The sequence below is a fragment of the Natator depressus genome, chromosome 5 (assembly GCF_965152275.1).
Source record: "Natator depressus isolate rNatDep1 chromosome 5, rNatDep2.hap1, whole genome shotgun sequence".
NCBI classification, from domain to species: domain Eukaryota; kingdom Metazoa; phylum Chordata; order Testudines; family Cheloniidae; genus Natator; species Natator depressus.
Genome location: NC_134238.1, coordinates 5305395 through 5438788, shown reverse-complemented (window position 1 = coordinate 5438788; position 133394 = coordinate 5305395). Strand labels below are relative to the sequence as shown.

The window sequence follows — 133394 nt, the reverse complement described above, 5'->3', positions numbered from 1 at the left end:
GGGGGCAGGACTGCCGTGTGTACAGAACAGTGGACAGGAATCTGGGTTCTATTCCTGGCTCTGCCACTTGCCTGCTGGGTGACCTGGGGCAAGTCACTTCAGCTTTCTGTGCCTCCTTTTCCCCATCTGTAAAATAATGAGACTGACCTCCTTTGTAAAGTGCTTTGAGACCTACTGATGAAAAGCATTAGGAGAGAGCAAGGCATTATTATTACTAGGTGTTTGTACAATCCCTAACACAATGGGGCCTCAACCCAGGCTCTAGGCACTAATAGTAAATAATACCATAAGAACAGCCATATTGCGTCAGGCCAATGGTCTGTCTAGCCCTGTATCCTGACTTCTGACAGTGACTAGTGCCAGATGCTTCAGAGTCAAGGGAAATGAATAGAACAGGACAATTTCAAGGGATCCATCCCCTGTCATCCAGTCCCAGCTTCTGGCAGTTGGAGGTTTAGGGACACCTAGAGCATGGGGTTGCATCCCTGCCTATTGTGTCTAAGAGCCATTGATGAACCTATCCTCTGTGAATTCATCTAGTTCTTTTTTGAACCCAATTATACGTTGGGCCTTCACAACATCCCCTGGCAACTAATTCCACAGGTTGACTGTAGAATTAGGTTGTTAATAACATAAGCATTGGCCAGGTATTTTGAGGTGATAAAAATTCCATACAGGCTAATCAGATATGATTTTTTTCAGACGGCCTACTCTCTGTATAGTGAACCAAACCAGGTCCTTAGAACTAAACACCAGCCAAACTCCAGGGAGTTTATAATCCAGGTCTTCAAACCAGATCCAAATTTTGGAGTATGAGTCCTTCTATATTGCACTTACATTTTGCTAAAATCAAATTGTGGAAATATTAGAGGAAGTGTTTCCAATCAGAAAAATATTCAGGTCTGTTCACAACCTATGATAAGGCACCATGAGACAAGAACCTAGTTTCCCACATACAATATTATTATTTATTTGTATTACAGTAATACCTACAGGCCCCAAATGAGATTGTGCTAAGTCACGCCTGTCCAATGTATGGCCCACAGGCCAGACTTAGCCTGATTGATATATCTATGTGGCCTGCGTGACACATTCAGACTTTTTTTTAAAGTAAGTTTCTAGTTCTCATTCCTGCAGAGGGAACCTGCTAAATATTAAACGAGTACAAAATGAGTCTGCAGACACACTGAAACAGGTTTTCAGGGTGGATCTTGGGCCTACCCTGTTTATCATTTTTATCAATGACCTGGAAGAAAATATAAAATAGTCACCGAGAAAGTCTGAAGATGACACAAAAGTTGGGGGGGGGGGTAAACAATGAAGAGGCTAGGTCACAGATACAGAGCGATCTGGATCACTTGGTAAGCTGGGCACAAAGCAAACAGTGTGTGTTTTAATGCAGCTAAATGTAAATGTGTCCATTACAGGATGGGGGAACTCGCTCCTGGGAAGCAATGACTGCACAAGATGAAATTGTATTAGCAGAGCTATGTTAGAAAAATTACCAGGTCAGGGGTTTGGCTCATTGTCAGAATCAGAGCCAGCCTCCAGGCCTCATCGGTCCACAGTCCTTCTGAGGGATGTCACGGAGAATCTCAGTCTTTAGTCCTTGTCTTTGTAAAGAGCGTTGAAAATGCAAAGCAATGTAAACTGAGCACTAGAGTTGGAAGTTTATCACTGAGTTTCCCTAAAGATCCCTGTTCACTCGCATTCCCTACTGCAGCCACGTAGCGCTGCCTTTTAAGGATAGGGAAACCCCGGTCACAGAGCCTTCTGAGTTTTGGAGGGACATCAGCTCAGTGTATGGCAGTGGGAAGCTACTGACAACACCCTGGTCTACAATCTAGCTCAGCAGGGTCTTCAGGTCAATGGCAGGTCTGCAGTAATTCACAACTTAACACAGGGAAACATTCTTCAGTGACTGGGAAGAATGCCTCTGTTTGCTCCTTGCCAGTGTTTATACTCGGTAGGTGCACTGACGTTTACAAAGAAGCTAATATTACAGCTCTGACTCAGCATATTTTGACCTGCATTTTTTTTTACCACTCCTTGATGCTAGTCTCAGGTAAGTCAGTTTCCGACTCTATTTTCTCCAACCTTAAAAAGAGATCCTGGTCGTTTTAAATCTCATGCCAAGTGCTCATTGCTTCGTAGCCAGATCGTTTGTGTAGTATTGCTGTGCACTGTTTAAAAGCTGCTGTGTTTCACCCTATTCTAGCCTTGGGCAGTGTCACGGCTCTGTGCCTCAGTTTACCCATCTATAAAATGGAGATAATCATGCCTACCTCGCATGTGGTGCAAGCATTAATCATGACCACCTGACACAGTGCTGGATACCACATACCCCTGTCTATACTGATTGCAAAGTTGTGGTCAGCAGTGTGTTAGTTAACACAGCTCCTTAAGTCCATGTTCTAACTTGATGTAATGTTCTAGTGAGGACAAGGCCTTGGAGTTATCCTTGTTCTCCTCTTTCAACCTCGTCAAAGAGGCACTAGTGGAAAAGGAGGAGCTGGATTCAAAGAGCCAAGAGATATGCTGTGTCTATGCTGGCACTTTTGTCTCAAACTTTTGTCACTCGGGGGTGTGAAAAAACACACCATTGTAAGGTGCGTTGTGTAGACATAGCCTTAGATTCCCTGCTTCCAGGAGCAGAGGTAAAGGATTTGAAAGGCTGGAGTTTGCTCCTATATATCCTTTGTCTTTCACCGTTCTTTAGATGGCGCCATAGCACTGACTATATGGAATGTTTGGCAGGATGGCAGAAGTGGGCGATGAATGATCATATTCATGTATATTATAATAATACTTATTATTTATGTTTGCGATAGGGTGTGAACCCCACACAGAGGCAGATTATGGTTCTGTGGGGCCCCACCCCACCCCTGCAGCCCTTCCCCTCCCTGGCACTCCTGCTGGGGAAATGGGGTCAGGGCACAGGGGCTTGCCCTGCTCTACTCTGTGCTCCTGCTGGAGTGTGGGGTCAGGGAGTGCCAGGCAGAGCGGGGCAAGCCCCTGTGCCCTGACCTCACTCCCCAGCAGGAGTGCCAGGCGAGCGGGTCAGGGCGCAGGGGCGCCCCAATTGGCCAGGACCCCTGTGCATGGGCCCCATTGGCCTAGTGGCTAATCTGCCACTGACCCCACACAGGCCCTGAAGGTGTTCATGTGGGCCTAAGAGGCCAATTATGGTACCTGGCTGTACCTGGAGGGAGAGCCAGGTTTAACTAATCATGAAGCCCAGCAGGGTAGGAGTGGGCTGGTTAGTATAAAGCCAGGAAGCTGAGTGTAGAAGAGAACTTGAGGGGCTAGGCCTAGGGTGGCTGTGTAGGCTGAGAGCTGGGGCTTGGACTTGGAGCTCTGGGTTGGCTGAACAGAGCTGGAAATACAGAGTGAGAGGGAAAGGCTGGTAGTTGGAAAATTAAGCAGAAAAAGTAAGTGATGAGGAATGACTTCGAAGGAGGAAAATGGTGGCAGGGGAGAATAGAAAGCTCTGTACCTGAAGAAGAGGGAGCAGACCGATAGGGGTGGAAGAAAAATGACTAACATCTTATATTTATCTAATCATTAGCTGAAGATATGAGATGTGAATCCTGTGAAAACAGCAGAATAGATTAGGTGAAGTATCAGCTCTATTAAGAGCTCAAAGAATGCAGGGTGGAGATTTATGAGTAGAATGTGCACATAAGGGACAGGCTGAGAAACTTTGTAAACCTACAATTTTAGGGAAAATAAAAGTAATTTGCCAGCTACCTAAATTTATGATTGAAGCCAGAGGGATAAGGTATGGGGTTCCCCAGACTGCGGATGAAATGAAAAGTGGTATAGTGAGGACCAAGTGCTATTTGAGTGGTTAATGAGCAGGAGCTGGGAAGAATACAAAAACCATCCATAGCCACCTCAGTAACATTTAAAGGTGCAATGCTACCTGATAGGGCTAATAGAGATCAACTCCTCTAGGTTAAACTATATATCCTGGCCCCTGTGCAATGTTATAAAGGTCACAGGCTTAGGCAGGTGGTGGCTGTCTATAAGGGGAAAATGAGATGTGGTAAATGTGGAGGGGAATGCTTGTTTGAGCCCTCTGTGAAAGGAACAAAACTAAAATGCAGCCATCGTGGAGATAAGGCACAGTGCAGCATATCAACTGTGTGTGACAGCGGAATGAGCTAGAGAGAGAAAATTAAAACTACCCACAAAATATCCTATGCAGAAGCTACCAAAAGATATTCACAGCAGAATGGGGAGATGGGGGAGCATACCAGTGAGGGAAAAGAGCTATGGGTACAATGATATGCAGATCAACAGTCCCCGAGTGAGGTGTCAATAGAGGAGGTTTTAGAACAAAGTGATAAATTAAACAGCAGTAAGTCACCAGGACCAGATGGGATTCACCCAGGAGTTCTGAAGGAACTCAAATATGAAATTGCAGAACTACTAACTGTGGTATGTAACCTACCATTTAAATTGGACTTTGTACAACATGACTGGAGGACAGCTAATGTGACACCAATTTTAAAAATAGGCTCCAGAGGTGATCCTGGCAATTACAGGCCAGCAAGCCTGACTTCAGTACCCGGCAAATTGGTTGAAACTATAGTAAAGAACAGAATTATCAGACACAAAAATGAACACGATTTATTAGGCAAGCATCAACATGGCTTTTGTAAAGGGAAATCATGCCTCACCAATCTATTAGAATGCTTTGAGGGGGTTAACAAGCATGTGGATAAGGGTGATCCGGTGGATATAGTGCACTTGGACTTTCAGATACCATTTGACAAGGTCCCTCTTAAACAAAGTAAGCAGCAATGGAATAAGAGGAAAGGTCCTTTCATGGATCAGTAACTGATTAAAAGATAGGAAACAAGGGGTTGGAATAAATGGTCAGTTTTCACAGTGGCGAGAGATAAATAGTTGGGCCCCCCAGGGGTCTGTACTGGGACCAGTGTGGTTCAACATATTCATAAATGATGTGGGAAAAGGGGTAAGTAGTGAGGTAGCAAAGCTTGCAGATGATACAAAACTACTCAAGATAGTTAACTCCAAAGCTAACTGCAAAGAATTTCAAAGGGATCTGACAAGGCTGGGGGACGAAATGGCAGATGAAATACAATGTTAATAAATGCAAAGTAATGCACATTGGAAAACATAATCCCAACAATACATACAAAATGATGGGGTCTAACTTTGGTGTTACCATTCAGGAAATAGATCTTGGAGCCATTGTGGATAATTCTCAGAAAACATCCACTCAATGTGCAGCAGCAGTCCAAAAAGATAACATTAGGAACTGTGAGGAAAGGGATAGATAATAAGACAGAAAATATCATAAGCCCAGTCAGTATATAAATCCATGGTACCATAAACCCACACCGTGACTACTGTGTGCAGTTTGGGTCACCCCATCTCAAAAAAGATCTATATTAGAATTGGAAAAGATCAAGAGAAGGGCAACATAAATGACGAAGGGTATGGGACAGCCTTCATATGAGGACAAATTAAAAAGACAGGGACTTTTCAGCTTGGAAAAAAGACGACTAAGGAGGGATATGATAGAGGTCTATAAAATCATGACTCGTGTAGAGAAAGTCACTAAGGAAGTGTTATTTGCTCCTTCTCATAACACAAGAACCAGGGGTCACCCAATAAAATTAATAGGCAGCAGGTTTAAAACAAACATAAGGAAGTACTTCTTCACACAACACACAGCCAACGTGGACCTTGTTGCCCTGGGATGATGTGAAGGCCAAAAGTATAACTAGGTCAAAAAAGAAAGAGATAAGTTCATCGAGGATAGGTCCATCGATGGCTATTGGCCAAGATGGGCAGCCATGCAAAACCATGCTCTGAAGTGTCTCTGGCCTCTGTTTGCCAGAAGCTGGGAGTGCATGACAGGGGATGGATCACCTGATGAGTGCTGTTCTGTTCATTCCCTCTGAAGCACCTGGCACTGGCCACTGTCGGAAGACAAAATACTAGCTAGATGGATCATTGGTCTGACCCAGTATAACTGTTCTTATGGGTGAAAAGCAAGGTCTGAAAAAAATTTAAAATCTTTAGTCATGGGAAATCAAACTAAGAGTCTAGCTGGACAGTTGTCTCTCCAGTTGTGGATTTGGAATTATACAATAAAACAAAGAGCAAGACCATCAAATATGAAAACCAAGATTTATGAGTTTATACATGGCAAATGGACTCAGCATTGCCAAATCTATACTGACAACTCTAGAGATGACATCACAGGCAGAGTGGGAAGGGAACAGCCCTTTGTATCCCTGAATCTGGAATTAAGAGATCTATTAGACTATCCAATGTTGTGGTCATTGTGATGGCCAAACTGATGGGCCTACTGTTGGCACTGACCTGGATAAGGGATGTGTGACCAACCGTGACTGGTATCCTGACTCTTTATCAATTAGAAAGCATTCAAAGAGAGCATTCAAAAAGCAGGAATGACTTCATCAATGAAATATTGTTCTCAGCTATGAAGCTTATACAATTAGATATACACATAGTAATAGTGTGGATGCTGACAAGCCAGGATACTGGGCACTGAAATGGCAGATAAAGCAGTGAAAAATGTGTTAAAAAATGAGGACGTTGATATAAAGATCACTCTGAGTAAAGAGGACTTCAAAAGTTTGGTTAAGAGAGAACTTAAGAAGGAATGACAAAAACTGTGGACCAAAGAGAAAAAAGGATGAAGGTTGTATGAAATATGTCCTAAACTTGAGGGTAATGGCACACTTAATAGCTATGATAGAAGTGAAGTAACTGTATTTAGAGTGCTAACAGGTCACTCTGACCTGAATGGGAATTTATATTTACTAAACAAGTACAAAGACAGGTTGTGTGACACATCTGAAGGCCATGAAAGAGTTGAGCATCTGCTGTGGCAATGCAGGGAGAGTTACACAGAAAGACTCTTTATGAAGTCCTGAGATGCCTCAAGGTGAAAGCATATAGTCTGAAGGACTGGTGAGAGAGTACCAGGAAAGTGAGGTAGCATAAAAAAAAACATTGCTTTGGTTTTGTAAGGCTACAGGACTGGGTGAGAGGATGTAGATTTTTTGCTCATGCGAAAACTGCGGTAAGTGAGGGTCAGAACCTCACATGCTGAGGCTGCTGCACCACAAAATGACAAGAAAACATAAGAGCGGCCACACTGGATCAGACCAAAGGTCCATCTAGCCCAGTATCTTGTCTTCCTGCCAAGGCCAGGTGCCCCAGAGGAAATGAACAGAACAGGTAAACATCAACTGATCCATCCCGTTGCCCATTCCCAGCTTCTGGCAAACAGAGGGCAGGGACACTTCAGAGCATGGCATTGAATCCCTGTCCATCCTGGCTAATAGCCATTGATAGACCTCTCCTCCATAAATTTTATCTAGTTCTTTTTTGAACGCTGTTATAGTCTTGGCCTTCACAACATCCTCTGGCAATGAGTTCCATGGGTTGACTGTGTGTTGTGTGAAAAAATACTTCCTTTTGTTTGTTTTAAACCTGCTGCCTGTTAATTTCATTTGGTGATCCCTAGTTCTTGTGTTGTGAGAAGCAGTAAATAACACTTCCTTATTTACTGTCTCCACACCAGTCATGATTTGATAGGCCTCTATCATATCCCCCTTAGTCGTCTCATTTTCAAGCTGAATAGTCCCAGTCTTATTAATCTCTCCTCATGACTAGTAGAGATTGCTGAAAAACTACCTCTGATTTGTGGGTATACTCAACTAGGGCCTGATCCTGCAACCTTTACACATGCAAGTAATCCTTACTCACCCAGATAACCCCATTGAGTCCTCCAGGTCTACTGCTGTGAGTACAGGTTGCAGGATCATCACATGATTCTAAAGGAACGTATCCCCTATCCCCTCAGTAGAAACAGTTGCTAGGGTGGAGGGATACTACACACTGTACAGTTGTTGTTCTTCTTCTTCTTCTTCTTGGCTTTGTATCCCTTTCTCTGGGTGCTACACTGAACCTAACTAAGGTTCTCCATCTCCTCTCCATCAGGCACTGTCTTCCCTGGGAAGATAGCCAGGTTTAAACATGGTTCCAAATTGCACCCCCCGAATTTCCGGTGGAGTTTTGTCTCACCTCTGCTATGCCAGGGACTTTGGTTGATCTGGTTGTGATGCTGGCAGACAGGTGCCGGCTCATGCCAAGGCCCTTAGGCCCCAACTGAATACTGATGACTGCATAGCTGAAACCAGTCCGGCTCACCTGTGTGTTAGTATTATTAAAAGAGGTATTAGATTTATAAAAATGTGTTTTGTGTTTAGACTCTCTGAAATGCTTGCAAGGTGCTGCATGGAGTAACCTCACTTAGAATATCTGTATCTCACATTATAAGGGAGGATTTAAGTGTTTGTTCTGTGATTGTACAAGTGTGTTTTCTGAAATTGGAAACCCCTCTCCCCAGTCAGGAGAGAAGCATTACCAAGTTTCCCATGCTAGTTTACCACAGAAGGCGTTAAGTCCTGCCCACAAGGTGGCTCATTGAAACCAAACGAGCCATTGTGGAACATCGGAGGACAAAAGACATTGCTGATGGCTCCTCCCACAAACACAAAGAGGAGACGTGCATGGAGACTTGCCCATCAGTTTGAACTCTGGGGGAAGGGAATAAAAATCCCTGACAGGAATGATCTGCATCTTTATGCCATTTGGACTCTGAGGGGCAAGGATTATTAAGCAAAAGCTCCCCAGGGTTGGCCTGGGTTAGCCCTAAAGGACACACAGCTTGCATATTACAGAAGCTTCTATTGCCTTTTATAATCTAAGACTAACTCATTTGTGTGTATGTTTACCTGCTTTAACCTTGTAAATAACTCTCTCATTTCTTTTTTAGTCAATAAATCTTTAGTTAATTTATTATAGGATTGGCTACAAGAGTTGTCTTCTGTGTAGGATCTAAAGTGCAATTGACCTGGGGTAAGTACTGCTCCTTTTGGGACTGGGAGTATCCTGAATATTGTTGTGATTTTTGGTGTCGGGGACCATCTATCAAAGGCAAGTTTGCCTGGGTGGCAGGATAGATCGGAGAGCCCAAGGGGACAGTCGGTGACTCCATGGTAAGGCTGTTGTATTGCCTGAGGAGTTCACACTTGATACTTGGGTGGTGAAATCTAAGTTCAGAACTCACAACTAGTTTGGGGGGGGGTGCATTGCGCTTCTTGGCAGCTCTGCCCTGATGTTGGTACTCACATTCCTGAGCCCCTCCAGACAGCTTGAAACTGGTCACGTAAAACAAGATTCATTGGACAACATTTTCCTACACCATAGACACAGGTATAAAGATGTAATGGGCCAAGTCTCTTCTCATTGACAAGGGGTTAAACAGAGCTGTCCTAACCCTTTCAGAAGGGTCTGTGAAAACCGGTTGTTGCGGCTCCCCTCTCCTAATGTAACCAAGTCCTGCCCACCACTACCACATGGCTACGCACAGTAGTTTTAAGGAGGGTTAACAAGGCAATTTCTTCGCAGTCACACACCTTGCATGCAGGGCCAGATTCTGACACCCTGATTCTCACTAAGTAGCAGTGAGACTTTAATGGGACAATTTGTTGAGTAAAGCCCTACCCAGCGTGAGTACGGGTATCCAAACCTGACCGACAGTTGATGCATTTGCTGTTCAAAGTGGGAGAATTCTGAGTCTCCCCCAGCCTCAGGCTGCAACTGCCTGCTCCTTTCAGCCCTAGTGCTTGGTTCACCCTAATCCACATGGTCAGGGCTAGCTTTTCAAGGTAGAATGAGATTGTGCACCCTGTCTCCAGGAGGCGCTGCACACCTAGTTGCAGACCAGGGGGCAGGAGAAGCCACCTTTGCCCCCTTGGCAGTCTGGACTGGTTAGAGGACCAAAATGGCTCCCGATGTAATTTGGACTGCTCTAGGTTATGACTGGCCCGCCTATGGGCCAGTCTGCAACCTGGAGCTGCCTGGATAGAACTGGTATAATGTGCTTAGCCAGATGGCCTTCCAAAGGGTTAAGAAATCAGGGGCATAAAAGTAAAGGCAACGTAACGAAAAGGATGAGCTTGCTGCAATCTGCCAAGTGAAAAGGAGTGCCAATGCCCGCCTAGCACATTTGATTGCTCACAGATTACATGCTGCCCTGCATTAATAAATTATTTGTATTAATAATAATAATTAATAATAATAATCCAAGTCAGGGGTAGGCAACCTTTGGCACACGGGCCAAAGGCGGCAAGCGAGCTGATTTTCAGGGGCACTCGCGCTGCCCGGGTCCTGGCCACCGGTCCGGGGGGCTCTGCATTTTAATTTCATTTTACATGAAGCTTCTTAAACATTTTAAAACCCTTATTTACTTTACATACAACAATAGTTTAGTTATATATCATAGACTTATAGAAAGAGACCTTCTAAACATTTTAAAATGTATGACTGGCACACGAAACCTTAAATTAGAGTGAATAAATGAAGACTCGGCACACCACTTCTGAAAGGCTGCCGACCCCTGATCCCAGTTCTTTTATAGCGCTCTTCGTCAGCGGATCTCAAAGCACTTTACAAAGGAGGTCGGTGCCATTATCTCCATTTTAGTGTAGCATTTACAGACCTCAACCCAGATTAGGGTTTTATTGCACGAGGCCCTGTGTAAATGTAGAGTGAGAGACAGCCTCTGCCCCACAGAGCTTAAAGTCCAACATGACAGTGGAAACAGAGATGGGAAGTGATCCACCCAAGGACTCACTGCAGGTCAGTGGCACTCCAGATCTCCTGAGTCGGAGGCCATGATGCCTCTTTGCAGCTCTGCTGTGCCTTGCAGTTGAGATCTAATAGCAATTTACAACTTATTTAACTGACTTCACAAATCTCCTTCATGAGTCAGTATCCCCACTTCATAGGTGGGGAAACTGAGGCACAGAGAGGCGAAGAGTCTAGCCCCAAAGTCAGTGGCAGAGCCAGGCGTCCTGACTCCCATTTTCATTCTAACCACTAACCCCCACCCCCTCCAATATGTCTCATTTTTCCTGAAGTTTGATTTTCTTCTATCCTTTGCTCACTCGTTTGTGCTGTTTTTAAAAGCATCCCTTATTTCATCACCCGTTTAAATGCTGCCAAGCGCGGACAAGATTTTGTTCTATTTCTCTTGACTAAGGAATTGGGAGGTTTGATGAAGGGAAGGAGACTTTTTGGCAGCCTCTAGCTGGATTTTCCCCCCTTTGATCTTTTTTGCTTTCTTTCAGTTTCTCACTTGGTTGGCTGATGCTGTTTGACTAGGAATTCCCGCTGTCACCATGCTGCACCATGGCCATTTTTCCCCTTTCATTCAGGTTCTCAGCCACGCAGCATGCTGGGATCTGTAGCCTCCTATTAAAGAGGTCTGCAAAGGGGAAGAGAAGAGGTTTGTCTCTCCCCCTTCCCCCCCAATATTTTATGAGTATGATGTAGAAAAAAGGCCTAGCAGTTATTTGTGTGACTTTTACAGGTGGACAAGCCCCCTTCTTTTCCCTTGGCAGATCACCTCTAACTGGGAGAGTGGCTGCTGCTCCATTTAATGGAAATTAGGGGCAGCTCTTGGACTTTTGGCAAATTGTCCATAAGCCCCTGGCTCTGTTGGGTGACATTAGGAATTCACCTGCTCTGCTCTCTGCAGTGGTGAGGACCTGGTTCCCAACCAGCAGATATACAAACCAGGTAAATAAAGGTGAAGTAAATCAAATAGGATGTGATTCCCTATATCGCCTTTCATATCCAGACCAGATACTAGCAGGGGGGTAAGTTCAGAGTAATGGGGAAAAATCCTCAGGCTTCAGTGGAGTTACTCCAGATTTCCACCAATGTAACTGAGATCAGAATCTGGCCCCAGGCATCCCAAAGCCCTTTACAAACAAGGAGTTAGATAGCAGCAGTGCAGCAAATGAAGCCAGCATTTGGTAATCTCTTGCCTGCAGCCTTGGACCTGTGAACCTGTTTTGTTCAGAAGGGGGATGTCAGCCAGAGCACCAATGATTTCAGCAGAAAACACCAGAGCCACTTTTCAAGGGGGAATGGTGAACTCAGTGACATCTTGTCTTTTCTGTAGTTTTGGCTCACTGTGAGCTTTATAAAAACCTTTGCATACCCCAGCTTTTCCTCTTCTGCACTTAAAAGCTGTGGTTATAATTCTCACCCTGTACTTCCTATGCTGTGAAAGGCAGGATGGAGTAGCTGCTGGCATCCCAGCCATCAGCAGCTGCCAGTGTGGTCCATTAATACCACTCGCTCTTACGATTAAGACAGAAGAAGCCCAAGATGGAAACGGCTGCTCTGTTGCCCCAGACAGTACGTCAGCATCAACCGTCACAAGCAAAGCACCATCCCCTCTTGCCAAGTTCCACGTGTGAAAATGCACACATGCTTGCACACAGCCCTTGTGCCCACCCGTGTCAGTTTCACTTTCTGTGCTTGGATTGCAAACACTGGTCATGGAAATATTTCTGTTGCTCATGGATGGTGAGAGGTGTGTTGCCTTATGCCATCCTTTTAAAACAATCAGACTCCACAGGTTGGCTACATACTACGGTCCCATGGCATGAAGATGCCAACACCTTCCCCCTTCCAATTTCGGGGCCAAAATCAAGCATCATCCATTGATTACAAAAAGGGATTCCTTCAATACATGCATAGCCAGTCCAGGGAGCAGGTTAAGGCACAGGCACATGATGCTAGCACTGCAACCCCAAAGTCATGCTCTTATTGATCACTGCCCTATTTCCACCCGGTATGTGCAACAATAGGAACTTCCTCTCCGTCAAACCGGACCCGACATCACAACCTATGGCATGCAGGACCGGGAATAGAAGGCACGAAAGGCAAGTGCCAAGACCTGGCAACCCATGTGGAAACATGAGTAAGGTGCTAATATTACTCCTCCATTTGGGATGAGACATAAAACCAAGGTCCTGACCACTCATGGGCATTAAGGGCCCATGGCACTTTTCCCAACAGGTGTCCTGGCCAAATTCTAACTCGGGTACTTGCATTCTGCCTAACTAATTCCTCCCTGCAGTTTCAGTAGGCTAAGGCATGGTTTCTCACTTCCTGTCCTAAACTGGCATGTAGCGTTGCTGTTGGTCCCAGCCCAGAAGATGCATTTCAGCTCTGGAATAAACCATTCCTCTAAGGTTTGTAAAGTGCTTTAGGATTCTTCAGGCTGGTAGTTTTTTGTCTGGGAATGATTAATAATCGCCTTGTACAGGTATAGAGTGCTATACACCTGGGCAACAGGATTATTAATAATTCCCAGACACAAAACTCTTAAAGTGGAGAGTATTTAGCAGTATTTTAAGGGTAAGAAGACATTACGAGAATGCTGTAATTATTCCCCCCAAACGTAAGTCCAAATGTGTTACATTATGTAAATGCACAACTGAGGCACCCAGACAACTATAACTCTGCCTTATAGTGACACCACGGAGGGGAAAAATATGTAAAAAACTAATTTTTAAAAATCCGTTCCAGCTAATCTGTCACCAGAAACACTTAAGTGCCTTCGGTTGCACATCAGCAAGGTACTTAAGTAATAGAGAGAGGACAGTGTAAACTGGGACTCAGGAGACCTGGGTTCAAACCCCTGCTCTGCCACAGACTTTTTGTGTGACCTTGGGCAAGTCATTTAGCCTCTCTGTGCCTCAGTTCCCCATCTGTACAATGGGGATAATAGTCCTGCCCTAACTCCCAGGGGTGTTGTGAGGACCAGCGTATTATCGATTGTGAGATACGAAGGAAATCGGGGCCTGATAAGTACCTGAGATAGACGGGAGTATTCCTACTGAAGTCAGTGCAACAACTCGTGTAAAGTTAAACATGAGCCCTCCTGAATCATTTGGCTGGAACGGATAACCTGGCCCATTGTGTCTTGCACGGGCACCGACTTTGTCATTTCCTGGGGGGTGCTCGACACACACTCTGGCCCAGACCCTGCCCCCACTCCACCGCTTCCCCTAAAGCCCCAACCCGCCCCTTCTCCCCTCTTCCTGCCTCCTCCTCCCTCTCCCCCACAGTGCCTCCTGCACACCGCTGAACAGCTGATCGCAGCAGGTGGGAGGCGCGCAGAGGAGCTGATCGGGGGGCCCACCGGCGGGCGGGAGGTGATGGGGGGGAGCTGATCGGGGGGGCCCACCGGTGGGCGGGAGGTGATGGGGGGGAGCTGATCGGGGGGGCCCACCGGCGGGCGGGAGGTGATGGGCGGGAGGAGCTGGTCAGCGGGCCCACTGGTGGGCGCTGAGCACCCACTCTTTTTTCCCCCATGGATGCTCCAGCCTCGGAGCACACATGGAGTCAGTGCCTATGGTGTCTTGTCTTCCCCCTCTTTCACACCAGCAAGCAATAGGAAGCATTTATCTTCTCTGTTGAACCACAGCAACGCTGGCTCACCAAATCTCACGCTCTTATCACAAATCTCACCATATTTCTTGTTTTCCTTAAAGCCCCACTTCCTGGAGTTAAGTGATTATGAAACTCTCTGCTTTTTTTTTTTTTATTTGAAGTAAGTTTCTAGCCCTCAGGGTTGCGGAGGAAAGCTTGAAAACATGACCCCGACAGCCTTAAAAATCTGAAGGCAAATACAGAGAATCCCCGAATCTATTGTTTTTTTTTAAAGTCTCATGAATTTTAAGCCAGGCCCATGATTTGTGGGGGATGGGGGTTGATGCAGGATTTTGAAGGCTTGGGGCCAGCAATCTTGAAAACTACATTCAGAGAACAATCTGACCTGAATTAAGTGGGGATAGGGGAGCTAACGGATGGCTCCGGGGAATTTTGCTAGCGAGGTTTTTCCTTTATTTTTTGGATTTGTTTACTTTGCGACAGGACTTTTCACCTTTTCTCCTGCATGGTCAGTTTGTTTTTCTTGGTGGTGGTGGCGGCGGTGGGGGGGAGGGGGCGGTCTCTTGTCTTACACACCAACAGGGAAGAGCAGAACATTTTTAAAAGATACCATAAAGCTGTCGAAAGCATGATCGGGGACTCTGAGGGAGGGATAGGACCTGAACCTACTTTTAACCCATTTCTTGAAAGTGTTTGGTTTCTAAGTGCATGGTAGCTTTAAAAGGAGCCTCTGATCTGTTTGGGTGAGGATTCCACGCAAATAAAACTCCACATTCTCTGCAGATCAGAATCTCATTCTGTTTCCCCCAAAAAGCGAGGCTTTTTATTGGTACGTGCCCCTCCTACAATTAGATTTTCTTGGAAAGAATCAAGAAAATGCAAATGCTGAGTTTATTTCTTCATGCATTAAATCAGCTGCTGCCAAATTGGCCAGCAGTCTGGGCACACTTGCTCTGTGACTCACTCCTTTCTCTTCAGGCAAAACCTGAACCGTATTTGCTTGCTACAGTGAAGGCCTTTATTGCTGGCTCTTTGCGGTCTGCTTTGCCACTGTTTGCTGAAACATAATGGAAACAGTAGAGAAACTGTGCTGTGTATGTTTGTTGTGCAACAAGCCATCCCGGCCCCAGTGCCTCCTTCTTCCAAATATTAACTGCGCTCTTGGCAGCGGTGAGGAAGAGGGAATCTTGACTTTCTGCCACCTGCAGCCTGAAAACCAACTCCAGCCGCACAAATGTGCTAGAATATTTACATCACTATAGAAACCTTACGCCCCTTTCATTCCCAAAGGATCCCAGAGCCCTTTGCTAAGGCTATAGGCAGCACCTCTGCAATGCAGCCACTTCTGGGGCGGGGGAGGAGGGTGGCAGCAAACAAGATATGAAAGTCAAGGGATGGAGGGAGAAATTTGGGCAAAAGCACTAAGGGTAACCCCCTGCTTCTACTAAAGGTGTAACGAGAGGATGATTGTAGCAAAGGGGCATGGCCCCCCCACTGAGACTGATTGGGGACAGGAGGAGTGGGAGGGGGAGGAAGCACCATCCACCCCTGATGGGCGGAGCCAGGCCAGCCACGCCCACCCCCTCAGAAGCAGAGAGGCAGGACCAGGGCCGGCTCTAGGTTTTTTGCCATGCCAAGCTCCAAAAGTGCAACTGCCCCAGAAAAAAAAAAAAAAAAAAGGGTGGCTGGAATGCCGCCCCTGGCACATCCCAAGCACGTGCTTCCTTTGCTGGTGCCTAGAGCCGGTCCTGGGCAGGACAGGAAGCTTAAAAGGCAGGCCCTGCAGCTTAGTTGGAGGGGAGTTGGTGAAGGAGACAGATGCGTCCTGCCCGCGGCTGAGCCCCACATCTGAGGTTGAGCCCTGCAGTGCCGAGGACCCAGGACTGCTGGGTTGGCCAACTGACAGGAGCATGGAGGAGCTACTGGGACTGCTGCTGGCCACATGCCCTGGGGAGACGGAAGACGCCCACAAGACAGAGGCACGCTGCAACAGGGTCGTAGGAAGTAACCCTTCAGACAATAGTCCAGTTGTGTGGCCAGAATACTGGTCAGCGTGTTTCAGTGCAATCCTTGCTGACCCAGTGGTGGAGCCCTCCGCCACTATCCGGGCACTGGGCTGGGACCTGGTGGAGAAGGGTGGGCCCAGGTCCCCCTATCCCCTGCAGCTGCCCCACCCCTGGGGTGGCAGCCTCCCCACATTAGGCCGAGAGACCTGCATTTGTCTGCTGTCTGCCTGGGCCAGGAGAAAACTGCCCATTGCTCTGCCCTGGGATCCCTAGACTGTTTGTTGCTATGCCCTGTCCTGAGGGTCTGAGCTCCTCAGACTGTTTGTTGCTCTGCCCTGCTCGAGGGCCAGAGCCTCATAAACTGCTTGTCGCTCTGCCATGCCCAGGGCAGTCAGAGCCCTGAAAGCACTAATTCCCCCGTAAGCCACACAGTAGCAAGGGGGCATGCCCCCCCACCACCAAAACTGATGGGGAGGGACAACCACGGACCCTTACAATGATAAATAATAATACAGTCATCTTATACTTAGCAGTTATAGCACTTCTCATTTTCCAAACGCATTGCAACCATCAGCAGTGAATCCTCACCAATCCCCTTTGAGGGAGGGGAGTGTTTTATTCCTGTTTTGCAGATGGGGAAACTGAGGCAGCGAGGATCAGTGCCTTACCCAAGGTCATGCAGGAAGGCAGAACGAGAGCTTGCATGAGGATGCATCTATCTTTTGCAGTATGGACGGTGTGCGCCCCTTTACATTCTTCCATGGATGAACAAACTCCCATCAGACCACTGACTGTGTTTTACTAAATCAAGGAGGGAAATGTTACCCTTATCCCAGCCATTGATTAGTTTATGCCCTCAATGAAGATTAATAAGCAGGCATCGAATCCTCCTTTTACCCCTACTTAGCCAGTTGCCTCAATATGCAGCAGAGAGTTCCACAGTTTATTATAATTCTCCCGGGTTTCTGTAACATCACGGAGGTGCATGGCACATTAAAGCAGTGGCTCTCAACCTGTCCAGACTACTGTACCCCTTTCAGGAGTCTGATTTGTCTTGTGCACCCCCAAGTTTCAGCTCACTTAAAAATTATTTGCTTACAAAATCAGACATAAAAATACAAACGTGGCACAGCACACTGTTACTGAAAAATTGCTGACTTTCTCATTTCTACTATATAATTATAAAATACATCAATTGGAATATAACCATTGTACTTACATTTCAGCATACAGCATACAGAGCAGTGTAAACAAGTCATTGTATGGGTCATGGTGTATGCACATCCCGTCCCCCGTTGGGGCAGGGCAGGGTGGTGATATCACTGCGGTTAATCCCCCTGGCGACCCTCGGGGTGACTGCAGAGTCACTATGGCAGCCCTCGGACACAGGGCAGCTCAGCCTAATGGCTAGAGTCAATATGGTGGCCCTCGGAGTATGGGTTTAACCCTTTCTTCTCCAGTGCAGGGTATACACACCCCGTCACAGTATGAAATTTTAATTTGCACAGACTTTGCTAGTGCTTTTTATGTAGCGGGAGTTGATATACCCCCGGAAGACCTCTGCGTACCCGAAGGCATATGCGTACCCCCGCTTGAGAACCACTGCATTAGAGAACAAATAGAGAGCCCTCCTGGCCAGAAGACCTTGCAATCTGAGTAAAGAGGACAACAGCAACAACAGAGGAAAGGGGACAGGGAGAGGGAGCATGAGCGACAGGACAATGTGAGGTCACTGGGGAAGCTAGTTCATGTCTCTTGATGGTTCATTTTGATTTAATTTTTGGAACAGCAGCTGTTTTTTGCAATACAGCTTCATGGTTGGCATTGTTCCCCGGGCTTCACAACAGCAGCCCTCAATCTTTGCCCTACGGCGACCACATCTTACAACAGAAAAAAGGTTTCGGACTTTCTAGCCAGAAAGAAAAGGAGAGTAATTGGGACCTTCTGGCATGGTCATGAGCCCCAGCTTGGGAACCCGGAGGAACACCAATGGGTCACGTTCATCCCTGGTATAGTTCCACTGAAGCCGATGGATTTTCATCAAGACTGGAATGGGCCCATTTGTTGAGACTAGCTCCCAGCCTTAGGAAGCTTATGCTGTAAATTGAATGGGTGCAATACACTGAAAGGGTGAGGGGCAAGGATTGGAAAAGACAGACTGGTGGCTGATTAGCAATGGAAGGTGACAGAAGATGGATTTAAAGAGCCCTGGAAGAGGGGGAGAAGGGTGTTTGATGCTCAGGGACAGGAAGACTGTTCCAAGGGGTTGGGGCAGCATTATAAAAGGGAAAGAATTGGAGGAGAAAATTGGAATATTAAGCAGAAAGGGGAATGAGCAGAGTGAAGGACTAGAGATAGGAGGGGACAAATTCTGCTCATTTATGCTGGTGTAAATCCACAGTGACTTCGCCAGTGGTATACACCAGCGTAATGAGGAGCCGAGATGCAGGCAGGGGTGGCGCTAGGAGTAGCCATGGTATAGCGGAGGACAGCCTGGGTGGGTGCAGTGTTTCCAATTGGGTTGCCATGCAAGGAGTCTGCCCTGGGCATGGAGCCTGGCGGAGGAAGGCACAGCACTTGACGAGTGATGTAAGAAGATAGTGTCAGGCTGAACTAACTCAGCCAGGGTCCTTGAGATAGGATACTTTAGGGTGAATAAGCCTAATGTGGAACCTTGATAAAGGAACAGCTGCTTGCTCTGGAGGGGAGAAGCCTTGTCTGAAGGCCACAAGATAAGGGACAAGCAGAGGCCGGAAGAAAACCACTTCAGAATCTCTCCTTGCTTTCTTGATCTGGAAAGCAGACAGACGATTCTTTGAGTGCAAATCAGACAGGCACCGAGCAGCTATGGCAGCACGTCCACTCCAGTGTCCTAGAGGGCAAGACAGGGCCTATTTCAGCCTTTCTGTCACTATGGAGATTTCCAGTGGGGTCAGTGCTGATGGTGGGTTTGGTGATGAAAGCACTGCATTGGTACCAACTGAGACGACCCAATTTCTGAACAGCCAGTGGCCAGTAGCAAGTTTTGATCAACTGGGCTGATTTCAAGACCACACCTAGGAGGTGAAAAATTCTACAATCCCGTTACCTTCCCTGCTCTAATAAGTAATAATGAGGCTGTGCTCTTGTTTAGCACTTTACATCTGTATATCACAAAGCACTTTACAGAGGAGACAAGTATCATAATCCCCCTTTTACAGGTGGGGAAAGTGAGGTGAAGCGACTCACCCAAGGCCAAACAGCAGGCCAGTGTCAGAGACTGTAATAAGAACCCAGCCCAAGTGTCCTGAGTCCAGGTAATATAGGATGCGCTCATTTCCTTCCCAGTAAGGTATGAGTTTGGATTAAACAGAAACATTTGCAATATGATGAACAGGAGCTAGGACACCGATTCCTGTTAATAAATGATCACTCCGAGGCTTCCCTGCTTTGCAGATCGTTTGGAAATACACCTCCCAGGGAGAGAATTTCCAGCATGGCCACCTGCTTATAAACATTGCAAATGTGTGGTCCTGGCAGTCTCAGATAAAAGACTATTCTAATGTGTTTATTATTTATTAATCATCAGAATAATAAGAGTAACAGCAGGGCATTTTCATAGCCCTCTTTCATCAGCCACTGGGGGGCGGCCCCCAGGTCCTGCGTGAATTTTAAAAAAGCAAACTAGATTTGAAAGGAAAAAGAATAGCCTCTGCTTGTCTTAATTTGAATGGAATTATGTTACGTACAAGGACAAACCAAAGTGCTGAGCAAATGTACCATAAACACCAGGGTCTTACCCATCGCCTCCAAGGAACCAGAACAGGAGAAAAAGTAGAAAGAGCGAGAGGAGAAAGTTTGTGGCTCCTTGCACCTCCTTTTAACACAAAGGGGAAGTATGATACTGACAAGGATAAACACCCAGGTGTGACAGCACATGGGTAGGGTGGGCAGAGAGAGTATAAAGAGGAGCAGTGGGATGAAGTTAAGCACCAACAACATAGGCTAAATATCAGGACAGGTTTCCTGTGGATGAGAGTGTGTTCCCGTCTCCCGAGGGAATTATTACAAGTCCCCACACTGAGCCATTCAAAACTGGCCTGGAGAGGGCTCTTGAGGGGACAATCCTGCATTGAGAAGAGCCTGGCATGGTACTAATCTTTCCCATCACTAATTTCTATCACTAATTACTGATAAGATAGTAAATAGCAGACCTGATGTAGCTCTGCTCTGCCACAGACTTCCTTTGGGACCTTGGGCAAGTCACTTAAACCCAGATCCTCAAAGGTATATTGAGGCACTTAGCTCCTATTGAAATCAACAGGAATTAGGCACCCGAATATGTCTGAGGATCTGGGCTCCAGCCTCTTTGTGCCAAAGTTCCCCATCTCTAACTCAGAGATGATAGCGCTTCCCTGCCTCACAGGGATTTTGTGAGGTGCTCAGAGATCTACTGCTGGAAAGCACTATCTAAAAACTAGCTATTCTTTCCCAAGCTGCTCAGACTGTATATGCTCTGTTGCTATGCGGAGGACTTGAGTTCCCAGGGCTCTCATTTTAGCATCTTTTACTAGAGTTGCACTCAGGATAAATTAAAAAAAAAATATTAAAAACAGATGCCAAGAGAGGATCCAGATGTATTTCAAGAGAAGCATTTGTAGAGTTTTTCATTCTTTGCAGCATTTTGAGGTCTGCTTGTCAGGACAAGTCCGTGGCCTCTTCTTTGTAAGGTATAAGAATTACCTTACCGGTCCATAGGTGTCTCAGTTACTGACGAGATCTTTCTGTTCCTGGGGTCAGTGCCTCTCCCACTCTGCACCCTTGCTCTTGGTGTGTTTTTCCATCCACAAAAAGAGCAAACGGATACTTTGTCAGAAAGACCTTTAATTCAGACTGAGAGCAAGAAAAACCAGAAGTATGGTCTCGGGCTGGGCCGGGGGTGGAGGGAGGGAGAAGTGAGCGTGTGTGTGACCAACTGTCCTTTCACAGTTTTCACTGGACCAGCCCCTGTAGACACTAAGGTGCAAGCAGGGAGCATGGTGCAGGGCTCTGTAATCTGTCACGAGGTAGGATGAGGATAGGCCATGAAGGGCGTTGAACGTGAAGAGAAGTAACTGAGTTTTGAAATAATAAAGAGGAAGCCAGCAGAAGGATAGATGTTGAAAGAATACTTGCCCTCTTGACACTGGATCCATCAAGCTTGTTCTCCTGTGGATGGGTGGGGCTTAGTGCTGAGCCTTCACTTTGGTTTCTTTCCTATGGATCTGCTCACATTTATTTTGGGAACTGCCATGTAAGGGCCAAATTCAACCCTGGTGCAAGTGGGCCCAACTCTATTGACTCAGTTTTGTCTAGGGTCCACCATGCTCCTACTTACAAATGAAAAGTGAATCAGTAAAATTTGGCTTGCGAATGATATTTCTGTCCTAATGGCTGGAGGGGAGCTCTTGCTATTTAGCTTTCAAAGCATTGCTAAAGATTTGAGCTTCTGGAATAGCTAACCAGATGCATTGGCAGGCAGCGGCTGGTCACACTGCCTCTGGAGGCTGGCCCACAGAGTAACAGCCACTGGGGATGGTTCTTCCGCTCAGGTGACAGAGGCAGTTGATGCCGAAATCAAAGGTCCTAGAGGCTCTGTCCACACTGATGACCATGGTATTGGTATATATGCAGCACATGGTTTCAAGGCATTGAGGCAACTCATTCAATGCATTCTACTTTGCTCCTTCTGCTCTCTTCTTTCTTTTTGCAAAAGGCTGCTGCTGGTTTTTTTTCCCTGTGAGGGAGATCAGTGGATGGTGGGAGAAACCGGGCCTTCCCTTTCCTCTGGGTTCCAATCCAGGGACCTAAGCAGCCAAGGCCTGGCTACACAGACCCATTGGTGCCTCCCTGGCCCCTTTCCTATTTTGCCTTCTGTTAGGCTTTTCCCACAGCCTCTTCCCCAGGCTGCCAGGGTATCAGCCCCTCTCTGCAAGCCTCTTCCCCGGGCTCAATGCAAAGGTTCTCAGCATTTCCTCTACCCCAGCTGGTTCTTCTGCCAGGGCATTTTCCTTACTCTTCAGGCAGGGCAGTCTCTGACCCAGCAGAAGTTCTCCTGCTCCCTGGAGGTCCCTTGGCAAGCACAGAGAACCCCGAGCAGACTCACTTCCTTCAGCTTCCCTTCCCCACAGCCTTGTATGCCCTGTTGCAGGCCCCTCTACCTGCAAGGAGCCTTGACACCTTGCACAGATGTAGCAGATTGGGGCTGACTGAGACCACAGATGCTCATTAACCAATTCTGGCCCAGTGTGGGATTGGCGCACCACATCACACCCCTCCTACCTCTCTTCCCCCATTGCCCTACACCTGTTGTCAAGCTACTTCCTGTCCCCAGAGAGAAAGAGGGGAGTGGGAGACTCTGTGATTGAGGATGGGATTCCAGAGACTTTCATTCTAGGTCACTGGTTTGAAGGCAAATCCAGTTACCAAAAGTTGTAACTATCCCATGGTCGCTCAGTGACCCATGAGAAATTAGTTTGGTGTGTCTCAGTCCTATTCCGGGGGGCCCGGGGCCCATAGTACCAAAACCACCATCAGAACTGAGCAAGTCCACAGTCTCAGCAGTGTTCCTGCTCAGAAACAATTCTATCCCACTTATACCTGCTTTGCAGATGCAGTGTCCATCATTTTTTAGCCAACACTGGGGATTGAAACAGGAACTTGTATAGATAATTGAGCTAAAGGCCAGATTTTTAAGGTTTTTTGATTCTTAACTCCCATTGATTTCAGTTGGAGTTAGGGGCCTAATTACCTTTGAAAATCTGACCCTAAATCCCTTAGCTGTCAGCTATAGCAGACATATTCTTCTGTGGGTCAGGCACTTGGGATATAACATGCACTAAACAGTGGGTTACACACACTTTTGGAAATGCAAGCCATTGTCTGAGGCTTTCAGGAGCGACATCAGGACATAAGCATCCCAGTTGCAGGGTACTGGGAATCACAGATAAAATAGCATTCTAATGTGTTTATTTATTAATCATCACGATAATATGAGTAAGAGCAGGGCATTTTCATAGCACTTTTTTGTCAGCCCCCGCGATGTACCTCATGAATTTTAAAAGAGAAAGCTACAGTTGAAAGGAAAGAAAATGTATAACATAATTCCATTCAAATTAAGAGAAGCAGGGAAAGGGAGAAATCAAAATAAGGCAGAAGAAATTAAAGCCATTTTTTAGTGTTCTTCTAGTTCTTCTGCTTTATCTACCAATTTCTCTCAAACTCACATACTCTGGGGTCCCATTTTGGCATCAATAGGTGCACGTGACATCCATTAACGTGAATAAGTGTTGTGTACTTGTCATAACAACACACGACTTTTGCATTTCTATAGCACCTCCTTGTGTCTGAGGAAGGCTGCAAAGCGCTTCACAAGGTGGTTTGGTATCATTAGCTTAGCTTCGTGAAAGAGGAAATTAAGGCCCAAAGATGAGTTGAGACTAGGACCCATGTCTCCTGAGTCTCAATCCCTTGTACTAACCACTAGACAAATCTGTCTCCCAAATGCAGTAACTCTCCTATTGATGACAAAATCTACAGTTATGGTGGAAGTCATCAGATGATGCTGTTAAACATCGTCTTAAAAGTTCTTTTTCTTAGCATGCGAGCAGTGTTCAATCTCTGAAGAAACGTTGATAGTTTTGTGAAAAGGGTTCTTCTGGGGAAGATGTTGAAAACTGCAAAAGAGTTTACTCTGTGCTTCAATCTCTCTAACTAGAGACAGTTCTTGGGGCAGAATTGTTCCCTTTGCACCAGGCTTGGGTATGTGGGCTGAGATTCCTGAAAGAAAGGTTTGTCTGTATGCTGTTTGTGACCACCTCTGCTCCAGGACTGGTGTATACAGTGTAAATAAAATAAGTTGCATTAATAAAACACCCAGACTCCATGTCACAGATTTCTCCTCCAGTAGGAAACCAACCTGCAAAGCCTCAAAACCTGCCAACATTTGCAGATGAGCAACAATTATCTCTGGACCAATCATCAATATGAGTCTCACACAGTTTCTCAGGGGCCTGTAGGAGGTTCTCATAGAATCTACAGAACTAAGCAGAGTTTCCTACCCTCTGACTGATCTCTTCAGTCACAAGAGTACTCTCTGTGCTGCCTGACATGGGTGAGGCACTTGGGAGGGATGAGGGGTGGGGAGTTGGGTTTGTAAAGTTTGAGCTAATGCAGCATAGTTACCAGGAGCCCAACCAAACATCCAAAAAAGCGAGAGAGGACATAGGGAGAGAGAGGAAACAGTGTCATTTAGAGTTTCAAGGAACAGGATGTTGACAACCCTACAAATATTTGAAGGGTATAAATATCTTGGCTCCTGGATCATTGGCCTGTGCCTGATGTTAACCCATAAAGCTGGCTACCCATGCCCTGGCCTTGCCGCCTGTACATAGTGACAGGTTCTTGGTCTGTTCATTTTAGATGAATTATTTATATACCCAGGATTCTTCTTTCCTGGTGGGATATTTTTCTCTTTCCATTCCTTAGTGTCTCTCCCATTTTGTGCGCTCTTGTTACACTTTCAATACACAAAAAGCAAACAAACTTTCAGTCAGAGCGACTCTTAAAGTCAGACTGAGAACAAGAAAGAATTAAAGTATGGTCTCCATGAGAGGGCACTCAGTGTTTGTGGTGGAGTGTGTGTGTCTCTTCTAACAAACTGCACAGGAACTGGACACAATATGGCTGTCAGTCTCTGCAGCACATAGAAGCCTCAGATATATAAAGGGGGGAAAGGGCATACATTTAATAGCTAAATGCTAGTGCTGGTTGGACTAAAAAAAAGTCCATAGAAAATGTTGACCAACATACATGCCTATATAAAGTTTTCATTAACAAATTCAAAAGAAAATTTTGACTTTTCAGTGAAAAATTGAAAACTACAAAATTTTCTGTTGAAAATAGAAAAATTCAATTTGAAAAATTTCATCACAGTACCTAATGGGAGTTGTAGTTTGGGTGCCTCATGTCCCCATTCTCTTCTATGGGCCAGGCTCCCCAGCTGGACTACATCTGCCATGATGCATCATGCTTTCCCTTCTTGCTGTGCCACCACAGTGCATCATGAGAGATGTAGTTTGGCTGGGGAACCCAGCCCACTAGGAGAATGGGGTCATCAGGCACTCAAACTACAGCACCCACGTGGCAGCCATTCAGAATTGAAACTTTTCAGTTTTTGGCCAAAACATTTTGGGGTATTTGGTTTCTTGAAGAAGAGTCTATATTTTCTGTGGAAAGTAGACACTTTTTGTGAAAGATCTTGTTGTGTCAAAACCCCAATTTTCTGTCTAAAAGCAGCTTTGATGGAAATTTTTTAGCCAGTCCTCTAAATATACCAGAGCTCTCTTCATATTCTGCCTCACACAAGTAACTCTGTTACTATATTCTAGAATGGCAGCAGGCACACTTAATTCATGAATAGCTGTGAACTCAGCTTTTCCATCATTCCCAGCAACAGGCTAGTTCAGTCAGCTTTTGTTTGAGGCTGGCTGCAATGAAAGGTGCTTTGATTATTGTGGCACTCTGTACCTCAAAGCAGCACTCATATTCACCCCGTCATATAATTATGATATATTTCATACAAAGCATGCCATGTAAGATATCATATGAAAAGTCATGACCTTCTGAAACCCATTGTTCTGTCAAAAAGAAAAGGAGTACTTGTGGCACCTTAGAGACTAACCAATTTATTTGAGCATAAGCTTTCGTGAGCTACAGCTCACTTCATCGGATGCTGTAGCTCACGAAAGCTCATGCTCAAATAAATTGGTTAGTCTCTAAGGTGCCACAAGTACTCCTTTTCTTTTTGCGAATACAGACTAACACGGCAGTTACTCTGAAACCTGTTCTGTCAAAGTATGTATACCATTTGTGTGTATGAAGTTATGAGGTTTTGCTGTATGGTTGTTACTGAACTGTGTCGTAAGTTTGAGAGTCTCCACTTCTAGTCCTCCAGTGACAACAAAGGAGGTGTCCCACTCCCAGGAGGGTGTTAAATGACCATTAATTAGCAGGGGAGTTGTAGTCAAGGGATTTACAATGCTGTAAGAGGGCTGGGCAAGCATCATGCAATGGGGTATTTCTTAACTCTGTGACTCAGCAAAGTCCACCAGGACATGTCTGGACTAGTGTGTTCCAGGAACCTGGACTGAGGACATAAAATAGGGGACAATGGCATCATGCTTTTGCCTTTCTCCTTCCCCACCTACGCTGGAAGCAACAAGAATGCTGGGAAGACAAAAGACTTGAACTGAGGAGACTGGTCGCCGGCTTAAAGTGGAAGCCTGTGTATTAGAACTGTAACCTATCTACAGCATCCAGTAGGGTGAGAAAACTGCTTCATCCAAATACTGCCTAGTCTAATAAGGTTCGGGATTTAGATTGCGTACTTACTTTTTATTTTTATTTTGGTAACTATCTCTGACCTTTTATGCCTACCACTTATAATCACTTAAAATCTATCTTTCTGAAGTTAATAAATCTGTTTGATATATTACCTAAAACAGTGTGTTTTGATTGAAGTGCTTGGGAAATCTCAGCTCAGGTTACAAAGGCTAGTGTGTGTCCTCACCACATCGAGGGAGGGGTGGACTGGGTACTGAACTTCCACTGTTCAGGCTTCTGACCAGGACAAGACCGTACAGTTCTGGGGTACAGGGCTAGGGGCTTGGGAGATTTGCTGGTGCCTTTCTCTGTGCAATTTGTGAGACACTCAGGGAGCGTTCATGCAATTTAGCTGGGTGTGGGGGTCTACAAGCTGTTTTACTGAGTGATGATAGTGCCTGGAGGGGTTTGCTGCTTGTCACTAGCAAAGCATTGTGAGAGACAGCCCAGGCTGGAGAGTTAAGGGGGCACAGGGTACACTAATTCGAGGTTGTACCCTGGGGATCCTGTCACAATTATTGCAGAGACAGGGACAGCTCAAGCCAGAAAGAACGAGTCTAGACTCTAGACAGTTCAGCTAAATATTTCCCCTAAGGCACAAGTGAAGAGATGAGGCTCTTTGATCTGTTTCCCAGCAATATGGGAAACAAAGCTAGAATAACAAGACAAAAGGTGCAGGTAATCAAAGCACAACATCAAGGGCGCAGGAGGCGGCATGGCCCTGTGGACTAGACCTTTGGGAATAACAGTTGCGAATGGAAATTAGGATCTGACCATTGGGAATGGCAGTTGGAAAAGGACAGCTAGACATGGGCAGCTGGAAATCACAGTGGAGAATAAACTGGACTGGGGCAGTTGGGAGCGACAGTTTAAATGGAGCAGTTCGACTTGGGTGGAATGAGAGCTGGGAATAATTGTTAACCGTGGGCAGCTGAGAATGGCAATTAGAATGGAGCAGTCATCATAGCATCTGTGACTGTTGCTCTTTCACTATGTCAGATGGGATCACTATAGACAGATGTGAAGCGCTCTCTCTTTCTTAGGGCCTGAGGGCCCTTTTTCTGCAGCACTTCGAGCCTTGGCCCTCAGATATTACAGTGATGAGGACAGCATAAAAATCTACATAGAGCCGAACAAACTGCAAGCCCAAGAAGCTGGGACTGCTTCAAAACCCAGTGCAGATCATACATGTTCTAGTACAATGTATTCCCAATCGATTTGGACACTGAGGGATTGAATATTATGTCCAGGACACCTGTGTACTATGTTGAGAGGCCAAGGATGTATTTGAAAAATAAAGAAGTAAGAATATGGAACTGAGCGCTAATTGGCAAAAATATCTATCACCACAATGCCCAGTCTAATCTCTGCAGAATTTACAGCGTCTGTCATAGGCGTTGCAGGGAGGCCACGCTGACAGCTTATGGGTAGGTGGGCGCTTGATGTCTGCCACTGGCTCTAAGGATGAAGAGTCTGAGAACTGGATTAAAGAAAGACTCTTACTACTGCAAACGCTTTCATGTCCATGGCAGAACAAACGCTTTGGAAGACAGTGACCCCAGATTTAATCCCATCAGAACTATGTTCAGTAATTAGGTGCATGTGCGAGTATATCAGGGACTTTAAATGATTCAGAAAATGTTGCACCTGAGGATGATTGCTCTCATCCATGTAAATAAGGAAGAACTCCACTGGAGTTGCACTGGTGTCAGAGAGAAAAGACTCAAGCCCGTTAACTTGTGACAAGGGGAGAGGCTTGTCTGTAAGTCTCTGAGTGGGAACTCAAGTTTTGTGGTGGCCTAGAGGAAGGCTGTGCAGGGAAGCCTGGGTGAAATGTAACAGACACGCCTCTGGCTTGTCCTCCTGCAGCTGCTCCTTTATCTCAACAGCAGAGAATTCATTCAAGGGCATGGGAGATTTGGATTCTAGCTCCAACTGCGATTTCCACCAGAGTTTGATCTCACTTATTCACAGTGCTAATACAATACCGGTATGGATCTCATCGGGATATAGGCCTCATGTTTAGGAGGTAACAATAATGGACCCAGGGCCAGCATTACAGGGTGGCAAGCAGGGCAATTCCCTGGGGCCACATGTCACAGGGGGCCCAGCAAAGTTGCTCAGGCTTCAGCTTCAGCCCCTAGTGGCAGGGCTTGGGCTTCCGCAGGGCCAGCGTTAGACTCACTGGGCCCAGGGCCAAAAGCCCAAGCCCAAGCCCTACCACCTGGGGCTGAAGCCGAAGCTCGAGCCCTGCCACCCAGGGCTGAATCCCTCAGGCTTCCACTTCAGCCCCGCGTGGCAGGGATCGGTCTTTGGCTTTCTGCCCGGGGCCCCAGTGAGTCTAACGCCATCCCTGAATGGACCTGTTTAGGCTTAAATGTTAGCTAGAATGACAACTTTTGGCTTTAACAGCTGATCCATGGAAGGCAAAATCAAACATGACAGCTCATTAATTGTTGAACAGGTGATCCCACACCATGTTGGAATTTTACTGGATTGTACAGGGGAACCCGAGTCTGATACTGACTCCCAAGGGATTCTGTGCGGTGCAAAGATGCTCTTATGTTTGCCAGTCACTATAGAAATGTTTGTGTTTCTCATGTTCTCTAGCTCAAAGGAACAACTGTAGTAGCCCACTACAAGCATGCGATCTTGGTTAGGCACCATTTTCTGTGGGTGAGATGGCAGCTTGTGGAGGATTCTGAGCGCGACATGTGATGCTGTCCCACAAATTGGACATTTTAGAACCTCAAAGCAGCCCCAAGTCGTCCCCCCCCCCCCCGCTTGGGGCTGGGCACCAATGTCAGCCCTGCAAAAAGAACCCTGAGTGCGGGCGGGGCTGAACGGGGCATGGGGTAGGAGGTGGGTGGATCAGTGGTGGAAGAAGGTGTGGCTGGAGTGATTCAGTTTCTACTGATTTCCCACTGCTGCACAAGCCTGGTAGGGAATTAGCCCCTGCAGCAGCAGATGACTAGGGAAAGCACAAACTGCCTGCTCTCAGTCTCTCCACCAGCATTAGTGGTGGTTCAGGGATGAACCTGGCCCCTCAGCCTTTCCTGCCTTCTTCTCTTCTGCCTACTACCACAGGGATTGAGGGACCCAAACCTTCACAGCCAAACCTCCACCCTGGGCCTCCATATTCCTGCCTGCCAGCTTTTCTGTGGGAATTCCACAGGCCTCTGTCCTTGGTCCTCTTCTCCCACTACATTTGTATCTCTGGGTCATCTCATCTGCAAACACAAATTCCACTACCTTCTCTATAATGATGATCCATCGGCTCCCCTGGCAGTCCTGGTGCCGGAGGAGCTGTCAGCTCCCCCTGCGGCCTCGGTGCCAGAAGAGTTGTCAGTTTCCCAGAGGGCCGAAGGAGCTCGTTCTCCCTTACAGGGCCCTGGGGCCAGAGGAGTTCTGTGGCCCCACTGATTATTGCGGGGGCGTGCCCCTGCTTGCCAGCCTTGTGCACATCCCTGGCTTTATCTAAATCTTTCCGATTCTTCCTGCATAACATCTCTAAGATACAGCATTTCTTATCCAGCCACACTGCTAAAAATCTCATACAAGCTCTCATTCTCTTGGGTCTTGATCACTGCAACATCCTTCTCCCTGGCCTTGACAAAGGCAGTCTAGCCTCCCTCACATCCATACAGAACACTGCTAAAAAGCTAATTTTTCTAGCTCATCGCTTGGACTCTCTCACTCCTCTTTGAATCCACCCACTGGCTCCCACTTCTCTATGCCATAAAACATCAACTGCTTGTCTTTACTTTCCAGGCCTTTCATGGACAATCCCCACCCGACCTATCAGCTCTCATTTGCTATCAAGCTGTCCATGCTCACCTCCGATCGGCCCGTGACACCAGCCTCCGTCACCAAGTTGTTACATTTTTAAACAAGCTTTGTGCTTTCTCTCTTGCTGCCTAGCATACGTGGGTGGTGCTCCTCATGAACATTCACAAAGCTACCAGCATCAAATCCCTTCTCAAAATGCTCCTTTGCTATGAGGCCTTCAAAAATCTTGACAAGAATTAGGCTGTTGGTGTGTTGCGACGACCACTGTCTGTCATGCTGATGGATATTTTCTCATTGTTTCTTTGTGCTCTCCCGTCTATTTGTACCCATCTGTTGTCTCTTGTTTTCTATTTAGATTGTCAGCTCCTTAAGGCCTGGATCCTGTTTTTATTTTGTCTGTACAGCACCTGCTACAATGTATCCTGGTCTATGATTAGGGCTCCTTGGCGCTATGGTAATACAAATCATAAATAAAAATAATAGTAAAATGTGGCCACTCTCTTCAGCCATCTCATCCATCCTCAGATGACTACTGAAGAGAATCTGGTCCTGAGTGCCAGATAAAGACTTGAGTCCACCTATAATCCAGGCTCCCCAAAGGACTACCCTTCCCCCGCCCCATCAATCCACACCCAGAAGCCATCCTCCCACTGTCCCTGGCTTCAGTGGGTCTCCCACCCCCACAAGGTAGGAACTCAGCGTCCCTCAAAAGGCAGTTTCACAATTCTCCCTCCCAACATGTGAATCGGTCTACTGCACAGGTGAGAGAGGGAACCATGCAATTTAGCTGAATCCAACCTCACCTTGTCCTCACTCTGATTGGCAAAGAAGGGTGTGATTGAGGGAGGGTGTGTCAGGAATTCAGTTGGCTCCAGATGTGGTCAGCCAGCAACCCAGTGAACCTGGCTGGACCCAATAAGCCCTCACTGAGTTCTTGTGCTCCCTGCCTGGACAGAAGAGCCAGCAGACCCTCATTTAAACTTTTTCAGCAATAACAGCACAGGGGCTGCTCAATGTATTCCAGCCTTGTGGTTGTGCTAGGGCTGCTTCCTGTACCTTGCTCCAACCTGTGTGTGTTCCTGCTCCAGCCCCAGTCTCTACCTTCCTCTGATCCCTCTGGGTCCTGACTCCTGGCTCTGTCCGCTGGCTTGTCTCCCAACCACGACTCCGGTTCTGCCTTCTGGCTCTGCTCCAACTACTAGGTCTGACTCCTGTTCCAACTAGAACGTCACCCTGCCTATGCCCCAGAGTGTGCCAGGGTGTAGAAGATATATTTATTAGTTACCCTAATCTCATGCAACCCTCATTCCCATAGGAAAGTAATCGGTGGTGGCAGGGATAAGAGGAGGGGAAAACAAAAATAGGGATGTAGGAATTGCCAGACTGTATCAGACCCATGGGCCTTCTCATGCTGTATTGTCTTCAACAGTAGCCAGTAGCAGCTGCTTCAGAGGAAGGTGCAAGAACCCTGTAGTAGGCAGTTGTGGGATAATCTACCCCACATGAAGGTCTCAGCCTAGTCCCTACTAGAGATGGTTTAAGACTTCAACCATGAGATTTCTTATCCATTTCAATACTTATTTAGCATTGACTGGATGTTCTTGTTACCTATCCAAAGGGCCAGTCTCTCTTTGAATCTTGCTAAATTCTTGAACGCAGCAACATCTTGTGACACTGAGCTTCACAGATCAGTTACATGCTGTGCGGAAAAAGGATTTCCTTTTATCACCTCGGAATCTGCCTCCTTTCACTGAATATCCCCTTGTTCTTTCTCTCTCTCACACATACCTATAGTATTTAACTCCTGCCCCATAGCCCTGCTACCACCCCTTTTACGTGGCCACACCATTAACCACAAAACCATTTCCTCTTTTTCCCTTCCCTCTTCTACCTCCATAGGTTTGTCCAAGGACCCAAGCCCCTGCTGCTGGGGGTGATGGAGCCAGTGCTTGTACGAGGCATTCACTCCAGAACAGTTCTGGATAGAACGGGCTGAACCAGGGCACTACTGTGGTCAAGCAGCAGCCATGGACCCAAGTCCACCATATACATGATATAGAAATATTAAATATCAGTTTCTGTTTTGAATAATGGCTCCTTTTGATTTTCTTGTATAATTCCCAGAAGATGTTAGGTCATTCAAAGGCCGCTATCTGGAAATATGCCCTTTGTTTGTTTGACAATGAACCTACCAATGCAATAGAATGGAATAAGTAAAGAGTTCCCAAACTTTTCTGTAATATGGACCACCTCTTAATGGCGACATTATCTTGAGGATGCCCCTCCCATATGTTGTCATATGGAGTAAGTCCCTTCCCTTTGATGAATATGTAACATACTTGTGGTAACTATAGCAATTGCATACATGGAAAAATGTAGTAAAGTATTTGTCTTTAGTATGACCAAGACAAATCTCAGACACACACTCTAGTTTTGGTCTTAATTTCTTCCCATAAGTTTTGTTGTATCTAGTCGGAACAAGGAGGAGAGGCAGATTTCTGTGGACCACTGGCATATGTTCTTCAGACCACTAGTCGCCTACGTGACCCAGTATTGCCAATCCTAAATGTAAACAAAAAAATCATGTATGGAGTGGTGTTGTAGCTATGTTGGTCCCAGGATATTAGAGACCAGGTGGGTGAGTTAATATCTTTTATTGGACCAACTTCTGTTGGTGAAAGCAACAAGCTTTCAAGCTACCCGAAGAAGAGCTCTGTGTAGCTTGAAAGCTTTGTCTCTCTCACCAACAGAAATAAGTCCAATAAAAAATATTACCTCACACACCTGGTCTCTCTGAAAAAAATCATGTCTCAATCCCCAAATACATAAAAATGATTTTTGGGGTTAGTTTTTGTTGCCTTCTGTTTGTTTTAGCTTTTAGGATGCAGTCAGGTCACATTTTCAAGCTTCCTCTGCAACCATGAAGGCTAAAACTTATTTTCTTTTTCAAATGAATGCTGAAATTCTCATGTATTGCCATGCCTCCTGGAGTTGGGGCTTTAAGAACATCAGTAATTACTGCAAGCCTCATGACAAAATCATGAGAGTTGGTAACATGGTGGATCACAGTTTGGGAACCTCTGCTAGGCAGACAGGAATTTCTGCCAATTATAGCCACCCCGTATACCTGCACCTGTGCACACTGCTAGCATTGACACGCAAAACGTTATTTGCATTCACGATCTTTACCCTGATGCCAAGCAGTGATTAAGTTTCATTGGTGCAAACAGCAGCTTTTCCTGCCCACTCTAGGGGTTGCGCTGATGCAGCTATACCGATGGCTGCGAGCGGGGACAACACTAGTAGGTCGCTGGATCAGTCAATGCCAGAGGTTTCCAAACTGTGGTCCACAGTGTTGCCCACTCTCTTAATGTTATCTCTGGCTTTGATCAAGACAATCCCCTAGGCAGGCAAGGCCATACAGCCTGGGCCAAACGTCCTTGAAGCTGCAGTCCGAGGTAGCTGTTACCTAGCAAGTGAGTTAGCGGGCTGCTAATGCAAGCCCCATAAAAAGAGGGAAACCACGTCCCTGGGGTGGGGAAATGATGGTGGCAGGGCAGGTGCCAGGCCCAAGCGATGCAAGCCAGGGTGGGAGGGAGCATCCCCATGCAAGCGGGGTGACTTAGGGGGCTGCCCCAGGAGGGCAGCCAGAAGGGGGACCCTCAGAGAGAGGGTGGGGTGGGGAGGGGTGTTCACTTCTGCCCCCCAGCAAATCACGAGGGCTCCAGCCAGGGGCGGCGGAGGGGCAAGCGCCTGGTTCTTTCAGAGGGGGCGGGGCAGCATGGGGGAGCTCGCCGGGGGACCCGCCGGTCAGCCGGGTGCGGGGGGCTGGGCCGAGAAGACCGGCGGGCGGGGCTTCGGCGGGCAGGGGGCGGGGCCCGGCGCGGAACGGCGCGCTGAGGTCAGCGGCGAGCGGCGCCGTCACAAAAGGAAGTGGCGGCCGCGGCGGCGGCGGCCGAAGGCGGGGGGGGGTCCGGAGCCGGGCGCGAGCCAGCGGGCGGGCAGCTGGGCCGGAGGCCCCGAGGCAGCGGAGCGGAGCCGAGCCGCCCCCGCAGCCCGAGGGCGCGGGCAGAGCGCGGCGCCCAGGCCCCAGCGGAGGGAGGCAGGCAGGCAGGCGCGGAGGGAGGCAGGCAGGCAGGCGGGCGGGCGGGGGCCCCGGGCCGGCGGGGGGCGCCCCGGGCCCGCTCGGCGCCGCGCCATGGCCCAGCAGCAGGTGAGCAGCTCGCAGAAGGCGCTGATGCTGGAGCTGAAGTCGCTGCAGGAGGAGCCGGTGGAGGGCTTCCGCATCACCCTGGTGGACGAGTCCGACCTCTACAACTGGGAGGTGGCGATCTTCGGGCCCCCCAACACCCTCTACGAGGGCGGCTACTTCAAGGTAGGCGGCCGGCGCGGGCTCAGCCCCCTCTGTGTGTGTGGGGGGGGTGGGGGAGAGTGCTGAGGTGGGGGCCCCCCCGCCTCTTGTGTGTGTGTGTGTGTGGGGGGGGAGAGTGCTGAGGTGGGGGCCCCCCCGCCTCTTGTGTGTGTGTGTGTGTGTGGGGGGGGGGAGTGCTGAGGTGGGGGCCCCCCCGCCTCTTGTGTGTGTGTGTGTGGGGGGGGGGAGAGTGCTGAGGTGGGGGCCCCCCCGCCTCTTGTGTGTGTGTGTGTGTGTGTGTGGGGGGAGAGGTGCTGAGGTGGGGGCCCCCCCGCCTCTTGTGTGTGTGTGTGTGGGGGGGGGGGAGAGTGCTGAGGTGGGGGCCCCCCCGCCTCTTTGTGTGTGTGTGGGGGGGGGGGGAGAGGAGTGCTGAGGTGGGGGCCCCCCCGCCTCTTTGTGTGTGTGTGTGGGGGGGGGGGAGAGGAGTGCTGAGGTGGGGGCCCCCCGCCGTGTGTGTGTGTGTGTGGGGGGGGGGGAGAGGAGTGCTGAGGTGGGGGCCCCCCCGCCTCTTGTGTGTGTGTGTGTGGGGGGGGAGAGGAGTGCTGAGGTGGGGGCCCCCCGCCGTGTGTGTGTGTGTGTGTGTGGGGGGGGGAGAGGAGTGCTGAGGTGGGGGCCCCCCCGCCTCTTGTGTGTGTGTGGGGGGGGGGGAGAGGAGTGCTGAGGTGGGGGCCCCCCGCCGTGTGTGTGTGTGTGTGTGGGGGGGGGGGGAGAGGAGTGCTGAGGTGGGGGCCCCCCCGCCTCTTGTGTGTGTGTGTGTGGGGGGGGGGGAGAGGAGTGCTGAGGTGGGGGCCCCCCCGCCTCGTGTGTGTGTGTGTGTGGGGGGGGGGGAGAGGAGTGCTGAGGTGGGGGCCCCCCCGCCTCTTGTGTGTGTGTGTGTGTGGGGGGGGAGAGTGCTGAGGTGGGGGCCCCCCCGCCTCTTGTGTGTGTGTGTGTGTGGGGGGGGGGGGAGTGCTGAGGTGGGGGCCCCCCCGCCTCTTGTGTGTGTGTGTGTGTGGGGGGGGGGGAGAGGAGTGCTGAGGTGGGGGCCCCCCGCCTCTTGTGTGTGTGTGTGTGGGGGGGGGAGAGGAGTGCTGAGGTGGGGGCCCCCCCGCCTCTTGTGTGTGTGTGTGTGGGGGGGGGGAGAGGAGTGCTGAGGTGAGGGCCCCCCGCCTCTTGTGTGTGTGTGTGGGGGGGGAGAGGAGTGCTGAGGTGGGGGCCCCCCCGCTTCTTGTGTGTGTGTGTGGGGGGGGGGAGAGGAGTGCTGAGGTGGGGGCCCCCCCGCCTCTTGTGTGTGTGTGTGTGTGGGGGGGGAGAGGAGTGCTGAGGTGGGGGCCCCCCGCCTCTTGTGTGTGTGTGTGTGTGTGTGGGGGGGGGGGGGAGAGGAGTGCTGAGGTGGGGGCCCCCCCGCCTCTTGTGTGTGTGTGTGTGTGGGGGGGGAGAGGAGTGCTGAGGTGGGGGGCCCCCCCGCCTCTTGTGTGTGTGTGTGTGTGTGGGGGGGGGGGAGAGTGCTGAGGTGGGGGCCCCCCCGCCTCTTGTGTGTGTGTGTGTGTGGGGGGGGGGAGTGCTGAGGTGGGGGCCCCCCCGCCTCTTGTGTGTGTGTGTGTGTGTGGGGGGGAGAGGAGTGCTGAGGTGGGGGCCCCCCGCCTCTTGTGTGTGTGTGTGGGGGGGGGGGAGAGGAGTGCTGAGGTGGGGGCCCCCCCGCCTCTTGTGTGTGTGTGTGTGTGTGGGGGGGAGAGGAGTGCTGAGGTGGGGGCCCCCCCGCCTCTTGTGTGTGTGTGTGGGGGGGGGGAGAGGAGTGCTGAGGTGGGGGCCCCCCCGCCTCTTGTGTGTGTGTGTGTGGGGGGGGGGGGAGGGGAGTGCTGAGGTGGGGGCCCCCCTGCCTCGTGTGTGTGTGGGGGGGAGGGGAGTGCTGAGGTGGGGGCCCCCCTGCCTCGTGTGTGTGTGGGGGGGAGGGGAGTGCTGAGGTGGGGGCCCCCCCGCCTCGTGTGTGTGTGTGGGGGGGGGAGGGGAGTGCTGAGGTGGGGGCCCCCCCGCCTCGTGTGTGTGTGTGGGGGGGGGAGGGGAGTGCTGAGGTGGGGGGCCCCCCGCCTCTTGTGTGTGTGTGGGGGGGGGGGGGAGGGGAGTGCTGAGGTGGGGGCCCCCCCGCCTCTTGTGTGTGTGTGTGGGGGGGGGGGAGGGGAGTGCTGAGGTGGGGGGCCCCCCCGCCTTGTGTGTGTGTGTGTGGGGGGGGAGTGCTGAGGTGGGGGGCCCCCCGCCTCGTGTGTGTGTGTGTGGGGGGGGGGAGGGGAGTGCTGAGGTGGGGGGGCCCCCGCCTCGTGTGTGTGTGTGTGTGGGGGGGGGGGAGGGGAGTGCTGAGGTGGGGGTCCCATGTACTCCCAAACTACTCTATTGGGGAAGTGCTGCTGCTTCAAGCATAATGGACCCCTAAACCCTTCTGGTACTTCAAGATAAGGGGACCCCACTTTCTCCAACCTCCTGTATGGGGGTGGGGTGGGGGAGGGGGACTTGCTTCAAGGTAAGGAATGCATGGTCCCTGATACTTGTGGGAAACCTAAGAGCTCTTGGAGTGGACCCCTCCTCCACCCTGTATAGGGGGCTGACACCACCCTCAGGATTCCCCATGCCCCTCTGAGAAGGCCCATCATCCCCTTGTATGGGTGGTCCTTCAAGGTAAGGTACGGGCTCAGATTTCTTGCCTCTCTGGGAAGGGAGTGGCGGGATAGCCTATACATGTATGGGTGGATTGCTTCAAGACAAGGGACCTGCTGCTGCCACCCTCTTGTATGTGGGGGATGTTCATCAAAATAAGGGCTCCCCCTACTCGCTCTCAGAATCAACTATTCCCTCCTTCTGTGCCCCCCAGTGTTCCAGAATGAAGTACTGTACTCCATCCCCTCCTAGCAGTTACCCCCCCACACCCTGCATGGGTGCTTAAAGATAGCAAAACCATTCTCTCCCATTAGACCCTTCCTCAACCTGTATGAGGGAAGCTACTTCAGGGTAAGGGGTCCTCAACCACTGGTTGCTTTTCAGCCTGTTTGAAAGAGTCCTCTTCAGGGTAGAGAACCTCCATCCCTGGGACCCCAGAACTCTGCATCTTAATTCAGGATAAGGGACCCCATCCTTGAGTCCCCATAACCTTTGTAATGGGAACACTTCTAGGGATCCCATGCCCTCTGCCTAAGGATAGCCTGTGGGGAGGCCCTTCCAATCCCTGGAAGGGATTCCCCTATATCTTTCAGCTTCCCTGTACTTATATATGGAGTCTACTTTAACTTGAAGAACCCACAGTGGTCTGTCATCTCCAACACTGGCAATGGTGGTTTAACATTCTGTATAAAAGGGGACTGTTTCAGTATGAGGGATCTGTTCTCTGGTTGGAATGGCCTCCGTTCTTTCTCCTGATGGTCCTGCTGCGAGGGTTCCTTCATCCCCTTTCCAAGTAATGTATCCATGTCAACACCATGTAGAAAGACAGCTACTTCATGATAAGGAACCCCTATGGCATTCTCCCATCCCTCCCCCCCACCCCCCACCTATCCCTGGGGCAACAACATGTATGAGTGTGACTGTTGCACAGTAATTGGCTGACCTTGATGTGCTCTTCCTCTCCCTCCCCCCCCACCCCAAAAAAAAACAAACCAAAAAAACTCTTAATGTCTTTCTACAGCACCCTTTGTCAGGATGGATACTGCATGCTAAAGGCTCTTCCTGCTGCCGGAATGCCTCGGGTCATCCAGTGTTTGATTTACCTGTTACCTCACAGTGCATCCCTCCTTCATCTCTCCCCAAACTTGGAAGAGGGGCTAAAAGGGCCATAAATCTGCTTCAGTGCAGAAAGCAGAGAAATGCTTTCAGTTCCCCTTCTGATCTTCCTGTCTTTCTAGAAAACTGCATAGCCATTATTTCTCCTCTTGTGACTAGAGTAAACAAGTCCTTTGACTTATGAGAAAGGAACTAAGGGGAGAGGGCTCCAAAATGTGGAGACATTGGGAATGTTAGAAGATAACTGCCCTGATGGAGGTATGGAGAAGTAGTTAATCTTCTACTTGTTACAAATAGCATCTTTGAGGGTTGGCTTCTGCAGATGGTACCCCGATGGACAAATGTGGCCTGTCAGAATTTTGCAGTGCCCAGTGGCCTCTGATATGGCATCACCTGCTGCAACTTATTCCCCTGGGATTTCCCCTTTCTAACAGTGACTCCAGTCAGCTCCATTTTATGCACACTATGCACATTTATGCACACTAGTCCTTTGACTCCTAGCAAGTTGAAGGAAAAACTTGAACATGTTTACATCAGGTTCTTTGCATCTTCACTTATTGCCTCTCTGGATCAGGGTGTAAATACTTTCTTTTGGGAAACCAAAATATTAACAGCCTGTAGCTTTTTGACTAAATTGTTTTAGTTTAGCCTTATTGTTTTGAAAGAAGAGAACACTTCGGCACAATCTTTCCTTTTGTAATGAGTATGGTTGACTTTGTCATGGCAGTGTGATGTTTGTATTTTTAGACTTACCTCCATTATTACTTAGGGAGCAGCCCCAGTTTTGGCCTATAACTGGGTCAGCTTTGCATCATATAAGGTGGGGTTAACCTTTCATACCTATACTTTGGAATTGGTGAGTAACCCTAATAAAACAGGGAGGGTGGGTCTCAAGTATTTTGTATGTGTTTAGTTACTTGCTGGGTCCTGCATTTGTCTTTGGGCTGTAAAATGCTTGAACAAGCTGGTAAAAGTGTTCTTCGGAAATGCACTTAAGTTTAGGTTTCAGCTAGGAGGCCGCAATTGATTTGTAGTAAAGTAAAGCAACGAATGATTATGGCTCTGATGCTCTTCCTCATGCTATACTGTACCTGCTGTAGCTTTTCTTTGGGAGAAATTTGTGACATACTTGGCACAATTGACCTATTATACAGGTCTGTGGTGCTATATTTTAAAAAAAAAAAATTATTTTACTTCTATATGTAGATTTATTCCACACTCATTACCATAGTATATGAGTGTTTTCCAGTAGTGCATAAAGTAACTTGACTAACATTTGTCATATGTGACTTGTTCTCTCTCCTTTTCTCCCTAGGGGAAGACTTGTATCTGCTGTGTAAATCTTTCTTGTTTTGTTAAGATTTTGTTTTGGTGCATTTCTTTTAAATACACACAGCTCTGTTTGAGAAGGCAGGTCAAAAGTGTACCTTGCACTTGGAGCAAAAGGTGGTGAGGTTTGTGATATACTTTGCTTCTTGCGAGAGTTCCCGAGAGAGCTTGACTGTCTCCTGCACAGGCTGACTTTAGCATTATGGTACGCAAATTCCATTGTACCTCAGGAATGGAGTTGCTGACTAAGGTCTTCATCCTGGAGCTTTGGTAATTGTTCAGATATGCTGGTGCCCAGGCCACTGAGTGTCTTGAAGATAAGGACTGGGGCCTTGAACTTAACTGTGTTCTATGGGATGCCAGCATAGAGAGAGGAATGGAGACTTGATATGCTCTTGTCAACCTGTGTTGCTGAGGAAACTAGGCACAGCATTCTGTAGTAGCAGGGTCTCTTGGCCAACTGGAGCTATTAAAAGTATTATTGATTGATGCTATGTGAAATCTTACTGTTGGCAAAGAATCTAGGAGCCGTCTAAACTACTGCTGGATTCACCAGGTGTGTGCGCATCTTTCAGCTATGGTTCAGTCTCCCTTGGCTCCACTACTTGGAGTGCTTTCCTCTGCCCACCAACATAATGTCCATCTTGTTCGGATTCAGCTTCAAATAGCTGTTCATTTACCAGCTTGTCCTGTCCAAGCATTGGGCATCTTGATGGGAGTGGTATGGTCAGACTGGTAAAGGATAGCTAGAATGGTCATCTACATATTGTTGACATGAGAGCATGTTGTCTTGTCGGTTCACCTGGTGGCTGCATATAGATTTTTAAATAAGACCAAAGAGATGATCCTTATGAGACCCCCACAAATGATGGCTCTAGTGGCAGAGATGCAGCTTACCACTACTCTTTTAGTGCTTCCCTCCAGGAAGGATTTAAACCATTTTAGAGCAAAGGATCTCTGTCACCTCTCCCAGGCAGTGCAGAAGTATCTTAATGTTAACAGTGTTGGCTGATGCAGAGGTCAGTAGGAGGAGAATAGATGTCTCCATCCACTGATAGCAAGAGATAATCTCACTGCCACAAAATCAGTTTCCATTCTGTACCCTGGCCTGAATCCAGATTGTGTTGATTGGAGGATGTTCACTTCAGTTAGATCAATTTGTATTAGGCCTTTGGCTAGAGTCTTGTTACACTAGGAAAGTTTTGGCTGGAATAGCTATACTTGTATAACTTACTGGCAAACCCTCCTAGTGTAGATGTAGCTTATACTGACACAAGTGCTGCTGGCAACATCTTGTATCCGTTCCAGAAGACATGTAAGCTATACCAGCAAAACACTTTTATCGCACTATAAGTGCATCTACACTGGGACTTATACTGGTATAGTTCTGCTTAGGGCCCTACCAGATTTGCTGTCCATTATGGTCAATTTCATGGCCATAGGATTTGAAAATTGGTAAATTTCATGTTTTCAGATGTTTAACTCTGAAATTTCTTGGTGTTGTAACCATGGGGGTCCTGACCCAAAAGGGGAGTGTGTGTGTGTGTGTGTGGGGGGTCGCAAACCTGTTCTGGGGGGCGGGGAGAGGGGTCATGGGATTGCCACACTCACTTCTGTGCTGCCTTCAGAGCTTCTTCCAGCCGCAGCAGATTCCTGGAGGTGGATATGAGCGCAGCTGTGCAGGAGATGGACAAATCCTGTCCCTCCCCTGCCTCACCAGAGCTATGCGCCCCCTTTGCTGGGGCACTCCTGGGGACATCAGATTTCACGAAGGGCTTATTTCACAGTCTGTGGTGTGTTTTTCATGGCCATGAAATTGGTAGGGCCCTAGTTAAGCTCGTATAAACTAAGTGTTGACCAGATATGGTGGTTCTAGCAACTTGTTCATGAATGGAAGTTTTTGATACTGGATAGTAGTTGCCTAGAGCAAATGTATCCAGGTGGATTTCTTCAGTGCTGGTTATACTGTTGTCTGTTGGAGGAAAGGATGATTCCTTCTGAACTACCTGCACAACACCTCATTCAGGGTTATAAGTGGCAGTGGTTGGTCTTCTCTCTTTCACAAGCTGAGAACGAACAGGTCTTGGGTTGAAATGCCTAAGGTATCCAGTAATTCTTGAATGAACGTACTGGACTCCAGGAATTCATGTGGGCTCTTAATTGGCTCCTATTTGGCTGGTACAGGGGGAGCAGACCCATGTTTGAGAAGCATTCCTGCAAGTGCATATTCTTTTCCACCAAGTAGGATACTAGTCCTTTACAGTGGTTGGTGCTATGTTCTGATGTGGCCTCTAAGGCACTCAGGATTGATGAAAGGGTTTGCCATCCTTGACAGCTCCTTAGGGTGGAATTTGGCAGTCTCATTGGAGGCTGATAGGAAGGTTCTCCTGCCCTGTAATATAGCCTCAGTATAAGCTTGGAGAAATTCTGTTTCAGTTTGTTTTCCACCATCAGTGCTTGAGTTTCTGACCTTCTCTTTATATTACAAGGTATCAAAAAACCAAGGAGATCTGTTGTGGGTGAAGAGGAGGAGTGGGGTGTGTGTGTGGGTGGGTATGGGTGATCAAGAGCAAGGTTCACCAGATTAACTCCTTGCCCTGTGGGTGGAGTGCTGTTGTCAATTAGCGTGCTTTGGAATCCAGTGCAGTTTGCCTTTTATCGAATCAGGGTCATGTTTCTCTGTTTCTGGGAGCTGGGAAAACTCTTGACAACTGCTTTAATGAGATGGAGTACTTGTGGCACCTTAGAGACTAACCAATTTATTTGAGCATAAGCTTTCGTGAGCTACAGCTCACTTCATCGGATGCATGCTGTGGAAAATACAGAAGATGTTCTTATACATACAAACCATGAAAAAACGGGTGTTTACCACTACAAAAGGTTTTCTCCCCCCCACCCTCCCCCCACTCTCCTGCTGGTAAATTTATTTGAGCATAAGCTGTTACCAGCAGGAGAGTGGGGTGGGGGGAGAGAGAACCTTGTGTAGTGGTAAACACCCATTTTCTCATGGTTTGTATAAGAACATCTTCTGTATTTTGCATGCATCCGATGAAGTGAGCTGTAGCTCACGAAAGCTTATGCTCAAATAAATTGGTTAGTCTCTAAGGTGCCACAAGTACTCTTTTTCTTTTTGCAAATACAGACTAACACGGCTGCTACTCTGAAACCTGTCTTTAATGAGATGGTCTGTCAAGAAGACAGTGGCTGGGTTGTGGTCATCTTGATATTGGCATCTAATCTGAAGATCTGGTCCAAGGTGTGAGTTGGACCGGAGAGAATCTGTGAGAGGCAAGTGCATAGATGGGATTTGGGGTTTTGAGAAGAGTATCAGACGCATGTCTCCCTTTAATCCTGTCCAAAACTGGGAACACAAGGTAATATAGGAAGCCTAAAAAGATGTGGGTGTAACTTGCTAAATTATATGAGCTTGGTTTTTGTGTTGAACAGTGTTTGTGTATAAAACAGGTTTGTGGGCTGTAGTTAAAACTGGGTCTATAAGTAAAGTCCCTGATGAGGGATGATTAACATGACTGCATTGAGGTAGGGCAAACCTGAAAAGGGGAATGTATATAATTCTTGGAATAAAAAATTTAGGAAGTTGATAATAAGATGCATCCAGAAGCAGAGTTGGATGAACCTTATTTCAGTCACACTAGTCAAAATTTGTAGTTAAGACTCCCAGGATGAGTTGCTTACGTAAAGGGTGAGACTTCCATCATGTTAATAGATACAGTGGGTAGCACAGGAGTTAAAGATGGTACATAGAAACTAATAGATTAATATATTTAATAGAAAAGCGAAATTTTAAATTTAAAGGGACACAGTTGATTTGAAAATCACACTTGTCTGCAAAGTTATATATTTGATATGATGTCCTAGATGTTTCTCCAGTCATTCAAGATGGGATGGTTTCTGCTTGGAGGAGCTCACCGTTTAAGGATAGGCATGTGGACAGAGGCTAAGGAAGGGAGCAGTAAATAGGGATGGTTCTTATACAAGTCAACTAGATTCTCTGTAGAAAGCATGACAAGTGGAAGTTTAAGGGGGGCTTAAACGTGTGCAGGGTAGTGGCCTTGTAGATGAGCTGAGAGGTCCTACCATGCATATGAGACATAAAGTTGTGAAGCTGACAGATGAGTGGTCAAAGACATGACTACAGAGTGGAGGGAGCAGGGTGATATGAAGCTTGACAAACGAAATGGGGCAGAATTACATAGAGCTCTGAATATTGGTGATAAGAGTTATTTGTAACAATTTAAGGTTAATACCTTTTTAGTTTTTTCTCTAATCCTTCACTTTGTTGTGGGTTTGTGTACTTGAAGTTGTGTTATGTACACAAATCATCACCCATCAATCTGCACTTCTACTATGATCAGTACTCTGCACAATAACTTTGTGTCCCTAGGTCCTACGTATACCTATCACAACATGTGGTATACCTCCTCCTGTGCAGCAAATGTCCCAACAACTACTATGTAGGTGAAATCAGACAATTGCTACACTGTGGAATGAACTTTCACAGAAAAATAGGACCAACACGCCCTATCGCCTATAATCAAACACTTTTGACAAATCAATCACTCCATATCTGGCCTTTTCAGTCTTTGTCCTCAAAGGAAACCTGCACAACACCTTCAAAATATGAGCCTGGAAACTCAAATTCATAACTCTGCTGGACACTAAAAACCATGGACTTAACAGAGATGCTGGTTTTATGGCTCATTACAACAATGTGTAATGTGTCCTGCTAACCCTATTTTGTCATAGAACTGCACAAGCATTAATTGCCCACTTCATTCATGGTCTACAACATAATTGAAGCCCTTATGCTTAACAATCTGTCCCTCCTTGTGTTTAGATAGGATGTTTTCTGGTTACGTTCTCAAGGCCTGAGGAAGAACTTTGTGAGGCTTGAAAGTCTGTCCAACTTCGGTTGGAGGAAAGGTGCAATAAGATACTGTCATCCACCTTGTTTCTCTCATATCTTGGGGCCAGCACAGCTGTAGCTCACGAAAGCTTATGCTCAAATAAATGTTAGTCTCTAAGGTGCCACAAGTACTCCTTTTCTTTTTGCAAATACAGACTAACATGGCTGCTGCTCTGAAACAACACTATGGTCATTCTTGCTTTCTCCTGTATAGTCAAATTGGTTTTTCCTCTTTGTGGGCCTTTGTTATAAGAGGAGAGAGATTATGGTTAAAATAGGGAAATATTGTAAAACCACAGTCTGGCTGGGGGATTGAGGGAGCAGGTTTAACACCTGGAACTGTTTTATATTTCTTCTAATAGATGCTGCCAACTTGCTCTCTAGTCCAACTTTCCTAACAACATTCCAGATTTCAGGATCTGTTTTCAAGTATTCCAGTGTCAATTGCTTTTAACCTTTTTATCTGGAGTTGACATGTCCCATTTAGTAGTACAAAAAGAGGTAGAACAAACATAACTAATTGCTTGTACACGGTCTCCTTCAAGTCCCCCAAATCTTCTAGTACATACTGTGTGGCTGTTTAAAGTGCCTGGGGATGTGTATTTAGAAAAATAGACAAACTCATGTTGAAAGACATTCAAGCAATGGTGACAGCTTCAAACGCTTGTTTTCCACTTCACTTGATGACTGAACTTCTTCCGGCAAGGAATTCAGTGTTCCTCTGTAACACTTAGAGAAAGCTAGTATCTGAACTTTCCTTTGTACTATCCTCTTATCAAACAGATATTGGGCACTAATGCATCTATCTACACTTCATTTTAAACCTCTTTTATACAAGCATATTATTCTCAAAGAAGCTGCCAGTCATTGATTCACTTCAGGATTTTGGCTTCCTAACATTAGATATAGCAGTTGGCTTCTTATATTCTGATCAGTTGCAGGCCTGGTGCATCCAGCTTGAGCCACTACCAGTTACCCTTACTGCTTATTCAGATTGAGGCCTCCCATTCACACTTTCTTTGACCGCTTACTGTATTTGTTTTCGGTCTCTCTTTATTTTGAACAGCTTGTGACCCCTGCTGCGGTTTTCTCCACCACTCCAGTAACGCCTCATGAATGAAATACTGCATCTAATATCCTGTATAATTTCTTGAGTTTTGAAGCTAGCTGACTTCTTGCTGTAAATTCACTGAAGTTTATGAATGGGTAGAATATTAAGGTAAAATGTTACACAGTGCTGTGGATGAATTGTGCTGTTCTTCATGCACAGTAGATAAGAGCCTTAAATTGTCCTCTACAAAGCTCCTCCCTCTAACCACACTTTGGTGTCTTGCAGTTTCAATTTTTGTTTCCTGCACAGATCATGTGATTCTCCTAGTATGCAATGAATTGAGAGAACAAAGGAATGTAAATATCGCACATTACTGAAAGGTTGGAATTGCCTGCTGATCATTAATGCTTTAAACTTAGTGGTGGTGCAGTGCGCTATAGCTGGAGTGAATAGTGAAAGGCTGTTTTTGTGTACAGGATTTTCTCAATTCTCTCTGTTCTAGCACTAGTGAAGCTTTACTGGTACTAGATACAGTTGGAATCTGAGAAAGTACTGCTTGATATGGTCCCAGAGTTAAGATAACCTGTACGTTGCTATTCTGTAGGGACTTCAGTTATGTCTCAAATTTTTCACCATTTGGGCTGAAACTTTTCAACTGTCTGCCTGAAAATAATTGTGGAAGTTAGCGCAATCTTTGCGTACAGACAGCAGTGGGAAGAATTGTGACCTCTCTTGAAAGTTCTAGCACTTCTAAACTTTAGCATGGGTGGCTAGTCATTTGACCAGGTATTCTTTTCTGGGGATTAGTAGAAATGTCTTGATTTGGCTGAGTTATCAAGATTCATGTGAAAATTTGTTGACTTTTAATAAAGATCTCCGCAAGTTGTAATGACACTTACATGTGTATATGGTTGCAAAATGAAGTACTTAAAGCTAGGAAATGCCAAAACTGTTCTATCCTCACCAACTAAACTGTGCCACTTATTGGTATACATTGATACTCTCTGATCATGTCATTAAAGCTATCCATAGTACCCTTTCTGTTCCTTATGTAGTTCCTGCACCCAAGAGTTTACAGTCTAAGGGTTTGTCTACACTGGCAAGTTTCTGTGCCACAAGTTACACCACTTTTATTAAAACACTGGAATTAAACTGTTGCATGTCCACACTGTGCTTCTTGTGACGCTGGAGCACATCCACATTAGCAGCTCTTGCAACCGCAAAGATAGCAGTGCATTGTGGTAGCTATCCCACTGTGCAACTGGCTGCAGGGTGATTTGGGAAGGGTTTGCAATGCTTCATGGGGCAGGCACAACATCATGTGATGAAGGTTTCCCAATCCCATTGGTCCATGGGCATCCTACTACGTTGCCAGCTGTTTTTTCAACTGAAGTGGGGTGGGATGGGAGGGGGAAGAAAAATGACAGGAAGAGAGTGTGTGTGTATGCGGGGGGGGGGAGAGGGAGAGACTGTGTTTTGGGGGACACTGTCAGTATGCTGTCTTGTAAGTTTAGACAGTGGCAGGAAACAACCAGTCCTGGGGGAGCGGGAAACCCTGACATCAGTCCCCACCTCCCTTCCTGGGCTCTCTGCACAGCTCTGTCTATCGCACAGGTTGCCTCTGTGTTCAACAGCACGAGCATTCCACATTAATGGTTTGCTTTGTGTCCTGGAGCAGGTCAGCACAGCTCACAACAGCTGTCAGAAATGGTGCTTTGAAAGGGGAGGTGCACATGTCGCCAGGGCCTCAGAGCTCAAATCAATGAGCAGAGCGGTCACTTGAGACATTATGGGACAGCTCTGGAGGCCAATTGCAGCACAGAAAACAATGAAAATTTTAAGTAAGCATGATAGACAGTAGTCTCAGCACACTAGCAGCAGTACTGAAGGAGGTATTGATCATGTATGTATAATATCAAATGATCATGTAACTAAAAACTATACATAGAAATGGGCAGTTAAGATTGTGTGGCATTTCCTGACTTTTGTGTGCTTCATTTTACAACCTTAACATACCAGCTAAATTAAGCAAAGTTAGAGGAATGTTCACTACATCTGTGTACACCAGTGGTTCTCAACCAGGGGTCTGGGACCCCCTATGGGGGGGCCACATGGAGGCTTCAGGGGGTCCGCCAAGTAGAGCCTGCGTTAGACTCGCTGGGGCCCAGTGCAGAAAGCCGAAGTCCCACTGCATGGTTCATAAATCCAGGGTTGACACTGAAGCTTGACCAATGCAGCTTTGCAGTGGCCCCAGGCAATTGCCCTGTTTGTTACCCCTAATGCTGGCCCTGGCTTTTATATGCAGAAAAACAGTTGTGGCAAACGTGGGCAGTGGAGTTTCTATAGCATGCTGAGGGGGCCTCAGAAAGAAAAGGTTGAGACCCTCTGGTGTAGACGGAGAGAATACTCCTTTTCGCCCTGTGCACTGAGTTGATAATAGTTATGTGGTGGTAGATTTCTGTAATCTCCATTTAAAAGACTAGCGATCAAGACTAGCCCCTAGCACTTTTTCTCAGTAACTTAATTTATGAGCAAAACACATCAATATACAAGACTACTACATCTTTCAAATCTATAGTATTGCCAAAAGTGAACTGCACACTTTTTTGAAGTCCCAAATACTCAAGGCTTTTTTTTAAAATGGCTATTGTTAAACATAATTGGTGCTATTGCTTAAGAGAACAGTTTGAGATCCTGAGAAATCTGACCTGAAAGCTTCCCCTTTTTTTTAAAGCCAGTGATTGACCTCACAAGTGCCACAAACAAAAAGAATGAAAATAGAGGATGTCTTAAATGGATTGACTCTTTTAACCTTTGTTTATGTTAGCTGCCATAAACAATGAGGAAGATAGCAGGCTGCAGCTCAGATTCCTCAGGGTCAGAGGTGGTAATATCAGACTGTCTAATGGAATGACAGTACTAACGATAGTTCAGTGTCTTTTAGAATCTTACCTGTGTTTTGGAACACAGCAAACAAGCAGTGCTTACTTATCAGTATTCACCTTAAACAATTAACCTTAATTTGCTGCTTTTTCTTTTTTAAATTTCCCCCTCAGGGACAAAATTAAGTCCATTATAGTGGATGCATGCTTCCAAGAGGCAAGTAAAATTTGTCCAAGTAAAGAGGGGTATCTGTGTTTAAGAGCTCATTAAAATTTAAATACAGGGGTTTCTACATGCCCTAGTCCCACCAAGGTCTTTGAAAAAAGCTGGGATTCCATAATATGAAACTATTTGCTAGATGGCATAAGAATACTGTACAAGATACACGTTTAGTGGGGCTATCCAGCTAACCATTCAGGCCATGACTGTACTGCCACTTTTGTCGGTGTAACTTGCATTGCTCAGGGGTGTGGGGGGAAAAAATTCACCCCTCTGAGCGACGTAAATTATACCAACAGAAGTGCCAGTGTGGACAGAACTATGTCAGCAGGAAAGCTGCTACCGCTGCTTGTGGAAGTGATTTTATTATGTTGATGGGAGAGCTCTTCCCCACTGTAAGCTCGCTAGTGTGGATGTCACCTTCGACTGAATGACCTGCTGTATTTCTGTGCAGGTGTAGGTTTGTCCCCTATTTGTAAACTTTCTGTTAATCTGATTTCTAAAAGTCTAAAGCAATGGGGGTTATTTCTTTGGGAGACTCTTCTACAGCCAAAGGCACATCACCATCTGCTCCTGCTTTCTTGCCCTGTCAACTTAAGACTTCAGTGCCCTGCCTGGTTTGAGCCAAACCCGTTAGCCTGCTGCAGAGGCAGAGCCAGACCCAGGTCTGAACCACATCCCCTAACAGCTGTAGGCTTAACTGAAAGCAGCTTACAGAAGTGTTCCTGTCTTTGTCACACAGATGCCCAACTCCCAATGGGTCCAAACCCTAAATAAATCCGTCTTACCCTGTATACAGCTTATACAGGGTAAACTCATAAATTGTTTGCCCTCTATAACACTGATAGAGATGCACAGCTGTTTCTTCCCCCCCCCAAGTATTAATACATACTCTGAGTTAATAAGTAAAAAGTGATTTTATTAAATACAGAAAGTAGGATTTAAGTGGTTCCAAGTAGTAACAGACAGAACAAAGTGAATTACCGAGCATAATAAAATAAAACACACAAGTCTAAGTCTAGTACAGTAATAAAAACTGAATACAGGTAAAATCTCACCCTTAGAGATGCTTCAATAAGTTTCTTTCACAGACCGGACACCTTTCTCGTCTGGGCACAATCCTTTCCCCTGGTACAGCCCTTGTTCCAGCTCAGGTGGTAGCTAGGGGATTTCTCATGATGGCTGCCTCACTTTGTTCTCTCCCACCCCCTTATATGGCTTTGGCACAAGGCAGGAATCTTTTGTCTCTCTAGGTGGTCTCCGTTCTCCCCCCCGCCCATGGAAAAGCACCAGGTTTAAGATAGATTCCAGTACCAGGTGACATGGTCACATGTCCTGTGGGACCCCAAGCTCTCATTCCTCTCAGTGTGACTCACAGGAAGACCTGCCTGCAAACAGAGCCATCCACAGTCAATTGTCCTGGTTGATGGGAGCCATCAAGATTCCGAACCACCATTAATGGCCCACACTTCACATAATTACAATAGGCCCTCAGTTATATTACATATTTCTAGTTTCAGATACAAGAGTGATACATTTATACAAATAGGATGACCACACTCAATAGATTTTAAGCTTAGTAATACCTTACAAGAGACCTTTTGCATGAAGCGTAGTTTAGTTACATTATAGTCACACTCCTCAGCATACTTCTGTAAAATCATATAAGTGCGTCACAATGGTCATATAGAAATATCTGAAATGTGATTCTTTTCTGTATTCCTGGGGCTCTTCTAAAGAGAGGTTATACCACTGTGACAATACTGATGCAGTTTCAGCGATACAACCCCTTTAGTGTAGACCGTTATATCTATATAAAGGTGCTTATTCCAGTATTCACCTTTCTTTGTGGGAATAAGTTATACTAGTATAAGGCACCTTACTGCAGCCATGCTAGAGGGGTTGTACTAGTATAATGATTTTAGTTTAAAAAACAAAACAAACCAGTACTCCTAACCAAAGCACTTCCACAAAACCTGTATAGCCTAGGGCTGAACTTCATACCATTGCTACTAGTTATATCACTGGCACCATACTAAATCGGTGTCTGTGTATGTAATGTCTTCTGCAATTTCCACAGTATGCATCCGATGAAGTGAGCTGTAGCTCACGAAAGCTCGTGCTCAAATAAATTGGTTAGTCTCTAAGGTGCCACAAGTCCTCCTTTTCTTTTTGCGAATACAGACTAACACGGCTGTTACTCTGAATACTAAATTTCTTTCCTTCCTTGGGGTTTATGCCCTTTCAATATTTGTATACTTGCCTTCACGCTCCCTTACTCACTTTTTAGCTACACATGTTTAGTTCTTTTAATCTGTCCTTGGAGTCTCTCCCACCAGCATGTTGACTGGCTTTTGGAGCTCTTTTCTGAATAACCTCCAATTTTCGTCTTTTGGTAGTGTGTTTGGTTCTGGTCACCTTATCGCCAATGCAGTCACGCAGTCCATTTGGTTCTGATGGAAAGAGTAGATCTACCTTTTTTTCTGCATGCTGATAACCTCACACCCTGTGCTGAGAAATGCTCTCTGGACAGATTTAAGATTGGCCAGCTGTTGGCAACAGTATGTTGTATCCAATAGATCTCCAAGGTGAACTGCAAAGCAAACATGAAAATGGAGTTAGGCCTCTGCTGAACATCCCCACTAGCTTGCGTGTAGGGAGCATTCAGAACACATTTCTGGGGTTAATTTAATTTTTATTTTTGCTTTGCAGTTACCTCTAAGATGGTCTACACTGGGAAATTACATTGGTATAGCTATGTCTCTTGTGTGAAAAATGAGAGATGTAGTCTAACATCTAGTGTAGTCTAACATCTAGTGTAGAAACTCTTGGGGAGGTAGATTACTTACACTGATGGGAGAAACCATTCTGTCAGTGTAGGTAGTGTACTCTACTGAAACATTACAGCAGTGTAGTTGCACTGCTGTAATGCTTTAAGTGTAGACTTACCCTCACTCTTGGGGTACAGCTACACTACCCGGTGGGTAGTGATCGATCTATCGGAGATCGATTTTATCACATCTAGTGTAGATGCGATAAATAGATCCCCGGTCGCTCTGCCATCGACTCTGGAACTCCACCACGGTGAGAGGCGGAAGCGGAGTTCATGGGGGAGCGGCGGCCATCGATCCTGCACCGCGAGGACGCGAAGTAAGTGATTCTAAGTCGATCTAAGATACGTCAACTTCAGCTACGCTATTCTGGTAGCTGAAGTTGCGTATCTTAGATCGATTCCCCCCCCCCCCCCCCCCAGTGTAGACCAGGCCTTGGTGTCAAGTGGTTTGATAAGTGTTCTGTGATACACCCAAATGCCTTTCAACTTTAGTATACAAATTCTAATGTTTTCTCTTGTATGGAAAGGCTAGTGAACATTCAAATTTTCTTGCATATGAAGACGTTAATTGTTGTGTGCTCAAACTGAGCTGAAAGCTTCATCTCAAATTGATCACTTAATTGTCTTCCACCAATTATAATGATTTTTAAGGTAGTTCTCCTCTAAAGCACACTTGTGGGTGCTGTAAAAATAATTCTCCTTCCATTTAAATTTCATTGACTTCTGACCAGCTACAAAGGTTATTACATATGGCCGTGACTGTAGCCAAAAAGGCTTGAGCGTTATGATTGCAGTAAACTGAATTTGGGTCTCTGATGTCAGCTTGTTCGGGCATGGATTATAGTTGGCAAACTTGCCTTCTTTCTTTATTGAGCAGTCTGCACTAAAGTAAGGGCTCCCAAAACTTTCCCTTTCATGCATTTTGAAGGACCAAATATGTGTAATGTCCCTCCTGTGTGTATTTAATGAATCCCAGGCCACTGGGCTGAATGTGGCAAAGCTTGAACATTGGAGGTGTAAAATGGGAAGAAATTATTTTGCAGAATGGCCTAAATTCTTGTGGCTATAAATCAAAACAGATGCCTACTGACGTGCAGGGCTATTATATCGGTATTGCATCAGTGCCTAGGAACCCCAGTTATTGTGTTAGGCACTGTATACACACCATCAAAAGATGAAGTATGTAATATACAAGTTACATAGTACAGTAATATAAACAAGTCACTCGCATTTAAAATAACAGAATAAATGGATAACGACTGTAATAAACCCTCCACTCCTGAAATCATCCTCTTGCTAAAAGACTGAGGGGTGGGAAGATGAGTGGTGTTACGTGCTTTGGAAGATTAGAATGCTTCTGGCAGACAAAAGGTGGGGAACAAGTTCCAAAACAGAATGCCCTGCCATCAGTAATCCCTAGTTTGTATTGTGGAAGTGCCAACTCAGCTGCCTCTGCTGATCTCAACAGTGGCAGTATTGCTGCAGGGAGGCAGGCAATTTCAATGGAAATGAAGATCCCGCAACTCAAAGGTTTATAGGTGAAATCTAATGTTCATCTCAAACTTTTGCATAGCCAATGCAGATCCCAGAGCACTGGTGTATGTCTACAATAGTCCTTGCACTGGTGACAGAAAAATGTGGGATACTATCAGAAATGTCAGTGTAGGCAAGGACCCTGAGCTGCCGTATTCTGCTCTAGTTTCCCTTTAAATTGTCTCTGCTAGCAGTCTAATCTTGAGCTCATAAAGTTGTGATTACTATGGCAAGTCCCCATTGAAGAGGTCTCCTCACTAGTGCGGATAAGGGAAGAAGGGAACAAGACTATTGCTCTTGGCCACAGCTATTATGTGGGCATCCAGGAGCAGCTCAAATTAACATGTCTAAGTTGAGCACCATTGTTCCAAATGGCAGTCACAATCCCTCAGTTAGAGGTACCCATACATCTTGACTACTTCCCCAGCCCAGTAACGCTGGTCTTACACAATTTGAATGTGACTGGTAATTTATGCTTTTAACATAAAGTGGAGGAGGGGGGCTCTGTTTCAAATCAAGCAAAAATTCTTCTATTTTAAGGGTAGTGATTAGTCTAAATGCTGCAGCTGTTACAATGTAAATACCATGGGGATTCTATGTTTACATAAATGTAACGAGGTCCCTGTATGTAGATGAGCACTTATAGTTCTAGTCTTCAAAATAACCCTTTCAGGGCAGGGTGCTGTATTTGCTCCCTTGCTCCTGCTCACATCCACTACAGAACAATAGTACATGTCCATCTGAAGCACACTGTGTACAATGAACAATTGCCTTTCATACACTACATTTCATTAGTCTAAAACTAACTTCCAAGGGACCACATTGGCTCATCAGAGGGGCAGAGAGCATGCGGGGACCTGCCGTTCAGTTTGGGAAAGGCTGTTAAAGTGCCACTTCACAAAATGATCACTCTATGTACCTCTCAGTCTTTAGAGAGAAAAAGAGGGTCAGGTAATCTCTTACTGGACCTGAAGAGCTCTGTGTGGCTTGAAAGCTTCTGTCTTACTGGGCCAGCTTCTGTTGGTGAAAGACATTGCCTCACCCACCTTGTTACTCAAGAGTAGCCATAGTTAATGTAGTGGATGGAATTTTATATGCCAGGAATAATAGGACAAAAATGAGCAAAGCAAAACTGAATATCAAAAACCATCCTACTGTTAATGTAATTTAACTGGAAGTGATCTCCTAAAGGAAGTTGTATGACACGTCTGTATCTACATTGCATAACATACTAGGAAAATGTACTGTATGTAATCTTGCTTTGATATGAAGAACTGCTTAGTCCTCTTCCAGGTCTAGTTCCTGTGTTTTATTTGTGTTGTGAAACCTTGATGTATCTTGATACTCCCAACCCTTGGATTTTTAGTCTATGTATAGGATTGTGGAACTCTGTCGAACTGGCAGACTAGTTCAAGGGGTAAGGGTAGCCCTGTAGCCGTGATTGTGTGGAAGATAGCAGAGATAGCTATTGGCTTGTAGAAACCTTGCTTTTTCAGTTCTTAATCAAAATGTTGTGTGGTATCCATTCAAATGCCTTACAGAAGTCTATATTACGCCCACGCTATTCCCTTTATCAGTCCAGATTTACCTTTATCAAAGCACCTGTAACCTCATTTTAAAAAAATCAAATTAGTTTGACAGATTTGTTTTCCATAAACCAGTGTTGATTGGCATTAATTCTACTACCCTCCTTTAATTCTTTATTAATAGTCCCATAGCAGCTGCTCCATTTTGTCCACAATTTGTCAGGCTGACAGACCAACACATGTCCTCTCCACACATTTACTTTAACACATGCTGCATGGTGAATTCTTATGAATCTCTGAACCTAAAAACCAATGTCTAGAAGCAGTTTGGTGGACTAAAGGATTTAAGGGAAACTCTAACCGCTTCATTCCAGCAGAAGGACACCATATGTATTTCAGAAGGTATCCGATGCTTTTATGTCAGACAATGCACAGGCAGTCCTGTTGTAACAGCAGGAAAGACAGTTTCTTCTAGTTTCTGTACTGCTGCGCTCCCTTAGATAACTTTTTAATATTACTGTGTCATACTTTTGTAGCCACTGTCCTGAATGGTGGTGGTCTCAGCTTGCTGTCAGACTGGATGAAAAGGACAACAAAATCCAGAATTCCTCTGTTATGCTCGTTTGCAGAGCGTGCACTATTTAGGATGGTCTGCAGTTACCACCTATGTAGCGTGAAAGGAAAACCAACACAATGCATTGTTTGGGATCTTTTGGTGGCTGCATAAGGTACTCATGTGAGAGACAGGTGGCTTGGGTCAAGGGCAGGGGGAAAATGCAGAAGCCACGAGTCCGTTGCCTTTGTTAAATATAATATAGGACACTACAGTGAACTTGTTATGAAACTAAATAGTCAATATAACAATAGGATGCAGTGTGGTATAGTGCAGGGGTTCTCAAACTTCATTACACTGCGATCCCCCTTCTGACAACAAATTACTACACAACCCCACAACGAATCCTGAGCCCACCCAAGCCCACCACCCTGGGTGGGAGGGCCAAAGCCTGAGCCCCACCATCCTGGGTGTGTGGGGGGTTCAGCCTGAGGCGGGGGCTTGTAGCCTTTCTTAATCAAAATGTTGTGTGGTATCAATGCCTTACAGAAGTCTATATTATACCAATGCTATTCCCTTTATCAGTCCAAATTTACCTTTATCAAAGCACCTGTAATCTCATTTAAAAAAAATTAAATGAGTTTGACGGATTTGTTTTCCATAAACCAGTGTTGATTGACATTAATTCTATTACCCTCCTTTAATTCTTTATTAATAGTCCCATAGCAGCTACTCCATTTTGTCCACAATTTGTCAGGCTGACAGACCAACAGTTACTTGAGTCATCCTGCTTGCCACTTTTAAATATTGGCACAACTTTTGCTTTCTTCTTGATTTCTGGAACTTCCTAATGTTGCAAGAGTTAGTGAAAATCAACACTAAGGGTCCAGAGAGTTCCTTGGCCAACTCTGTTAAAACTTAAATTCTTGTTATCCAGACCTGCTAAATTAAATATCTACCTTTAATAGTTACTGTTCCCATTCCAACAGCAACTCAGGAGGATGTTAAAGATTTATCATAATTGTGTGATATGACTATCTGGCTTTTTCCAAATATAAAACAAATATTTATTGAACACTTCTGTTTGTGCATTATTATTGACAATTCTACCATTTTCTTCTTGCACTGGAAATGGTAAAATTATTCCTAATATACTTAAACTCTTGTCCTTAACTCTGCTAGCAATGGGTTTCTCCTTGTGCTTTGGCTTACCTTATCAATTTTCTACAGTTCCTAGCTTCTGATTTGTATTCATAGAATCATAGAATATGAGGGTTGGAAGGGACCTCAGGAGGTCATCTAGTCCAACCCCCTGCTCAAAGCAGGACCAATCCCCAACTAAACCATCCCAGCCAGGGCTTTCTCAATTTTCTTCATTACTGTCAACTCCCATTTTCTTCCATTTGTTATATATTTTTAGGTGCCTTTACTTCTGCTCTAAGGCAGGTGTTTTTAACCTGTGTGGCCTTCTCTATAGATTGTAGGACTTTGGAGCATCTAGTAAAATGTTCTTAAACAATCCTCAGTTATCACTCACTTTCCATTCCAGTAGTAACTCAGAATGTCAAGAGTATGCCAAACCGATCAAAGAATTCTTGAACTGCCCTGTCTATTCTACCTTGTTTTCTCGGAAAGCCAATCCAATATATCATCCCTACAGGAAGACTTAGATTCTTCAAGCATCCTAAGCTATGCTTGTTTGTGTTCATTATAAGTGAAATCTTAAGCTGGTAAGGAGCCCCCCTACTCTGGGGATATTATGCAGTTCGGACATCTTGGGGAGAAAGGCATGAAGGTCATGTCCAGGTCTCTGAGCTTGGTAATTCTGATTTGGCCAGAATGACTTTCACTGGAGGCAAAACTCTCCCTTGTTGGCTGCCTCTGCAACAGGTGTTGCTGCATTTAGGCAGCAATTTTTGAGCATGTGCCAGAGGGCCCTGTGCTGGTTTTAGTGGAACTATATTTTCTAATTCCTTCCCCTTCTACACCTCCCTTTAAGGGTCAAGTGTCACAATTTTTTTTAGATATTGCAGGTAACTCTTGTGCTATAGCCATGCTGACTTTCCTTTTTCCCTGTGCTTTGAGGTCCAGTTCCCAGGAAGGCTTCTGGACGTAGAGAAACTGAGTGCCTATTGGAAGAAGAAAAGGAGTACTTGTGGCACCTTAGAGACTAACCAATTTATTTGAGCATAAGCTTTCGTGAGCCTCAGCTCACTTCATCGGATGCATAAAGTGGAAAATACAGTGAGGAGATTTATATACACACAGATCATGAAAAAATGTGTGTTTATCATACACATTGTAAGGAGAGTGATCACTTAAGATGAGCTATTACCAGCAGGAGAGTGGGGTGGGGGGAGAGAGAGAACCTTTTGAAGTGATAATCAAGGTGGGCCATTTCCAACACATTTCCAGGAGTTAACAAGAACATCTGAGGAACAGTGGGGGGGGGGGAATAAACAAGGGGAAATAGTTTTACTTTGTATAACGAATCAACCACTCCCAGTCTCTATTCAAGCCTAAGTTAATTGTATTCAATTTGCAAAGAAGAGTGCTATGTATGCGCTTGGCATATAGGGCTTGTGTGTCTTCTGAATGCGACTGCTACTTAAAGATTCTGTAATCACAAGGTCAGGTATATGCTTTTGCACAGTGTGGTTCTGTACAAACTGGTAAGTTAGAAATTGCTTGAACAGTATTGCTGGTTACAGTTTACTATTAGCAGAACTTGGTGAAGGCATGTTATGCTTTTTTGTGTAATTTCCCAGTCTATGCCATAACACTGAGTTTAAAACACTTGGACAGAAAACCAGTCTCTACATTTAGAGAGTGTTTTAAATAGAAAACTACAGCATAGATGACGTGCAGGTAATTCTTTTCCTGGTTGTAAGGTAGCTAGTATTTCCAAGTTTTAAACTCGTGAATTTAAATGGACACTGATTACCATATGTAGTAGCTTAATGCTTATTATTTTAGGCTGAAAAACGGCTGATTGCAACGGAGAATTTAAGAACTATTCTATCAAATTAAAATATTTTTTCCATTTTTTGCTTGTATTAATAGGTACAATGAAGGAACACGTGCTTGTTACTGTCTCTTTAATATAGAATGAAGCATCAAATGACAAGTTATCAAGGTTCACAGTACAAAATTGTTCGAGTTCCCTGATACAATGTTATAATTCTCTGTTCTAGACTCGGCTCCTTTATGCAGCCACACTTCCATATATAAGCAGCTGAATATATTTTCAAGATAAAAATATGTAGGTAACTATGTGAATATCGACCCATAGAACTCTGAGAGAACAAACATTTGTAAAAATGTGTGTGCATGGATGTTCACTTCTGAGTCGTCTTGGTCCTGCTGCATGTTCTGATGGATATTGAAAATCATTTTACATTTCTCTTGGTAACATTTTAAAAATTATTAAAGAAAACTTCCATGTCTTCTTCAGTGTTCACTACAGAAATGGTAGATTCATAAACCATGGTGTGGTGCTTGGATACCTCTTTGGATATGTTTACTCTGCACAGAAAGACCAACAGCTGGCCCAAGTCAGCTGACTCTGGCTTTGGGGCTATAAAATTGCAGTGTACACATTCAGGCTAGGCTGGAGCCTGGGCTCTGAGATCGTGCAAGTAGGGAGGGGTTCATTCCATCAGTGCACAGGGTGGACTGTACTCTGGGAATTAAGCAGAGTTGTGTAAGGAAGGAGTCCATCCTGTGCACTGAATGAGGCAGGAGTCTGGGGGACTTGGCTTGGGGGAGGAGTATGTGATCATGTAATTACAGTCTGTTAGAATGCATACGCACAATAGAACTGAATTATGGTGGACCAGGCATTGAGCATTTTTCAGCTTTTGAGTGCTTGACTTTACTACCTTAACACTCTTAATGTAGTTTAATTGCTGTAAATGCATACACCTTTTGTCCTCCATCATGCTGTAGATAGCAAAACAGTAACCAACTTTATCATGAATCCATAACTTGGTTCTAATCTTCTGCCTCTTTCCTTGTGGAGCGCTTAATTTATGTGCATTGGCAACAAAAACTTGACATCTGAATAAACGAAGTTTGAACTAATAGCTTGTCTTTTTGCCATAAGGATGTATTTGTAACTGCCAGCTGTGATATGTTTTTATAGACACCACTTCATGTTAAGCAACACCAAGTGTTAACTTCTTGGCAGAAGAAAATTACAGAAGGCTAGTCATAAACTTTCTGAATCTCTGATCTGCCAGTTACTGGTATCTGAACCTGTATTTGTACATAATCTTTGTACAAGAGAAATAGTGATGGATGAGTTGTGATGCTTCAGCTCTGTATTCAGATGGAAGCAGGGATTTTTTTCTAGTGCACTTTCAGCTGTGAAAGAGCATTCTGTGGAAATATGGCTGTGGGCAAAAGTAGGTGGTAGGTTAAAAATCTATTAGGAAAATAAAATCTCTGTTCCTAGTTCAATAAAATAGCTTTGTGTAAATGCTAACATCTATTTAAAAGCTGCCTCGTTACTTTATTAGTGTTAAGGATTTGTCTAAGGCATCTTCTGAATTCAACTTGTTCTTAATTTCCCACCAGCACTTCTATGGTGCAGCTCCATGGTTGGTAGCAATTTGAGCACTCTAGTTCATACAGAGTGCTGAAGACCTTTTTAACAATGTCATCTAGACCTGCTCAAAGCAGAACTAGATGACATGGTGGTTAAAATGTTGCTTGGTCTGCACTAGCAACATCAGCAAGTCTATGGGTAACAATTAATACTTGGCAAGAACTCAAAGCAGTACCGAAGCTTCCATTTAAAATAAAGGACTACAAAAGTAGTCCTTATTGCTGTGAAGATGATGCAGTGTTTTCTTCCAAAGTCTGTTTTTGTGGGAAGATGCATAGCAATACAAAACTTCTTTCATTCTGGCTAGGAAACTTATTCCTTAGGGTAGTATGTTTTGGATAAGCTTTCCTAACCCAGTTCTTGACATGTACTGTAACTTTCATCCATGGATCTCAAGGCATTCTTATTGAAATGGATTAAAAGGGCTAACGGTGTTAACATAACCCAATCTCTGTTTAATGTTAAACAGTGTTCAGCAAGGTCCGGCGATTGTTATACAGATACCTAAGCCTGGCACCATGGCACAAACACCATTAAAAAATCTTTTTAACCTTTTAACTAAAAATACAGAAAAGGAAAAGCAGTTAAAGCATTTGAAATATAAATTATGAAATACGGCTTTCATTTTAGCAACATCCCCTGCTGCCTTTCCCTTTAGCTGTAAACCATCTTGAGAAGGAAAAACTCTGACAGTCTCTTAGGTGTTACCAGAGAAGGTAAGTGTCACTCCAGAAGATGTTTGGGATTCATCAGGAACTGGTAGGGGTGACAATATCAGCAAGGTCCCTCTCTCTGGCCTGTTCTGATTTAGGACACCTCTTAAAGTCAGGATGATGAAGGCCCATTTTTCCAGGAAACCTGTGAGGGACAGCCATGATGGTGGAGCTTGCTCCAGTAGCCTTTGTCTATATTTGCATCTGTTGTTTTATTTGTTCTTTTCCCCCACAATATTTTTCTACCCACCACTCCCTAATGGATCTTTAATAGTCCATCCCCCTCATTTTTATCTACCAACTAGGCTTAATATCTGGCACCAATTTTGGCTCTAACTTTCGGTTCCACATCTGTTTGTTTGGTTTTTAACTTCACAGTCCTTGAATCATATTGATAGATCTCTTCTGTTTAGACTAGACTAATTCAGTTTTTTGCCTCCCTTTTCCAATCAACATTTGTTATAGGTTATTATGACATCTTATAAACTTTTTACGTACTTCTTACAGTTGAGCTCACAACTCATGTATGTTTGTAGGCCCAGTTGTCACAATTCACAAAGCTGCTTTTATTAACTTTCAAGGCCCTTTATAGTCAGTCCCCACTTTATCTCCCATTTGCTGTTGAGCTATTGGTGCTTGCCTCTGATCAGCCATGATGGCAGCCTCCACTACCCACGTGTTAAACTTTGTGCTTTCCCATATGTCTGCCCTACGTGCTTGGGAGGAGATCCCAGTAAATATCAGCAAAGCTACCTCGTTGTTAACCTTTGAGTCCCTCCTCAAAACTCTCTTTTGCTACGAGGCCTACAAAAGACTTGACACCGGTTAGGCTGTTGGTGTGCAGAGACCGCTGCTTGTTATGCTGACCACTGTTGTCTCATTGTTTCCTTGTATTCCCCCATCTCTCTGTCTAGATCAGTCAGTCTCTTGGCTTACGTTTAGATTATAAATTCTTTAGGGCGGGGGCCATCTTTTTGTCCTGTTTGTACAGTGCCTATCACAGTTGCATCCTGGTACATGACTCAGGCTTCCAGTTGCTATGGTAATACAGATAATTAAAGAAGGTATTGTCGATGCAGAGGCATTAAAAAAACTAATTTTTTTTCAGAGGAACTGAGAATCTGCTGCTGCCATGAACTTCAGTTGAATATGTGAGTGCTCAGTAAGCGTGAAAATTGGGCCCTACAGTAAAAGTGCCAAAGACCCATTTTCAAAAGTCACATCTAAAAGTAAGATGTGCAAATCCATATAGGTTAAAAATTTCAATAAATGCCTAAAATTGAACAGTGAGAGTGTGGCTGGTCTAGGACTGTAACTCAGATGTTCTGACTTGAGCTTGTGCTCTGCCTGTTTGGATCACGCTGCCTCAGGTTTTACAAGAGTTCTTAATATTTTTGCAGGCTTTTAGTTACAATTCTTGGTAGAAGGCCTGGACATGAACATGTAAAGCTTACCTTCTATTGATAGTAGAGTGACCTATTCAGATTCATTTGGTCCAGTAATCTTGTTTTGAACTTTTTATGGTATTTATCTTGCACTTTCTATTAAAATGGTGAAAAGCGATACAAAAAACATGGCATACTTGACACTAGCCTCTGGAGTGATGTGAACCTTGGTATACCAGATCTCACTGAAACGGTGCACAAGAGTATTCCATGCTCTTACCACATGCTCTTTCCGGAATCTGATATTTCAGCTGGCACTAATTTGATAATTAAAACTCCTTTATCAGAATTCCAAAAGGGCCCGCTTTACTTCATGGTCAGCAAATTTAAGTGGGTTTCTGTAGCTATGAAGAGAGGTAAGCTGCTAAAGAGCAGCAGAAACTAAATATTTCAAAAAGATGGATAACCCATGCTTTAAATGTCCCTAAAGAACCTTGCATGTGGGATGAGCACACAGACTCCCAGGTGTCAGACCTAAGTGTTTAAACTTGTCTGAAACAAGATCTGATGGCAATATTAACAAACCCTTACTTCTGCTTGGCTAAGATCGCTCTAAGCTGCGTGGATGCAGCCTGTTGAGTGCCATGCAGGCACTGAGGGCTGTGGCAGGGAGAGATGCCTCTCTCCCAACTCTGCCCTGCTGCAGCCAGGGGAGAGGGCTGGGGGGAGTCCTCATCCCAGCCCATCCCAGAGCCTGCACCCCCAGCTTGAGCCCTCACCCTTCTGCACCCAACCCCTCAGCCCTACCTCTGCCACATGGGGCACATAACAAAATTCATTCTGCACATGCGTGGGGAAAAATTAGAGGGAACGCTGCTGCTTGGTGAACTTTAGTGCTTCCAGTGACTAAAATCTTGTTTAAATGATCTTTTTTTTATAAAGCGCCCCTTGTAAAAGCGCACACAGGGTGCTGAACAACAATTATAAATCCAACTTCTTATTCATTAACAAAAGAACACCCTGACCACAGTGAAATTACAGACAAGATGGGTAAAGGGTACATTTTAAGAACATTTTAGCTAATACCTTTTAAAACCGTGTAGGCAGGGTGAGGTTGAACCGCCTAGGTTTCTAAAGATGAACCTTTAAAAGCCTAGTCTAGACAAGCCCCAAATGACACGTAATCACTGACATCAGCACTGAAGTGCTCCCTTGAATCCTAAAAATGTCATGTTGCATTGTAGTACATTCAGATTTAGGGCTGGTCTACACACAAAGGTAATACCTTATTTCAGTGCAATTTTTTAAGCCTGTTTAGTTATTTTGCTGCAAGTCGGTGAATGAAAGTGGTTACAGTTGATTTAGGCAAAGTTGGTTGACTGAGCTGCTTTTACTCCGAAATAACTGTCCCCACACTTTTTTAAATCATCTAGTTATTTTTAGCTGAAGGGAACTGACTTAATTAAATCAGCTCAAGTTTTTGTACACTAGCCCTTAGTAAATTGTTTCATTACAATTTGTACAACAATGGGATAGCTTCCAGTGCTCCATTCCAATCACTAAGGTTTCCTGAGACTTATATGGCACTGCAGTTAGTTGCTGACATGTCCTGAAGCATGAGAGTTGGTATCCCTTTAATCCTTTTATAAACTTTTATCCTAGATGATGTAATTGTGGATGTTCTTATTATCCATGTAAATGTCTAATCCTTTTTTGAATCCTGCTAAGCTTTTGGCCTTGATATTGCTTAACAGTTATTTCCAGAGGTTGCTTATGAATTGCTTGTTTCCTAAGATCAATTTTAAATTTGTTGATATTTAGTGCTGAAATCCCCCAAAATTTTGAATTACAACTTGTATCGTTATGAGGTGGATGTCAAACCTTCCTGGTTATGTAATGTCCAGACCTGCCTTATAGGTGTCTCCAAACTTCCAAGAGGCCTTCTCTCTCACCACCTGGCCCCAGAATTTTTACTTTTTGTCCCCACCTTTCCTGAAGTCTATCATCATATACATTAGACGGCCTGCCTGTTACTCAGAAGTCCCCAGCGAAAGGGCATCTGTAAACTTTGAAAAGACATTCTTTTTTTCCTGTAGACTTGAGAAATGCCCACACTGTTGAGACCAGTGTGACTTTTCAGTCTTTGTTTCCTTGGATTATAGAATTTCTCCTTCCTTTTTTTCCCTTGTTTGTACAGAATGGTAGAGGGCTCCCAGGGCAGAGTGACCAGGGTTCAGTTTTACTGGATAGCTGTTAGAAGTCATTACAAAAGATTATTTTTATTATGATATTGCTCTGTTTAAAGCCTAGCAGAAGACCCCACCTTTGTTTTCTCTTATCTGCATTTTCCCCTCTTCCCAAACACACTGTTATGCTAGTGTTTTGAGCATGGTAGTTTAAAGGCAAAGGTAGGCTGCAGGATTTTGTATTCCTTTCTAATCTTTTTAAGTGTTTCTACTAGTGTGGACAGATGGGATACAAGTCATCAAATACTTCCTTATGCATTTTTTTCTGTCTTGCTGATAGACTCCTGTTTGTTTACAAATAAGTTTCATGTCTGGAACTGCTTTGGCTTGAGGGTGCAAGAATTCCTTGGTTCTTAACTACTACTTACTTACCTGTAACCGAAAGGTCTAACAATAATATGTACTGGTGTGAATAAGGATCCAAGGGTTTGATCTCCACCAGCACAGATTCTCTAGTAATCAAATGGGGCAGGCTGCTGTTTCCTTTACCTTCCCTTTTTCACCTAAGGAACTTAATCTGAAATGGTTATCTAAAATCTGGCCCTGTAGCAAACCTCTAGTGTCCCTCTTAATTTTACAGTAACTTTAAAGCATAGTTCATGTCTGGCTTCATGATTTCATTGGTGAAAATCTAAGAATATACAAAAATGCCGTTATTAGTTTGCTGTATTCAGTTGTTTTAGATCCAGTCTTGACTTAATAAGGAATAGCTTCATTTTAACATTAAACAGTTTTAACGTCCTATGGCAAATGCTGACCAATCTGACTTTCTAGTACATGTTTAATTTGCAAACTAAAATCTTGCTGTTGTGGCTTTTTTGCGTTAAACAACTGAACTGCACAGGATAATGAACTAATGATGCAGACTCTCAAGATCATTAATCTGTTTTTATTGCTCTAGCTGTATTAAAATCAACTCTAATCACAGCTGAAGAGCAAATGAACTGTGTTTTACCTTTAGGTATAATTGGACATACTGCCTTGTAAGTTTGTTTTTTGTGCTTCTGTTCCATCTGTAAAATAATGCGTTATTACCTATGCTGCAAAGCCTAATACATAATTGATTGTGGGATATACACACACGGCAGCACATACCATTATCTAGGCTGCATGGGCTGTTTTTGTATCTGATTTGCTTATAACCATTCTTTTTTATAATAAGAGAGGATTTTCAATCCTGTCATTAGGGGTACTTGATTACTCTTTTCCCAATCCTGATAAAAGTATCCAAAATGAAATGCTAAATCCCTCATCCAAATGCAGACTTTTTTTTTTTGAGGATCAGTGTCCCAGTAAACATCAAGCAGTGAGCACTGCACATACCATTGCTCACATACTCTTGAGGTCATTTCCCCAACATCTGACTCCTTGGTCTTTCCATATGAGGAAGATCCGGGGTACTGGAACCTGGAATCCTGTCAAACTTATATAGTGTTGCTGTGCTCTGTAAAGTTGCTATGTTCCACTTTCTCTGTCTCTCTCTCCTGGATCTTTTTGTCCAAAAGATGCTGTTCAAGTGTAGCTTAATGTATGCGGATCAACAGGTACTTACATGGATGTCCTCTAGACACTTTGTTATGCCTTGTGGTGGAAGCCTTCCTTTTAAGGCCATAATATATTGGCAACTTTTGATGCAGATCTTGCATACCTGCTTTTTTGAAGGCAGCCCTCTTCGGGGCTGCCTTCAAAACTGTAGTGTGGTCAGGTACAGCTTAGTTTCTTTCTGAAAGAAGAAACAGCAGGTAGTACTCCAATTTAAATGAGCCTACTGGTATATGAGGAAAGGTCTCTGATCCAAACACTTAGAATGAACAAACACTCCCACTATGGAAATGCATTTTTTTTTCTGAAGGTGGAGTAATGCTTCCACCCCTGCTCACAAGAACTTGGCAGCTTTGTAAAGCAGAGCTCAGTCAGTTCAGACAAGCAGCAAAAATAAGTGCAATGTAGAATCTATAGCATGGATAGTGGCTTTTTTGTACCCACTTATTCAATGAACATTATAAACTGTCGTCAAATTGTTGGGTACAAAAGAGTTTCTCTTCTTCCCCAGTCTCCATTTCAGTTACAGCAACACAGTGCCCAGAGAACAAAATAGGGTCAAAACTGACCAGAAAGCAAGAAGTGCCTCACTTTGAGATGGAATTTTCTAAAACACTTTTTTAAATTTATTCATTTTTGCTGAATATATTTGCAAAATATTTATACACACTGGGGCTGAATTTTGCCACCACCCTCTTTTGAGAGAATTTTGTGACTTAAATGCCATTTGTATATAGCCAGAAAATTTAATTGTAAACTCTTCAGGGCAGAGATTGTCGCTTTATTTTTTTTAATAGCAACCAATACTATGGGGCCCTGATCTGACTGGGAACTCTGGGTGCTGCAACAGTATAAATAATAAATCTGTGAAGTTAATCCCAGTACATGATGCAGTAAAGATTTTTCTGGATATTAATGTGCTGCACAAAAATAACACTTGTTCAGTTGTTAGCTGTACAGCTTGTGTGGATGCAAATGTAGGCAAATTGATTAGTGTATTACATAACACTAAAATTCTCTGAGCTTCTATTTGGCAAGCCTCATGCATAGTCCTCTGAGGCAAACAAGTAATTTTTCAGTAACTGGGTTATGAGTGAGCAGAATTCTGCATAATGTTTGGTTTTGTAGCTTTGAAAGAGAACTTATGTACAACAGAAGTAGATACAGCATCTTTGTTCTTGTACCCGGGTTAGTGTTTTTTCGATTAAGCCTTAATCTAGCAATTGACAAACTTTAAAATATTGAAGACTGAAGTAATCAATAACTTAAGTCTGATTAAAATAACTAGTTTTGGTCTTGTATACACCTATATTTAAATTAGAGAAGGTCATTAAACTGACCAACTTAAAATATTCCATTTTCTTGCATGTAGTAGAATAGTCAACACTCGGTGTATATAAAGTAACTGTTTAGATCAGTAAGGTATCAAGTTGAGACTGAATGCATACCACTTGATTTTAATAAATACTACAGTTTACATATGCAAACACTAACATTCTTAGTCCATGGATGAGCCTTGTACACCCTCTGCCTTGAGAGATTACTGAAAAAGAGTGCAAAATTTTATTACAGTAGCATCTAGAGGCTCTAATCAGAGTCTATTCTTTACATACTATCTGCAGATTCAAACCATAGCATTCATCAAAATCTGGTAGATACTCAATCTAAAATGTTGTTTTCTAATTGGAAAAATACAGCTTTATCAACACTCCACTGGTCATTGAACTCTTGAGTGTTTACATCCATAGAATACTGGAAAAACAGTAGAAAACTCTGGCTCTAGAGGCTTATTAGATCTGAACTGGTTACACCACTTTTCAATGGAATGCCTTTTTTAAATTAAGCAGTTTGAATCTTTCAGAAATGTGCAAGTGTACTCCCTCCGTCATACAGGATACTTCCATATTAAGCCACCATTTCACTGTTTGCTTGTATGACTAATTCAGTTTACTAATCCCATTTCACTGCCTGTTTCCCAGAGTGTGTGGATGCAAACAAAATTTAACACTACTTGGTGGTAAACCTGTTGTGATGCTAGGATGTCACACTTTGTCACCCGGAATTCTAACTGTCAGTCCTTACTTGGCTGAGTCCTGTAAGCCTAAATAAAAACTGGTTCTTCATTCTCCCGGTATTAATGCATCTTTTCTTCACACTGAGCTTATTGGCAGTTTCCCCTAGCAACCAGCACACTGCAGCAGTTTGCACATGAGAAGCACAGCTGTACAAGGCGCAAGAATATCATCACTAGCTGCAATTTTAGATACCCATGGGTTGGGGAGAAAGCATGTTTGTGTATTGAACAATCTTAGCACCATGAGATGGCCTTCTGTAGTGTTCCTTGATTTGCTTTCCAGAACTGACTTTATTCATAATACTAGAATGAAATAATTAACTCTCAATTTGAGGTTTGTCATGAACAGCATCTTAGTTCAAAGCCTCTTTACTAGCACTCATCTTCAATAGTTATGTTAATACTTTTTCACATTCACTGTGGAAAAGCAGTGACTTCTGTTTGTTGTAGAAATGTAGGCCTGAAAGAGACCTTGAGAAGTCAAGTCCAGCCACCCGTGCAGAGGCAGGACCAAACATACCTAGATTTCTGACAGGGATCTTGTCCAAATGGTTCTTAAAAACCTCCAATGAGTGGGATTCCATAACCTCCCTTGGAAACCTATCCTAGAGTTAACTACCTTACAGTTAGAAAGTTTTTCCTAATATCTAACCTAAATTTTCCTTTCTGCAGATTAAACCCATTACTTTTCCTACCTTTAGTGGACATGGAGAAAAGCTGATCATTGTCCTCTTTATAACAGTCTTCATATTTGCTAATGGCTATTATCAGGTCCCCCCCATCTGTCGTCTTTTCTAAAGACTAAACATGCCCATTTTAGCCTTTCCTCATAGGTCACATTTTCTAAACCTTTCATCATTTTTGTTCTTACCCCTATCCAGTTTGTCCACCTCTTTCTTAAAATGTGGCATCCAGAACTGGACACAATACTCTAGCAGGTTCACCAGGGCTGAGCAGAGCGGGACGCTGCCTCCTGTATCTTACATATGACACTCCTGTTATACACCCCCAGAATATTAGCCTTTTTTTGCCACTACATCGCAGCTGTATTACAGCATAGCCAGTTAATCCTCATTGTGTAGCTGTACATTTGATTCCTTCCTTGTCCTTGTTGATTTCAGACCAGTTCTCTAATTTGTCATGTTCATTTTGAATTCTAATCATAGAATCCTAGAATATCAGGGTTAGAAGGGACCTCAGGAGGTCATCTAGTCCAACCCCCTGCTCAAAGCAGGACCAATCCCCAATTAAATCATCCCAGCCAGGATGTCAAGCCTGACCTTAATCCTGTCCTCAAGTGCTTGCAACCCCTCGCGGCTCAGTGTCCTCCACAGATTTTGAGTATATTCTCTTGACTCCAGTATCCAAATCATTTAATGAATATATTGAATAGTATTGGACCCAGGACTGACCTCTGAAGGGATCCCACAGGGTCCCCCTTCCCAGTTTGACAGTGAACTATTGATTACTCTGAGCATAGGTGCCGACTCCATGGGTGCTCCAGGGCTGGAGCACCCATGGAAAAAAAATAGTGGGTGCTCAGCAGCCCCATGGATTAGCTCCCCCTCCCTCCCCCCTGGTATGACCAGCTGTTCAGTGGGGAGGGGGAGCAACAGTGGGGCAGGAAGAGGAAATAAAGGAACCCCCCAGTGCTTTCCCTACCAATCTATATAATTTTGCACAATTGTAGCTTCAGCACTTTCTAACACACATGGGAAACTGAGTGTGGAACGGTTCTTGGGCTCAGGGCAGGATCTCTTCTCCCTGTATGGCTAGACGCGAAAGGCGTAGAGCCAAATTCAGGTTTCTGCCTCAAGCCATGCTGTGCAGGGGTGCAGTGTTGTAGTGGCTCCTGCCCACTGTGATCAGCTGTTCAGCAGCATGCTGGGGGTGGGGGGAGGAGGAGGGTGGCTTGGGGGAAGGGGTGGAGTGGGGGCACGGCCTGGGGTGGAGTAGGTGTTGAGCACCCCTCGGGAAGTTGGTGCCTCTGACTGAGTATCATCTTTCAGCTAGTTGTGCACCCACCTTTATAGTAATTTAATCTAGATCACATTTCCCTTACTTGCTCATGAGCAAGCAATGTGGGACTGTCAAAACCCTTACTAAAATCAAGACTTCCCATGGAACCGAACCTAACCTATCCTACCTGTTCTGAGTTCTTTAAAGACTGCTGTTTTGAATTCTGCTGTTCTTATTCTGCTGCTCTCACTCCTTCCTTTCCTTAAAACAGTGAAACCATCATTTCATCATCACTTTCACCCAAATTGCCTTCCATCTTTACATTTGCAACCAATATCTCCCTGTTGGTCAGAATCAAGTCTAAAATGGAAGAAACCAGGGGGACAGTCTTTACTTTCTGAAACAAAATGTTGTCCCCAGTACATTCCAAGAATATAATGGACATTTTGTGTATTGTTGTATTAAAGCCCCCATTACTACCAAGTCTTGGGTATTGGATTTTTGTTTGTTCTAGAAATGCCTCATCCACCATCTATTCCTGATTTGCTGGTCTGTAATAGACACCTACCATGATATCACCTTTATTTTTTTTCTCCTTTTATCTTTATCCAGATGTTTTCAGCTTGTCTGTTTCATCTCCTTCTGGACCTCAAACAAGTGTATATATTCTTGATGTACAATGCAACATCACCTTCCTTTTTCCCTTCGTGACCAATCTATCTCCCTCTGTACCAATATTCCAGTCATGAGATTTATTCCACCAAGTCTGTCAATTATGTCATAATTTAGTTTATGTACTAATACTTCTAGTCCCTGTTTGTTCCCCATTTTCCTATTTGTTTAGACCTCTAAGATATTGAACAGATTTTCCTCTTTTTTGCTCCTATCATCCTATTGTAACTTTGCATATCACCCTGCCCCCCGAAACATCTAGCCCTCTGCTAAAGTCCCTTTTTTATTCTTATTCTATGCCTATGAGCTTTTTGTCACTTGCCCTCTTTGAATCTAGTTTAAAGCCCTCCTCATTGAGTTGGTGAGGAAAGATGCTGTTCTCCTTCTTGGCCAGGTGGACCACATCTCTTCCTAGCAGTCCTTCCTGTGACCACATCCTGTGGTCAAGAAAGCTGAAGCCCTCCCATTGAAACCATTTCTACAGCCATGCGTTCATGTCCAATGTGTACGTGTCCCTCCCTGGGGCCTTACTTGCAACTGGGAGAATGGACTAGAACATAACCTGCTCCCCAAACTCCTCCATCCTTGCTCCTGAGCCCTGCAATCACTGTTGATCTGCTCAGGGGCATACCTGGTAGTATTATTAGTGCCCCTGAAGATGAGCACCATGGGGTAGTGGTCAGAGGGACACCCTTTCCATTACGTCTTGGATGCAGGATCCAGGCAGGCATCACACTTCCCAGGATATCATGTCGCTGTCAGGTTGGCTGTTACCCTGATCACCAGTACTCATTGCTGCCTCCCCTTCAGTGTGAAGAGCATGAGGCTGCCAGCGCTGGGGGGAGGTGGTTCCTCCTTAACCATTGTGGGGGTCTGCTTCTCTCCTTCTGTTGCCAGTGGAGCATACAGGTTCTTGACCATAATGGGCAGAGAACCCTCAGAGGCGTGAGTTCTCCTTCATACTCTGGTGTCACAATAGTTGGCTAGTATCCTCTTGTCCCAGATGTTTCATCGACAGGATGCACCTAGAAGTCCCTGGGCTCTTGGATGATGTGCATACGAGCCATCTTTCTGCAGCTCTTACCTGCTTCCTGAGGGACTCCACCAACAGACATCTTTCACACTGGGTGGTTCCCCCTACCTGGCTTTTGTTGGCGGGGACATGTAGGCCACATTGCCAGCAACTCAAGACTGGGGCCTGGGTGGAAGCCTTGAGGGTTAGGATACTTGTCTGGGAGGGCCCCCACGGGTGCAGGTAGAGGAAGAGCTGGTGGTGGTGATGTGTAACAGTTGAACCCATACCTTTCCAACCTCCTTTCCCTGAGTTGAAAACTTTTTTTTTTATCTAGTCACCTGGGAAGTTTAGGTTCCATTTCAAAATGACATCAATTTTAAAATAAGCTAAAAATAGTTTCTCCTCCTTCTCCCCCCCCCAATATCTCCTAAGTCTCTGACTATTTTTATGGCATCATGATCACATTCTGTTTTTAAAATGCCCACTTTTTTTCTCCACTGCAGTGTGAAGGACCCGTGGGGGTGGGTGGGAAGAGGGGAATGAAATTGACCTTGCATAAAGTAAGCTTGAGAGATTCTCCATGTTTTGTTTTTCATCTATAATTGTTAATTCTAAGACTAGTTAGTGTTCAGATGGAAGTGTGACTTAAGTTGGTGTCCCTTTAAGTCCTGACACCAACATATGCATTAAAAAATTTCAAATTGCATGTCGTCTTCAGTTCATCTTCCCTGCATTATATTTAAAGAGGATAATTTTGTTGGTGAAGACCACATGACTTGCTGGACATGTCTACAAATTCATTTTCTTGTAAATTCTTACTTTGGTATGTTGCTTGGTAAACTGAGTGCTAAATTAGTATGTGGTTATGCATTTTGGAGGAGAGGAACAGGACAAAGTGTGTTTTTTTTTTTTTGTTTTGTTTTTGTTAAATCCACATTTTCTGAAATAGTCTGAACATGGCCTGGCCTTGCCTTCTCTACACTTAAGCAAGTACAGTAGGGGTTGTCAATAGGCGAGCCGTGGGCCAAATCTGGACTGTCAGGTGATTTTGAATAGACTCCAGAATCTTTTTATTTACTTATTGTTTTCTCTGGAATCTGGACCTTGACACACACAATGGTTGACTGCCCCTGAAGTACAGCATCTCTCTGCTGCGAACAGATGTCAGCAATAAGTAGCCTGTCTTGTCTGGGCAGATATTAAAGGGCTAATGTAAGTAACTGTAAGACAATGGTCACTATTAGAAAGGATGTTGGGCTAGATGGCCTATTGGTCTGACCCAGTATGGTTTTTCTTATGTTCTTAAGTCCCCTTTAAAGTGCAGTTGTACTTTGAATTCAGTGTGAAAATGGCACTACCAGAGTCGACAGATCTGATCTAGGTCATCTCTACTTCCTTTAGGAAGCAAACCTTTTTTCTGCTGTTTAACCCTATTAACACTGCAAAGCCAGCATAACTGGAGGGGGAGATTCTATTTTGACTTGCGCATCAGCAGAACTGTTAAATCATTTCCAGGTACAGGAGCAAATTCTGCCCTCAGTAGTTACATCTTTACAACCAGATGCTACTGAAGGGATGCACAGATGTAAGTAAAGGTAGATTTGGCTTGCTGAATCTATTGCTAATGCCTGAGCCAGAAAGAATAGTGTGACAATTTGTTTCCAGCACTGGAAGTCTAAAAACATTTAAACAAACACAACCTTTTCAGTTTGCTTGTGTTTACTTAGTTTCTAAATGTAGCTACAGTAGTTCAAATAAACCATCAGTTTCTTGTGTAGGTGCTTCATACAGCAGCTGATGGAAGTGCATTTTAAAAACCACAAATTGGTAGAAGACTAAGTAGTAGGCATAGTACCTGAAACTACTTTAAAAAACAAAAACAAAAAACCCTAGATATCCAGTTCAAGTCCTAGTAATTTAGTAGCATAAACAGTCCTAACCACAAAGAACATACAATCAAATTAAGACACATATAGCAAGGAATAAGGCTTTCACCAAAAAAGGACACAAGTCTGTGTGCATTGCTTCACTGGGTTGGGTAACTTTTAAATTTTCTTTTTTGGTATAGGAGTCTGGGTCTTCATTTGTCACAGGGCTTTGAAGGAAGAGGTAGGTTGGTCCCAAGTGTAAAGGTCTTTTGTGTAATCTTGTGTTTTTGTAGAAATGTTGAATGTCTAGCATAAAGAATAATACTAAACCTGATAAAATTGGCTTGGTTAGACTTGAACTGTCACTTCACAGAGCTCTAAAGAATGGAAACTGTTCACTTCACTTAGAAAATATCACAATATGGGAGTTCAGTCAGCCCAACATACAGTCAAACGAGGGATTTGGGGTTATAACTTCGTTCAGCGGACCTCTCTGAAAAGTTAAGCATGATAAACAAAACATTCAGATATTTTTATGTGGGTGTCATGTTGCAAACACCACATGACTGAAACTTATCTTAGTCAGCTGGTGACTTAGCAGAAAATTTTGAGATGGGGGTGTCCTCGCTTGACACTGGATAGCCATCTGTCTTGGATGGTTTAGACACAACAAATGCTGCATGTTGGCAGGGGGTTAGACTAGGTGACCCTTGTGGTCCCTTTTAACTCTGTGCTTCAGTGATTCTATGAAATTGTCCATGCTTTCTCAATAGTTTATATTGGGTATGAAGTTGCTGCTGTTTGGGGGAAGGGCTTATGCCTTGCTTTATAACCACAATTTGATGGTGGTGGGTGAAGCCCTAGTTATTAGAACTGAATTGCAGGCATTTGTCATAAATACTAACTGAACAAGCAGCTGTATCTTGTTGCCTGAGATACCAATGCAGAAACAATGAACGGATATTAGATGTTGTGCCCCTTCCAGTGTCTGTCCATTGTAGAATATGGTAAATGCACTTACGAACCATATTTTGTCAAATTGCTTTCTAATCAACTGAATTGCTCCCCAGGTTTATCATAAACCTCTTGTATTTGGACAGCAGTAAACACCTGGTGGTGGAATGATTTTTATATTTTGTAATGCACCGAGAGTTATTACTGGTAATGCAGTCAGTGACTTGCCATATGTGGCATCCATTTAGTGCTTAGTAGCTTTTTTTTCATAGTCTTTCTCACTATAACCTCTCACTCAGAGGGGATATTGGTCAGCATGCTGGGTTTATCCCTACTCTTGAGAAACTCATGGGATCTTCAACATCACTGCTAGTCTCTCAGACTGGAAGGACCTCTGTTTTAATGACTTGCTGAAGGACAGCAGCTACTGAATAATAGTCTAGTACCCCACCAGTATTGCATTCCTTTGTGAATGTCCGCTCTGAATCAAAAACCTGGCATAGGGAATAAAACTCTCTTCAGGCTTATGCTACTAGTTGTGTTAACTGGAACTTGTGTGCTGTTCCTGTGTACTTATACTGAATTTCTTTTAGTGAATTTTGACTTGGGCACTTCAGTATAGCGTTTGAAGTGTAAGGATGTCCTCTTACTTTAGAACCTTTGCTCCCTATTTGGTATATGAACTTAAATGTTAGGGCAAATAGCATATTTGCCATAAACATTTGAAATAAAGCTTAGCTAGGAAGCTGTGGGAATTCTGAAGCATCTCTTATTCTTTGCAATGCATGGTAATGATTACATGGTGTAAAGTAGCAGTAAATGAAATTTGGATAAGATTATTATTATTTTTATTATTATTATTATTTTTCAAAGCATAGTACACTAATTTGAGCCTTCCAGGAGAGGGGTGTGTATGGGTGAATTCCAATCTATATTATTGGAAGGATGAAGTAACTGTCTGTCTCAAGACCAAAAACCTTGCTTGTCTTAAAATCCAATTGTCTAAATTAATAGCCAGTTTGACTTGAACAGATACATTTAATTCTAACTCCAAATCTCCTTCGCTCCAGTAACTGAGCCTGGCCAAAATGTAAGGAGGTTATGGTTTGAAATATGTATCTGTAAGAACACAGGTACAGATCTACCTGGTGAAGAAAGGTCTTTAAGATGTGGCCAGATTGACAGCATTTAAACTTGACCTATATGAAAATAACTTCTGGAGTACTGACACCATAACTACTCTCCATAGGCTCAGCTACTTAATGATAGAGATAGCATAGAGGAAAAGAACAGTTCATCCCACAATTGTATATGAGCCTTTCTTTTGCTTTGCAGTACCTTTTTTAAAAGTCCTGATTCCTGCTGACCTTACTGATGGTGTCAAAGGCAATAATTGTTATCTTGGTGTGAATATCCTAGGTGATATGGCCATAGCTAGGTAGTTAATTTGTTTTGCATTACAATAATTAAAATACATCTTGATCTTGAGGTATTTATTAAACTAAAATGTGTAAACTTTGTCAGCTGATGCATGTATAAAATGTGCCCAAACTACTAAAACGGGAAATTGAATTTTTACACTTCCAAGAGATTGTTCTAAAAATTGAGAAATCAAATCCAGCTATAAAATGCAGCTTAAGACTTTTAAAAGAGCTCATCTATATTTTCTGATATGAGATGTTAATGGTGAGGAAAGCTTCTGTTACAATAAAAGCATGTGTACATGAACACTTGGTGTACAGCAGGTTAGTGCAAGGTAGATTCATGCCATGGAGTAAGCTTGCCATGAAGTAAGGTTACGTCTACACTACAGCTGTGCTGTTGTAGTGACCTACTGTAGACACTTCCTACATAAATAAAGGGGCTTTTCAATCCACCTGTCCAAGAGGTGGTAGCTAGGTTGACAGACGAATTCTTCTGTCAACCCAGCTGCCTCTATGTTGGGGATTGGTTGACCTAATCGTGGCACTCAGGCTAGGAAATCTTTTAGTGCCCTGAGCAACATAGCTAGGTTGATCTAATTTTTAAGTGCCTTTGTGGTCATGTAGAGCAGCCCTATGTGTAAGTGTTCAAGTTCTTGGAGAAGCAAGTTCATGCTAGGGGGGAAGAAGGCCTGAGGTGACGTGTGGTTGTTTGCTGAATGGTTGTGTTCCTTGAGGTGTTTAAACTTCCACAACTTAGTGTTTTTAAAATGGGAATTTTAAAAGTGCTTAGCTGTCACACTGAAGTCAGTGGTAAAAGCTCCTACTCTTCAGTGGGGGTGAGTTAAGCCAACAGCCACTTTGAAAATACAACCAGAAGTTTCTAGCCCTTGTAGCAGAGAATATGCTGAATACAAACTGATAGAGTTTGCAGACAGACAACAATTGTAAGGGCCAAATGTACAGAAGGCTCTAAATATAGGAGCCACTGTAGTTCATTCATGCAGAGGGGAGATACTTCCCAGAAGAGATCCTTGGTGGCATGGCAGGCTGTGGTCAGCAGATAACTCATTACCCTTTTGTAAAATGTTGTGTACATATAACTCAATGTGTGGTGTCTGGTGCTGACCAATCTAAGTGTGGCAGGTGTTGTAGCCGGTAGGAAGCAGCCACAGTGGGCTGCCTCTGCATTCACTCAAGGCCAAGCTTGTTGTTTGGTGGATGAGACCTTAGAAACAACTGCCCTTAGGATCTTAAAAATGCCCCACTCTTCTCAATAAATTGGTAACAGTAATGCCTAACAACTTAAATGCTAGAACTGTGTTTCCCTGATCATTTGAACAGAAATATCCTTCTACTCTGGGATTAGAGGCACAGTTTGGGAAGATTGCCACTACTTCCCTCCCTTCCGCCATCTTCAGTGTGGTCTCTGGAATCCATTCAGTGTTTCTGTTGGATGAAAATTGACCAGTTAAACATTTGCTCCAGCAATTATGAACATTGTTGTTTGTGAATGGTGGGGGGAATGTTACTGGTTATATAGTGATACATGCTGAAGTTTTTCAAGAAGGAAAACAAAATCCCTTTTTCCTGAGAAGGAATTTGGAATCAGTTATTTTGCAGTAATGTCTGTCCCCTTTTGGCATGGATGCAGTGCAGGTAGTTCACCAACTATTAGTTGAAATTTTCTTAATTTGCAGTTTGAGACCATAGACACACAGTATCCCTTAACACATTCTTTCATTAGCTGATTAAGTGTGTTCTGCAGCTTGCTCTTTTCCCATCACTACTTATGTGGCTGGAACGCTAAAAAGTTACACATACTGGAATGAGGATTGTCTAAACTGAATGCAGCTGAACAGAGGCCAGATATCCATTTCTGTAGTCAAGAGTGATCACAAGAGTAGAAATATGGTATTTTTGCCAAGATGGCCTATGAGAACTTCTGACAACTAGTGGCAATCAGCTACAAGATTCTTTGTCAGGGTACACAATGTATTCTTCTATTTTCCCCTTGTACCATCACTGCATGTGTAACAATAGCAAAAGTAGCTTCTAAATGCTACCTGCCCACACTACTTCTGCAATAATCAGTTAACTATCTTATTTGTCTTAAGATATCAAACCTCTTCCAGGAACAGAATTTTAACAAGCTGTAAGGAAATGGTTTTTCCTTTTTGAAAACCTGGAAAAATGATCAAATGTGACCCCTAACCACTTTGTAGCTAAACTTGCATTGGGAGTACGTGTGGAGAGCTAGAACACCAACTTAATTTAAGCAAAACAAAACCCTCAGGACTTTTATCATGAACCAGAATGTGTCTGGAGGTGTGTCTACTTTTAATGTACTGTAATCTAGTTCTTTTAAACTGAACCCTTTTGAGTGGCAATTACCATAAATATGTTGTATCTCCTTTTGAGAGCTTCTCAGGTGGCCCAGTCCTAATTTGTATTACTTTCTGACACAATTTAAAAATTGTTTTCAGTGGTGCTATAGCCATTTTTGTCTGAGGATGTGAGCGAGAGAGGATGGGTGAGGTAATATCTTTTATTGGGCCAACTTCTGTTGGTGGAAGGGAGAAGCTTGTGTGCTTCACAAAGCTCTTCCTCAGGACCTTGTCCCTTCCACCAAGAGAAGCTGATCCAATAAAAGATAGTCTTACCTGTCTTGTATGTGTCAGGATTCAAAAAGAAACTTCAGCCTCTCCCTCAGTTCTATTAATGATTGTAGATCTTAAGAGAAGGATTTGTTAGCCTATCTCTCAAGTTTTGTCATTCTAGTGACCTACAATTTCTCAATCTTGATGTCATAAAGAAGCTGTTTCATAGTCACTAAAAACAAACATCTTTTTATTTAAAAAAAAAATACTTTGACTAAATCTAGTTTGGAGTTGGTAGGGAAGGAGAAGTGCTGACATGATTCTTAATCTTTTTAATACTTGAAATTCACCTGCAACCGATGATGCCTACAGGCCCATATAGCCCAACAGTTCATTCTGCTTTTGTCATTTCTTTAAATAAGTCATAACCTGGATGGGTCTGGTTTGATACTAAGCAGATGTGACAGCATTCCCAGAGTGCAACCTGAACTGTGCCCTCTGTCCCACCAACCTGGGGTATCCCTCTCACCCTATGATGCTGTTGGCAGGCTACAAACCTCTGGCAGGTACTGGACTTACACAGACATCCACAGGTAGGGACATACCCAACTGAGTTACATAAACGCTTTGCCAATCACTCATGAACCAACAATATAGAGGCTCCAGCCAATTCCTTCCCGTTCCTTAGCCTTGCACCCCAGAACTGTACCGTCTTGCTCTGGTAAGAAGCCTGACCGGTGTAAGTTCATTACCCAGTCTGCGTCTCCCTCAGTGTGGAGAGGACACACATTAGCCTTTCAGAGTAGCAGCCGTGTTAGTCTGTATCCGCAAAAAGAAAAGGAGTACTTGAGGCACCTTAGAGACTAACAAATTTATTTGAGCATTAGCCTTTGTAACCAGAGCTGAAATTTCCCAAGCACTTCAATCAAAACACACTGTTTTAGATAAAATATAAAACAAATTTATTAACTACAGAAAGATAGATTTTAAGTTATTATAAGTAGTAAGCATAGAGATCAAAGCTGGTTACCTAAGAAATAAAAGTACATTTTCAGTCTAGTTTATAGAACTTAAACAGGATTTGAATCAAGAAGTATCTATCTCTGATAGATGACACAAACAGATCTCAGATCTTCAGTACACAGGCTGGAACTCCAGCCTGTGACCATGCCTGTGACCAGCCTCGCCAGTTCAAAGTTTTTTGTCCTCCAGATGTTTCTTCCAGGTTTTGAGTTGTGGGGGGAGTGAGGACAAGTCATGATGTCTCTTCCCCTCTTTATAGTTTGTTCTAGCTTGCTGACAAGATTTTGCTATGATGTGGGTCCAGCAGTGTCCATTGTATACATGTTCTCTCTGAGAAGTCTTCTGAGATGGTGGTTGGGAGAGTGGATTCCTTTCAATGGGCTATCTGCGCATTTTGCTACTCCATTGTTGTACCTGAAAGGCTGATTGTGGGTGTTCGTTGTCTTGCAACATATTTCAGTAACTCACAGCAAAACTTCATAACCTTGCATACAGTGATAGAACATAAAATCCAACAGGATATTAACATTCAACAGATCAAGACTTTAAAATATGTCACAAGGCATACTTTGTACAAAACATATCATAATTATATGACAGTGGTGAATATGGGGGTTCCAGGGTGCAGCTTTGAGGTACAGAATGCCACAGCAAGTGTTCAGAAATTTTTGGAGTTCACATTTTACTAAAAAAAAAAGAGGTTAATTGGTTGCTAGTGGGGTGTTAATTCTTATGAACTGTTTTATCTTCACTCCCAAACACTGGTATCTGTTTTTTTTGTTTTTGTTTTTTAAAGTGCGTGTGCGGCGGAGGGTGGGACCCTTACCGTATGTTCGGGCTGTTCCCCACAACACTCAAACCTAGCTTTTCATCTTCCTATTTCACTTCTGCCTGTCTCACTGAATGTGGCAGCTCCTAATTGTGATTCCTGGATCTGAGCTATTTTGTTCTTGACATGTAATGTGTAGCGGAGAAGTTCATGTCCAGTCCAGTGGTGAACTCTCTTAGAACAAACAAATGCTTAATGGTTATTTAGTGTGAACAAGCCAGTGTGACTTCTACATAACTAGGGCACAGATGAAACATGTAACAACGTAACTGCTTTTTAAATTTTGGTTATTTTACAGAGCCTTTGAGTTAGGCTAGCCTTCTTTATACCAAACACTTTAGTGTCAGTTGGTATTGCCATAGCTAAAGTCCCGAGCTGTGATTTGACATGATTGGGGCAGATGGAAATCCATCTCTACCAATTCTGCGCTTACCTGACTTAAGATCTGTTCCTGCCGCTGGTCAGGAAGGAAGTGGGATTTTTCCAAGACATTACGTGGCACATGGTAAACCTCTTAGCTTACATGGTTAAGAGACAGTCATCTTTCTTCAGTGCAGGAGCTTAAACTGTCAAATTTACCGTTGGTATTTTAAGGTACAATATTAGCTTAGGACCTTACCTTTAGCATGCAGTCTTTGAAGTATTAAAAAGTGAGTAACAACTGTTCTTTGCCGTTTATGAAACCTTAGGCTGGAGTGATGAAAACTCTAGATTCTATATTTATCATGTTGAAAGGTTGACTCCTGCCTCTGATCAGCTTCCCTTGCCCACTTGTTAAACTTTCAAACAAGCACCTTCATGCTTTCTCCTGTGCTGGCCCTCACACTTGAGAGAAAATTCCCATAAATGTCTACAAAGTCACTTCACTGTTCTCCTTTAAAACTCTCCTCTTGCTAGATCTCCAAAAAAACCCCACCAAATTTGACAATGGTTTGTGGTCTCGGCACACCAGGACCCTGTCTATGATGCTGACCAATATTGTTTCAGTTTCCTTATATTTCCCAGTCTATTTGTATCCTCCTGTGTAAGGTTTTTGGTGCAGGGACTATCTTTGTTCCGTGTTTGTACAGAGCCTAGCACAAAGAGGTCTTGGTCCATGACTAAGGCTCTTAAGTGCGATAGTAACACACATTATTTGTAACTCATCATTCCAATCAATGTTGTATTTAATACTTGTCCTGGTATCTAAGGAGGACATAGGGAGAGAGTGAATGATTCATAACCTAGTACAGTAAAGGGGTACAAAACTTCAGTGCTAAGTTTAAACGTGGGCCCAGGTTGGTACTAATAATAAACTCATAATCTGCAGCTTTCAAAGCATTCCAGTAGTTACTAATGATTTCAGTCAATTTTTCAGTGGATAGGTATAAAGGTGGTAATAACCTTGTTTGTGTTAACAGCGGAGGCTGAGAATTGGCATATATATACTCATCTATTTTTATTACCACTAGAGGGTCCTCCAGGTCATACTTCACTCATTTTGGCAATATGAGGAAGCTTCTGCTGGCTATACTGTGGACAGAACTTCAGTTTCCAAAGCTTATCTGTTCAGCACCTTTTCACAGGCACTGAATTGTTCTCAAAATACCTGTAACCCTTCACTCTCTTGCTGTTATGGATAAGGCTACGATTTAGTCAGAGGTCATAAAGTCACAGAAACTGACTTCCAGCAAGTTCCATGACTTCAGCCTGCAGTGGTCGGGAGCTGCAGGGTCCCCTGCCTCCTGCAGGGGCAGGGAGCGGCAGGGTACCTCCATTGCTATGCCCCTGCCCACCCCCCCGAGCTCCTGGCTGCCCTGGGCAGTGGGGAAATCCCCTCCCCCTGGAGCTCCCAGCCGCCACTAGTCCCTGTGCTGCTGCCCCACTTCAGGCAATGAGGAGACCTGCATATCCCCATTTTGTCACATTTTTTAGTAAAAAATCACAGATAAATTCATGGAGGTTGTGATCTTTTTCTTTTTTGCCTGTGACCGTCTGTGAATTTTACTAAAAATATTCGTGACAGTCTTAGCCTTAATTATGGATAATTGAGGCATGGAATACCATTGTGACCTAGTCACTAATATTGTTGTAATACTTAAAACAATTTAAATAGAGATGTACGCCATCAGTGGATAGAAATATATTGTTTCTAATTTACTGTGAACTATGAGAAGTTGGAGATCATTCTCCTTCTGAAACAGGTACAAGATCAGATTAATTTAGGCAGTTGTCAATATCGTGAACTACTCTAGGCTTCAAATAATTCCTCCATATTTTGGGTCTAGGCTAGGATACCGTTCATTAGGCTGTTACTTGTAGCAAATGTTCAGAATTTGTTTTTGCAAGGACCAAGCATGTCTTCGGTGCTACTGCAATATCATAATGAAATATTTTTGAATTATAGCGCCAAGAAGGATGCCCTAGTCAACATCAGTCACATTGTGGTAGGTACTATACAAACATAAGACGCTGTCTTGGACCAAAGAGCTTGCAGAGTAATATTAAGACAAGACACAAATGAAACAGGAGGAGGGAGGACAAAGACAAGTAATGGAACCATATGGTTGCAGATAATGCACAACTTTGATTCTGATTACTTTTTCTGTTTTCTACCTTTCCCTGTTTTGAAGCTTATTAACATCAGCTTATTTCCTTTCTTGTATGTAGAATTCTCTCTTGAATCTTTATTAGTCCAAATACTTGTCCAGTTTCTCTGAGACAATTCTCAAGACTTGAGTGATAACCTATATCAGGGGCCTGCCAATGTACAGAGCACAACTGTTTGTTTGTTTGTTTTTCCATCAGGTGAAGTATTAGAGCCCTTGTCACTGGAGAAGAGGCATGGACAAAGAACATACTAGGCTTCAGTTGCTTCTCAGGATTTCTAGATGCATTTGTGTGTAGCTGTCACTGTAGCATCATGTGAGCTACTGGTACCCTGTGAGCTTTCTGCTCTTGCTCCTTCTGTCCAAACTAATATATCTGCCAGTCTTTTTTGACCTCTTCTCATGACTGTCCAGCCACCCACTTAAGCACAACACAGCAAAAACAGATCTTAATCTTCTCCCACACATGCTCCCCATTCCCTCAGTCACTGCAGACATCCCTTATGTCCACTACCTAGGCATCCTCGTAGACCTCTGTCTAGAAAATCCTCACATTCAGTCTTGTCTAAATCTTCCCACCTTTTCATGAAAATCTGTAACAGCCTTTCGTGTCTGTCCAAACAGGTCCAAACCTCTTAACCTGATTATCCTAGAATCATAGAAGATTAGGATTGGAAGAGACCTCAGGAGGTCATCCAGTCCAACCCCCTGTTCAAAGCAGGACTAGCACCAACTAAATCATCCCAGCCAGGGCTTTGTCAAGCCGGGCCTTAAAAACCTCTAAGGATGGAGATTCTACCACCTCCCTAGGAAACCCATTCCAGTGCTTCACCACCCTCCTAGTGAAATAGTGTTTCCTAATATCCAACCTAGACCTTCCCCACTGCAACTTGAGACCATTGCTCCTTGTTCTGTCATCTGCCACCACTGAGAACAGCCCAGCTCCCTCCTCTTTGGAACCCCCTTTCAGGTAGTTGAAGGCTGCTATCAAATCTCCCCCCTCACTCTTCTCTTCTGCAGACTAAACAATCCCAGTTCCCTCAGCCTCTCCTCATAAGTCATGTGCCCCAGCCCCCTAATCATTTTCGTTGCCCTCCGCTGGACTCTCTCTAATTTGTTCACATGCTTTCTGTAGTGGGGAGCACAAAACTGGACACAATACTTTAGATGCGGCCTTACCAGTGCCGAATAGAGGGGAATAATCACTTCCCTCAATCTGGTGGCAACGCTCCTACTAATGCAGCCCAATATGCCATTAACCTTCTTGGCAGCAAGGGCACACTGCTAACTCGTATCCAGCTTCTCATCCACTGTAACCCCTAGGTCCTTTTCTGCAGAACTGTTGCCTAACCAGTTGGTCCCCAGCCTGTAGCAGTGCATGGGATTCTTCCTTCCTAAGTGCAGGGCTCTGCACTTGTCCTTGTTGAATCTCATCAGATTTCTTTTGGCCCAGTCCTCCAATTTGTCTAGGTTACTCTGCACCCGCAGCAAGTTTGCAGATGACACTAAGCTGGGGGAGAGGTAGGGATAGGTTCCAATCATCCAGATCGTTAATAAAGATGTTGAACAAAACCAGCCCCAGGACCGGCCCCTGGGGCACTCCACTTGATACCAGCTGCCAGCTAGACATTGAGCCGTTGATCACTACGTGTTGAGCCCAACAATTTAGCCAGCTTTCTAGCCACCTTAGAGTCCATTCATCTAATCCATATTTTTTTTAATTTGCTGGCAAGAATACTGTAGGAGACCGTATCAAAAACTTTGCTAAAGTCAATATATATCACATCCACTGCTTTCCCCATAATCACAGAGCCAATGATCTCATCATAGAAGGCAATCAGATTGGTCAGGCATGACTTGTTGTTGGTGAATACATGTTGACTGTCCCTGATCACCTTCCTCTCTTTCAAGTGCTTCAAAATGATTTCCTTAAGGACCTGCTCCATGATTTTTCCAGGGATTGAGGTGAAGCTGACCAGTCTATAGTTTCCCTGGTTCTCCTTCCCTTTTTTAAAGATAGGCACTATATTTGCCTTTTCCCAATCGTCCGGGACCTCCTCCAATCTCCATGAATTTTCAAAGATAATGACTGGTTCTGCAATCACATCAGCCAATTCCCTCAGCACCCTCGGATGCATTAGATCTAGACCCATGGACTTGTGCATGTCCTCCTTTTTCTAAATAGTCCTTAACCTGTTCTTCCACCACTGAGGGCTGCTCACCTCCTTCGCATACTGTTGCCCAGGACAGCAGTGTGGGAGCTGACCTTGAAGACTGAGGCAAAAAAAGCATTGAGTACTTCAGCTTTCCCCATCATCTGTTACTAGGCTGCCTCCCCCATTTAGTAAGGGTCCCACATTTTCCCTGACCTTTTTCTTGTTGCTAACATACCTGTAGAAACCCTTCCTGTTACCTTTCACATCCCTGCAACCTCTTTTTGGGTTAGAGAAATGCCATCTTGCTCTGATTGATTATCCAGAAAGTTCTTGCAAAGAGGATTTTCTTGGCTTGTGACTTTGACCATATCACCCCTCTCTGCTTCCTTTCACTGGCTCCCCCTTCTCTGCTATAGCAAACCTAAATGACCTGTTCCACATTCGTAACTTAGCCCAATTTAGCTATCATGCCATATGTTGTTGAGCCAATGACTCTGCCTCCACTCCACCAACAATGCTAGCCTCCATTGTCCACTTGTCAGACTTGCCAGAGTTCCTTCATGCTTTCTCCCTTTCTATCCTTTATTCCTGTAATGAGCTCCCTTTTAAACATCCACAAAGCCACATTTTCCTCCTTCAGATCCCTTCTTAAATCACTTCCGCTGTGATGTATACAATGTTCTTGACAGTGGTTAGGTAGCTGGTATGTCATAAGCGCTGCTTATTGCGGAGATCCTCACTATTATCATGTGCTTTTCTGCATCTGTGTTTATCTGTTCTCTTCTGGTACTTGTACTTGTAAGCTGTTGGCTGGAGACTGTTTAAGTATCTGTACAGTGAGATCCTGGTCTGGATTGGGGCCTCCTGGTGCTACTGTACTACAAAGAATAACGGCCAGAGCAGGCTGCTGTCCTTTCTGTACTGGAGCAACAGAAATAACTAATGGTCTCTTTCTGTAGATGTTCAGACACCAAGCACAAAGTTTACTGCCTGTTCTAATATACTTGTTAGACTTGGGAAGCAGTTTGTTGGAAATCATAGTAATAAGTCAGAAGCGTCACTGCTGCTTCTATCTGTCTTGCAGAGCTAGAAGTCCACCTTGGTATATATTGATAATACTTACCACTTAGATTGTCCTCTGTTTGTAGATTCTATCAAAGTTTCTGTAATAGAGCCCATTACTATAGTGTGTGAATGCCTTCAGAGTTAGTCCATTTTTGGCTATATAACTTTCCTCCCGACTACACTGAAATGACTTCTGAGTCTTAATTTCAGTATCTCCCTGCTACCAACTGAAAGGATGCATTGTTCTGGTAATTTTGAGTAGTTTCTTTTTTAAAAGTACCTCACTAATGTAAGAGTCAGCTTTTTTCCCCCCCATTCATCAGATCCTTTATGGTGCAGTTTGCTGTGAATTAAGTCATCACCTACTTATGAATAAAGCTGTCATTTAATCTGGTTATAGCTCTCCAGAACATCCTCTAAACTTGGAGTGGGAAGAGGGAGGAGATGGGGAGAGAATGTGAACCTCTTACAGGTCAGAAATGGAATCTGACAAATGGGATCATTGTTCAGGCTGTTACTACTTCCATAGTGACAGGTTTCAGAGTAGCAGCCGTGTTAGTCTGTATTCGCAAAAAGAGAAGGAGCACTTCACTCCAATGAAGTGAACTGTAGCTCACGAAAGCTTATGTTCAAATAAATTTGTTAGTCTCTAAGGTCCCACAAGTACTCCTTTTCTTTTTACTTCCATAGTAAGACCTGTTAACCTTCAGGGTGACAGTCTCCCTTGAGGAGGCTTTTGCGTAGTTTTAAACGTATGACTAAACTAACAGTGATCTAGCTGAAACAGCCCGTGCCTATGGAGATGCCAGGCTTTCAGTTTTAAAAGCACACCTTCAAGTTACCATGCTTATTTAAATACAGATTTTCACCGGTCGATAACTGCTGGCATGTCACTTGAGTTACTGTCATGAACCATCTGAGCAGCATCATGTGTGGGTATAACTAACCTAACTTGCTGAGAAGAATGTCACCTTACAATGTTTTGTAAACTAACTGTACACTAGGAAACCAATATAGTTTTCAGATTGGAATAAAAGTCCTCAAAACTCAACACAATTTCCAAAAAGGGTGGTGTAACTGTTTAGCCCTTCGTGTAATAAGTTCCACTGCAGACCAGATCTGCTGTTTATTGCCAGTGTTAACTGCGTCCCCCTAGTTTCCTCACCCATGTCCACAGCTTTAAACAGAAGAGTTCAGCTATTTATTAATGTAGTAATTTGAACATGAGCAGAATGGTAGCATCAGTTCTTATTTGGGTTTTTTTTTGTTTTTTTTTTGTATGGCAGTGAAATGGAGACTTCAGAAGTTCTAGTTTTTAGGTATCTAGCTAATCTGATGTCATATTAGTCTTCAGAAACCATATTTGTTTGTTGCTTAAATTATAACCAGTGCCTCTAGCTTCAGAACTTTCTCCCCCAAAAGAATTGTGCCTGAACTGATGGTGAGAAATACAGGGTTGCATAACCCTGCAGCAGTAGTTATTTGGTTTACACTTACAATTCTATAAATAATTCTCTTCCCTTGCTGCTTTCAGCAGGGGGAAGGCTGCTTATGAAAAAGGTGACTGCATCAAGACGCTGCCCTGTGTTTTTAGCTGAACATGTGACTGGCTGTGTCTCTCGGGAAAGCTTAGCTGATACAGATTCTGAATTGCATATGAAGAGATGGCATCAAGGTGGTTAGTCAGTGAATGACTCATGAATGTTCAGAGGTTAGGCTGATATTTATTTAAAGTACTATCTAAAAATATTTAGTTAAACATGAGTGGAATGAAAAAGATGCTTCCAAAGCAAGCCGTTTCCCATCTACTGTGAATGAAAGGATGGTATACTAGATTACATGGCATACCTGGAAGGTTGAATGACTGCATCTGTTCATTTCACTTCAGTTTGTACATGTAAAGCCACAAAGCAAAGGAGGAGGTTGAATTGCTCATCAAAACCTGTCAACTTAGTAAAACCCAACAAACTGTCTGAGGAATGCAGATAATAGTAGGGTGAGGAGAAATAGGGGGAGCTGAGATTAAAATATATCTTGGTGTATATTCCATTGTGGCTTCTGTCTTTGGGTGATTGGCTGTGCATAAAATATTCACTTACCATTATGTTTGAATCGGACTCTGAATAAAGTAAACATATGATCAAAATAGAGCAGTTTTTTAAAAACAAGTCTGGAGAAGTACATGCATCACACTTTCACATTCAGTCATTGCATACATGGTAAACCTGCTTTTAAGAAGCTGAGTCTTTTATCCAGATCATTGAAGTTCAAAACACTGTTCCATAGATCAAAAAGATTCGTCTGGAATGTTTGGGAATTCAGTTGCAGACTGATGCAGCTCTTAGTAAATGACACCAGTCTGGACTTCTGAATTAGGTAAATAGTGACAATGCTAACATGGAGTGCTTTTTCACACTATTGCAATCAAGGCCCAGCACAAATTCTAGTGGGTAGAAGCTTACTCATGACTTGCTGAGATATCCTAAACAGCTGGCTGGATTGCACGGTGTCTGCACTGCATCTGGGAGGAGGCTTCCCAACGCCGGTCCACAGACGTGAGCTAGGGTGCTAAAAATATTTGTGTAGATGGTGTTTTGATGTTAACTCAAGCCTACTCCCTTGAAAGCCTGAGAGCCCAAACTCCAGCCCAAGTCCCAACATCAAAGCATAGTCTACCCACCTATTTAGTGCACTAGTGTGAACCCCACTAACACAGGTCTGTGGACTCAGATTGGGAGGCTTGCTCCCAGATGCAGTGTAGACATACCCTTAGTATCTAATGTAGCTGCCCATTTTCTCCATCCCCACCCCACCAGCCACCACAAGTGGGCCCCTCAGCCTGAACAACTTCAGATGCTATTGTTGGGTCCTGTTCAGTGTTACACTGTAGTGATGACTACCTAGACTTCAGTTTTCTGCAAGAAATGCTGCTAAGTTTGGTGAATTTGTGCCTTTTTCTTAAAAGCATCTGTAGTTGAGTATTGTTTCCTCTCGATGGGTGCATGAATATAATTTTTATGAAGGCCCTGTAAATTGTCTAACTTGACTATTGATTTAATGAGAGCAGAATGTCCCAGTATGAACGGTAGTTGCTTAATCATAGCATCAGCAGCAGCATTGCTGTTAGGAATGGATTGGAAATAGAAATGTTATCCAGTTGTGCCTGAATGAGTTCTGAAAAGTATTTTCTCATCTAACCAACAGGTAGTGCAGGCTGCGCATAAACTAATGCTTTCAGAGGCTTAAGGATCATTCCTGAAGTTGTTCAAAGTAAATTTTGGCAGATACTTCATCATGGATTCAACAGAATGAAAATTCAGCCGCTAGACTAACAAACTCTTTTCTGCCTTTCATACTGCTTTGTTGTTTGGGTAGCATTGACTACACTCTTTCAAAGCCCCTCCTTAAAACACATTTGCAAAAGACCTATTAAACCATATCCCTCACTTTGCTGAAGCACTGAGTCGATAGAAGAAGAATATTTTTAATGTGGAACTAGAACTAATGAGGCCTATGCTAAACTTCACTGCTTTTTTCCAGCCATGTGCACCTGTTCTCTAATCTACGTAAATAAATGGGTCATTGAAGGAGGAGGCTAGACCTCAGGATACTTGTTGATGCTTTATACTTACACAACACCTTTCAGCTATAACTCAAAATGCTTTAAAGACATCAAGTATCTATTTCCCATGTTCTGAGTGAGGTTGGCAGCCTAAACTTGGGAATGGTTTGTGACTTGCTGAAGGTAACACAGCATACTGGCAGTCTGGAATATAAATTGCCTTTTTACTCCTGGATCCTGTCTTCAAATAATATCTGTCAATGACAACAGCTACACAACTTGTTTGTATAAGAAAGCAATGGCTAGATAATACCTAGAGCTGCAAGTGAAGGGTCAGGGAAAATCCAGATAACCTGGCAAATCCTACACTGAGCGTAGCTGGGAGAAACTATCATTGGGAAGCTGTAAGGTTCCACCTTGTCTTCCAGCATGAGCAGAATGGACCTTTTTCACTTTACCCATATGATGTTACATAAGCCAATGGATGCTAGAGGTTTGGCAGTACTAAGGTATTGATCAGACTGTATATTAGTGGAGTTCAGCTACACAGTTCCCCATGCTTGGGTTTGTTTAGTCTGGAGAAGAGAAGACTGAGGGGGGACATAAGCTTTCAAGTACATAAAACGATGTTACAAAGAGGAGGGAGAAAAAAATTGTTCTTTCTAACTCCTGAGGATAGGACAAGAAGCAATGGGCTTAAATTACAGCAAGGGCAGTTTAGGTTGGACATTAGGAAAATCTTCCTGTCAGGGTGGTTAAGCACTGGAATAAATTGCCTAAGGAGGTTGTGGAATCTCCATCATTGGAGATTTTTAAGGGCAGGTTAGACAAACACCTGTCAGGGATAGTCTAGATAATACTTGGTCCTGCCTTGAGTGCAGAGGACTGGACTAGAAGACTTCTCGAGGTCCTTTCCAGTCCTGTGATTCTGTGCTACCTATAGCTGAGGATAAGTTTAAAGCCTATTGGGTTCTGTCCTATTTTTTGTCAGCTTCCAAGTTCTTGTGTAGTCACCTTGAAGACTTAATTATATTCTTGTCAGAGTAAGAGAACCACTCTACTAAACTACCACCACCACTTTTGGCAACACTTAAGTTTTCATGGAAGTTCTCCAGTCAAAGCATGCAAATGAGCTTGAAATTCTTTGAGGCTTCCTACCTCCATTTGCCAAGTCTAACTTTCAAAGCAAAGATATATCCGTGGATGATGTAAGATTGTCTTGGGGCTTTGGAGAGGATGGGGAACTCTGAAGTGTGTATGCTCAGTATCCATCCGTAAAAACATACGGGCCACAAATGTACTTTTTCCTCTCCCTCACTTGAAGCAAAAGACTTGGAACTGACACCCTGAAGCTTGGAGAACAAGGCTTTGGGGAGACCATGAAGAGGTATTTCCATTAGAGGAAGGGAAGGAAATAGTAAGACATGATGCAGAAGAATTTGAGCAGAGGTAGGGTCCAAGGACCAGTTAAGGCAATGGGCAGGCTTGTAGATTACATATGTTTGGGGGAAGCATTCAGGATCAGTGATTGCTCCAAACAAAGGTGCTGCTACTGGTCAAATTTCAAAACTAAATGAATGATTAAATAGATTTAAATTCTTGCAAGTGTGGGAGGGTAGGTGGGAACCAAGTTTAATGATATCCTCTGGCCAGTTATGCAGAATGCCAATATTAGATTACCATAATAGTCACTTTGAGTCTTAACTGAGTACAAAATATTTTGGTCAATCTAAACCTTAACTCAGGCATTTCAAATGTTCCCTTTTAGATTTGTGATGGAGTGGGAACGATACCTTACTTTGTTGATGGGGTGGGCGAGCAAGTCGTCATTCTGTAAATGTCTGTTTTCTGAAAGGTTGCTAATGCTTGGAGATTGACATAGTAAAAGCAAGACGTGTAATTCCCACCAAATAGTTTGCCATGTACCTTCATTCTGACCTGCAAAAAATTCTAATCATACTATCCGGGTGTGGTGGGTTTTTTTTTTTTTTTTAAATAAAAGCTAGATTGCAAATCAAATTGAAGGTTGAACTTAATTTCTCTCCCTGGGCTGCCTATGCTGAACTAAATTTATAACAAATCACCATTTCTACTGTGACATTAGCTGTATTACGTGAAATGAACTTCCATTTAAGGTTTCAAAACCAACTACAGAACATGTGCTGCAGAGCCTGTCGGTTAGGCACTAACCTAACTAACCTTAGGCACTGTAATACAGAAGGAACCAAATAACTAACTCATTTTTCTTTCCCATGTGCTTAATTGCAGAGTTTTTTCTTTGTTTCTGCTGGTGCTGCTGAAAAGTAGGTATTACGAACACTGTGCATGTGAACATAGCTCGCTTTGAGCCTGGGATGTAATTCTCTGAACAGTTCACTAGTCCAGCCCAGCTTTGCAATAGGTCCTGGCTTTGTCCAGTTCTTATTGGTATTGTATATTGCTGAGCTAGTAAGCCTTTGCATTGAAAAATGGGCATTGCAGAGTTGGCTTGGTTAATACAGGCGCTGGTAGCCATGTGCTGATCCCAGTGCTGACAAAGCAACAAGAATAAATAGCATGGTAGGGGAAGGGCATGGTTTCAGGAATATGCAGTTGGCCTATTGTCAAGGGGGGTAGATCATTCTGCTTTCAGCATACTTCTGCCATTTTAAACAGCTCCACAGCAAGCTGTCAAAACTAAAATATTTTTAAGATACATTTGCTATGTTTAAGGCTGAACACCTATGTAATGTAAGGATGCTGACAATGAGTTACCACAGTAGATGTAGTTTTTACTGCAGATGGTGCCTTTAGTTGACCTCCTGTATTTCAAGAGCAGTTTATCCTTGACGACTCAGCATTTGAATCAGCTATCCAATCATTCATACCTAGTAGCAATATTTAATTGGTCAATACTGTGAACCATCTCTAATAAAATTTCACTCGAAGTTAGAAGTGACTTAATTCAAAGCTGCTTTAAGATCCTAAACACTCTACTGGTTTGCCCTTAGACTAAGTTTCTGATTAGCTCAGGAGTTTGTAAATTAAGATTAACGGCTGTAATACATCATAAAGGCTAAAATATCTGAGCTTGACTCCTCTGACACACAAGGGAGAACATTTTAAAAATATTTGTTCCTTCTCTGAGTTAGTGTAGGGAAATGACAGAATAACTGTTCAGATTTTCACCCATTCCTTGTTGATGACGCTTGGAGGAAAGGACCAAATGTTGCTCAGTTTACACAAATCCTCTAGAGACAGCGCATGCATGAGAAATATATATCACTTGTGCTCCATTCTTCTATCAAGGACTGTATTTTACCCTGATTATCATAAGTATTGTGCAGCTGTAACTTTGAACTTGGTCAGTATGTAGGCTTGCTGCCTTATTTGTCCATTTCCTGTTTATTTTAACACTGCCCAAAACCATTCGAGTATTTAACAGCCACAAAAGCCATAATTGCCCATAAATATGAATTTAAGATAGACTTAGTATTTACTGAAAGTAGGCATTTTCTATACGCTATTTCTTGCTTGTAAAATTTACAAATTACAACACAATAATAGTAAAACTCTTAATTTGTAAATTTTAATGTTGCTATTATAATAGTTCCTAGAGGCTCTAATCAGAATCGGGGCTCCATTGTGTTTGGCTCTGTGCAAACCTGTAACATGGTTCCAGTCTGAAAAAGCTTGTAACTTAATATAAATGGTTCACTTTGTGTTAAGTGACCTACAAAATGCTATACAAAAAAGAGTTTATTCATTATTTTAAAATGTATAAAGGACACTTTTCGACAGGGTTTTTACCTGGAAGATGCTAAGAGTGTCCGGATGGGTTTTCCTAGCAGACCTTGTGGATGGGGAACAGTAGGCAAAGTGGTTTTTGTATGTATCATGAGCTCATTCATGTTAATTATAGAAGAACAAGGGTTGTAGGGGTTCAACAAAGGTTTATCATGGAAGTGTTGAACTCTTTGGTGGTGTGTAAACAAAACCCAACAGTTTTGATTAAAAATTCCTTCATCCTTTCAATAGCTTAATTTTCATTTCCTGTGATGTGTTTTGTTTCACTAGATCTCTAGTCTTCCAGATTAGACTGAGCATTGCAGGCCACCTTTATAATCATAAAGCAGCAAAACATGATACAAACCCAATTTTTTCCTTTATGGGTTATCTTTGGGAGTGCATACCCTGCGTTAAGTAGTTGCTTTCTAGTTCTATGCAATGGGCATGTTCATTCAGGATTCCCAGAACTAATTTGGCTGTCTTGTTTGTATTCATTCAACCACTTATTTTTTTTTCTAATATGCATAGCTGAAAGCCAAGCTGTCTGTAATAGAACTGTCTTGGTGCTTTCTGCTTGTACTTACGTGATGTGTCTGAAAAGTGAAGTAAATTATGGGTGCAGTCAGGTGCTATACTGGGAACTCATGTTCAGGTATGATTTCAATAAGGACTTGAAACTTAGGGGCCAGAGGTGAAAAGTTGGTGTATAGCTCACTACATACATCACTTGGAACAACTTTTTATTGTTGAGGCTTGCAAAGACGTTGCACTCAACTTGACAGCATTTCTGTGTGTAATGCAATAGCTTTTGAATGCCACATCGGATCAATTCCAAAATTCCAGGGAATGTTCTAGGCATCAATGAGCAGAATGCAATTGTTTTTAGGGGACATGGGCGATACATGGAGCTGCTGTCATCTGTTTAGCACAGTCACTGCTTTAAGTACCTCTGCAGTTGTCTCTAGATCAAACAACTGGTGTCTGGCAGCCATTTAGTGCCTTCTAGTATAACAATCCCTCTGCTTGTGGTCCTGATAGTATTTAGCATGTGATGCCCTGGATGACTTCTCTCCCAGACAGAGAAATCGGTGTTCTCCCTGCTGAAAGCTCTGTGAGGTGGATTCTCAGCCAGCAGGGACACCCAGAAGAAGTGAGGAAGGAATGAAGTGTCCTCTCTACTAGTGCCCTTCCTGATCTGTAGGGGTAGGACACCAGTCATCCACTCCTCCTTTCCAATCCGGGGTTGGGGGGGAGACACTAAGCCATTGGCATGGGGGAAGGTAGGAATGGAGGGAACAGAACCCCTGCTGTGGTGGGAGATGGAAATGGGTAGGAGGAGACAGATCCCCAGGTATGGTGGGGAGAAGGCAGGACCCTATTAAAGGAGAATGGAGGGGCAAAAGCCAAAGCATCAGAGGAAGTGGGTAAATTTTACAGTCCCTGAAATAGAGGGGGATTGGGAGGGTGGCAATACAGAGAGCTTGTTGGTTGGAATGTAAGGATGCAAGGAGTCCCTGCTGTGTTTTAGTGAGCTTGGCCTACACAAGCCACAAAGTGTGTGACCCACTACTTTGTATTAATGGCAAGTCTGCCTAGTTAGTTTTAATAGTAATGCTGGTCTTGTAGGTTCTGAAGTTGGACAGCATCAAGGTGATTTCGCTTCTTGACTGGCTTGCTAAATGGGCTGTTAATACTTAAGATGACCACTAAATGTAGTGGTTAATACTACATCCTGGAAAACATTTCAATAATCCAGGCTTAATGTGGAAGAGCAAATCCATTAGGTGAGTTTTAAAAAGGTGTGATGTACCAGCCAGCATTAAAAGGCATTTTGTGGGATTAGATGTTAGAATTAACACAGCACTGGTTTGTATAGTTCCTGTACTTCTGTTGGCCTTGTGCCTCATGTTAAGCATGTGCCGTGCAGATACCGCCATTTTGGCTGAAGGCTTTCCTCTAGAATGCAACTGCTGAAAACAAGGTGTATAGTTGGAAGCCTGAGTTTCCTGCTTATTTGCAGCATACTCAGTGGTCACTGCACTGTTTACCTATCCTAAAAATAAGTGTTTATCTGTAGAAGTACGATGTATACTTTGGCGACTGATATTTGAGAAAAGGAGTACTTGTGGCACCTTAGAGACTAACAAATTTATGAGCTCAAATAAGTTTGTTAGTCTCTAAGGTGCCACAAGTACTCCTTTTCTTTTTGTGAATACAGACTAACACGGCTGCTACTCTGAAACCTGATATTTGAGAACTAGTCCCATGGTCTGATATGCGCAGATTACTGAAGACTCTGCCAGTACATAATAAATCATTGATGGGGATTCTCTGCCTTAGTTTCTCTCAACTGAAATACCCAAACTTTCGGTTGTCCAGATGGGAATTTCCCATCTATTTTAAAATCTTGAGTTACTCTGGCACAATCTGCCCACGCTTATGAAGATGAAAACATTTTAATTTGCACTGGGCAAATGGATGAGTACCAAGTTGCTTTAATTTTTTTTTGTTTTGGTGTGGAAAGACTGGGTTACTGATAGCATTAGAATACTGTGGGACAGAAAAGGGAAATCATCAGTGCCAGTATTCCAGTTAACTGCTGGGAAACGTCAAATACGTGTATTTAAGTGAAAATCTAAAATTAACAAACATTTGATTGCTGCGATAACGCTTTCTGTAAACAGGCACTTTGGGCCTTAGTAGTGGTTAAGTCCTTTACGCACGAAGGAATTGGATGTAATCCAAACTATTGGTTGACAGTTGTGTACGCTGTGTGATAAACCTAAAGTAGTAGTTCTCAACCAGGGGTACATGTGCCCCTGGGGATATACAGAGGTCTTCCAGGGGGTACATCAGCTCATGTAGATACTTGCCTAGTTTTACAACAGGTTACATAAAAAGCACCTGTGAAGTCAGGACAAACTAAAATTTCATACAGACAATGACTTGTTTATACTGCTCTATATACTATACACTGAAATATAAGTACAATATTTATATTTCAATTGATTTTATAATTAAATGGTAAAAATGAAAAAGTAATTTTTCAGTAATAGTGTGTGGTGATTTTCTTGTATTTTTAGGTCTCATTTTGTAGGCAAGTTGTTTTTTTAAGTGAAATGAAACTTGGGATACACAAGACAAATCAAACTTCTGAAAGGGATACAGTAATCGGGAAAGGTTGAGAACCACCGAACTAAAGAGATAAATTTGTTACAACAGTAGCCCTTACAGTATCATCTTACGTATGAGGTGCATAAGCTAACATGCTTGAGTTTTATGCTTTCTCCTGAGCTTACCTGAACAGCAATAACTTTGTGTAGTAAGGTTTGTTTTTTAAACCGGTTTTACTGACTACTTCTTGCAATAAAACAGTTGACATGGATGGAGACTAAGGGCTTGTCTGGACTACAGGGATGTGAATAGCTATGTGCGATCAAGTGCTGTGCTGTAACTCTTCTGTGTTGATGCTGTGGGTGCAAACTGAAAGGTTCCAAGGTCCCTTTAACACAGTCCTCTTCAAACAGGAGTTGAGTGCCTTTTCTAGCAGGCAGAGGTTGAGTTGAAAGTATCTAGAAAGTCAAAAGTTTGATTTTTTTTATATATAAATAAAAACACTTAGTGGGCAAAATATTTTTAAACTGCCACCACCTGCCCATGTCCCTCCATGCCACCCTGTTAAGAAACCTGTGTAGCTAATGAGGTAAGTTGTAATATGAAGAAATAATTAGTGGTCTTTTGGAAAGCTACTAAATGCTACTTCTAGTGTAAGCATGGCAGTGGGTATTCATTGTGCATTAGTATCTTCACACTCTGAGAAGCAAGGAACATCATACATTCAGGGCACATGCACAACCGCCCCACTCCCCCTCCACCTCATAACTTGGAAGAGTGTAAGATTTTTTTCAGTTAGGCTGTCTGCTGTTGTGCACCTCAGAGGAAGCTAAGTTTCAGTGGTGCTGCATAATCATAGCTTGTAAAGAGTGTTGGGAATAAAAAGCAAGACGTAACATTATAGGGAATGTAATTTTTTTTTTAAATGGTCTTTTCAGAGGTGCTGAGCAACTGCAGCTCCAGTTGACTGCTGTGGAAGCTGCTGGTCCTCTGCACGTGTGAAAATGAACTTAGTAGTCTTCTGAGTACTTGTTTTTTGCATGAAACATGCCCTTCTCCCCCCCCAACAAATTTTAAATGTTGTGATAGAGTAACCTGTTCATATTAATACTGTTCATAGCGGGGTCAGTGGTATGTAAATATTTTGGATGGAGTAAGCAGCGGTAATTACAACACTCTACACATATTAATTAGCTCTCCGAATACATTTAAAAACTGACTGGAAATTTTTAGTTTAAACTCTTTTAAAAATAAATGTACAGTAAAAGCCATTTTATCCAGGACTTCACCAATTGGAAAACTCTATAAACTGGCATTTCTGATCTTCATTGAAAGTCCGGTTTATATTCTGGTTGGTGCAGGGCCGGCAGGGGGTGTGGAATGCAGGCTCTGGGAGGGAGTTTGCTTCTACAAATGTATTTAAATTGCATAGTGTGGTGTGTCAGCAATCTAGTTGAAGAGACTGTATGTGTCAAATTACATAGGATGGAATCTGCAACCAACCCATTTTATCAAGCATAGTATCATAGTGATGTTTAATTTACCCCTTAGTATCTCTTAACACATGCCTGGGAACTGGCAAAACCCAAGTGTTTCGAAGAGCTATAGTGAGAGAGGTCAAGTGTTCAAATCTCTGAAATCTAGGATTTGCCCTGGTCACTTTCTGTAGTTGGTGTAAGGTAGACTTAAAATGGCTCAACAGCTTGCTGGGGGGGGCGACAGGGGAGGGATGTTGGATATCAAACTTATGTTTTTTCCTGATTTGTGTCTTGGGGCTTTCTGGGTACTCATTCTAAAAATAAATTCCACTTGAGGTTAGGTCTAATTTAACCAAAGGCATGCTGCCTCAGATCTGTGCTACTCTGACAATATATACAGTAGAACCTATCTTAACCCAGTTCAGGGTAGGTCAGGTAAAAAGTATCCAGATATCCTCCATTCGTCGCAGGTCAGTAGAGGTGGTATAAACTTATTTGCCACAAGTAACAAACTGTGTCACTCAAAAATGACCTTAATATATGGTCTTCTGACTTGGAAATATTTTAAATGGCAGTTTGTGATGATGCTGGATTCCTAGCTATGACGATTAGTGAGTCTTCTCCAGCTATGTGGCAGCTTGCCCCTGAAACTCCCGGTCTCCTTCACCCATTCAATTGAAATATATTAATGCTCAAATGGTGGAAAGCTGCTTTAAACTGATCACTTCTATTAAGGTAAAATGCTGAGTAATACCTGGAAACCTGTTTGTGAAAACTCTAATGAATGTCCTGGTTAAGAGTTCAGTTTCACTTTTCAAGCTAATGATCAGGAGAAGGAGAGATGAAAGTGATCACTGTAAAATTCCCCAATTTTTTTAGATCATTTGGGTTTCCCCAGTGCACTTAATCCTTCTGACCTACAGCTTGAACAGCTGGCATGGTGAAATTCTGACCTCTGGTGCTAAAAAGCTATTCAGTGGAAAAGCCAATTTCTGTAACTGGGTTGCTACACTAGAGCATCTCTGTACTCAATACTTCAATTTAGCTAAACAAAATAGAGCAGCAAATAATTGCTTGTTTCCAAATTCTGTAGCTTTCTGATCTTTTGTAAAGACATGACTGGTTACGATGTAAATTAAATCTGTCAATTGCCTACACATCAAAAAGTGGTTCCCTAATGTATACTTTTTATCTGCTACCCCAACAGTGTTGTGTGGCACTCTACAGCAGTGTTTTTCAAACTTTTTTCCTCAGACCCAGTTGAAGAAAATTGTTGATGCCTGTGACCCAACATAATTATATCTTTTGACTAGTTTTCATAAAATCATAATATTGCAATACATTCCATCTTAACCCACTTTATGTAACTAACACTAGACACTAGCCTTAGTAAGCCTATGGTAAGGAGCGTGGGAGGTGGTCCAGGGTGGGGTGTGGAGGTGAGGGCTCTGTCTTGGGGTGAGGGCTCAGGGCTGGGGCAGAGGGTTGGGATGCAGGGGTGAGGGCTCTGGGTGTGGGTGCAGGCTCTGGGGTGGGACCAGGGATGAGGAGTTTGGGGTGCAGGCAAACTGTCCCAGGGCCAGAGGACCCCCGCCCCCATCACTCTCCCCACTGGCAGCAGCTAGCTCCGGGGAGGGGCGCCTATCTCTCTCTCCCTGCTAGCAGGAAGCATGGCGCTCCAGGGGGCCAGGGAAGAGGCCTGTAGCAGCCCTGCAAGTGCCAACTTGCTCCCCTCCACAGTTCCTGCCCATCTCCTACCTCTCTGCTCTCCAGGTCCCTGCTCTGTGGCAACGATCTTTATGATTTGAATCAGCAAGGCGACGCAGTGTCTGACATTCCATGACCCAGTACTGGGTCACAACCTGTACTTCGAGAAACACTGCTCTACAGTGTATATGGATTGGTTTTGTACACTCAGTGCATTCAGATTGTTCAATTCTGCAGTGTTTGTGTCTTAACAAGCAGTTCAGTGGTTAAATAGCCCCCCAGTTTACCCTACAGTTGTGCATGCAACCCAGAAACTGCTTACTAGTTTATATAAAGGCGCTGTCTTTGGATCTGTGTAATCTCTGGATGGACTACGATACAACATAGCAGCGGGAAAGTGCCTGTCAAAGTTAAACCGACCTGTCTAAACTGCTTTTTAAATTTAAAATGCTCTGCATTTAAATACATGTAAGGCTCCAAGTTGAAGGCACAAAAAGCAAAGAAAACTTAGGCTGAAGTTGTCTTGGACATGCCCAGCAGCATGTTAAGATGTTGTTGTTAAAAAAGAGATGCAAAGTTACCCACTGATAGTTATTCTGACCAGCTGTAAGCAAGCTTTCTATCTAGCTCAACCCTGGGTTTTTTATTTCTGGATTTAATTTGGACTCTTGAACACTATTTTTCTCTCTTGTTCTAATAAAATGTCAGAACCAGGAGTTGAATGGGCTTAGACTGCTGACTGATGATCATTGTTGCATTATATTGTGAACATCCAGTTAGCATTTTTCTAAGTGTATATTCCAGTAAACCACCTCTGCTTAGGATTTGACACTACTGTACTTCCATAACACATGCTGTCTACCTGTACATGGACACTCTCTGTAAAGGTGCTTAAATTCAAGCTACTGAGAGTGCTGGTTTTGCTTTAAAGTAGAGGAGCCTAAATTGCAAACATGCTGGGTTTTTATTTCAGCGCACCTCGCCTCCTTACCAAACCTTAAGAGTGAGTTTTAAGACGCTAGTTTGTACCTACCTCTAGTTTTAACTGTAACTAGAATCTATCTAGTTGACATCTAAAGGTCTATTTGTTACTTTTTGTTTGTTAAAAAGATGCCCATCTAATGCTATGGGCATGCTAACCCACCATTAGTATAATAAAATTCTGTTATCAAGATTCTGGTTTATGTGGCAGGATTACACAGCTCTGCGACATGTAAGCCTCCTAATATCTGAATTTGTGAAGGGCTCAAATGCCATGGCATCAAGTGTAGTATAAATACTCCGCTTGGTAGACAGGTTAGTCTGCTTGAAGTAGAATTTCTACTTCCTCCACCAACCAAGTCCTTCAAAACTGCCAACAAATATTCCTTGTGCCTATTCAGACGCATTGGTTTGTGCAGTGCACAGGTATTGATGTAAATGTTCTTTAGTTAGCCCCACTAAGGTGCTTGGAACACTAGAAAATTCATCCTACTGGGGCCAAAAAACTTAACCTGTTTTGAGATTTTAAAAAAGGAAACTGATAATATTGGCCACTGAATTCTTCAGTGATTTTTAAGTCAGTGATTTTTTTTAAAACAGTTAATTAAGACATCTCGGGACTTTGACTCGAGTTAGAGCTACATGAAGTTGAGACAGTTGCTTCCTTGTCTTTCCGTCTATATTACAAGGATTGCCAGTCCAATGAACCTCAGTCCTGATCTTCAAATTCTCCTGTTCAAGTGCCAGTCTGCTCATGAGACCCAATAATGGAGCTAAACTTTGTAGATTTGTCAGGTGCCTAATGTCCATTAAAGCACTAACAAAAAATGATCAACTTTGTTTCCTTAAGACTGAAATCACTTTGGCCCCCAAACCTTCCAGTGTGAAAGACTAACATGGATTAGTTGGCTGGTCTCCATGCATTCTGTTACATGAAAACTGAGATTAATTTTATTTGTTGCAGGCTCACATTAAATTTCCTATCGACTATCCATATTCACCGCCTACCTTCAGATTCCTGACCAAAATGTGGCACCCCAACATTTATGAGGTAAGATACTTTTAGTGGTGCTTTTTCTCTTCAGGTGTACTAGAGACATGGTTTTAGTTTTGAGACTTATGTAATGCATTCAACGTTTGCTTGTCTTTAGTCACAATTAAGCTACGTTCTAGCTGTTATAACGTAAGGCTTTGTATTCTGGTAAGCACTCTAATTCAGAGAGTGGTGTTCAACCCTTGCGGATAACCGCAGTTGTAACTGCCTCAGATTTACCACAGTTGTGAAGTTCTGTTGTTGCTTGGAATGTTGGCAGTTACCAGCTTTTTTTCCATCCAGATTCGTTTGGGATCTTACTAATGACTGACAATTTCTCCAATCAACTTTTTATCTGACAGTTTGGTCAAAAATTTGATGGACAGTGAACTTTAGATTAAAATTAAATAGCTTATTTTGAAGCTGTTTTTCCTTTTATATTAAAGCAATAAATAGGCAACTATTGGGACTTACACAGCTAGAGAGATGAGATTTTCAAATGTATGGGGAAAGCTTGCCTCACGTTTAACTAAATGTGAATGCTCTTCCCTCCAGTTATGTTCTCCCTGGCTCCCCAAAAAATCCTTACTCTTCATCACTAACAGTATTGTAGATCATTTCATGATATAATTACAATGGTCGATCTAGCCTCTTCAGCAGTTAGTAAAAAGGCCCTCTCTAGTTTCAGTATGTCACACTTCCTGATGATCTTTCAAGTACCATGTCAGTCTTAATTAGTGGTCTTGGGTTAAGGAATTTAGGAGTCTGCATCAGGCATCATGAGACCTATCCCAGAAGCAGCTCTAGGCAGGTCCAGCACTTCGTCAGTGCAAACAAATGTGACACCTAGTGTGGATTTCTGGATTCTTTCGGAAACTATTTATCTTCCTTCTTTTTATGACCTGTACTTTTTCTTAGAGCATTTTAGTCTGTAAAACCTTTGCCACTGGAGACCTTGCAGCATCATTCTATGTTTGACACTGTGTGCATGTCACAGAAGTACCTAACTTCCGAAGTCTTGTTTGGAAGTTCAGAGCCTATTCTGAAATTTTAGATTGGCCTTTAGTGGAGGAGTCCAGACAAATCCCTGGGGAACCTTTTCACCTTTGACTATTAACAAAATTTCTGTTAATTTTTTGTCTTGCCAGTCCTCTCTCATGAGAAATAAATGCACTCAAAGGATACTGCCTCCACCCCCCTTGTAAACCCTCCCTTCTTTCAACAGTGGCCTTAATACAGGCTTTCCTAGGACGAATGATATTCACTTATGCTTCTGCTTAATGGGCTCAATGGAAAATGAGGGAGGCATTCCTTCCCAGGGTCTGAGCACATTTCTTGGATGTCTTAAGGAATGAGGACTCCAGCCCAAGTCTTGGACTTAAATGCCCTTACTCCAACATTGAAGTACATTTTGTTGCTCCTGAATGACCAGTCCTGAACAAATGGTCTTAAACGTTGTTTTCTCAGTAATCTCTCTAGACTGGAGGTTAGTTATTGAGCTGATGGCTTAGTCTTAACTGTTTGACTGGTGGCTTTTCCAAATCTGCACTGGCAAATAAGGTTATACTCCATATTAATTTCTTGATGCTGAGGAGGGGGGCTGCTTTCTTATGCAAAGGACTATCCTGGGTTCAGATAGTACATGGTGGTTGGTATCCTTATTGTGTCATTTGGAAAATCTTCCAACTTTTGCCGCGTCCTCTTGTTTTATCTCCTGTTTCAAGTTTTTAAAATATCTTTCTCAGAGCTCTGCTTCAACAGCACTGGATTTTGTGACCCGTAAGACCAATTAAAAATTAGGTCTGTCAAGCAATTAAAAAATATAATTGTAATTAATTGTGTTAATAATAGAACACCATTTATTTAAATATATTTGGATGTTTTCTACATTTTCAAATATATTGATTTCAATTACAACACAGAATACAAAATGTACAGTAGTTACTTTATATTTTTGATTAAAAATATTTTCACTGTAAAAAACCAAAAGAAATAGTATTTTTCAAACCTAATAGAAGTACTGTAGTGCAATCTCTTTATCATGACAGTTGAACTTACAAAAGTAGAATTACGTAAAAAAAAATTGCATTCAAAAATAAAACTATGTAAAACTTATAAGTCCACTCCGTCCTACTTCTTGTTTGTCTGAACATGTTTGTTTACATTTGCAGGAGATAATTCTGCCTGCTTCTTGTTTACAATATGACCTGAAAGTGAGAACAGGTATTTGCATGGCACTGTTGTAGCCAGTGTTGCAAGATATTTATATGCTAGTTGTGGTAAAGATGCATAGATATTTAGGTCAGAAGGGACCATTATGATCATCTAGTCTGACCTCCTGCACAACGCAGGCCACAGAATTTCACCCACCACTCCTCTCACCTATGTCTGTGCTATTGAAGTCCTCAAATCGTGGTTAAAAGACTTCAAGGAGCAGAGAATCCTTCAGCAAGTGACCCATGCCTCATGCTACAGAGGAAGGCGAAAAACCTCCACGGCCTCTTCCAATCTGCCCTGGAGGAAAATTCCTTCCTGACCCCAAATATGGTGATCAGCTAAACCCTGAGCATATGGGCAAGATTCATCAGCCAGAAACTACAGAAAATTCTTTCCTGGGTAACTCAGATCCCACCCCATCTAATATCCCATCACAGGCCATTGGGCCTATTTACCATGAATATTTAATTACCAAAACCATGTTATCCCATCATACCATCTCCTCCATAAACTTACTGAGTTTAATCTTAAAGCCAGATAGAGCTTTTGCCCCCACTGCTTCCCTTGGAAGGCTGTTCCAAAACTTCACTCCTCTGATGGTTAGAAACCTTCATCTAATTTCTAGTCTAAATTTCCTGGTGGCCAGTTTATATCCATTTGTTCTTGTGTCCACATTGGTACTGAGCTTAAATAATTCCTCTCCCTCTCCGGTATTTATCCCTCTGATATATTTATAGAGAGCAATCATATCTCCCCTCATCTTCCTATGTCCCTTCATCTTCAGCCACCATTCCAGAGGACATGTGTCCATGCTGATGATGCGTTCTGCTTGATGATAATCCAAAGCAGTGTCAGATGCCAAAAGCAGAAGTTTGATTTTTCTTTTTTGGTGGTTCAGGTTCTGTAGTTTCCACATCAGCGTTGCTCTTTTAAGACTTCTGAAAGCAGGCTCCACACCTCCTCCCTCTCAGATTTTGGAAGGCACTTCAAATTCTTAAACTTTGGGTCAAGTACTGTAGCTATCTTTAGAAATCTCACATTGGTACCTTCTTTGTTTTTTGTCAAGTCTGCAGTGAAAGTGTTCTTAAAACAAACGTGCTGGTCATCATCTGAGACTGCTGTAACATGAAATATATGGCAGAATGCGGGTAAAACAAAGCAGCAGACATACAATTCTTCCCCAAGGAGTTCAGTCACAAATTTAATTGACACATTTTTTTAATGAGCGTCATCAGTGTGGAACCATGTCCTCTGGAATGGTGGCCGAAGCATGAAGAGGCATATGAAAGTTTAGCAAATCTGGCATGTAAATACCTTGCAATGCCAACTACAAAAGCCTGCCATGCAAACGCCTGTTCTCACTTTCTGGTGACACTGTAAATAAGTGGGCAGCATTATCCTGTAAATGTAAACAAACTTGTTTGTCTTAGTGATTGGCTGAACAAGAAGTAGGACTTAGTGGATTTGTAGGTTCTGAAGTTTTTATATTGGTTTTTGAGTGCAGTTATGTAACAAAAAAAACTTACATTTGTAAGTTGCACTTTCATGATAAAGAGATTGCACTTCAGCACTTGCATGAGGTGAATTGAAAAATACTATTCCTTTTGTTTAACATTTTTACAGTACAAATATTTGTAATGAAAAAATACATGAGCACCGTTTACTTTGTATTCTGTGTTGTAATTGAAATCAATATATTTGAAAATGTAGAAAAACATCCAAAATATGTAATAAATTTCAATTAGTATTCTATTGTTTAACAGCGCAATTAAAACTGTGATTAATCACAATTTTTTTAGTTGATCGCGTGAGTTAACTGCAATTAATCGACAGCCCTAATAAAAACTAATCCATACTGAATAGGGAGTGGGTATAGCTGTGGATTCACAATCCCCAAATCTTCATGCAGGAAGTGAGGGCATTACTTGGGCATGTGAGGATGTGCCCGTTCAGTTATCTGAATCCCCAAAGTTTTTTTTAAACCCTTCTTGGGTTGAAGTAGAAGGATCTTTCCCCAGTCGTTGAGAGGGGGAAAAAATGGCATTCCCATAACTGAAGGAAGAAACTAGCATAAAACTCTGTTCTTGTTTTTGGAGGTCATTTTTTGAGAAAAGAGTTTTTACTTCCACAGCTTGCATATATGTGTAACTAAGGACTATGAAGCTTCCTGAAATCAAAAGAATCTGAAGTAGTAGTTAAATTTGCTGGCTGTTGTGTGTACTGCAAGACTAATTGATTTAACATGAGGAGAAACTGGGACACTTAGTTGCATGTGAATCCATGCTGCTATCAAGAGTGGACTGAATCCAGGTACGCAGACAAAAGGAACCAAATATTCAGTTGTTGCTGACGAACGCACATGGGGAGGTGTCAGAGACAGAGTTCTGATTACAGTAGTGTGAGGAAGACATAAAAGTAAACCTTAATTCAATTATACCCTGGTAGGAATAATAGCTATTTTCTATATTGAGCTTCTGTTAGGCTGTCTAGTCCACAATCTTGACAATGCTATGTTTAAGTCCAGTTTCTAATGCCCCAAGCAATGCGGCTTCAATTTGCCATGAGAAATAAGTTTAAATAAGTCTGTTTAATAAAACTAACTCTCAGGAAGTTTTTCTTCTAATATTCAGTCTAATTTTTCCCTTGTATTACATCCAGTTGTTTTAGTTATACCCCGTTACGCAATCCTCAGGTCCTTTCCATCCTCTGTTTACAGGTTTCAAATATTTATCATGTTTTCATGTCCCCTTACCTACATGTAAATGGGTTTTAAAATCTCTTAATCCATATGGGCCCCTATTCACTTTTGTTCTTCTCTGAACTCCCTCTCCTCTGTCTAAAGCTTGAAGCTGAGTGTATGTGATGTGTTAAACTTCCCACCACTTTTGAGTGCTGGAAAAAAGAACTTCTCCTTTCCCACTCTTCTGTTCCACCAAATAGTTGCTAGTCTGAGTATGACTTGTGGATTAGACCAGCTCACTCCATCACTCTGGAGGCTTTTTGCTGAGTTCAGACTCGCTTTGTTGAACTACAGCAGCACTGCGCTCTGACACAAGACTTCAGAGCTGAAGCTACATAAACAATAGAAAACACTAATCAAACCCTTGTGGGCCATAGGATGATTACAACATCTAGAAGCTTACATTTACTTGGGAAAACATTGCTGTAATAGGGAGGGACCGTCCAAGCCAGGTGACACTCTCCATTATACAAAATAAAATCTACTGCTGAGGAACTAACTTCTCATATGTGGCATTCCCTCCTGTACTCAGCACTGCTGGCTTTGTCTAGTGGCTCTCAAACTTTTGTACTGATGACCCCTTTCACATAGCAGCCTCTGAGTGTAACCCCCCTGCCATACAAATTAAAAACACTTTAACACCATTATAAATGCTGGAGGCAAAGTGGGGCTTGGGGTGGAGGTTGACCGCTTGTGATTCCCACCCCCCATGTAATAACCTCATGACCCCCGAGGGGTCCTGACCCCCAGTTTGAGAACCCCTGCTCTAAAGTGACTAAAACAGCCACAAGGCATTACTTCCCTGACCAAAAGTGGAAAATAACAGAACAACTAAGTTCTACTGGTTTTTAGGTGAGCATCTGAGCCTCTAGATGCTAAGAAGAAGCCCCCAGTGAGGCTGAGAAGATCAGTGACTGCCACCAAGGCATATTGGCAAACATTTCTCAATGGGAGTTCCACAGCCAAGGTCCCTGACCTGAGTGCTCTGCCAACCTGATTAGAACCCGTGGGAGCCCAAGTTGTTTAAGTTCAGATCCAGGAATGCATTTATGTCTGTGCAGGGTAGATTGATTTCTAAAGCCAAGTGATTTAAGTGACCAATTTCAGTCATGATTTAAACAAGGAAGCAGGAAACTTTTATTTAAATCTGTTTTAATCTTGGTTTGTATTTATGTATGTTCTTTTCCCTAAAGAGAGGCCGATTTTTTTCATTGGTTGGTAACCATTAAAAGATAGCCTTAATGCTACATTTGGTGCTGCTCTTTGCTAGCTGGGAGGATACACTATATTGATTGATTTTAAGCAATTTTATATAGCTTACCTTACTCAGATTCTTAATTTTTATAATAGAAAAAGGTGAATGTGTGTGTTTTTAGTACATTTTTTAAATTTGATTTGTAAAGCTGTATTTGGAAACTAAAAATGCACAAAAACAGCATTTTAAAATTTAAAACTTGTTATTACTAAAGTATCTTAGATATGCTGGATGCACAAACATTTTCAGAAAGTTTATCAAAACATGCTTTGCTTTAAAACTGATTTTTATTAAGCAAGGGAAGTACTAGTTGTAGTTAATGAATTGAGCTGGCTGATTGTTTCTGGTTACCATGTCCTTCAAGATCTTAAAATTAGTAGATCTCATACCTGGTTTTTATTGATAGTTTGGAAGAGGAAAACCAGCTTTTCCTGTTCGTTTGGTTTTTTTTTGTTTTGTTTTTTGTTTTTTTCCAACTCCTAGTTTTTCTTAACTTTTTTGAATGAACTAATATTTGAACCTAAACTAATCGAATAAACTGAAATGAAGCAAGTATTCTTTCAGCAGCTGCAGAAGAGGCTACTGCTGTCAAACAGTGGTCTAGCACTTAGTTTCTGGTCTCGGGTGCGTAGCCAGTGACTTCCACCAGTTCAGTTGTCTCACTTTGTCTTTAAAACTTGGTAACAAACATGTACTGTTTAAAGTCATTTACGTTTAAAAATATTTAGTAAATCAGGGTCTTAATGCAGATTGTCATAATTTGAAATTTAATTTAAAATGTTTATTTTTATCTGCCTAAATACACTTGTAACGTGTTTCATGCCAAAGAAGGGGGCGGTTATGCGAACAGGGAACATTACTGAGGGTGGCAAAAAACTGGGCTTTTCCTTGAGTTAATCTGAGAATCAGAAATGAAATTAAGTAACAAACTTCCTTCTCATTTTTTGAGGAAATGCCAAAAAAATTGACGTTCCACCTAATCATATTTAATAGGCTTTGCCTCCACTGAATAATGCCACTATAGTGTGAGTTCATCTTTGCGGTATGCCACAGGACTGTGGTGGTCCATAATGAATCAGTGTTCAGTCTGTCCCATAGAAGAGATCACAAACCACAGGGCAATATAAAGCTTTAAATCCATGCATAGTTCCTATTTGTATCATTTGGAGTTGGGCCATAGATTAAAAGGACTATATACCTGTAAGGGTGTAATTATGTGCTGCGAAAGTACCTCTTTCTTCCTCTGGGATGCTGGGAGGGAGCCTGTGTAACCCTCTGAGAGCATCTCTTCTGTTTCTCTCCTCTGCATGGTGCCGGAGCCCATTTAGGAGTGCATCATGCTATCTGGTCAGTTTACTCTGCTCCCAATGAGGAGCACTGCTGTGATTCCCTGGGTTAGGATAGAATGCCAAACTCAGCTGAGCACTTTAGCATGGGGGTGGTGTTCAGTTGCTCACGACAGGAAGTGAGCCAGCTTGGATGAGGGATCAAATGTGAATGGTCTTATGTTTACAGACTTCTTTTGCAGGTGTGTGACTTCTAGTTGTGGTGATCTGAGATCTTAACCTGTACTTTCAAAAGTTTCATATTGTAATCCCTCTGGAGTTTTCGCTAACCGAGAGAATAATGCCATTTTATACTTCCTAAAATTCTCGATAGTCCCCTCACGTTTTATTCTCTCAAAAGGAAGCAAAGTAATGTAAGTTTATGAGGAGGCCACTGTGTTCTCCTAGGGATTCAGTGATTTAGCTGGATATTTCAGTAGCCATTTGGAGCTACGTAAAACTTCTTGTCATGCCTGGGATCCCCTGTGACTGCAGTTGACTATTTTTATATCAGTCCCCTTATAAACTGTAGATTTTTGGGGGACTTATGTGACTTTTGGTATTTGTTACCTTCTGTCTTTCTTTAAAGACTGCAGCAATTCAAAATGGTTAAACATCTTGAATAGAAATTGCAGTGTTGTGTAGTAGGGTGGATTGTTTTAAATCAGATCACTTAATGAGTGGTTTTAATTCATGATTTAAATCAGTAAGCAGGAAACTTTGATTTAAATAATCTTAATCTTGTTTTGCATTTGTTTTTTTTTTAAGTTATAGTTGACCCTCAGTTACGAACACTTCAGGAATGAAGAATGTTTGTAACTCTGAACAAAACGTTACGGTTATTCTTTCAAAAGTTTACAGCTGAACACTGACTTAATACAGCTTTGAAACTTTATTACGCAGAAGAAAAATCCTGCTTTTAACCATCTTAATTTAAATGAAATAAGCACAGAAACAGTTTCCTTACCTTGTCAAATCTTTTTTTTAAACTTTCCCTTTTTCTTTTTCTAGTAGTTCACTGTATTTGGTGGGTTTTTCCCCTCTCTGCTGTTGCCTGATTGCATACTTCTGGTTCCTAATGAGGTGTGTGTGGTTGACTGGTCAGTTTGTAACTATGGTGTTCTGAGATTCTACTGTATTTTCCTAAAGAGAGGTTGATTCTCATTGGTTGGTAGCCATTAAAATATTTTGACTTGCAACTAAATATAACCTTTACACTAAATTAGATTCCTCTTACTTTTTTTTAAAGCATCCACCCTGTTGTTTATTAGTCTACTTAGCATATGCGCAGTGTGCCTCAGGTGGCATGTGACCAGGATTCATCACCAAATTTGGTCTGCTGGTTAGATCGTTAGCTTCCCTGGCTTGGGTCGGGTACTGACGGGGAGTGCAACGTGAATGCTGATCCAGTTTACACAAACTGCAAATTTACGTTGTCTTTATGCACAAAGGCCTCCACTTGAAATATGTAAAATGGCTAAAGAAGAACTTGGTGGTGTTCTTGACCCTGTACAACTGCACAGGTTTGCCATACTTTACTGTTTAATAAATATTTTGATCTTTCCTTGGGTGAAATTGCCCAGGAACTATCCCAACTGGCTGAAAGCACTTGGTCAACCAGTCCTCAAGCGTGGTGTTCCAAATTGTTAGTGCAATAATACTGCTAATGTTTACTGAATCTTTCACCTCTGTCTTGCAGAATGGAGATGTATGTATTTCAATTCTTCACCCACCTGTAGATGACCCACAAAGTGGAGAACTGCCATCCGAAAGGTGGAACCCCACCCAGAATGTCAGGTAATAAAATACAGAACCACTGACTCCACAAATGTAGACCTTATGAAAGTTCTCTTGTGGTCAGTATGTCCAGCCGGACCATAGCCTGTCTTCCGGCCTTCGATGGAAATGGGACAACTGGCTTGGCAACAATCTCTAAAAATGGCTCATCTGAATCTGACAGAAATAAGTATCTTAAATTGGAAAAATAATCTTCTAGTTAGTTACTGCAGTGCAGTGTGCTCAGATACTGTGCTGCCTTGTTGAGATTTCCACTCTGTGTGGTGACGTATCATTGTTAAAATTTTCTCAGAGAATAAACTTGCTGTCTCAAATTTAGACTAGCCTTTCCAAATCCACACTGTCCTAAACTACCATTCTACTTTAGAGTAAATATTCCACTGAGATACCAGAAGTAGAAAAGACCCATCTTTCAGGATTTGTCTGCAAACTCATTTACTAACATTTGAGATTTGTCCTGAGGGATTGTGCAACCAAAAAGGGTAGAAAGATCCTCTTTAAAAGGCATTTCTGTGGCCTATCTAGTCCTGGTGACAGACTAAATCAAGCAGGGGGATCCAGCCTTTGGGCTGGAATTTTGACGCCAGTGGCTTATGCTCTCTGCTTATACCTTGGGCCTTTTCCTACTTTCTCCCTGGCCTTTCAGTATTTGGCAATCTTGTTGTCCTAAGCAGATGGTTTCCAGGTATTTCCCCTTGGTGCCCAAAGCTGAATGAGTCACGAGTTGCCAAAAGCACTCCAGGCTAACCAACGCTTTCCTTTCTTTGGGCAGGTCTACGTTTAAAAAGCTGCATCTGCACAACTATGGCACTTTAAGGAAGATGCTGTATGCCTGCAGCAGAGAACTCTCCCATTGGTGTAGTTAATCCACTTCTCGCAGAGGTGGTAGCTGTGTTGACAGGAGCTCTCCTGCTGACATTGCGCTTAGTTTGGTATAACTAGATTGCTCAGGAATGTGGATTTTTCAAACCCCTGAGTAACCTAGTTATACCAAAGTAATTCTGTAGTGTAATCTACTCTTTGAAAATCCTAACGCTGTATAGCCTCTCTTGAGTTTATAGTGCTCCATGCCACAATATGCCTCTAAATGACACTTGCTTTATGTACAATGGTGAACCATGCAATCAATGATAATAGCTATTTAGCTACACAGTGGAAAGAATTCTTGCTGTGATTTAAGAACTTAGAGTAAAGCTTTATGCTGTGTTTACGTTTCTGTCTTATTCACAACCAAAAGATAAGTTAAAAGTAACTCTCTCTAATCTGCATTATATTTTTAGAAAAGTATCAAAGTGGAAGTATCCAGTGTTTACAGTGTTACTTATTACTGAACAGATATTCCCCTATTTCAGATCTTGCTCTATCCCTTAACTTTTTTCTTTTCTATTTTTATTGGTAAAGTGTATTGAGGTCCCAGTCTATTGGAGGGAAGTCTAATATTTGGAAAGAGTCAAACAATGACACTATATAGGAGAGTTTCTGCCTTGATAGCTTAAGTAGCCAAGTGATGGCACTTTTGCTGTTGTGATACTTAGGGCACAGAGCTCTGTCTCTATATTCCTCAACAATTTCTTCACTTAGAATTAGCTTTCAGAAGATTGTCTCCTAGATCATGATTTTAAGCTCTGACTAATTTTGGTTTTGTTAATTTATCATTAGAAAGAGCTGTTGTCTAACCAAATGCTTTGGCAAAGAGGAGATAAGGAAGGTTCCTGACCCTTAGGGCAGGTCTACATTACAAGGCTAAGTCGACCTAATTTCTGCAACTCTAGCTATGTGAATAACCTTAGGTTGACTTATTGCGGTGTCTGCACTGTGCTGGGTCAACAGGAAAAAAAACTCCCGTCGATTTACCTTACGCTTCTCGTTCTGGTGGAGTGGAGTACCAGAGTTGACAGGAGAGTGATCGGTGGTCGATTTAGCAGGTAGACCTGCTAAATCAACCCCCAGTGGATTGATTGCTGTGCATGGGTCCCCCGGTAAGTGGAGAACAAGCCCTTAGAATAGGCTAGCAAGCCACAATCTGCAAGGTGCTGAAGTAGAATGGTCTTGGCTGAAAACGGCATTTTAATGAACCAGTGATTTATAATCCCAACTACACATATAAAATGATGGGGTCTAAATTAGCTGTTTATCACTAAGAAAGATCTTGGACTCATCCTGGATAGTTCTCTGAAAACATCTGATCAATGTACAGCAGCAGTCAAAAAAGCTAAGTGTTGGGATCCATTAAGAAAAGGATAGGTAAGACCAAAAATATATAATCCATGATATGATCACATCTTGAATACTGCGTGCAGTTCTGGCCATCCCATCTCAAAAAAGATATATTAGAATTGAAAAAAGTACAGAGAAGAGCAGCAGAAATCATTATGGGTATGGAACAGCTTCTGTACGAGGAGAGATCAAAGACCTGGGACTGCTTATTTTAGAAAAGAGACAACTAAGGGAGGCTGTGATAGGTGTATAAAATCATGAATGGTGTGGAGACAGTGAATAGGGAAATGTTATTTACCCCTTCATGTAACACACAAACTAGGGGTCATCCAATGAAATTAATAGGCAGCAGACTTGAAACTCGCATAAGGAAGTCTTCTGACAATATAAACTATCTCTGTAATCCCTGCTGCCTAGCCATTAGTTGGCAGTGTACTTCCACTGTGGGATCTAGAGTATCTTCAAGAAGGATTTAATTCTTTCACTCCTAGAGTAGCTGTTCTTCATGTCCCTTTTGAAAATGGAGAGAAGACTTAGACCACTAGAAACATTAATTTTGTTGACGTTCTTACCATACACCACCAGGCAGGTGAGAATAACCAGATAGTTGGTAGTATTTCTCATTGATGACCCTTGGGGCCAGTACTTAAGGTACACACTTAAGTCAAATGAGCTTTGCTGGTTTAGTGAGGGTAGAATATCTCAAGCCACTTCCCCTCATCCTACTTCCTTGAGAATCTTATAGGCACTATCCTAGACCATGTCTTCGCTACAGGGACTATCGCCATGTAGCTACATCACCGTAGCTATGTCAGCATGACCTTGTAGCATAGACTCAGCCTACAGTGACAGAAGGGGTTTTCCCATCGCTGTAGGAACACCACTTCCTCAAGCATCGGCAGCTAGATCAACAGGAGCATTTTTCTGTCGATCTAGCTGCGTCTCGGCTGGTGATTAGGTCGGTATAGCTACGGTGCTAAGATGTGTGTCCCCTATGCAACAGGGACACACTAGTGTTAGGCCCAACTCTTCTTACAATCAAGGCAGAGTGTCTGGAGAAGGGCACACACAGTTTGAAGTCAAGAGATCCTGAGTTCTAATTATGGCTCTGGTTCCTGTGTGGCCTAGGGCAAACAGAAGAGTGGGCAAATCATATCAATCTGTAAAAATGGGGATATTTATTAATGTCTTAGGGGTACTGAAGATGGATTACCATCTGTACAGTGACTTGAACAAAAAACCTTGGACCAAGGCATTCCTTTGGATAATAGACAATAAGAATAAAGCTTGTCTGTGCAGGAGATGGAACTTTCTCCAGTAGTGGTCAGACTGGAATGAACTCTTCCAGAAACTGACCACCTTTCACTCCCAGTGCAAGGCTAATTTCCTTTACCTTGCATTCACAGAAAGCTAAGGAGTGACTTGATTACAGTCGAGAAGTTACCTACAGGAGGAACAAATATTTAATAATGGGCTCTTCAGTCTAGCAGAGAAAGGTATAGCATGATCCAATGGCTGGAAATTGAAATTTAGACAAGTTAAGACTGAAAACAAGGGATACCAGTGAGTAACTAACCATTGGAACAATTTACCTGGGCTCGGGGTTGATTCTCCATCACTGACCATTTTAAAATCAAGATTGGATGTGTTTGTAAAAGATCTGCTCTGGATTATTTTGAGCAAGCTCTGTGACCTGTGTTGTACAGGTCAGACTAGATCACAATGGTTCCTTCTGGCCTGGAATAAATGATCATGACATCTACTTGATATTTCTAATAAGAAGCCATATAATTGTTGGACTACCTACAGGTTACCACCTGTAGGTAGTCCAACGTGTTTGGTAGCCCAGTGTGTTTCCTGTTGCAACAGGAAGTTCCTGTAGTGTTCCATATATCGCAAAGATCCAATGTGTTGCACAACTACTATGCCATCTGCCTATATACACATCATATACAGGGTTTATTTTTAAAGTAAGATGTGAAAAGGAATGACTTCCATCTATCCATCTTTTTTCCTATGGAATGCTGACACCCATGTGGGTTGTCAATAGTGGGGATTGAACTTGTGATCTCTGGATCTCTACTGCCTGAGCTAAAAGATCCATGTCTTAGCCAAGGCTGTAGCAAGCTCATCAACTTCTGGGGCTAGCTACCACTAGAGGGAGACAGTGCCACACTGTTTGTAGTTGTGGTTTGTGGTTTATGTATCTGGCTGGTCTTTATATTGCTGCTATTTTGAATCCCTACTACATTGTAACACTTTCAGAATAAGCCATCCCAGAGCACTGATGGTGACCTGTCTGACATTGGTATATGTTTCTTGAAAATACCGTACTTGAGACCTAAGTGAACAAGCATTTACCTAGGAAACACGTATCCCAAATATATAGTTATAGGCAGTGATGAGCTGCCAAAATCTTAACCAGTTCCCTCCTCACCCCACGAGGGGGTCGTGGCCCTCCCTCCCCCGCCCCCGGGACTCCTGCCCCATCCAACCCCCTGCATTCCTTGAGGGCCCCCCACCGGGACCCCTGCCCCATCCGCCCCTGTCCCCTGACTGCCCCCAGAACCGAGCAGGAGGGTCTCATTGGCCACCATAGTGCCCCACCCGTAAGAGCCAGAGGGACCTCCCTGGGGGGTGAGGTGGGGAGTCCTGGCAGCGCTTACCTGGAGCAGCTCCCGGGAAGCATCCAGCAGGTCCCTCTGGCTCCTAGGGCAGGGGAGCATAGCTAGGCGGGGAGCAGGGAGAGCGGCTGCTCACCCCACTGATCACATCAAAATTGGTGCCTTAGGCACCAACTCCATGGGTACTCCGGGGCTGGAGCCCCCACAGGGAAAATTTTGTGGGTGCAAAACACCCACCGGCAGCTCCCCACCCAGCTCCAGCTCACCTCCACCCCCCGAATGCGCCGCCCCACTCTGCTTCTCCACCCCCCCAGCTTCCCGAGAATCAGCTGTTACCTGGTGCAGCACGGGCGGCCCTCCTCGCGCCCCCCCCACCCCAGCTCACCTCCGCTCTGCCTCTGCCTCCCTGGGTCTGAGCACGAAGCCACGGCCTGCTTCTCAGCCCTCCCAGGCTTCCTGCGCGAACAGGTGATTCGCGGGAAGCCAGGAGGGCGGAGAAGCAGAGCGGGGCGGCGGGTTCAGGGGCGGAGGCAGAGCGGAGGTGAGCTGGGGATGGGCGAGGGGTGGGGAGTTGCCGGTGGGTTCTCTGCACCCACCAAATTTTCCCTGTGGGTGCTCAAGCCCCAGAGCACCCATGGAGTAGGCGCCTTCGGTCACTGCTCTTCATGGGTATTATGAACACATCCATCCTACTGAAGTGAGCTTTGCTCTCTTTTGGCTTGTTGCTGCAGATAAAGGAGGCTGTCTGCTAGGAGTTGCATAACTGGCCTTGTGCTGCTTCACAGCTCCCTGAGAATCACTCTTGACAGCGAAACTGGATATTGTAGAATTCTTGCCTTGTGTGTTCTCCTTAGGTTGCCCAGCAGCTGTCACCCATAGCACTGCGTGGGCTGGGGGAATCCAGGCAGGACCTACTGGGGATCCAAGACATCCCAAACAGCAGTCAGGCAAGAAGAGGCCAAGGCCTGGAATCCAGACTGTAGCATGAGGAATCCTTCTCTGGAGGCATCAGACCATAGCAACTGCCATCTCCTTCCCCGCTACCGGGGCTGAACAAACAGGGCAGGGTTTCCTGGGAGGCAAGAGGAGGATAACTCCCAGGAGCATCAGGGATTTCTCAAGTAGCCTGGCGCCTTGGGCCTACACAGCTCCTGGATGTCAGCAGACTGCCTTTTACAACTGGAACTATGGATTTTATTTTTGCCTGCCGGTTGGCTGTCTGCCCTGAACACATCCCACTTGTCTCTGATGCCAGCCTTTTGCTCCCTGTAATGAATAAGTAAAAGTAACTGGAACTGACAGGCCAGGTGCCCATTGCTGCCCTGAACATTTTACTTTGCATTGTACCCTCACCTGCCATTCTCATGTCTGCCTTCTCTAGAATGTAAGCACTCAGGGCACAGGCAGTGCTCTCTGTTTGTGTGTGGGGTGCCCATCCTAATGGGGAACTAATCCTGACTGGAGCATTTGGCTGTTTAGGAAAGAATCTTGAGTGGATTCTTAAATGATGAATATTCAGTTGCTAGGCTGAGGTAGGGGTGTATGTTAAACTCTCAGGGCATGGCTACACTTGCAGATGTAGAGCACTTTGAGTTAAACCCACCTTCGGAGAGCGCAGTAGGAAAAGTGCTGCAGTCTGTCCACACTGACAGCTGCACGCACACTGGCATGGCCATATTTGCGGCACTTGCAGCAGCATTGGGAGTGGTGCATTATGGGCAGCTATCCCACAGAGCACCTCTTCCCATTCTGGCACTGTGGCTTGTGGGAAGGGGGTAGGGGGTGCAAGGCATTGGTTTGCATCCCAGCAATCCCTCTGCTTTCGTCCACATTTGGCACCATCTTTCAGTGTTTTTTGTACTGCGCGCGCTGTCTTCCCTTTCGGTCTCTGGGAATGGAGCCTGAACTGCTGAGGAGTATGCTGACGAGTCGTGCCAGCACGTCCCGTTTGGCAGTAGAGTTATTCCTTATGATCCAAAGTGACAGTGAGGACTCAGACGACGATATCGACGTGAGTAACACATATGACACGAGTTTGCTTGTGGCATTCACGGAGATGCTCACCACTGTGGAATGCTGCTTTTGGGCTCAGGAAACAAGCACTGAGTGGTGGGATCACATCATCATGCAAGTCTGGGATGACGAGCAGTTGCTACAGAACTTTCAGATGTGAAAAGCCACTTTCATGGGACTGTGTGAGGAGCTCGCCCCCACCCTGTGGCACAAGGACACGAGATTGAGAGCTGCCCTGACGGTGGAGAAGCGGGTGGTTATTGCAATCTGGAAGTGGGCAACTCCAGACAGCTACCCATTGGTTGCTAACCAGTTTGGAGTGGGAAAGTCGACAGTTGGAATAGTGTTGATGCAAGTTTGCATGGCCATTAATTGCATCCTGCCCAGAAGAACCGTGACTCTGGGTAATGTGCATGACATTGTGGATGGCTTTGCACCAATGGGTTTCCCTAACTGCGGAGGGGCGATAGATGGTGCACACATTCTAATTCTGGCACCAGCCCACCTAGCCTCCGAGTACGTTAATCAGAAGGGATATTTTTCTGTGGTTCTCCAGGCACTTGTGGATCACTGTGGGCGTTTCATTGACATTAACACAGGCTGGCCCGGAAAGGTGCATGACATACGCGTCTTTCGGAACACTGGCCTGTTCAGGAAGCTACAAGCTGGGACTTTTTTTTCCAGACCAGAAGATCACCGTAGGGGAAGTCGAAATGCCCATTGTGATCCTTGGAGACCCCGCTTACCCTTTCATGCCGTGGCTCATGAAACCCTACACAGGGAGCCTTGACAGCAGCAAGGAGCGGTTCAACAACAGGCTAAGCTGGTGCAGAATGACTGTGGAGTGTGCTTTTGGTTGTTTAAAGGGCCGCTGGCGCTCTCTGTATGGGAAGCTGGACCTGGCCGATGACAGCATCCCCCTGGTTATAGCCGCGTGCTGTACCCTCCATAATATTTGGGAAGGGTGAAAGATTCACTCAGGCATGGAACTCGGAGGTTCAACACCTGGAGACTGAATTTGAACAGCCAGAGAGCAGGGCTATTAGAGGGGCCCAGCGCGGGGCTGCAAGGGTTAGGGATGCCTTGAGGGAGCAATTTGAGGCTGAAAGCCACCAGTAATGTCTGGCGCCCTGCACGAGAGTGAAGTGCAGTGGTTCCAATATTAGTAGGAATCTGTGTTTGCTACACTGACTTGCAGTGCCTGTTTCTTTCCTGGGCTACGGTATCTTTTACTTCATGCAATAATAATGTTTTCAAAGCCAAAAAAATCCATTTATTGAAAAGAAACACAACTGCTTGGGAAAGGGCAAGGGGGTGGGGCGTGGAACAGTACAATCACAGATTTGTGTATGTCCTGTTATCCTAGAATATCAGGGTTGGAAGGGACCTCAGGAGGTCATCTAGTCCAACTCCCTGCTCAAAGCAGGACCAGCCCCCAATTTCTGCTCCAGATCCCTAAATGGTGCCCTCAAGGATTGAACTCACAACCCTGAGTTTAGCAGGCCAATGCTCAAACCACTGAGCTATCCCTTCCCCCCTCAGCCTTCCTGTCTGGAGTGCTGCGCAATGAGTGCTGTACTTCAGGATGGCTATACTGCCTGGTGATGGGGGTTGAGTGTAGTGGGTAAGGGTTGTAGTTTTCAGGGCTGGGTGGTGAAGCTACATGTGTTGGAGACAGCTGGTGGCGGTAAGAACCCGGATGTTGGGGAAAGTGGGTTGGAGGTGACATGGGGGCACAAGGGGAAGAGTTTTGGGACAAGGGCTGCAGGGGGGGTCGGGCACGGTAGTGCTGCGCCTGCATGGCTGTGAGCACCTGGATCGAGTCCTCTTGGTGCTCCATTATGCTTATCAGCCGATCTGTGCTTTGCTGCCAGAGCACCGTGCTTTTGTGCCGGCGCTCCTCATTCTGCTGGCAGATCTCCTTTCGCTGTCCCGCCACTCTTGCCCTTTTCAATTTTTCATTACTTGAATGCTGCATTACTTCATGCAAAATGTCTTCCTTGCTTCTACGTGGAGTCTTTCGGCCGGTGATAACACGGACGGCTGAGATCTCAAGTTTGAGTAGCAGCCGTGTTAGTCTGTATTCGCAAAAAGAAAAGGAGTACTTGTGGCACCTTAGAGACTAACAAATTTATTTGAACATAAGCTTTCGTGAGCTACAGCTCACTTCATTGGATGCATTCAGTGGATTATCCACAGCTGTAGCTCACGAAAGCTTATGCTCAAATAAATTTGTTAGTCTCTAAGGTGCCACAAGTACTCCTTTTCTTTTTGAGATCTCAAGGTTGCATCTGTAAAGGCAAAATGCAACACTTAACAGAGGCAGCATTGTTCACACCAGACAAAGCAATGATTCCCCCGTACTTAAGGGCAAGCACAGTCTACACAGTAGCATAATTTGCCCGTCCTAAAGCAAGTGCACATAACCCACAGGAGCCCCAAAATGGTGAGTAAGCACAGAGTCAAGGGGGACTGATTCTTTCATGGCTGGGGTTCTATGCCTTGGGGAGAGCCAACAGCGGCAGGGGGCCCCTATACTGAACACTGTCCCCACATTTTCCACAGGAGTTTGTCCTGGAAGATATCTCGCTGCTGAGGGTGACCTGGGAAGCAAGGGAGGGTCTTCTACCGCACTGCAGCTTCTGCCCTGGCCCATATGCAGCTTGCCTGTGTGCAGCAATGGTCCCCCCACCCCTCACGGCACAGTGGTGCAGACAAGTTAGCCTTACTGAGGCAAGGACCACAGTGGTTCTCCCAAGAAACCTGCACAAGCGCATTGCTCAAGTTCTCAATGAGACCTTTGAAGAGATCACTGAGGCTGAAAATTGCAATATGAGAGAGCACATCAATGCCCTATTCCGCATCTAGGCATGCATGCAGCCCTCACCCCAAGAGCCTGCACTGAATAATTTACTTCCCAAAATAAAAAGCTGCTGACTGGGAACCTCCTCTGGTGTTTGTCCTTCCCCAAGCACCGGCCGCTGCAGCTGGCTACCTTCCTCCTGGCTTGAGAACATCTCCTGGCTGCATGCATCTCGGGATTCCAGGGTGTCTTCCTCTGCTGGAGCATGCTCGTTCCCGCTTTGGTCCTCCTCCTCCTCCTGCCTTGTTGAACTGGGCTCTGAAGTGTCCATGGTGGTACTCTGAGTGGAGGTGGGTTCGGCCCCAAGTATCGCGTCCAGCTCTTTGTAGAAACGACAGGTTGCAGGGGCAGCACCAGAGCGGCTGTTTGCCTCATGGGCTTTGCGGTACACATTCCGCAGCTCCTTCATTTTAATTCTGCACTGCTGTGCGTCCCGATCATGGCCCCTTTCCATCATGTCCCTTGATATCTGCCCGAAGGTATCGCAGTTCCTATGGCTGGAGCGCAGCTGGGACTGGACTGCTTCCTACCCCCCAAACACTGATGGGGGTCCAGCACCTTGCCATTCCTCCATACTGGGGATCACCTGGCGCGTGGAGGTATGGTCACATGGAAAGATTTGCTGAAAGCGCTCCATGCCTGGCTGAGCAAATGGGAAAGGGATTTTCAAAATTCCCAGAGAATTTAAAGGGTGGCTCTGATGGTTGGTCACCTGAGGGCAGGGCAGTAGAGTTCAAAGTGATAACCAGAGTGGCTAGAACAGGCATTGTGGGACACTTCTGGAGGCCAATCAGAGCGCATTAACAGACCAGGGCGTCCACACTAGTGCCGCGGCGCTCCAGCGGGGGTGCACAAAAACATTATTCCACTCGCCGAGGTGGAGTACCAGCAGCGCTCTAGCCACGGAGTCAGAGCGCTCTACGTGCCTTGCCAGTGTGGACGGGTAGTGAGCTAGTGTGCCTGGGGCTCCTTTAATATGCTGTAACTCGCAAGTGTAGCCAAGCCCTTAAAGCAAATACGTTTGTTCTCCTCAAACTCTAAACTCTTTACGCCAGGGACTCTGGCTGTGCAGGTTTCTGCTACTATCTTATAACTGCTTAAGCACTAAAGCACACTGGTGCTGAAAGCCCCCACTATCTCGGGGGCGGGGGGGGGGGATTCTATTCAGCACCAGTTTGTACAGGCACCTTAATACTTTCTCCTTTCAAATCTTCGTGGTTGAAGATCTTAGTGCATCATTCGTGGAGTTGGTCAATAATTTTTTGACAAATCACCTTTTTATTGGAAAATGCAGATTCCTCAAGACCTCATGGGAACTTATCAGGTTAAATGAAACTTTAATTGGGAAAGGTTTGACTCCTGTTTGGAATTTCTGGTCAGAGACCACACGTCTGCCATTATAGCCAATAGCTCAGTAGTTGGGGCACTCACCTGGGACATGGGAGACCCCCGGTTCAAGTTCCTGCTCCAAATCAGGTAGGACTGGAACTTGGGTCTCCTATATCCCAGGTGAGTGCCCTAATCACTGTTCTGTGGGGTGTGTCTCTGGCATTATTTTTTGTTGTTGAAGAAAAACTTCAAAAGGTCTTGGGTCCATCCCAGTACTTAACAGGAACAATTTGCAGTCCTAAATACTTGCTGGATGGGAAAACTCTTTCCACACGAGTTTTCGTTCTACAATCTCTCCAATGAAACAAATTCCTGTTTGTTCTAGACCACCCCATTTCCTCCACCTCTAAAATGCCTGACTAGTGGTGGTGTGAGCACATAAATCCTGTCATGCTGTTAACTCTGCTTTCATTTCAGCTGTGGGGTGTGAGTTTGCACTTAACTTTATTCCAAGGCTCAGCCCTAAATGTGTTCCTAAAATGGCAGCCTTAATTCACCTTCAAGACTTCTACCATAGCTCCATGAATGCTTAGCGCTGACCTCTCTAATGTTACTTTTTTATTTTCCAGGACTATCCTACTGAGTGTAATCTCCTTGCTTAATGAGCCCAACACCTTTTCTCCAGCCAACGTGGATGCATCAGTCATGTTCAGGAAATGGAGGGACAGTAAAGGAAAAGACAAAGAGTATGCTGAAATTATTAGGTAAAGTCTTGTTTGGGCAGGAGACATTGCAATAAGAATTCAGTTTGATGCTTCACACATCATCTTAAAACCACTTATTTTAAAGTTTCTTGATGAGCTTGACGCTAACAGAGCTAGATGTTGAAGGGGTCATGGAAAATTACAATAGGGTCATAAGAGCAATGAGTGAAATCAGTGGGGGAATCTGCTTAACATCTTAGATATGTATACACAAATGCAAGGAGTATGGGGAATAAACAGGAAGAACTGGAAGTTAGCACATAAACTACTGGAATATTGGGGTAGAGTGATAGCCTCTTCAGGAAGTGGGAGAGGAGGTGGTGTTGCATTGTACATCAAGAATATACACGCTTGTCCTGAGGTCCAAAAGAAGGTGAGAGGCAGACCAGTTGAAAGTCTCTGGGTAAACATAGAAGAGGCAAGAGGGTCAGGAGGGGTGACTTCATGGTATGGATCTACTGTAGACCAGCAAATCGGAAGAGGAGGTGGATGAGGGATTTCTAGAACAAATAACAGAAATATCCAACACGCAAGGCCTATTAGTAATGGGAGACTTTACTAATGGGACGTTCCCTGACATCTGTTGGAAAAGTAACATAGCAAAACACAACACATCCAATAAGTTCTTGGGGACAACTTCCTCCACTTTCTGAAACAAGAAGTAACCAGGGGAACCATCATGTTAGACTTGATTCTGACCAACAGGGAGAAATTGTTTGCAAATCTGAAGGTTGAAGGCAATTTGGGTAAAAGTGCTCATAAAATGATGGGTTTCATGATTCTAAGGAAAGGAAGGAGTGAAAGCAGCAGAATAGGAACAGTGGACTTCAGAGAAAAAAAAACCAGACTTCAGCAGACTCAGAGCTAGTAGATGGGATTCCATCAGGAGAAAATCTAAGGGATAAAGGTTCAGGAGAGCTGGCAGTTCCTCAAGGAGACAATATTAAAGGTACAACTGCAAACTATTTTTCCTGTCTTCCCTTCGCATTGGAATAGAAAAGGCCAGTGTGGCTCCATCAGGAGCTCTTTAATGATCTGAAAATCAAAAAGGAATCCTACAAAAAGTACAAACATGAATGAATTGCTAATGATGTCTACAAAAAAAAGGCACAAGCATGTAGGGACAAAATCAGAAAGGCTAAGGCACAAAATGAGTTACACCTAACAAGGGATATAAAAGCCAATAAGAGGAGGTTCTTTAAATACATTAGGAGCAAGAAAAAGATAAAGGAAACTGTAGGTACTCTACTTAATGGGGAAGAGAAGAGCTAATTACTGATGCCATCAAGAAGCTGGCATGTTTAATGCCTATTTGTGTCCGTCTCACTAAAATGATTAATGACCAGATACTCAACACAATATCAACAAGGGGAAAGGAACACAAGCCAAAATAGGGAAGGAATGGAGTAGGCTAAAGAATATTTAGGTAAGTTAGATGCATTCAAGTCAGCAAGGCCTGATGAAATTCATCCTAAAATACTTAAGGAACCAGCTGAAGTAATCTCAGAACTGTTAGCAATTATCCTCCATGAGTTCTGGAAGATGGGTGAGGTCCCAGAAGACTGGAGAAGAGCAAACATGATACCTATCTTTTAAAATGTAGGAATGAAGAGGATCCAGGGAATAAGACTAGCTAGCCTAACTTTGATACCTGGAAAGATATTAGAACAAAATATTTAGTAATCAATTACTAAGCACCTTGCAGATAACCTTTATAAGGAATAGCTCGCATGGATTGGTCAAGAACAAGTCATGCCAAACTAACCTACTTTCTTCCTTTGACAGGGTTACAGGCCTAGTGGCTGGGGGGGAGGGGGGGGAAAGCTGTCAATGTGATTTGTATTGATTTTGGTAAATCTTTTGACCGTCACATGACATTCTCATAAGCAAACTAGGAAATGTGGTTTAAATCACACCTTAAGCTGTGTGCACAACTGGTTCAAAGACTACTTGGAGTAGTTATCAATGGCTTGCCATCAGACTGGGAGGGCGTACCTTGTGCTGTCCCATAGGGGCCAGTCCTGGGTCCAGTACTAGCCAATATTTTCATTTTGATTTGGATAATGGAGTGGAGAGTGCCCTTATAAAATTTGCAGATGACCTCAAATTGGGAGGGCTTGCAAATGCTTTGGAGGACAGGATTAGAATTCAAAATGACCTGGACACATTAGAGAATTGGCCTTAAATGAACAAGATGAAATTCAGTAAATACAAGTGCAAAGTACTACCCTTATGGAGGAGAAATCAAATGCACAACTACACAATGGGGAATAACTGTCTAGACTGTAGGTGGTAGTACTGCTGAAAAGAATGTGAGAGTTCTCTGGATCACAAATTGAATGAACCAACAACTTGATGCAGCTGCAAAAAAAGTGATTCTGGGTTGTATTAATAGGAGTGTGGGGGGGAAGTGTAAGACACAGGATGTAATTATCCTGCTCAGTGAGGCCTCAATGGGAGTACTTTGTCCAGTTCTGAGCACCGCACTTTAGGAAAAATGTGGACAAATTGGAGAGAGTCCAGAGGAGGAGAACAAAAATGATAAAAGGTTTCGAAATCTGACGTGAGGAAAGGTTAAACTTGGTATGTTTAGTCTTGAGAAGAGAAGAGTGGGGAGCCACGGGGGACCTGATAAGTCCTTCCAATATGTTATGGGCTGTTACAAAGAAGATGGTGATCAACTGTTTTGCATGTCCACTGAAGGCAGGACAAGGAGTAATGGGCTTAATCTGCAGCAAGGGAGGTTTAGGTTAAATATTAGAGGGAAAACTTTCTAACTACCAGGGTAGTTAAACTCTGGAACAGGCTTCCAAGGGATGGTGTGGAATTCCCATCATGGGGGGTTTTTCAGAATAGGTTGCACAAACACCTGTCAGGGTGGCTTAGGTGTACTTGGTCCTGCCTCAGCACAGAGGGTGAGATTTGATGACCTCTTCAGGTCCCTTCCAGCCCAGCACTTCTAGGATTCTAGTCAGATTCACATGTGTTTGGTTTTTTATTTGATTGATTGGACCAACTTCTGTTTGTTTAGCATCTCTCTTGTACTAATCAGTTCCATCTTGTACGTACTTAGCTGTGACACGGAGTACCTTTCCCAGACCTGAAGTAGAGCTCTGTGTAGCTTGAAAGCTTCTCTCTCTCTCCCCCCAACAAGTTTGGTCCAATAAAAGTTATTCTCACCCACCTTATGTCTCTGATATCCTGGGACCACACTGCTTCAACGACACTGCAAACATAAATAAATTGTCACTTCTAACCTGAATATCTCTGGAAGCTGTTACTTTGGCTCTCTTTAGAAGGTTAATCTTAAAGCCATTTCTCTGCCTTGGTGGCAGGAGCCCCTGCTAGAGCACCCTTAGCATGCTATTGAAGCTGACTGCTGGCACAAAAGGGTCAACATATCTTCTTTTGACTGCTTTGCTTTGTCAGATTGTATGAGTATTATGCCAGAACAAAGTCCTTTGGCCATTAACAAATCCCCATCTGGATCATTCTCTTTGCACATTGCTTGTGTGGTTGGGTGAATGGTTCATTACTCATGTAACTTGGTTAATTCCATGCTTAATATATTCACTTGAGGTTGCACTCCTGACCCTCTTGTATTTTTAAATGCTGTTTCTGTCCTGTAACCTTACTTAACAAAATCTGCAGTGCATGTTTGTGAGCTTGAAGCATCTGTTTTAAAATCCTGCCTGTCTTTCGTTTAGAATGGTGATTCTTAGAAGTCCCTCATTCTGTCAAGTCACTGAAGAACCCTTGTAAAGGCAGTGCTTTCAAGAGCCTTTTTGAGTACTGGAGGAATCTCCCTTCCCCAGGTGATAGACTAGACATGCATGGAGCCATGCCTGTTTTTATTTAGGGCACAGTTTAGGAATATGTTGAGAGTTCTGGATTGGAGCTGATGACTGCCGATCATTAAATCGGCCTCATAGTTGCATAAGTGTTGGGGCAAGATCCTCTGCCTGTGTACAGTCCTATAGCACCAACTCACACCAGTTGAGGAAACGGCCCCCCTGCTGTTAGGGTAAAACGTCATTATCTCATTCTTACACCATCAACCCTTTCCACAGTGAAACGTGTGGATGGCCAACTGTAACTGGGAGTGTGACGCGTCGTCTCTTAAAGGCAGTACCCTAGTTATCAGCTGGCTAATCTTTCAGTATTTCTGTAAGAGGGAACTGTTTACACGCTCACACTTCCAAACAGTGTTGCTAGAAAGGACTGGATAGCTGTAATTCAAGGTAGCAAACATTTAGTCAACTGGATTTTCAAAAGCACTTGGCATTGACTTAGCTCTGTTTGCATTTACTTCAGTGGGAGCACAGCAATGCTAAGCACTTCTGAAAATGCCATCCTAAGTATAGCTGGATGAAACTTCTAGTGGAACTTAAATGCTTTTGGAGAAACTTTGAAACTGTAGCCACCAGAGGAAACCATTTGATGTGTCTTTTTATTTTTATTTTTTTAAGGACCCCATTTTGGAAAGAGGAAGATTGATTGATTGATTAATGCAATGAAACTTGGGCTACCTGTGACTAGCTTATGCAAGTCACTAATATTGGACCTTAAAATACACTATCTTGTGTTGCTGGAGTTTTGGAAGAGTTTACTGGGACTGATAACAATTTGTAACAACCCCACACTAGTGACTGGAGGAAAACAAATTTGTGGTTTAGCTTCACTTGCTATGCTTTTGACTCAACTGCTGGCTTCCTATGGAATGCATGTGCTGAAATGGCTTCATTGTCTCTGTGCCAGGGATGAGGTTTATGTTGGTTCTTGGAGATTGCTCTGCAGGTGTTTGGCAGGAAAAGCTACAGCCCTCTTGGAATCCAAACCTGTGATCACATTGCTGCTTTCTCTTCTCTACCTTGCAGGAAACAGGTTTTGGCTACCAAGGCTGAGGCAGAAAAGGATGGTGTGAAGGTCCCCACTACACTGGCAGAGTACTGCATCAAAACTAAAGTGCCTTCCAATGACAACAGTTCAGATTTGCTTTATGACGACTTGTACGATGACGACATTGATGATGAAGACGAGGAGGAGGAAGATGCCGAGTGTTACGATGATGATGATTCTGGCAATGAAGAGTCGTGACCTGCTCCCTACATGCCCCTGTACTGCCCTGCCGATTCAGGCCAAAAGGGAGCAGTGGTAACCTAGCAACAGTCCAGCAAAAAATACACCGGGGGAAATCAACAACAAACTCTTGTCTCCTGATCTATGGATCTCTGTTTGCTCTTTTTTATGGACCTCTTATATATATAGAGAGAGAGAGAGACCCTTCACAGAATGTCTGAATTCTTGCATTCTTAACCCTTTCATCACTGTATTATGATTTCTTTTTTAAGAAAGAAACTCCCCCTCGCGTCTCTACGAAATGTTCACAGTGAAACAGGTTTGGTCTGTGTTTAAATACTTCAATTAAACACAGTCTTGCATCGAGATGTTTAATGTATTTAAAGCTGGAATGAACCCATTGGAAGTTGGGTCCTTGGGAGTTCACAAGTGCTGCATTTACTGGGAAGAAAAAACAAAAAAAACCACACAAAAAAGCAAATTGCCAAGGTTTAGCTGCTCCATTTACAATAATAGCGTGTGCACATTTGTGTAGCTTTGTGGTGGTGGTTTTTTCCTTTTTTCAAGGCTTAGGGTGGAGAGTGTAAGCTACTGTGTTGAGCTTGATGGAATGTGTTACTGAAAGGTACAGTATTCCTTTTCAGCCTGTTCTAGCTAGGAAGTAGATAGCCCCTGGAGCCTTGCGCCCAGAGGGCAGAATCAGCTGCCTTTTTACAAAGTGTATGATATGAACCCTAAAATAAACACTTAACACTTCACATCTGTACAACTGAGCCCTGGGTGACTATTTATTTTTTCAGACTGGTTGGGGTTTAGAAATCACTATGCAGTTTGTTAGAATGCTGCTGAGATCTGCTGCTGGCTCCCATTGTTGGGAGGGAATCGTGAAAATACCAACTTAAATCCTCTCCTTCAGAATGCAGAGTTGGCCCCCTTAAAAGTGGTGGCAGGATCAGTCTGCCAGTATTAGCCCTAGGAGCATGTGTTCAGTGTCTAGAATCTGCCGTTTTCAGTAAGCTACTACACCTCTGGAGAGTCTAGTCTGTGCGTTAGTCGTAGCTGCCAGTTGCTCTTCTCTGCACCCTGAATACCTACTGTTGACTTTTAGCATCTTCCTTTGTTTGTTTCAATGGGTAAGACTAGTTGTGGGTTGGCAAATGATAGCGCCTCCCGAGACTTGCTGTTGTAGACTGTGAGCCTTGAGGCAGAATCCAAAATTCCTTTGCGCAACACAATGCGCTCACAAGAACTAGAAATACCAGTCTGGCCTTCCCCAAGCTTACCAGTGGACAGACTTTCTGAATCGACCATCAAACCAAGCCTGTCCTCATTACTGGAGAGGGAAAGGGGATCCTGATGACAAAGCTTTGCTGTGGTCACATAGCTCTCAAATACTGATGCCAGCTTGTTCATGGCTGAAGAGCTGTGACAAAAGTGCATGAACCCAGATGGCTGAAGGGAGCTCTGCGAACCAGGATTCGAAGTAGCTGCTGCTAGGCTTTCAGCATGTTAACTGGGTGGTGTGCAAAGTTCAGGCAGTTCAGCAACTCAAAAATCTCCTGCATGTGCTGGGGAGTTTTGGGCAGAAGATCAGACCTATCATCCTCAAAATTCCAGCAGAATTTGATTGCTTAACCTGGTTGCCATCACAAATCCCTTGTAAAGCACTCTTGTGATTTGGCTGCAGTGTGGCACCCTGAGTTGGCCTTTGGGACTACTTTTTGTCCACTGGTTAGGACAGCATTTCACGTGTACTGAGCTTTTCATCACTTCAAGAACCTACTCCAGGGGAGTGACTCATAACCTGTGTGGTGCTGTTCTGGCTTCAGTGGGAGTTTTGCCTATGTCGGGGGAGTAAGACCCTGAGAGGCTCCTTTTAATGACATCTTGGTTGCCCCCTTGCCCTCAGGGTTTCCAGTGGCATATCGCCACCTTTCACTAACCCTGCCTCCTCAGAGTTGATTGGCTTGGGAAGCCTTCTAACTTGTTAATAAAGTGAAAGCTGGGAGTGCTGGATCTGTGAGCACAAAGGCTGTGACTTCCTGGTATCAGAAGAGCAGATATGTCCCCTTGGGCTAGGAGCTGATTTTATTTAAAAAAAAAAAAAAAAAAAGACTGAAGTAAGGTGCCAACTGTTTGGAATTGAAAGCAGTCCAGCCTCAAGTACAAGGAAAAAGCAGGAAAATTTATGCCAGGGACTGGGAATGCAGGGTTCACTTCAAAAGGTGGGGTTTTTTTGTTTAATGTTGGTTAAAGCCTTTTTTGCTGATAGAAACCAAAGGAAAACGTGGCTGTTCCTTTGTGAAGGCTCCACTGTGTGATCCTATCAAGACATTCCAGGACATGGTATGAGAGACTGTGGCACCAGCTTACTGGTGGGGAACCCCCTCCCTGTGCCCCATGGCATGACCAGAAAAAACACCGTGTTGTACCTTATTGACTAAAGGCAGCCTCCTACCTAAACTTGCATCCCTTCACCCATGTCCTCACGCTGGATACGAGAACCTCAGCCAGCCTGCCTGCCTGCCTGTGCGGCATTTCCTTAGGCGCTAATCAGTACCTCTCCTTCAGCAGCCAGATTGAGTTCTGCGGAGTCACATCAGGCTTTGCCCACCCTCCTCTCCAGGAATGAGGGACCCTTTCCCTGCAGCACTTTTGGAGTGAGCAAATGGGGCTCCTGCACGAGGCATGTCGTGTAGTTACCACTAAGGTAAACCGTTGCAGCCAGAAACATACTTCCAGATTGAGCACCTGAGGGTACTAGCTTCTTAAAAACCAATAGGAATGTATACAGTGCAATTAGATCACAAGAACCAAGCATATATCCTTTGAACTCCTTCATGGGCATAGTTCTTGGGGAAAATAACTGTTCCCTCTGAGGCAGCCTAGGGAAACTAACCTCACTTTTTTTGGTGTGGTGATGGTGGTGAAGGGGATGGGTGTGACTTAAGATAGGGAAGCAAACAACCCAATCAATGCAACACCCTTCGTGCTGATGACTTGGTTTGAAATGAGGATACTGCATCTTTCAGGACCTTTCCCTTGTACTTTGACCGTCTTCACTGTATACTCTCCAGTGACTTGTATTCTCAAGCTTGGTGTTGTAAGATGCGTTATCATGATTCTTCTGTTACCCTTTATTTTATTTTAATTTTTTTAAAAAAACCTGTTCCAAGAGCTCCTATGTTAGCCAGATTAACTTCTCTCCCCCTCAGTCCCCTGCAGTGTCATTGCTTGTTGACTCGCTGGTTTCCTTTTCAAGGTACAAACAACTGAAGTATGACTATTTAAGAGATTATGAGGAAAAATGTGTACCTGACCTGTGTATTCTTTTCTTAACCCCCCCCCCCCCCATCCAAACCAATGTTGACGTTTACATTTATAATTCAAGTGCAGTTTTCAACCATTCTGAAACCAGCAGGGTGCACTAGATTTTCTTAGTAGTTTTCTTAGCTGAAAATCCTGGATATTCTCTCCCCCCTGCTTTTTTTTTTCCCCTCCTTCTCCCCTCCCCCCCCCCAAATATAATTTACCAGAAAGGATTAACTGATGCATTTTGTGTTGTCTTCCCCTTCAGTAGTTTATTTTGTCTTTTCTGCACATCTGTCTACTAATAAAATGTGAAATAAAAATATCCCTGTATTGTTACTTCCCTGTCAACCAGACCACTTTGTTGCAAACGTTAAAAGTTCTGAATGCCAGCTCTTTGAAGGGGTGGTGAGGTTCTGTCTAGCCTTCAGAGTGGCAACACCCAGCGGTCGAAGGATTTGTATAAAGAAAGATATAGACCCTGCCCCTAAAATATTAGCCTTTAGCATTAATGTCATGTTGGAGAAAATCCTACCTGCCCCAAGAATGGTCTTAGGAAAGACCAGCACAATATGGAGAAACTGTCACTGGTGAACTACAGTTAGCATACTTGACAAACTCATAGAAATGTAGGGCTGGAAGGGACCTTGAGGCCATCTGGTCCAGCCCCACACTGAGGCAGAACTAAGTGAAAAGGGTAAGTTTAAATGACAAAGAAGAGAGAGGACTTTAATAGAGGGTGTCCAGGTTTTTTCTTACACTGGAATTAATCCAGTGTCTCAATTGCCTAAAAGTATCTTGCTTTATACAGTGCCTGAGCATGTTCCCATTGAAGTAACAAGCGCTGCTGCTGATTTCATTAGGAGCAAAACATGACCACAGTGAAACCTGGCTTAAGTGGTCACGGCAGACCCTGATGGCTATTTGCATAGTGGAAATGGACTTAAAACAGCTACTGGAGTGACCTGTACCCTGTCAGCTTGTAAGCCAAGACCTGGTTGAAGGCGGCTGGCCTCATGGACAGGTGTGTACTGGGTCAGATTTGCCTGACCGTCCTAAACTTCAATCTCCCTATTCCCCTTCCCCATAACTAGTATTTGCTGATGTTAGAATGAACAAATGCTACAATAGGCCTAAAATTAGATCAGGGCCAGTTGACGTTTCCCTCTAGTGAATACCCACTCACTATGACATGTAACCACTGCTAGACAATAACGTACGGAACAGTGAATGGCCCTGAATGGTAGTAAACTTTGTTTCAGCAAGCAGTTCTCCCATCAGTGATTGTGCTGCACCTTAGTGCGAGTGGAGCTGTGTGAAGATGGTCCTGGCATGACTGCTGGTAGGGGCTGGCCACTAGAGGTGTACTGCATTGCCCTGGACACATATCAAAGCTAAGGGAGTACTTAACTATTTCCTGCACTGCTGTATAATGCAGGGGACATCTGCCAAAGGCAGGTATGAATTTGTATACTGGGAAAACGGCAACAACAAAAGGGGTGAGAGACTATCCAGTCTTCACTAACTTGAAATTCCACTGTTCAACCACCACTTCTGTGTAATGCTGCTCTCCGTTCATTTTTGTTACTCGAGGGTTGCCTAAAGCACCTCTGTGGACCTACTGAGGTAAACATTCCCGGGGCAGGGGCAGTGCCTGGAAAAAACCACCCTAAGCCAGGGGAAATGACCCCACAACAAACCTAACTTCAGGGGACTATGCAACTAAAAGATACTTACCCTCTTAGTGTTTCAGCTTCATAAGCTTAAGTTTCACACCTTTACAAATTCTTCTGGACCCTAGGCTTATGGTGACAGAATAATTTAGGCTGATGTAATGGAAGAGAAGGCCTGGCCTGTACAGGCTGCATCCCTAGGCCTACCTGGAAATGTGAATCCTAAATCCACTCAAGTATATTTCAACAGGGGTGATTCAGGGGCCTTCAGCCAGCTGAAAATACAGT

At 43.9% G+C, this 133394-nt stretch overlaps 1 protein-coding gene across 1 annotated transcript; it reads left to right on the top strand.

Moving 5' to 3' along the window:
- Positions 1 to 34695: 34695 nt before the first annotated feature.
- UBE2R2 (ubiquitin conjugating enzyme E2 R2) lies at positions 34696 to 130101 on the top strand. Its single transcript, XM_074952284.1, has 5 exons — positions 34696 to 34905; positions 101833 to 101919; positions 111138 to 111235; positions 122911 to 123045; positions 127923 to 130101. Exons 1-5 carry the CDS (start codon positions 34729 to 34731, stop codon positions 128140 to 128142), a joined length of 717 nt encoding a protein of 238 aa, XP_074808385.1. The 5' UTR covers positions 34696 to 34728; the 3' UTR covers positions 128143 to 130101.
- The last annotated feature ends 3293 nt before the right edge of the window (positions 130102 to 133394 follow it).

What these genes read in the sequence shown, in the direction of transcription:
- UBE2R2 (XM_074952284.1), top strand. Translation starts at nt 34,729, where the DNA reads ATGGCCCAGCAGCAGGTGAGCAGCTCGCAGAAGGCGCTGATGCTGGAG. An exon ending in AACCCCACCCAGAATGTCAG is followed by an intron (nt 111,236 to 122,910) that starts GTAATAAAATAC and finishes TTTATTTTCCAG; the next exon opens with GACTATCCTACTGAGTGTAA. An exon ending in GAGTATGCTGAAATTATTAG is followed by an intron (nt 123,046 to 127,922) that starts GTAAAGTCTTGT and finishes TCTACCTTGCAG; the next exon opens with GAAACAGGTTTTGGCTACCA.